This window comes from Pristiophorus japonicus, chromosome 16 (assembly GCF_044704955.1).
Source record: "Pristiophorus japonicus isolate sPriJap1 chromosome 16, sPriJap1.hap1, whole genome shotgun sequence".
NCBI classification, from domain to species: Eukaryota; Metazoa; Chordata; class Chondrichthyes; family Pristiophoridae; genus Pristiophorus; species Pristiophorus japonicus.
The window spans coordinates 3,742,822-3,882,979 of NC_091992.1; the positions used below are offsets into that span (position 1 = coordinate 3,742,822).

Here is a 140,158-nt window from a genome sequence, read left to right on the forward strand (position 1 = left end):
CAGGTTTAGATACAGAGTAAAGCTCCCTCTACACTGTCCCATCAAACACCCCCAGGGCAGGTACAGCACGGGGTTAGATACAGAGTAAAGCTCCCTCTACACTGTCCCATCACACACTCCCAGGGCAGGTACAGCACGGGTTAGATACAGAGTAAAGCTCCCTCTACACTGTCCCATCAAACACTCCCAGGGCAGGTACAGAGGGTTAGATACAGAGTAAAGGTCCCTCTACACTGTCCCATCAAACACTCCCAGGGCAGGTACAGGGGGTTAGATACAGAGTAAAGCTCTCTCTCCACTGTCCCATCAAACACGCCCAGGACAGGTACAGCACGGATTAGATACAGATTAAAGCTCCTTCTACACTGTCCCATCAAACACTCCCAGGGCACGTACAGCACGCGTTAGATACAGAGTAAAGCTCCCTCTACACTGTCCCATCAAACACTCGCAGGACAAGTACAGCACGGGTTAGATACAGAGTAAAGCTCCCTCTGCACTGTCCCATCAAACACTCCCAGGGCAGGTACAGCACGGGGTTAAATACAGAGTAAAGCTCCCTCTACACTGTCCCATCAAACACTCCCAGGGCAGGTACAGAGGGTTAGATACAGAGTAAAGCTCACTCTACACTGTCCCATCATACACTCCCAGGGCAGGTACAGCACGGGGTTAGATACGGAGTAAAGCTCTCTCTACACTGTCCCATCAAACACTCCCAGGGCAGGTACAGAGGGTCAGTTACAGAGTAAAGCTCCCTCTCCACTGTCCCATCAAACACTCCCAGAGCAGGTACAGCACGGGGTTAGATACAGAGTAAAGCTCCCTCTACACTGTCCCATCAAACACTCCCAGGGCAGGTACAGCACAGGGTTAGATACGGAGTAAAGCTCCGTCTACACTGTCCCATCAAACACTCCCAGGGCAGGTACAGCACGGGGTTAGATACGGAGTAAAGCTCCCTCTACACTGTCCCATCAAACAATCCCAGGGCCTAGATATGGCACGTGTCAGATATAGAGTAAAGCTCCCTCTACACGAACCCCATCAAAGACTCCCAGGGCAGGTACAGAGGGTTAGATACAGAGTAAAGGTCCCTCTACACTGTCCCATCAAACACTCCCAGGGCAGGTACAGCAGGAGTTAGAGATAGAGTTAATCTCCCTTTACATGGTCACATCAAACACTCCCAGGGCAGGTTCAGCATGGGTTAGATACAGAGTAAAGCTCCCTCTACACGAACCCTATCAAAGACTCCCAGGGCAGGTACAGAGGGTTAGATACAGAGTAAAGGTCCCTCTACACTGTCCCATCAAACACTCCCAGGGCAGGTACAGCAGGAGTTAGAGATAGAGTTAAGCTCCCTTTACATGGTCCCATCAAACACTCCCAGGGCAGGTACAGCACGGGTTAGATACAGAGTAAAGCTCCCTCTACACTGTCCCATCAAACACTCCCAGGGCAGGTACAGGGGATTAGATACAGAGTAAAGCTCCCTCTGCACTGTGCCATCAAACACTCCCAGGGCAGGTACAGAGGGTTAGATACAGAGTAAAGCTCCCTCTACACTGTCCCATCAAACACTCCCAGGGCAGGTACAGCAAGGGTTAGATACAGAGTAAAGCTCTCTCTACACTGTCCCATCAAACACTCCCAGGGCAGGTACAGAGGGTTAGATACAGAGTAAAGGTCCCTCTACACTGCCCCATCAAACACTCCCAGGGCAGGTACAGCACGGGGTTAGATACAGAGTAAAGCTCCGTCTACACTGTCCCATCAAACACTCCCAGGGCAGGTACAGCACGGGTTAGATACAGATTAAAGCTCCCTCTGCACTGTGCCATCAAACACTCCCAGGGCAGGTACAGCATGGGTTGGATACAGAGTAAAGTTCCCTCTACACTGTCCCATCAAACACTCCCAGGACAGGTACACCCGGGTTAGATACAGAATAAAGCTCCCTCTACAGGTTCCCAAAAAGCACTCCCAGGGTAGGTACAGCATGGGTGAAATACAGACTAAGGCTCGCTCTACACTGCCCCATTAAATACTCCCATGACAAGTACAGCACAGGACAGATATAGAGTAAAGCTCCCTCTACTGGTTCCCATCAAACACTCGCAGGGCAGGTACAGCACAGGTTAGATACAGAGGAAAACTCCCTATGCATGGTCCCATCAAACACTCGCTGGGGAGCTCCAGCACGGGGTTAGATACAGAGTAATGCTCCGTCTACACAGTCCCCATCAAACACTCCCAGGGCAGGTACAGGGGGTTAGATACAGAGTAAAGCTCCCTCTGCACTGTCCCATCAAACACTCCCAGGGCAGGTACAGCACGGGTTAGATACAGAGTAAAGCTCCCTCTGCACTGTCCCATCAAACACTCCCAGGGCAGGTACAGCACGGGTTAGATACAGAGTAAAGCTCCCTCGACACTGTCCCATCAAACACTCCCAGGGCAGGTACAGCACAGGGTTAGATACAGAGTAAAGCTCCCTCTACACGAACCCCATCTCCCAGAGCAGGTACAGCAGGAGTTAGAGATTGAGTTAAACTCCTTTACACTGTCCAAGCAAACACCTGCAGGGCAGGTACTGCACTAATCAAATATAGAGTAAGGCTCCCTCTACACTGTCTCATCAAACACTCCCAGGGCAGGTACAGCACGGGTCAGATATAGAGTAAAGCTCCCTCTACTGGTTCCCATCAAACACTTGCAGAGCAGGTACAGCATGCATTAGATACAGAGTAAAGCTCCCTCGATATCCACTTTGGTGGCAAAAACAGGAAGGCAGATTATGATGTGAATGGTGACAGATTAGTAAAACGGGAGGTGCAATGAGACCTGGGTGCCATGGTACTTCAGTCACTGAAGGTAGGTATGCAGGTACAGCATGCAGTCAAGAAAGCAAATGGCATGCAGGTCTTCATAGCGAGGGGATTTGAATAGAGGAGCAGGGAGGTCTTACTGCAGTTGTACAGGGCCTTGGTGAGGCCTCACCTTGAGTATTGTGTGCAGTTTTGGTCTCCTAATCTGAGGAAGGACATTCTTGCTATTGGGAGAGTGCAGCGAAGGTTCACCAGACTGATTCCCGGGATAGCAGGACTGACATATGAAGAAAGACTGGATCGACTAGGCTTATATTCACTGATAGAGTAAAGTTCCCGCTACACTGTCCGATCAAACACTCCCAGGGCAGGTTCAACATGGGTTAGATACAGATTAAAGCTCCTTCTACACTGTCCCATCAAACACTCCCAGGGCACGTCCAGCACGCGTTAGATACAGAGTAAAGCTCCCTCTACACTGTCCCATCAAACACTCGCAGGACAAGTACAGCCTGGGTTAGATACAGAGTAAAGCTCCCTCTGCACTGTCCCATCAAACACTCCCAGGGCAGGTACAGCACGGGGTTAAATACAGAGTAAAGCTCCCTCTACACTGTCCCATCAAACACTCCCAGGGCAGGTACAGGGGGTTAGATACAGAGTAAAGCTCCCTCTGCACTGTCCCATCAAACACTCCCTGGGCAGGTACAGGGGGTTAGATACAGAGTAAAGCTCCCTCTACACTGTCCCATCAAACACTCTCAGGGCAGGTACAGCACGGATTAGGTATATCATCATCATCATCGTAGGCAGCCCCTCGGAATTGAGGAAGACTTGCTTCCACTCATGAAATGAGTTCTTTGGTGGCTGAACAGTTCAATACAAAAGCCACAGACCCTGTCACACGTGGGACAGATAGGCATCGAGGGTGAGGCTGGTTTGCCGCACGCTCTTTCCGCTGCCTGCGCTTGGTTTCTGCACGCTCTCGGTGACAAGACTCGAGGTGCTCAGCGCCCTCCCGGATGCACTTCCTCTACTTAGGGCGATCTTTGGCCAGGGACTCCCAGGTGTCGGTGGGGATGTTGCACTTTATCAGGGAGGCTTTGAGGGTGTCCTTGTAACGTTTTCTCTGCCCAACTTCGGCTCGTTTGCCGTGAAGGAGTTCCGAGTAGAGCACTTGCTTTGGGAATCTCATGTCGGGCATGCGGAGAATGTGGCCTGCCCAGCGGAGCTGATCAAGTGTGGTCAGTGCTTCAATGCTGGGGATGTTGGCCTGGTCGAGGACACTGAGGTTTGTGCGTCTGTCCTCCCAGGGGATTTGTAGGATCTTGCGGAGACATCGTTGGTGATATTTCTCCAGCAACTTGAGGTGTCAACTGTACATGGTCCACGTCTCTGAGCCATACAGGAGGGCGGGTATCACTACAGCCCTGTAGACCATGAGCTTGGTGACAGTTTTGAGGGCCTGGTCTTCAAACACTCTTTTCCTCAGGCGGCCGAAGGCTGCACTGGCGCACTGGAGGCGGTGTTGGATTTTGTCGTCGATGCCTGCTCTTGTTGATAGGAGGCTCCCGAGGTACGGGAAGTGGTCCACGTTGTCCAGGGCCACGCCGTGGATCTGGATGGACTGGGGGGCAGTGCTGTGTGGCGAGGACAGGCTGGTGGAGGGCTTTTGTATTACGGATGTTTAACGTAAGGCCCATGCTTTCGTACGCCTTGGTAAATACGTCGACTATATCCTGGAGTTCAGCCTCTGTATGTGCGCAGACGCAGGCATCGTCCGTGTACTGTAGCTCAGCGACAGAGGTTGGGGTGATCTTGGACCTGGACTGGAAACGGCGAAGGTTGAACAGCTTCCCACTGGTTCTATAGTTTAGTTCCACTCCAGCGGGGAGCTTGTTGAGCAGCGAGAAAGATTGAGAAGAGGGTTGGGGCGATGACGCAGCCCTGCTTGACCCTGGTCTGGACGTGGATCGGGTCTGTGATGTTTCCATTGGTAAGGATCACGGCCTGCATGTCGCTGTGGAGCAGGCGGAGGATGGTGACGGACTTTTGGGGACATCCGAAATGGAGGAGGATGCTCCATAGACCCTCGCGGTTGACAGTGTCAAAGGCCTCTGTAAGGTCGAAGAAGACCATGTATAAGGGCTGGCGCTGCTCCCTGTATTTTTCCTGCAGCTGTCACGCTGCAAAGATCATGTCCGTTGTGCCCCGTAGGGGACGAAATCCGCACTGCGACTCCGGGAGGAGCTCCTCGGCCACAGGGAGAAGACGATTGAGGAGAACTCGAGCGACGAATTTCCCAGTGGCTGATAGCAGGGAGATTCCCCTGTAGTTGCCGCAGTCGGACTTGTCGCCTTTTTTAAAGATGGTCACGATTACTGCGTCTCTGAGAACTCCCGGCATGCTCTCCCCCGTCCAGATGAGAGAGATAAGGTCATGTATTCGCGCCAACAGTCCCTCTCCACCATACTTCAATGCCTCAGCAGGGATTCCGTCCGCACATGTAGCCTTGTTGTTTTTAAGCTGTCTTTTGGCTTTTTCTACCTTGTGCAGTGTTGGGGTCTCACTGAGGTGGTGGCAGGTAGCATAAGAACATAAGAATTAGGAACAGGAGTAGGCCATCTAGCCCCTCGAGCCTGCTCCGTCACTCAACAAGATCATGGCTGATCTGGCCGTGGACTCAGCTCCACTTACCCGCCCGCTCCCCGTAACCCTTAATTCCCTTATTGGTTAAAAATCTATCTATCTGTGATTTGAATACATTCACTGAGCTAGCCTCAACTGCTTCCTTGGGCAGAGAATTCCACAGATTCACAACCCTCTGGGAGAAGAAATTCCTTCTCAACTCGGTTTTAAATTGGCTCCCCCGTATTTTGAGGCTGTGCCCCCTAGTTCTAGTCTCCCCGACCAGTGGAAACAACCTCTCTGCCTCAATCTTGTCTATCCCTTTCATGATTTTAAACGTTTCTATAAGATCACCCCTCATCCTTCTGAACTCCAAGGAGTAAAGACCCAGTCTACTCAATCTATCATCATAAGGTAACCCCCTCATTTCTCGAATCAGCCTCGTGAATCGTCTCTGTACCCCCTCCAAAGCTAGTATATCCTTCCTTAAGTAAGGTGACCAAAACTGCACGCAGTACTCCAGGTGCGGCCTCACCAATACCCTATACAGTTGCAGCAGGACCTCCCTGCTTTTGTACTCCATCCCTCTCGCAATGAAGGCCAACATTCCATTCGCCTTCCTGATTACCTGCTGCACCTGCAAACTAACTTTTTGGGATTCATGCACAAGGACCCCCAGGTCCCTCTGCACCGCAGCATGTTGTAATTTCTCCCCATTCAAATAATATTCCCTTTTATTGTTTTTTTTCCCCAAGGTGGATGACCTCACACTTTCCGACATTGTATTCCATCTGCCAAACCTTAGCCCATTCACTTAACCTATCCAAACCTCCTTGCAGCCTCTCTTAGTCCTCTGCACAACCCGCTTTCCCACTAATCTTAGTGTCATCTGCAAATTTTGTTGCACTACTCTCTGTCCCCTCTTCTAGGTCATCTATGTATATTGTAAACAGTTGTGGTCCCAGCACCGATCCCTGTGGCACACCACTAATCACTGATTTCCAACCGGAAAAGGACCCAGTTATTCCTACTCTCTGCTTTCTGTTCGCCAGTCAATTCTCTATCCATGCTAATACATTTCCTCTGACTCCGCGTACCTTTATCTTCTGCAGTAACCTTTTGTGTGGCACCTTATCGAATGCCTTTTGGAAATCTAAATACACCCACATCCATTGGTACACCTCTATCCACCATGCTCGTTATATCCTCAAAGAATTCCAGTAAATTAGTTAAATATGATTTCCCTTTCATGAATCCTTGTTGCATCTGCTTGATTGCACTGTTCCTATCTAGATGTCCCGCTATTTCTTCCTTAATGATAGTTTCAAGCATTTTCCCCACTACAGATGTTAAACTAACCGGCCTATAGTTACCTGCCTTTTGCCTGTCCTCTTTTTTTAAACAGAGACGTTACATTAGCTGCTTTCCAATCCGCTCGTACCTCCCCAGAGTCCAGAGAATTTTGGTAGATTATAGCAAATGCATCTGCTATAACTTCCGCCATCTCTTTTAATACCCTGGGATGCATTTCATCAGGACCAGGGGACTTGTCTACCTTCAGTCCCATTAGTCTGTCCAGCACTACCTCCCTAGTGATAGTGATTGTCTCAAGGTCCTCCCTTCCCACATTCCCGTGACCAGCAATTTTTGGCATGGTTTTTGTGTCTTCCACTGTGAAGACCGAAGCAAAATAATTGTTTAAGGTCTCAGCCATTTCCACATTTCCCATTATTAAATCCCCCTTCTCATCTTCGAAGGGACCAACATTTACTTTAGTCACTCTCTTCTGTTTTATATATCGGTAAAAGCTTTTACTATCTGTTTTTATGTTTTGTGCAAGTTTAATTTCGTAATCTATCTTTCCTTTCTTTATTGCTTTCTTTGTCATTCTTTGCTGTCGTTTAAAATTTTCCCAATCTTCTAGTTTCCCACTAACCTTGGCCACCTTATACACATTGGTTTTTAATTTGATATTCTCCTTTATTTCCTTGGTTATCCACGGCTGGTTATCCTTTCTCTTACCGCCCTTTTTCACTGGAATATATTTTTGTTGAGCACTATGAAAGAGCTCCTTAAAAGTCCTCCACTGTTCCTTAATTGTGCCACCGTTTAGTCTGTGTTTCCAGTCTACTTTAGCCAACTCTGCCCTCATCCCACTGTAGTCCCCTTTGTTTAAGCATAGTACGCTCGTTTGAGACACTACTTCCTCACCCTCAATCTGTATTACAAATTTAACCATACTGTGATCACTCATTCCAAGAGGATCTTTTGCTAGGAGATCGTTTATTATTCCTGTCTCATTACACAGGACCAGATCTAAGATAGCTTGCTCCCTTGTAGGTTCTGTAACATACTGGTCTAAGAAACAATCCCATATGCATTCTATGAATTCCTCCTCAAGGCTACCCCGTGCGATTTGATTTGACCAATCGATATGTAGGTTAAAATCCCCCATGATTACTGCCGTTCCTTTTTCACATGCCTCTATTATTCACTTGATTATTGTCCGCCCCACCGTGAAATTATTATTTGGGGGCATATAAACTACACCCACCAGTGACTTTTTCCCCTTACTATCTCTAATCCCCACCCACAATGATTCAACATTTTGTTCATTAGAGCCAATATCGTCTCTCACAACTGCCCTGATATCATCTTTTATTAACAGAGCTACCCCACCTCCTTTCCCTTCTTGTCTATCCTTCCGAATTGTCAGATACCCCTGTATGTTTAATTCCCAGTCTTGGCCACCCTGCAACCACGTTTCTGTAATGGCCACCAAATCATATCCATTTGTAATGATTTGTGCCGTCAACTCATTTACTTTATTTCGAATGCTGCGTGCGTTTAGGTAAAGTGTTTTAATACTAGTTTTTAAACCATGATTTTTAGTTTTGACCCCTCCTGCAGCCCCTTTATATTCATACATATTGTCCCTTCCTATCACCTTGTGGTTTACACTTATCCCAGTGCTACTCTGCTCTGTTGCCTCCTGCATTTTGCATTCTTTCTTGGGGTCCTGTTCATCTGAGCTCTCACCCACTCTAACTAGCTCAGAGCCCTCTCCTGGGTTCCGAATACATTGGCCCTTTTTGTTTTTTGCCAGGGTTTCTCTGCCCTCCACTTTTCCTCATTTCCTTTCTGTCTTTTGCTTCTGTCTCCATTTTGTTTCCCTTTGTCTCCCTGCATTGGTTCCCATCCCCCTGCCATATTAGTTTAACTCCTCCCCAACAGCACTAGCAAACATTCCCCCTCGGACATTGGTTCTGGTCCTGCCCAGGTGAAGCCACGTATTCATCTGGACTATCCTGCAATTCCTACTCTGACTAGCACGTGGCACTGGTAGCAATCCCGAGATTACTACTTTTGAGGTCCTAATTTTTAATTTAGCTCCTAGCTCCTTAAATTCGTCTCGTAGGACCTCATCCCTTTTTTTAACCTATGTCGTTGGTACCAATGTGCACCACGACAACTGGCTGTTCTCCCTCCCTTTTAAGAATGTCCTGCACCCGCTCCGAGACATCCGTGACCCTTGCACCAGGGAGGCAACATACCACCCTGGAGACTCGGTTGCGGCCGCAGAAACGCCTATCTATTCCCCTTACAATCGAATCCCCTATCACTATCGCTCTCCCACTCTTTTTCCTGCCCTCCTGTGCAACAGAGCCAGCCACGGTGCCATGAACTTGGCTGCTGCTGCCCTCCCCTGATGAGTCATCCCCCTCAACAGTACTCAAAGCAGTACTGCGGGATGGAGTCGAGGACACTCGAGTCAAAGGCAGAGTCTCGATTGAGGAGATCTTCGAAGTGCTCCTTCCAGTGGGCTCTGACTGCCTCGGTGTCCTTGATGAGTGTTTCCCCGTTGTTGGCCAGTAGTGGGGTGGGGCCTTGGTTGTTTGGCCTGTAGGTGGCCTTGATGAAGAAGCCTCGCACATCATGGTTGTTGGCCAGCTGCTGTATCTCCTGTGCTTTCTTCATCCACCACCTGTTCTTTAGGTCCCGGGTTTTTTTGTTGGACCTGAGCCTTGTGCCATTTGTAATGCTGCTTTGCTGCTCCTGCATTGGGTTGTTGTTTAAGGCTCAGAAATGCGCTGCATTTGCGATCTATTAGCTCTTGGATCTCCTGATCATTCTCATCAGACCAGTCCTGGTGTTTCCTGGTTGAGGAACCGAGTATCTCTTTGCAGGCCCTGGTTATAGAGGCCTGGAGGGCAGACCAAGCACTGTGGGCATTCTGCGTCTCGGGGTTATCAAGGCACGCCAGGTTAGCTGTGAGGCGCTGGCTGTTTCGGACTCTCTTAGCTGGGTCTCTCAGTGCCCCAGCATTGAATTTTTTGTGGCACTGCTTCTGCTGCTCCCTCTGCTTTGGGGCAATGTTAATGTCGATGACACTTCGGATTAGGCGGTGGTCCGTCCAGCAGTCATCGGCTCCTGTCAGGACGCAGCTGATGTGCACATCCTTGCGATCCCTGGCTCAGACAATGACATAGTCAAGCAGGTGTCAGTGCTTGGAGTGAGGGTGTTGCCACAATGCCTTGTATTTGTCCCTCAGGCGGAACAATGATGACAGAGTAAAGCTCCCTGTACACGGTCCCATCATACATTCCCAGAACAGGTACAGCACGGGTTAGATACAGAGTAAAGCTCCCTCTACATTGTCCCATCAAACACTCCCATGGCAGTACAGGGGGTTAGATACAGAGTAAAGCTCCCACTCCACTGTCCCATCAAACACTCCCAGGGCAGGTACAGGGGGTTAGATACAGAGTAAAGCTCCCTCTACACTGTCCCATCAAACACTCCCAGGGCAGGTACAGGGGGTTAGATACAGAGTAAAGCTCCCTCTACACTGTCCCATCAAAACACTCCCAGGGCAGGTACAGGGGGTTAGATACAGAGTAAAGCTCCCTCTACTGGTTCCCATCAAACACTTGCAGAGCAGGTACAGCATGAGTTAGATACACAGTAAAGCTCCCTCGATATCCACTTTGGTGGCAAAAACAGAAAGGCAGATTATGATGTGAATGGTGACAGATTAGTAAAACGGGAGGTGCAATGAGACCTGGGTGCCATGGTACATCAGTCACTGAAGGTAGGTGTGCAGGTACAGCATGCAGTCAAGAAAGCAAATGGCATGCAGGTCTTCATAGCGAGGGGATTTGAATAGAGGAGCAGGGAGGTCTTATTGCAGTTGTACAGGGCCTTGGTGAGGCCTCACCTTGAGTATTGTGTGCAGTTTTGGTCTCCTAATCTGAGGAAGGACATTCTTGCTATTGGGAGAGTGCAGCGAAGGTTCACCAGACTGATTCCCGGGATAGCAGGACTGACATATGAAGAAAGACTGGATCGACTCGGCTTTTATTCACTAATACAGATTAAAGCTCCCTCTACACTGTCCCATCAAACATTCCCAGGACAGGTACAGGGGGTTAGATACAGAGTAAAGCTCCCTCTACACTGTCCCATCAAACACTCGCAGGAGAAGTACAGCCTGGGTTAGATACAGAGTAAAGCTCCCTCTACAGGTTCCCATCAAACACTCCCAGAGCAGGTACAGCACGGGTTAGATACAGAGTAAAGCTCCCTCTACACTGTCCCATCAAACACTCCCAGGACAGGTAAAGCACGGGGTTAGATACAGAGTAAAGCTCCCTCTACACTGTCCCATCAAACACTCCCAGGGCAGGTACAGCACGGGTTAGATACAGAGTAAAGCTCCCTCTGCACTGTCCCATCAAACACTCCCAGGGCAGGTACAGGGGGTTAGATACAGAGTAAAGCTTCCTCTACACTGTCCCTCACCCAACATTCGCAGGTCTGCGCTGCCCAACCAGGCCCTGGGCCGTGATTGGATGTGGGGAAGCAGGCTGATGCTCCACTCGCTGACCATCGCCCAGGGAGAGGTCAGCACCCTCAGCGATGGGAAGTGGGTTCGACCTGCTCCCACTGGCTCCGTACCACCCCCCTGTGGCATGTACCCTCCCCCCACCCCAGGGTATGTACCCCTCCCCCCCGGGGCATGTACCCCCCGAGCGATGGGGGATCAGACCTGGAAGGGGTGGTTCTGATTGTTTGGGAATACGATTGCCACCTTGCTGTGTGGATTGGGGGCAGGAAGGGAATGGGGTACGAGGCCATTACACGGGACCCTTCCCCTGGATCTGCCCCCTGGGAGCCGTCACTCCCTGCGACAGCAGCAGCCTGTACATTCTGGCGTACCCTGGGGTCTCAGTCACAGGACACCCCCCCCCCCCCCAACCATGGTCGGCAGTGTGTGTCCGAGGGTTTCTGCTCTGCACACACCTTAATCTGGCTTGACAACCCCGCGTACTCAGAGGCCTCGTAAATGGCCATCTCCGCGGTGTCGCTGTTTATCCCACTGTCCTCTGGTGCTGGCGGGGGTCGCGACGGCAACTCCTACAGCACAGCCTTGGAACAGGAACAAGCCAGAGAGTCGAGTGGGCCTCTCTCCTCAACTATTCAGCAGCATCGAACCGTGGGACATCCTCCCACCCAACACCCTCCTCCTCCGCCCCTCCCCTCCACTCCCTTCCCCTCCACTCCCTTCCCCTCCACTCCCTTCCCCTCCACTCCCTTCCCCTCCACTCCCTTCCCCTCCACTCCACTCCCTTCCCCTCCACTCCACTCCCTTCCCCTCCACTCCCTTCCCCTCCACTCCACTCCACTCCCCGCTCCTCCCCCCCCTCCTCCTCCTCCTTCCCCTCCCTCCTCCTCCTCTTCTCTCCCCCCCTCCACTCCCCCCTCCTCCTCCCTCCCCCCCTCCACCCTCCCCCCTCATCCTCCTCCTCCCTCCCCCCCTCCTCCTTCCCCCTCATCCTCCTCCTCCCTCCCCCCTCCTCCTTCCCCCTCATCCTCCTCTTTCCCTCCCTCCTCCTCCTCTTTCCCCTCCCTCCTCCTCCTCTTTCCCCTCCCTCCTCCTCCTCTTTCCCCTCCCTCCTCCTCCTCTTTCCCCTCCCTCCTCCATTCCCCTCTCCCCCTCCCTCCCCCCCTCCTCCTCCTCCTCCCTCCCCCCTCCTCCCCCCACCCCTTCCTCTCCTCCCCTCCTCCCCTCCTCCCCTCCTCCCCTACCCCCCCCCTTCCCCCCCCACACAGGCCATATCAGAGAGTGACCGACACCCATGGAGATCGTACCCCAGCGTGGAGTCAACATCCGCGGGACGGGAGGGGAGAATAGGATGACACGGGATATACGGCCTCCAGCCAGGCCATGCTCGACATGAGCCTCCTCCCGTCTTTCCTCACCTAACTATCGGCATATCCTTCTATTCCTTTCTCCCCCATGTGTTTATCCAGCCTCCCCTTAAATATATCGATACTATTCACCTCAACCCCTCCCTGTGGCAGCGAGTTCCACATTCTCAGCCCGCTCTGGGTAAAGAAGTTTCTCCTGAATTCCCCATTGGATTTCTTGAAGGATAACTTATATTGACAATATCGACAAAAAACAAAAAGGGCCCAAAGCGGACTGAAGATTGAGCATGCAGACCATCACCTCCCCGAGACCCACAGCCTTACCCGCGGGCAGTGCAGGAGCGAGCTGGCACTGGGCACCCCGCACACTCAGCTTTCCTCATCATCTCCCTTTCACCATGCCTCGATTTCTTGCTGACTGTCGCCTGGCTTTGTGGGAACACAAGGTTTCATGAAATCGTTCACTTGCAGAAGTGCCCTGCCCTCCTTTCACCGGACAGTCGGTGTCAGTGTGTGGGGGTGGGTGTACAGTCGGTGCGAGAGCGAGCAGGACTGGGGCCTGCTGTATCCCAGCTATCCACACCTAGCCCAATGTGTAAAAACATTCCATCGTACAGGAAATAAAGATACATTTATAGGATAAACCTGACTAATTCCTCCATCCCAGCCTATCCCTCACTGTTAGTGCATCTGTGTGTGAGTGTGTGTGTATATCTGTGTGTGTGAGTGTGTGTATATCTGTGTGTGTGAGTGTGTGTGTATATCTGTGTGTGTGAGTGTGTGTGTATATCTGTGTGTGTGAGTGTGTGTGTATATCTGTGTGTGTGTGTGTATATCTGTGTGTGTATATCTGTGTGTGTATATCTGTGTGTGTGTATATCTGTGTGTGTGAGTGTGTGTGTATATCTGTGTGTGTGAGTATCTGTGTGTGTGAGTGTGTGTGTATATCTGTGTGTGTGAGTGTGTGTGTGTGAGTGTGTGTGTATATCTGTGTGTGTGAGTGTGTGTGTATATGTGTGTGTGTGAGTGTGTGTATATTGTCGTGTCACCACCCTGGCCTCAGCTCATCTGCTGCTGAAACCCTCATCTGTGCCTTTATCACCTCCAGACTCGACGATTCCAACGCTCTCCTGGCCGGCCTCCCACCTTCCACACTCATCCAAAACTCTGCTGCCGTATCCTAACATAAGAACATAAGAATTAGGAACAGGAGTAGGCCATCGAGCCCCTCGAGCCTGCTCCGCCATTCAACAAGATCATGGCTGATCTGGCCGTGGACTCAGCTCCACTTACCCGCCCGCTCCCCATAACCCTTAATTCCCTTATTGGTTAAAAATCTATCTATCTGTGACTTGAATACATTCAATGAGCTAGCCTCAACTGCTTCCTTGGGCAGAGAATTCCACAGATTCACAACCCGCTGGGAGAAGAAATTCCTTCTCAACTCGGTTTTAAATTGGCTCCCCCGTATTTTGAGGCTGTGTCCCCTAGTTCTAGTCTCCCCGACCAGTGGAAACAACCTCTCTGCCTCTATCTTGTCTATCCCTTTCATGATTTTAAATGTTTCTATAAGATCACCCCTCATCCTTCTGAACTCCAACGAGTAAAGACCCAGTCTACTCAATCTATCATCATAAGGTAACCCCCTCATCTCCGGAATCAGCCTAGTGAATCGTCTCTGTACCCCTTCCAAAGCTAGTATATCCTTCCTTAAGTAAGGTGACCAAAACTGCACGCAGTACTCCAGGTGCGGCCTCACCAATACCCTATACAGTTGCAGCAGGACCTCCCTGCTTTTGTACTCCATCCCTCTCGCAATGAAGGCCAACATTTCATTCGTCTTCCTGATTACCTGCTGCACCTGCAAACTAACTTTTTGGGATTCATGCACAAGGACCCCCAGGTCCCTCTGCACCGCAGCATGTTGTAATTTCTCCCCATTCAAATAATATTCCCTTTTACTGTTTTTCCCCCCCCCCCCCAAGGTGGATGACCTCACACTTTCCGACATTGTATTCCATCTGCCAAACCTTAGCCCATTCGCTTAACCTATCTAAATCTCTTCGCAGCCTCTGTGTCCTCTACACAACTCGCTTTCCCACTACCTCACACCAAGTTACACTCATCCGTTCGTTAGCGCGTTCCCGTGTGTCAGTGTGTTCCCATGTTTACACAGTTTGCCGTGTGATCTCCATCCAGCTGTCCTGCGGAGAATCAATTAGAGATTGTTTCTTTGCTAAACTTGTCACATCTTATCTCTTACCTCCCGATTGGGCCGTCCATTTACGAACCATGGTAGTTGCTCTGCAAGATGGAACTCTCTTTACTGGGTCCGTCACCCTCTCTCTCTCTCTCTGCCTGTCCCTCCCGGTGTGTCTCTGACTTGTCCTCTGTGTTCCTGTCTCTCTCTCTCTGTCTCCGGTCTTTTGCTCGAACAACCCCGTTATCGAAATGACAGATCGAGATCTTTAAATCTTCCTTGATTATTGACCTCAGAGCTGCCACCTTAGTGCCCCTGGCAGGTGGGAGTCTGTGTGTGGGGGCAGTGCAGGGCGGGGGCACTGACCTCCAGTACTGTAGGGGGTGGTGCAGGGGGAGCTCTGACCTCCAGTACTGCAGGGGGCGGTGCAGGGGGAGCTCCGACCTCCAGTACTGTAGGGGGCGGTGCAGGGGGAGCTCCGACCTCCAGTACTGTAGGGGACGGTGCAGGGGGAGCTCCGACCTCCAGTACTGTAGGGGGCGGTGCAGGGGGAGTTCTGACCTCCAGTACTGTAGGGGGTGGTGCAGGGGGAGCTCTGACCTCCGGTACTGTAGGGGGCGGTGCAGGGGGAGCTCTGACCTCCAGTACTGTAGGGGGCGGTGCAGGGGGAGCTCTGACCTCCAGTACTGTAGGGAGCGGTGCAGGGGGAGCTCTGACCTCCTGTACTGTAGGGGGCGGTGCAGGGCTCCATGGTCTCAGGACCACACTGCACCATATGGCCCATTTAAGGATCTGCACTCAGACACACTCAGTTCCCAACCTTTGCTGACTTGTCGGGTTGGGATGTGGTTTTGCAAGAAATTGGCCATTCGGCTTGGGCCCACTTGCATTTTGCCCTGGGTGGATTAGGAACAGGAGACCCATTCAGCCCCTCGAACCTGTTACACAGGAACAGGAGGAGGCCATTCAGCCCCTCGAGCCTGTTACACAGGAACAGGAGGCCCATTCAGCCCCTCGAGCCTGTTACATAGGAACAGGAGGAGGCCATTCAGCCCCTCGAGCCTGTTACACAGGAACAGGAGGCCCATTCAGCCCCTCGAGCCTGTTACACAGGAACAGGAGGAGGCCATTCAGCCCCTCGAGCCTGTTACACAGGAACAGGAGGAGGCCATTCAGCCCCTCGAGCCTGTTACACAGGAACAGGAGGAGGCCATTCAGCCCCTCGAGCCTGTTACACAGGAACAGGAGACCATTCAGCCCCTCGAGCCTGTTACACAGGAACAGGAGGCCCATTCGGCCCCTCGAACCTGTTACATAGGAACAGGAGGAGGCCATTCAGCCCCTCGAGCCTGTTACACAGGAACAGGAGGAGGCCCATTCAGCCCCTCGAGCCTGTTACACAGGAACAGGAGGAGGCCCATTCAGCCCCTCGTGCCTGTTAGACAGGAACAGGAGGCCATTCAGTTCCTCGAGCCTGTTACACAGGAACAGGAGCCCATTCACCCCCTCGAGCCTGTTACATAGGAACAGGAGCCCATTCAGCCCCTCGAGCCTGTTACACAGGAACAGGAGGAGGCCATTCAGCCCCTCGAGCCTGTTACACAGGAACAGGAGGAGGCCATTCAGCCCCTCGAGCCTGTTACACAGGAACAGGAGGAGGCCCATTCAGCCCCTCGAGCCTGTTACACAGGAACAGGAGGAGGCCCATTCAGCCCTTCGAGCCTGTTACACAGGAACAAGAGGAGACCCATTCAGCCCCTTGAGCCTGTTACACAGGAACAGGAGGAGGCCATTCAGCCCCTGGAGCCTGTTACACAGGAACAGGAGGAGGCCATTCAGCCCCTCGAGCCTGTTACACAGGAACAGGAGGAGGCCCATTCAGCCCCTCAAGCCTGTTACACAGGAACAGGAGGAGGCCATTCAGCCCCTCGAGCCTGTTACACAGCAACAGGAGGAGGCCATTCAGCCCCTCGAGCCTGTTACACAGGAACAGGAGGAGGCCATTCAGCCCCTCGAGCCTGTTACACAGGAACAGGAGGAGGCCATTCAGCTCCTCGAGCCTGTTACACAGGAACAGGAGGAGGCCCATTCTGCCCCTCGAGCCTGTTACACAGGAACAGGAGGAGCCCATTCAGCCTGTTACACAGGAACAGGAGGAGGCCATTCAGCCCCTCGAGCCTCTTACACAGGGACAGGAGGAGGCCATTCAGCCCCTCGAGCCTGTTACACAGGAACAGGAGGAGGCCCATTCAGCCCCTCGAGCCTGTTCCACAAGAACAGGACGAGGTCCATTCAGCCTCTCGAGCCTGTTACACAGGAACAGGAGGAGGCCATTCAGCCCCTCGAGCCTGTTACACAGGAACAGGAGGAGGCCATTCAGCCCCTCGAGCCTGTTACACAGGAACAGGAGGAGGCCATTCAGCTCCTCGAGCCTGTTACACAGGGACAGGAGGTGGCTATTCAGCCCCTCGAGCCTGTTACACAGGAACAGAAGGAGGCCATTCAGCCCCTCGAGCCTGTTACACAGGAACAGGAGGAGGCCATTCAGCCCCTCGAGCCTGTTACACAGGAACAGGAGGAGGCCATTCAGCCCCTCGAGCCTGTTACACAGGAACAGGATGAGGCCATTCAGCCCCTCGAGCCTGTTACACAGGAACAGGAGGAGGCCATTCAGCCCCTCGAGCCTGTTACATAGGAACAGGAGGAGGCCATTCAGCTCCTCGAGCCTGTTACACAGGGACAGGAGGAGGCTATTCAGCCCCTCAAGCCTGTTACACAGGAACAGGAGCCCATTCAGCCTGTTGCATAGGAACAGGAGGAGGCCATTCAGCCCCTCGAGCCTGTTACACAGGAACAGGAGGAGGCCCATTCTGCCCCTCGAGCCTGTTACATAGGAACAGGAGGAGGCTATTCCGCCCCTCGAGCCTGTTACACAGGAACAGGAGGAGGCCATTCAGCCCCTCGTGCCTGTTATACAGGACAGGAGGAGGCCATTCAGCCCCTCGAGCCTGTTACACAGGAACAGGAGGAGGCCCATTCAGCCCCTCGAGCCTGTTACACAGGAACAGGAGGAGGCTATTCAGCCCCTCGAGTCTGTTACACAGGAACAGGAGGAGGCCATTCAGCCCCTCGAGCCCGTTACACAGGAACAGGAGGAGGCCATTCAGCCCCTCGAACCTGTTACATAGGAACAGGAGGAGGCCATTCAGCCCCTCGAGCCTGTTACACAGGAACAGGAGGAGGCCATTCAGCCCCTCGAGCCTGTTACACAGGAACAGGAGACCATTCAGCCCCTCGAGCCTGTTACACAGGAACAGGAGGCCCATTCGGCCCCTCGAACCTGTTACATAGGAACAGGAGGAGGCCATTCAGCCCCTCGAGCCTGTTACACAGGAACAGGAGGAGGCCCATTCAGCCCCTCGAGCCTGTTACACAGGAACAGGAGGAGGCCATTCAGCCCCTCGAGCCTGTTACACAGGAACAGGAGGAGGCCCATTCAGCCCCTCGAGCCTGTTACACAGGAACAGGAGGAGGCCCATTCAGCCCCTCGAGCCTGTTACACAGGAACAGGAGGAGGCCATTCAGCCCCTCGAGCCTGTTACACAGGAACAGGAGGAGGCCCATTCAGCCCCTCGAGCCTGTTACACAGGAACAGGAGGAGGCCCATTCAGCCCCTCGAGCCTGTTACACAGGAACAGGAGGAGGCTATTCAGCCCCTCGAGCCTGTTACACAGGAACAGGAGGAGGCCATTCAGCCCCTCGAGCCTGTTATACAGGACAGGAGGAGGCCATTCAGCCCCTTGAGCCTGTTCCACAAGAACAGGACGAGGCCCATTCAGCCCCTCGAGCCTGTTACACAGGAACAGGAGGAGGCCATTCAGCCCCTCGAGCCTGTTACACAGGAATAGGAGGAGGCCATTCAGCCCCTCGAGCCTGTTACACAGGGACAGGAGGAGGCCATTCAGCCCCTCGAGCCTGTTACACAGGAACAGGAGGAGGCCCATTCAGCCCCTCGAGCCTGTTACACAGGAACAGGAGGAGGCTATTCAGCCCCTCGAGCCTGTTACACAGGAACAGGAGGAGGCCATTCAGCCCCTCGAGCCTGTTATACAGGACAGGAGGAGGCCATTCAGCCCCTTGAGCCTGTTCCACAAGAACAGGACGAGGCCCATTCAGCCCCTCGAGCCTGTTACACAGGAACAGGAGGAGGCCATTCAGCCCCTCGAGCCTGTTACACAGGAACAGGAGGAGGCCATTCAGCCCCTCGAGCCTGTTACACAGGAACAGGAGGAGGCCATTCAGCTCCTCGAGCCTGTTACACAGGAACAGGAGGAGGCCATTCAGCTCCTCGAGCCTGTTACACAGGAACAGGAGGAGGCCATTCAGCCCCTCGAGCCTGTTACACAGGAACAGGAGGAGGCCATTCAGCCCCTCGAGCCTGTTACACAGGAACAGGAGGAGGCCATTCAGCCCCTCGAGCCTGTTACACAGGAACAGGATGAGGCCATTCAGCCCCTCGAGCCTGTTACACAGGAACAGGAGGAGGCCATTCAGCCCCTCGAGCCTGTTACATAGGAACAGGAGGAGGCCATTCAGCTCCTCGAGCTTGTTACACAGGGACAGGAGGAGGCTATTCAGCCCCTCAAGCCTGTTACACAGGAACAGGAGCCCATTCAGCCTGTTGCATAGGAACAGGAGGAGGCCATTCAGCCCCTCGAGCCTGTTACACAGGGACAGGAGGAGGCCATTCAGCCCCTCGAGCCTGTTACACAGGAACAGGAGGAGGCCCATTCTGCCCCTCGAGCCTGTTACACAGGAACAGGAGGAGGCTATTCAGCCCCTCGAGCCTGTTACACAGGAACAGGAGGAGGCCATTCAGCCCCTCGAGCCTGTTATACAGGACAGGAGGAGGCCATTCAGCCCCTTGAGCCTGTTCCACAGGAACAGGAGGAGGCCCATTCAGCCCCTCGAGCCAGTTATAGAGGAACAGGAGGAGGCCATTCAGCCCCTCAAGCCTGTTACACAGGAACAGGAGGAAGCCATTCAGCCCCTCGAGCCTGTTACACTGGAACAGGAGGAGGCCATTCAGCCCCTCGAGCCTGTTACACAGGAACAGGAGGAGGCCATTCAGCCCCTCGAGCCTGTTACACAGGAACAGGAGGAGGCCATTCAGCCCCTCGAGCCTGTTACACAGGAACCGGAGGGAGGAGGAGGCCATTCAGCCCCTCGAGCCTGTTACACAGGAACAGGAGGAGGCCATTCAGCCCCTCGAGCCTGTTACACAGGAACAGGAGGAGGCCATTCAGCTCCTCGAGCCTGTTACACAGTGACAGGAGGAGGCCATTCAGCCCCTCGAGCCTGTTACACAGGAACAGGAGGAGGCCATTCAGCCCCTCGAGCCTGTTACACAGGGACAGGAGGAGGCCATTCAGCCCCTCGAGCCTGTTACACAGGAACAGGAGGAGGCCATTCAGCCCCTCGAGCCTGTTACACAGGAACAGGAGGAGGCCATTCAGCCCATCGAGCCTGTTACACAGGAACAGGAGGAGGCCATTCAGCCCCTCGAGCCTGTTACACAGGAACAGGATGAGGCCATTCAGCCCCTCGAGCCTGTTACACAGGAACAGGAGGAGGCCATTCAGCCCCTCGAGCCTGTTACATAGGAACAGGAGGAGGCCATTCAGCTCCTCGAGCCTGTTACATAGGGACAGGAGGAGGCTATTCAGCCCCTCAAGCCTGTTACACAGGAACAGGAGCCCATTCAGCCTGTTGCATAGGAACAGGAGGAGGCCCATTCTGCCCCTCGAGCCTGTTACACAGGAACAGGAGGAGGCTATTCAGCCCCTCGAGCCTGTTACACAGGAACAGGAGGAGGCCCATTCTGCCCCTCGAGCCTGTTACACAGGAACAGGAGGAGGCTATTCAGCCCCTCGAGCCTGTTACACAGGAACAGGAGGAGGCCATTCAGCCCCTCGAGCCTGTTATACAGGACAGGAGGAGGCCATTCAGCCCCTTGAGCCTGTTCCACAGGAACAGGAGGAGGCCCATTCAGCCCCTCGAGCCAGTTATAGAGGAACAGGAGGAGGCCATTCAGCCCCTCGAGCCTGTTACACAGGAACAGGAGGAGGCCATTCAGCCCCTCGAGCCTGTTACACTGGAACAGGAGGAGGCCATTCAGCCCCTCGAGCCTGTTACACAGGAACAGGAGGAGGCCATTCAGCCCCTCGAGCCTGTTACACAGGAACAGGAGGAGGCCATTCAGCCCCTCGAGCCTGTTACACAGGAACAGGAGGAGGCCATTCAGCCCCTCGAGCCTGTTACACAGGAACAGGAGGAGGCCATTCAGCCCCTCGAGCCTGTTACACAGGAACCGGAGGAGGAGGAGGCCATTCAGCCCCTCGAGCCTGTTACACAGGAACAGGAGGAGGCCATTCAGCCCCTCGAGCCTGTTACACAGGAACAGGAGGAGGCCATTCAGCTCCTCGAGCCTGTTACACAGTGACAGGAGGAGGCCATTCAGCCCCTCGAGCCTGTTACACAGTGACAGGAGGAGGCCATTCAGCCCCTCGAGCCTGTTACACAGGAACAGGAGGAGGCCATTCAGCTCCTCGAGCCTGTTACACAGGAACAGGAGGAGGCCCATTCAGCCCCTCGAGCCTGTTACACAGGAACAGGAGGAGGCTATTCAATGAGATTGTGGCTGATCTGTGACCTAACTCCATATACCCGCCATTAGCCCATTCCCTTCATACCTGCGGTTAAATAAAAAGCTATCAATCTCCTGTTTAAAATTAACAATTGACTTCACATCAATTGCTGTTTGTTGAAGAGTGTCCCAGGCTTCTACCGCCCTTTGTGTGTAGAAGTGTTTCCTAATTTCACCCCTGAAAGGCCTGGCTCTAATCTTTAGACTCTGCCCCTAGTCCTAGACTCCCCAGCCAGCAGGAATAGTGACTCTCTATTCACCCTATCAGCTCCCCATAATATCCTGAAAACTTCGATCAAAGCACCCCTTAACCGTATAAATTCCTGGGGATACAACTCGGATTTGTGTAATGTCTCCTCGCACTTTAACCCCTGGAGTCTGGGTATCGCTCTGGTAAACCCACGCTGCCCTCCCTCCTGTTGGGGGCACAAGTGGTGCCAACCAGGAGGCTCGTTAAACCCCAGCCAGGACCGCAGGGCATTTCCTCAATTGCTCCTTGCTCTCTCACCCAAACACAATCTTCAGAGGCTCCTTCATTGGCTCAGGGGGTGACACACAGACCAGGACACTCCCAGGGTCCATCCAGTCACAGAATCAGAGACATTTACAGGACAGAAGGAGGCCATTCGGCCCATCGTGTCTGCACCGGCCGACCAAGAGCTGCCCAGCCTAATCCCACTTTCCAGCTCTCGGTCTGTAGCCCTGTAGGTTACGGCACTTCAGGTGCATATTAAGTACTTTTTAAATGTGGTGAGGGTTTCTGCCTCTACCACCCTTTCAGGTAGTGAGTTCCAGACCCCCACCACCCTCTGGGTGAAAACATTTCCCCTCAAATCCCCTCTAAACCTTCTACCAATTACTTTAAATCTATGCCCCCTGGTTGTTGACCCCTCTGCTAAGGGAAACAGGTCCTTCCTATCCACTCTATCCAGGCCTCTCATAATTTTATACACCACAATAAGGTCTCCCCTCAGTTCCAAAGAAAACAACCCCGTCCTATCCAATCTTTCCTCATCGCTAAAATTCTCCAGTCCAGGCAACATCCTGGTAAATCTCCTCTGTACCCTCTTCAGTGCAGTCACATCTTTCCTGTAATGTGGTGACCAGAACTGCACGCAGTACTCCAGCTGTGGCCTAACCAATGTTTTATACAGTTCAAACATAACCTCCCTGCTCTTGTATTCTATGCCTCGACTAATAAAGGCAAGTATTCCGTATGACTTCTTCACCACCTTATCTACCAGGCCTGCTACCTTCAGGGATCTGTGGACCTGCACTCCAAGGTCCCTTTGTTCCTCTATCTCCAGCCCGTGTAGCGATGGCCAGTTTCAATCAGTACAGCAGTGGGGGGGTGCCTCGTGCTGTAAACCTGTACCTACCCTAGTCGCTCTGAGGGCTTGGAGCACTCCAGGACAGCTCAAGCAAGGCCCCCCGAAAGCTCCGCCTCACGCAGGTCCCCCATCCACATTTATACACAGGGCGGCCATAAACTCTCATACTCACACCCTCGGCAATGCCAAGCCGAAACCTTCCTTCCTTTTAGAGGCTCCGTCAATCCGACCTTTTTGCCCAAGCTTTTGGTCACCTGCCCCAACATCTCTTTATGTGGCTCGGTGAAGCACCTCGAGATGTTTTACTGCGTTAAAGGTGCTATATAAACGGGAGCATTAGTCTGTCGCAGGAGACTGAGAGTCTCAGCCGCTGAAACCTTGCCCTGTGGTTCCTGGTGATTCAGCCCGTGCCTTTCCCCTCCCAACCTGCACTCACCAACACCCACCTTCAGTAACTCGCACCAGTTTCCCACCGCCCAGTACATCGATTTCAAACACCCGTCACAATCAACCCGTCACTCTCAAGATTCAATCCTCCCCCCAGCCCCACTCAAATAACAACAGAAAATGCTGGAAATCTCAGCGGGTCGGGCAGCATCTGTGGAGAGAAACAGAGTTAACGTTTCGGATCAACGACCCTTCGTCAGAACTGGAAAAAGTTTGAAACGTTTAAGGAAGTGCTGGGGCCCTGAATGGGGGGAGGGGAGGAAAGAACATCAGAAATAGGAGCAGGAGTCGGCCATTCGGCCCCTCGAGCCTGCTCCGCCATTTAAATAGATCATGGCTGATCTGATCATGGACTCAGCTCCACTTCCCTGCCCGCCCCCTTATTCCCTTATCGTTTACGAAATCGTCTGTCTTAAATTTATTCAATGTCGCGGTTTCCACAGTTCTCTGAGGCAGAGAATGCCAGCGATTTACAACCCTCAGAAGAAATTTCTCAACTGTTTTAAATGGGCGGCCCCTTATTCTAAGATCATGTCCTCTAGTTCTAGTCTCCCCCATCAGTGGAAACATTCTCTCTGCATCCACCTTGTCAAGCCCCCTCATAATCTTATACGTTTCGATAAGATCACCTCTCATTCTTCTGAATTCAAATGTGTATAGGCTCAATCTCCTCAACCTTTCCTCATAAGTCAACCCCTTCATCTCCGGAATCGACCGAGTGAACCTTCTCTGAACTGCCTCCAATGCAAGTATATCCCTCCTTAAATACAGAGACCAAAACTGCATGCAGTATTCCAGGTGTGGCCTCACCAATACCCTGTATAACTGTAGCAAGACTTCCCTGCTTTTATACTCCATCCCCCTTTGCAATAAAGGCCAAGATACCATTGGCCTTCCTGATCACTTGCTGTACCTGCACACTAACCTTTTGTGTTTCATGCCCAAGTACCCCAGATCCCGCTGTATGCACTTTGAAATCTTTCTCCATTTAAATAATAACTTGCTCTTTGATTTTTTTTCTGCCAAAGTGCATGACCTCACACTTTCCAAAAGGGAAGGTCTGTGATAGGGTGGAAGGCAGGAGAGATTTGAGAGACAAAGGGGATGATGGGCCGAATTGAGATGATAATGGCAGGAGTTAGGAAACAAAAGATGAGCCCCATTGCTTCCCTACCCCTCCCCCATGACGTGCTGTGGAGATAACCGTGTCATTTGAACCGAGCAATTAGTTTAGAAAGAACTTGCATTTGTCTAGCACCTTTCTCAACCTCAAGCCACCCAAAGCTCTTTACAACCAAAATACTTTAGAAGTGTAGTTACTGTTGTAATGTAGGAAACGGAGCGAGTGCTGCACTGTCTTTTGGATAAGACATTAATCTGCTCTCTCGGGTGAATGCAAAAGATCCCATTCAAAGAAGAGCGGGGAGAGGGGAGTTCTCCCCGGTGTCCTGGGGCCAATATTTATCCCTCAACCAACATCACTAAAACAATTTATCAGGTCATTATCTCATTGCTGTTTGTGGGAGCTTGCTGTGCGTAAATTGCCTGCCGTGTTTCCTACATTACAACAGTGACTATACTTGGGAAAAATACTACATTGGCTGTAAAGTGTTTGGGAAGTCCCGAACTATGGAAATGCAAGTCTTTCTCGACAAAGTGTCAGAGCCTAAAATTACTGGGAACCAGAAACACGAGAGGAGGTGGGAAATTCAGCCGGGGTGGCCACACGATAATTGTCGGCCAGCAACGCTTGGTACGCAGGTGATCAGTGAGAGAAGGGCAGGCTTGGCTGTGATTCCCTCCGCAGCTGAACAGCCTGCTAATCACTCACTATAGCGTCACAACAACTTGTATTTATATAGCACCTTTAATGTAGTGAAACATCCCAATGCACTTCACGGGAAATAAGCGCAGGTGACGGGAGGTTTTAAAGAGCGTCTTGAAGGAGGAAAGAGAGGCAGAGAGGTTTAGGGAGGGAGTTCCAGAGCTTCAGAGATTACAGAGATAGGGAGGGGCGAGGCCATGGAGGCATTTGAAAATAAGGAAGAGAATTTTGAAATTGAGGCGTTGCTTAACGGCATGGATGAGGGCTTCAGCAGCGGATGAGCTGAGGCAAGGGCAGAAACGGTGGAAATAGGCAGTTTTAATTATGCTGCAGACATGTGGTCGAAAGCTAATTTCAGGGTCAAATATGATACCAGGGTTGCGAACAGTCTGGTTCAGTCTCAGACAGGAGTTGGGGAGAGGGATGGAGTCAGTGGCCAGGGAACGGAGTTTGTGGCGGAGACTGAAAACAATGGCTTCGGTCTTCCCAATATTCAATTGGAGAAAATTTCTGCTCATCCAGAACTGGATGTGGGACAAGCAGTCTGACAATTTAGAACCGAGGAGGGGTTGAGAGAAGTGGTGGTGAGGTAGAGCTGAAATCAGGCGAGGTAAGGTTCCCAGCACAGGAGGGGACTAAATTAGGAGGAATAAAAGATTGCAATTTCTAATCTCAACTGATACCAGATGTCAGTAAAACTCAGCTCGGCTGCACCTCATTGCAGAGCCAATTCGGGGCAACAGTGACCCCCCAATACGACCGCAGTGTGTGTGTATGGGGGGCGGGGGAGGGGGAACAAGGCACCGGTCCATCCCAATGGGTGTTTATTCCTGAGCACTGTGAACACGGACATCCTGTCCCAGGACACCGGTGGTCTTGATGGTCTACTTGACCCTCAGGTGTTGATACCGCGTTTGCTGCACTGTGCAAAGCTCGACTGGAGAGCGGAGCCCATCCCACACACAAAGCAAATATCTAAATACTGACCCTGGGAGAGACCTTTACTGTAGTGAAACAGCCTGAGGTGCTTCACAGGAGCTTCATAGATACAAAAATTGACTCCGAGCTGCACAAGTAGAAATTAGCGCAGGTGATCAAAAGCTTGGTCAAAGAGGTGGGTTTTAAGGAGCGTCTTGAAGGAGGAAAGAGAGGCTGAGAGGTTTAGGGAGGGAGTTCCAGAGCTTGGGGCCCAGGCAGCTGAAGGCACGGCCACCAATGGTGGAGTGATTATAATCAGGGATGCTCAAGAGGGCAGAATTAGAGGAGCGCAGATATCTCAGGGGGGTTATGGGGCTGGAGGAGTTTACAGAGATAGGGAGGGCGGGGCCATGGAGAGATTTGAAAATAAGGATGAGAATTTTGAAATTGATGCATTGTTGAGCCAAATTGAGCCAATGTAGGTCAGTGAGCACAGGGGGTGATGGGTGAGCAGGACTCTGTGCGAGTTAGGACACGGGGCAGTGAGCACAGGGGGTGATGGGTGAGCAGGACTCTGTGCGAGTTAGGACACGGGGCAGTGAGCACAGGGGGTGATGGGTGAGCGGGACTCGGTGTGAGTTAGGACACGGGGCAGTGAGCACAGGGGGTGATGGGTGAGCAGGACTCTGTGCGAGTTAGGACACGGGTCAGTGAGCACAGGGGGTGATGGGTGAGCAGGACTCTGTGCGAGTTAGGACACGGGACAGTGAGCACAGGGGGTGATGGGTGAGCAGGACTCTGTGCGAGTTAGGACACGGGGCAGTGAGCACAGGGGGTGATGGGTGAGCGGGACTCGGTGTGAGTTAGGACACGGGGCAGTGAGCACAGGGGGTGATGGGTGAGCAGGACTCTGTGCGAGTTAGGACACGGGGCAGTGAGCACAGGGGGTGATGGGTGAGTGGGACTCGGTGCGAGTTAGGACACGGGGCAGTGAGCACAGGGGGTGATGGGTGAGCGGGACACGGTGCGAGTTAGGACACGGGGCAGTGAGCACAGGGGGCGATGGGTGAGCAGGACTCTGTGCGAGTTAGGACACAGGGCAGTGAGCACAGGGGGTGATGGGTGAGCAGGACTCTGTGCGAGTTAGGACACGGGGCAGTGAGCACAGGGGGTGATGGGTGAGCGGGACTTGGTGTGAGTTAGGACACGGGGCAGTGAGCACAGGGGGTGATGGGTGAGTGGGACTTGGTGCGAGTTAGGACACGGGGCAGTGAGCACAGGGGGTGATGGGTGAGCGGGACTTGGTGTGAGTTAGGACACGGGGCAGTGAGCACAGGGGGTGATGGGTGAGTGGGACTTGGTGCGAGTTAGGACACGGGGCAGTGAGCACAGGGGGTGATGGGTGAGTGGGACTCGGTGCGAGTTAGGACACGGGTCAGTGAGCACAGGGGGTGATGGGTGAGCAGGACTCTGTGCGAGTTAGGACACGGGACAGTGAGCACAGGGGGTGATGGGTGAGCAGGACTCTGTGCGAGTTAGGACACGGGGCAGTGAGCACAGGGGGTGATGGGTGAGCGGGACTCGGTGTGAGTTAGGACACGGGGCAGTGAGCACAGGGGGTGATGGGTGAGCAGGACTCTGTGCGAGTTAGGACACGGGGCAGTGAGCACAGGGGGTGATGGGTGAGTGGGACTCGGTGCGAGTTAGGACACGGGGCAGTGAGCACAGGGGGTGATGGGTGAGCGGGACACGGTGCGAGTTAGGACACGGGGCAGTGAGCACAGGGGGCGATGGGTGAGCAGGACTCTGTGCGAGTTAGGACACAGGGCAGTGAGCACAGGGGGTGATGGGTGAGCAGGACTCTGTGCGAGTTAGGACACGGGGCAGTGAGCACAGGGGGTGATGGGTGAGCGGGACTTGGTGTGAGTTAGGACACGGGGCAGTGAGCACAGGGGGTGATGGGTGAGTGGGACTTGGTGCGAGTTAGGACACGGGGCAGTGAGCACAGGGGGTGATGGGTGAGTGGGACTCGGTGCGAGTTAGGACACGGGGCAGTGAGCACAGGGGGTGATGGGTGTGCGGGACTTGGTGCGAGTTAGGACATGGGGCAGCGAGCACAAGGGGTGATGGGTGAGTGGGACTTGGTGCGAGTTAGGATACGGGTAGCCGAGTTTTGGAACACCTCTAGTTTATGTCGAGTAGAATGTGGGAGGCCAGCCAAGAGTGCACTGGAATAGTCAAGTCTAGAGGTAACTAGGGGATGGAGTATAAAAGTAGGGAAGTCCTGCTACAACTGCATGGCATTGGTGAGACCACACCTGGAGTACTGCGTGCAGTATTGATTTCCTTATTTACTTGCATTGGAGGCAGTTCAGAGAAGGTTCACGAGGTTGATTCCTGTGATGGAAGGGGTTGTCATATGAGCAGGTTGGGCCTATACTCATTGGAGTTTAGAAGACTTAGAGGTGATCTTATTGAAACCTATAAGATTCTGAAGGGGCTTGACAGGGCAGATGCAGAGAGGATGTTTCCCCTCGTGTGGGGAATATAGAACTAGGGGGCATAGTCTCAGAATAAGGGACCGTCCATTTAAAACAGAAATGAGAAGGAATTTCTTCTCTGAGGGTGGTGAATCTGTTGAATTCCCTGCCCCAGAGAGCTGTGGAGGCTGGGTCATTGAATATATTTAAGGTGAAGTTAGATGGATTTTGAGAGATAAGGGTTATGGGGAGCGGGCGGGTAAGTGGAGCTGAGTCAATGATCAGATCAGCCATGATCTTATTGAATGGTGGAGCAGGCTCGAGGGGCTAGATGGTCTGCTTCTATTTCTTATGTAACAAAGGCATGGACGAGGGCTTCAGCAGCGGATGAGCTGAGGCAGGGGCGGAGACGGGCGATGTTACGGAGGGGGAAATAGGTGGTCTTAGTTATGCTGTGGATATGTGGTCGAAAGTTCATTTCAGGGTCAAATATGACACCTGGGTTGGGAACAGTCTGGTTCAGCCTCAGACAGGAGTTGGGGAGAGGGACGGAGTCAGTGGCCAGGGAACGGAGTTTGTGATGGGGACCGAAAACAATGGCTTCGGTCTTCCCAATATTCAATTGGATAACATTTCTGCTCATCCGGAACTGAATGTTGGACAAGCAGTCTGACAATTTAGAGACCGTGGAGGGGGTCGAGAGAAGTGGGGGTGAGGTAGAGCTGGGTGTCGTCAGCGTACATGTGGAAACTGATGCCGTGTTTTCGGATGATGTCACCAAGAGGCAACATGTAGATGAGAAATAGGAGGGGCCAAGGATAGATCCTTGGGGGACACCAGAGGTAACGATGCGGGGGTGGGAAGAGAAGCCGATGCAGGTGATTTTCTGGCTACGATTAGATAGATAAGAATGGAACCAGGCGAGTGCAGTCCCACCCAGCTGGCCGATGGTGGAGAGGTGTTGGAGGAGGATGGAATGGTCAACTGTGTCAAAGGCTGCAGACAGGTCGAGAAGGACGAGGAGGGATTTGTGACTTTGATGAGAGCCGTTTCGGTCCTATGGCAGGTACGGAAACCGGATTGGAGGGATTCAAAAATGGAATTGTGGGAAAGATGGGCACGGATTTGGGAGGCAACATGTTCAAGGACTTGAGAGGAAAGGGAGGTGGGAGATGGGGCGGTAATTTGCAAGGACCGAGGGGTCAAGGGTTGTTTTTTTGAGAGGGGTGGTGACGGCAGATTTGAGGGAGGGGGGGACAGTACCTGAGGAGAGAGAACCGTTAACAATGTCGGCTAACATGGGAGCCAGAAAAGGAAGTTGGGTGGTCATCAGTTTGGTGGGAATAGGGTCAAGGGAGCAGGAAGTGGGTCTCATGGACAGGATGAGCTCAGAGAGGGCATGAGGGGAGATCAAAGAGAAACTGGAGAAAGATGAGGTCAGGGTTGGGGCAGGGGGGAACCTTGGAGGAAGTTTGGTCCGGTGGGCTAGGGGAAGGAAGGGAAGAGGCAGAGGCAGCCGAACGGGTGGTCTCCATCTTAGAGACAAAGTCGTCCATGAGCTCCTCATACTAATTGTCGGACATGAGGGTGGAGACTGGGGAGAGGGGTTTAAAAATATAGTTAGCAGTGCAGAATAGAAGCCGGGATTTATCTTTACATTCCAGAATGATTCCGGAATAGTGAGCGATTTTGTCAGCGAGAGCAGGACCCGATAGTGCTTAATGTGGTCCAGCCAGATCTGTCCACCATATCCCTTCAAGTCTGCGACCCTTGGACTTAAGGGAGCAAAAGATCAGGGCTGTACCAGGGGGAACGGTCAGGGAGAGAGAGACCAAGCTCAGGCACAGTACACGGAGTACTCGAGCAGGGCACTGAGGCACAGTACGCGAGTACTCGAGCAGGGCACTGAGGCACAGTACGCGAGTACTCGAGCAGGGCACTGAGGCACAGTACGCGAGTACTCGAGCAGGGCACTGAGGCACAGTACACAGAGTACTCGAGCAGGGCACTGAGGCACAATGTGCGAGTACTCGAGCGGGGCACTGAGGCACAGTACGCGAGTACTCGAGCGGGGCACAGTACGCGAGTACTCGAGCGGGGCACTGAGGCACAACTGGTGGAGTACTAGAGCGGGGCACTGAGGCACAACGGGTGGAGTACTAGAGCGGGGCACTGAGGCACAACGGGTGGAGTACTAGAGCGGGGCAATATTCCCTTTAAGCCGCGCAGTGCTCGGAGAGCCCCGCTGCTGTCTCACCGGTTTATAAATGCAGGAACCACGCACGTGCGAGTATTTGAATGGGCTGTGCGGCTCCAGTACAGATTGGAGGGGCGGGCACTGGAGCAGAGGGCTCAAGAACAGGAACACTAAAACATCACACAGACTGTTAAAGCACAGCACATATTCCAGCAGAGTTCTAAAGCCTGTTGCGTCGAGTACGAGAGCACTTGCCCTTACTGCAGCACATCCCAGTGCTGGGGCCGGTCGCACAGTGAACATTGTGCAGAGTGTGACGGCAGAGAATTCAAGATCATGCTGAGTACTGAAGCGTATTCCACACCGGAGTCTCCTGCTAAAAATCCATATATTTTTTTAATATAGACAAATACAAACCACGACGGAATGATGCAACATCAGGTTATATCTCCCGCCCCGTCCCTCTAACCCATTGCTTCCAAGCTCCTGCTACCTTTCTGACAGAGAGAGGGGGGCGGCCAGGATTTCCTTGCAGGCAAACAATTACTTGGAAATAAATTCAGCCCACAATTTGGCTTCAAGGTTAAATTTAATTCAGTCACAAGGTGAAGTGTAACATTGGGAAGGAGGGGGGTGTTGTTCCGAACACGCGCCCGTTTCTCAGCTCGGGGCTGGCAACTGTCCGCACGTGCCCCACTGAGCTGCCACCTTGCTCCCTGGTGGGTCAGAGTTCGTGGCCAGGGGGTCAAGAGGTCACGACTCGCTGTCAGAGGTGGAGCTCTCACGGCTGATTTCAATCTGTAGCGATGGGAGGTTGTCCAATCGGCTCTTCTTGTGCGAGCGCTCCTTCTCCCTGATCAGGGCTCCCCAGGCTCGCTGGAGCTCTGTGTCGTCATCCTCGTCTTTCCCCTCCGCCTCGCCCTCGCCCTCGCCCACCACCCCCTCGCCCCCCTCCACCACCACCACCTCCTCCTCCTTCTCCGCAGCACCTTTCTCCTCCACCTCTTTCTCCGGCGTCTTCTCACGTTTCCCCGGGGCTTTGCCGAGACGACTCCACAAACTTCCTGCTGGGAACAACAGAGCGGAATAAAAACCAGCCCCCGAGATACTGAGCCACAGACCGGGCTCCCGTGGGCACTGAGCCACAGGCCGGGCCCCCGAGGGCACTGAGCCACAGGCCGGGCCCCCGTGGGCACTGAGCCACAGACCGGGCCCCCGTGGGCACTGAGCCACAGACCGGGCCCCCGTGGGCACTGAGCCACAGACCGGGCCCCCGTGGGCACTGAGCCACAGACCGGGCCCCCGTGGGCACTGAGCCACAGACCGGGCCCCCGTGGGCACTGAGCCACAGACCGGGCCCCCGTGGGCACTGAGCCACAGACCGGGCCCCCGTGGGCACTGAGCCACAGACCGGGCCCCCGTGGGCACTGAGCCACAGACCGGGCCCCCGTGGGCACTGAGCCACAGACCGGGCCCCCGTGGGCACTGAGCCACAGACCGGGCCCCCGTGGGCACAGCCACAGACCGGGCCCCCGTGGGCACTGAGCCACAGACCGGGCCCCCGTGGGCACTGAGCCACAGACCGGGCCCCCGAGATACTGAGCCACAGACCGGGCCCCCGTGGGCACTGAGCCACAGACCGGGCCCCCGTGGGCACTGAGCCACAGACCGGGCCCCCGTGGGCACTGAGCCACAGACCGGGCCCCCGTGGGCACTGAGCCACAGACCGGGCCCCCGTGGGTACTGAGCCACAGATCGGGCCCCCGTGATACTGAGCCACAGACCGGGCCCCTGAGATACTGAGCCACAGACCGGGCCCCTGAGGGCACTGAGCCACAGACCAGAAAGATCGCGGTCTCGACGCCCTGCGAGCACCATTCACAACCTCAGGACGTCCCAAAGCGAATGAAGTAGTTTTGAAAAGTAGCCACTGTTGTAACGTAGGAAAATCACAGCCAACTTGCACACAGCAAGATGCAAATACTGAAATGTGACGATGACCAGATAATCTGTTTTTAGTGACATTGGCGATAAATATTGACCAAGACACCAGGGAGAACTCCGATGCTCTTCAAAATAGTGGCATGAGATTTTTTACATCCACCTTGGGAAAGATGGGGCCTTAGCTGACCGTCTCATCCAAATGATGGTCCCCTGACAGTGCGGCACTCCCTCAGTACTGCCCCTCCGACAGTGCAGCACTCCCTCAGTACTGCCCCTCCGACAGTGCAGCACTCCCTCAGTACTGGCCCTCCAACAGTACGGCGCTCCCTCAGTACTGCCCCTCCGACAGTGCGGCGCTCCCTCAGTACTGCCCCTCCGACAGTGCAGCACTCCCTCAGTACTGCCCCTCCGACAGTGCGGCGCTCCCTCAGTACTGCCCCTCCGACAGTGCGGCGCTCCCTCAGTACTGCCCCTCCGACAGTGCGGCGCTCCCTCAGTACTGCACTGGGGTGTCTGGCAACAGGGGGCAGTAAGATCAGCCCAACTTCCCCCTGCCGGAAGGTGTGGGGTGTGGGCACAGGACGGGGCCCAGTTGTGATGCACCTTACGGTCAAAGAGTCGCTGGACATTGCTCTCCAGGTCTCTCATGATGCAAGGCCCCTAACGGTGACATCCAAGGAGGCGGTGTGGAACTGAGCCCCTGAGCAATGTGCAGCGGGGTACCTGTGCTCGATGCTCTGGAGTGGGGCTCGAACCCATAACCTGCTGACTGAGGCACAGCTGCCGATGGGAATAGGAGTTAGGGTATCACCAAGTTTCTTTCCGTCCAATGACTCCTGTTGGGAACAACATGCGTGACTGTGGTCTCACTCCTCAGTAAATGCCGTAACAGTCTCGAGGGGCTCAATGGTAGACTCTTGTTCCTCTATATCCCCCCACCGCACACGACCGGTCACTCGGCTGAGATGGGGAGGGGCAGCGGGCACCATCAGGGGGTGGGGGAAACACCCACCGCTTTTCTTGCCCTTGTCGGACGGGAAGCTCCGGCTCTCCTGTTTGGGAATCCCCAGCCTGCTGTGGACGTCTGTCTGTGGCTCTCGCCGGCTGACGGAGATGCTGGCGGCCTGTGGAGAATGTGGCCTCTTGCCCAACCGCTGCCGGACACCTGGAACCAACACAGGAGACGTACAGCGTCAGTCAAAGCTTCCCACCACGGGTCCCGCGTGTCAGCAAACCGCTGAACCTAGAGTCACACAGCACAGGCCATTCGGCCCATCGAGCCTGTGCCGGCTCTGTGACAGAGCGACTCAATCAGTCCCACTCCCCCCGCTCTTTCCCCACAGTCCCGCACATTTCTCCCTTTCAAGTATTGATCCAATCCCCGTTTGAAGGTTACTACTGAATCTGCTCCCACCGCCCTTTCAGGCAGCGCATTCCTGATCACAACAACTCGCTGCGTAAAAATAATTCTCCATCACCCCTCTGACTCTTTTGCCAATCACCTTAAATCTGTGATTACCGAACCTCCTGCCCCGGGGAACAGTCTCTCCTTATTTACTCTACCAAAACTCTTCATGATTTTGAACACCTCGATCAAATCTCCTCTTAACCTTCTCTGCACTAAGGAGAACAACCCCAACTTCTCCACTTAACGGAAGTTTCTGAAAATGGCTTTAAATCGAATTCTCCCCCAAAAGAGAGAGGTTTGTGGGACAGTTTGGGTTTTATAATAATGCAGATTAAAAACTGAAGCAGCAACGTGGGCAATCTGAACCACGGACAGGGCTCCCGGGGAGGGGGGTACCGGGGAGGGGGGTACCGGGGAGCAGGGGTACTGGGGAGGGCTACCGGGGGTGAGTACCGAGGAGGGCTACCGGGCATACTGGGGAGCGGGAGCTTACCAGGGGATAGGGGGGGTGTTGTGGGGGCGGGGGCGTTGTGGGGGCGGGGGCGTTGTGGGGGCGGGGGCGTTGTGGGGGCGGGGGCGTTGGGGGGGCGGGGGCGTTGGGGGGGCGCGGGCGTTGGGGGGGCGCGGGCGTTGGGGGGCGCGGGCGTTGGGGGGGCGTTGTGGGGGCGGGGGCGTTGTGGGGGCGGGGGCGTTGTGGGGGCGCGGGCGTTGTGGGGGCGCGGGCGTTGTGGGGGCGCGGGCGTTGTGGGGGCGCGGGCGTTGTGGGGGCGCGGGCGTTGTGGGGGCGCGGGCGTTGTGGGGGCGCGGGCGTTGTGGGGGCGCGGGCGTTGTGGGGGCGCGGGCGTTGTGGGGGCGCGGGCGTTGTGGGGGCGCGGGCGTTGTGGGGGCGCGGGCGTTGTGGGGGCGCGGGCGTTGTGGGGGCGCGGGCGTTGTGGGGGCGCGGGCGTTGTGGGGGCGCGGGCGTTGTGGGGGCGCGGGCGTTGTGGGGGCGCGGGCGTTGTGGGGGCGCGGGCGTTGTGGGGGCGCGGGCGTTGTGGGGGCGCGGGCGTTGTGGGGGCGCGGGCGTTGTGGGGGCGCGGGCGTTGTGGGGGCGCGGGCGTTGTGGGGGCGCGGGCGTTGTGGGGGCGCGGGCGTTGTGGGGGCGCGGGCGTTGTGGGGGCGCGGGCGTTGTGGGGGCGCGGGCGTTGTGGGGGCGCGGGCGTTGTGGGGGCGGGGGCGTTGTGGGGGCGGGGGCGTTGTGGGGGCGGGGGTGTTGTGGGGGCGGGGGTGTTGTGGGGGCGCGGGCGTTGTGGGGGCGGGGGTGTTGTGGGGGCGCGGGCGTTGTGGGGGCGCGGGCGTTGTGGGGGCGGGGGTGTTGTGGGGGCGCGGGTGTTGTGGGGGCGGGGGTGTTGTGGGGGTGTTGTGGGGGCGGGGGTGTTGTGGGGGCGGGGGTGTTGTGGGGGCGGGGGCGTTGTGGGGGCGGGGGTGTTGTGGGGGTGTTGTGGGGGCGGGGGTGTTGTGGGGGTGTTGTGGGGGCGCGGGTGTTGTGGGGGCGGGGGTGTTGTGGGGGTGTTGTGGGGGCGGGGGTGTTGTGGGGGCGGGGGTGTTGTGGGGGCGGGGGTGTTGTGGGGGTGTTGTGGGGGCGGGGGTGTTGTGGGGGCGGGGGCGTTGTGGGGGCGGGGGTGTTGTGGGGGCGGGGGCGTTGTGGGGGCGGGGGTGTTGTGTGGGCGGGGGTGTTGTGGGGGCGGGGTGTTGTGGGGGCGGGGGTGTTGTGGGGGCGGGGGCGTTGTGGGGGCGGGGGTGTTGTGGGGGCGGGGGCGTTGTGGGGGCGGGGGTGTTGTGTGGGCGGGGGTGTTGTGGGGGCGGGGTGTTGTGGGGGCGGGGGTGTTGTGGGGGCGGGGGTGTTGTGGGGGCGGGGTGTTGTGGGGGCGGGGGTGTTGTGGGGGCGCGGGTGTTGTGGGGGAGCCGTTACCAGTGCCGGGGGCGGAGCTGCTGCCCGCTCCAGTTCCCGTGGGTAACTGTCTCTCCGCCAGCTGCCGTTTCTCCTCCAGCAGTAGCCGCACGTCCGACACTTTCTCCGTCGGGAGCCGGGCTCCGATCCGGTTCCTCACGCTGCTCGACACAATCGACAAATTTGCTTCCGGCTTGATTGAGTTCCTGGAGAGAGAGAGAGCGAGCGATAACACACACAATCCAAGGAGTAGCTCGATACAGTGACACACATCCCCAATCCGACCCCATCCGGAGTCACAGCGCCCAGTCCTGGGCCCCGCCCCTCGGGGAGCATATATTGCCCTCTGAGGGGGGGCAGCGCAGGTTCACCAGACTGATACCGGGGCTGAAAGGGTTAAATCCCGAGGGCAGGTTGCACAGACTGAGCTTTGTGTCCCTCGAGTGTAGGAGATTAAGGGGGGATCTGATCGAGGGGTTTAAGATGATGAAAGGATTTGATGGGGTAGAGCGAGAGAAACTATTCCCTCTGGTGAGGGGAGTCCAGAACAAGGGGCAGGACCTTAAAATTAGAGCCCGGCCGTTCAGGGTGATGTCAGGAAGCACTTCTTCATACACAGGGCCGTGGGAATCGGGAACTCTCCCCCCCCAAAGGCTGTGGGTGCTGGGGGTCAGTTGCAGCTTTCAAGACTCAGATCGATCAATTTCTGTTGGGTCAGGGTATTAAGGGTTACAGAACCAAGGCGGGTAAATGGAGTTAAGATACAGATCATCCATGATCTCATTGAACGGCCTCCTCCTGCCCCTGTGTAACAGGCTCGAGGGGCTGAATGGCCTCCTCCTGTTCCTGTGTAACAGGCTCGAGGGGCTGAATGGGCCTCCTCCTGTTCCTGTGTAACAGGCTCGAGGGGCTGAATGGCCACCTCCTGTTCCTGTGTAACAGGCTCGAGGGGCTGAATGGCCTCCTCCTGTTCCTGTGTAACAGGCTCGAGGGGCTGAATGGGCCTCCTCCTGTTCCTAACAGGCTCGAGGGGCTGAATGGGCCTCCTCCTGTTCCTAACAGGCTCGAGGGGCTGAATGGCCTCCTCCTGTTCCTGTGTAACAGGCTCGAGGGCCTCCTGCTCCTACATTCCGAATGGAATTCAGTAGGCAACAGTGCTCTCCACTGTCGTGTTTGGTATCACTGCGGGTGACCAGGAGTGCCGGTGCATTAACCAAAGCTACAGGAGGTAGACGAACACAACTGATTCCAGATACTCCCTCGCGCCTGGCCTGTGGAGTTTGCAGGAAGTCCAAGATTGAAGCAATGCACTACTGGGACGTGGAATCATACAGCACAGGAGGCCATTCAGCCCATCGAGCCTGTGCCGGCTCTGTGACAGAGCGATCCAATCAGTCCCACTCCCCACTCTTTCCCCACAGCCCCGCACATTTCCCCTTCAAGTATTGATCCAATTTCCGGTTTGAAAGTTACTATTGAATCTGCTCCCACCGCCCTTTCAGGCAGCGCGTTCCCGATCACAACTCGCTGCGTAAACACATTCTCCTCCCCTCCCCTCTGGTTCTTTGGCCAATCACCTTAAATCTGTGTCCCTCTGGTTACCGACCCTCCTGCCCCTGGAAACTTTCCCCTTACTTACTCCATCAAAACCCTTCATAATTTTGAACACCTCCATTAAATCTCCCCTTAACCTTCTCTGCTCTGAGGAGAACAACCTCAGCTTCTCCAGTCTATCCACGTCACTGAAGTCCCTCATCCCTGGGACCGTTCTGGTCAATCTCTGCACCCTCTCCCAGGCCGTGACATCCCCCCTACAGTGCGGTGCCCAGAATTGGACACAATCCTCCAGCTGGGACCGAACCCGTGATTTATAAAGGTTTAGCACATCTTCCTTGCCTTTGTACTCTATGCCTCTATTAATAAAACCCAGGATACCGTGTGCTTTTTTAACAGCCTTCTCAAATTGTCCTGTCACCTTCAAAGATTTGTTTATGGAGACCCCCAGGTCTCTCTGTTCCTGCACCCCATTTAAAATTGTGCCTTTTAGTTTATGTTGCCTCTCTTTGTGCTTCCTCCCAAAATACTGATTGACACCCAGTGGGTGCTGCGGGACAGTGGGGGAGTGCGGGAGTTGCTGCAATGCCCTCGAGCCTGCCACACAGCCGGGCAAGTCTGCCCACAGAGAGGACACCGATAAAGTACTGGATGGCAGTCATCAACGCAGCAAGGAGTGGCTGCCTTCGGGAGGGGAAGGAGGAAGCTGGGAGAGTGTTTGGGGAATGCCCACCTAATAGTCTTTAGCCGGGCCTCCACCTCATCTGCATACATGGTCATCTTCAGACTCTTCTTGGGCGACGGCATCGAGATCATCTTCAGCTCCAGATCGTAGTCCATCTCGTCGGAGTCGGAGCCCCGGGGGCTGAAGTGGCCGGCCGTACGGCTCTCAGTGCGATATTCCACCACCACCCGGTCGTCCGCCTCCATATCCTGCTCTGCCTCGTCCTCCTCCTCCTCCTCCTCGATCGGCTCCTCGGGCACGTTGCCCAGACCTGCCGACAATCAGACACATCAGCCCAGCACCAAGTACAGCCCAGAGCCCCCGACGCTAAGTCAGCCACACCCTGGTCCCTGGTCTTCACTAGCCCCCAGCACTCGCTCCCCTCCCCACTTTCCCGTGCAAGTGCAGGAGATGCAACACCTGCCCTTTTACCCCCCCCCCCCCCTTCCCACTGTCCAGGGCCCCAAACGCTCCTTCCAGGTGAAACAGTGATTTACTTGTACTTCCTGCAATGTAGTATACTGTATTCGCTGCTCACGATGTGGTCTCCTCTACATTGGGGAGACCAAACACAGACTGGGTGATCGCTTTGCAGAACACCTCCGTTCAGTCCGTAAGCGTGACCCCGAGCTTCTGGTCACGTGTCACTTTAATTCTCCGTCTCACTCCCACTCTGTCCTCCGTCTCCTACACTGTTCTAAGGAAGCTCGGGGAAAGCAGATCATCTTTCGGTTCGGCACTTTACAGCCTCCTGGACTCAACATCAAGCTGAACAACTTTAGAGCTTAACCACCAGTCCCATTCTCTCACGGGCATTCTGTAACCACACACATCTCTGGAACCATCCACTCTGATTGCCTTGCACTATCATCCCTTTGACATTGAATCACTGCTGCCCTCCACACGTAATATTCCTGCCCCCTTCCCCCTGGCTCTGGACCTGCTTAAAAGTTGTTCATCGCTAACATATTCCAGGTCTGATGAAAGATCTTCGACCTGTAACGTTAATTCTGTTTCTCTCCCCAGATACACCAGCACCCCTCCCCACGTGATTGCCCCACGACCACCTCGCCCCCTCCGCCCCCGACGGTGCCCCCTCCCACCACCCCCCCCGCTCGAATGCCGACTGACCGGAGTGATGGTGCTTGTAGCGTGTCGCCAGCCCCACGTCATCGGGCAGGAATGGCTTTTTCTTCAGAACGTCCCTCTGGATCCGCCGCGCGTGATAGCGCCGCTTCCTGCGGAAAGGCAACGTCACCCAATCAGCAGCAAGCCAGGACTTTGCTCAACAATGCCCAGAATGGACCAGGCTGGTTCCCAGCCGAAGGGGGGAAGGATACAGAAGCTCGTCGTCTATAGCGACAGGAGGTCCTCGCGGCACTCGGGACCGGCCGGAGGGGCCGGAATCCGGACCGGGGCTCGGGACCGGACCGGCGGGACTTGCCTCTGCACCAGGAAGCTGCGAGTTCAGAGCCCCGCCCGGCACACACCCAATGCCAAGGGGGGGGGCTGCACTGCTGCCCCTCTTGAGATGTTAAACCGAGGCCTCAGCTACCTGCTCGGGTGGGTGCCAATGATCCAATGCATTAGTCGGGAGTTGAGCCAGTACCTTGGCCAACATTCCTCCCTCAAACACCACCACTAAAAACAGAACATTCATCACCAGTTCAGTTCCCACCGCAGCAGATCAACAATTAAGAATTCAGTTGGAAAAAATCTGGGATCAGTAAAAGTGATCATGAATCTGTTGGACTGTCGTAAAAACCCAACTGGTTCACCAACATCCCTTACCCAGCCTGGCCTATAGGTGACTCCAGTCCCATGTGTTTGACTCTTACGCAGCGTTCCCTCTGAGCGGTCCAGCTCTCTGTCCGTCCCTCGCAGCCTGGGATTGGCTGTTAGCACGTAACCGTGAGCGGGCCGTGTAGCCCTTAACAGGGGCCGTGCACCCAAAAAATAAATTAGGGGGAACATTGCTCTTAACTTTCCTGACATGTCCCAGCAACACACTCCATTGTATCAAAACAGCCACAAATAACCAGAGCACGCGGACAGCAGATTCAAGGTGGGAGGTCACCATCACCTCCTTAGGGAAAGGTGGGGGGGAATATTAATAAAGTCCAGATCAGGGACAGACAGGAGGCCATTCCCAGCCCCCCCACAGCAGTGCGTCACCAGACACCACTGTTACAGCCCGCGAACCATGCTGGGTATCACCCACCGGCCCGGCACGCGCCACTCACCAGGAATTCGACAGGATCCCTTTCATACCACCGTAATTCGGATTTCCGTATTTCATGTAATACTGACTGCGTCGTGCCGCTCCCAACTCCTTCCGATCGTCTGGAAGACAGCACAAGCCATCAGTAACCGCCTGGCAGCTCAGGACAAAGTTCCAGCATCAAGCCAATCCCCGGAACGGCACAGGAAGGCCCCGACCTGCCCCACCCCCCTAATCTGAGGGGCAAAATGCCCGTCACTGAACCACACTGACCAAGATGGTACCAGGTCCGACCCCTGCCCTGTGCTCCATTAGTGGGTTACTGGTAGGGACATTACCATCGACTTCAGTGCCCTGGGTTACACAGGAACAGGAGGAGGCCATTCAGCCCCTCGAGCCTGTTACACAGGAACAGGAGGAGGCCATTCAGCCCCTCGAGCCTGTTACACAGGAACAGGAGGAGGCCATTCAGCCCCTCGAGCCTGTTACACAGGAACAGGAGGAGGCCATTCAGCCCCTCGAGCCTGTTACACAGGAGGAGGCCATTCAGCCCCTCGAGCCTGTTACACAGGAACAGGAGGAGGCCATTCAGCCCCTCGAGTCTGTTACACAGGAACAGGAAGAGGCCATTCAGCCCCTCGAGCCTGTTACACAGGAACAGGAGGAGGCCCATTCAGCCCATCGAGCCTGTTACACAAGAACAGCAGGAGGCCATTCAGCCCCTCGAGCCTGTTACACAGGAACAGGAGGAGGCCATTCAGCCCCTCGAGCCTGTTACACAGGAACAGGAGGAGACCATTCAATCCCTCAAGCCTATTCCGCTGTGCGATTTGATCACGGCTGATCAAATCATACAGCGGAATTGGTGACTCAACCATGGCTAACAAGGGAAATTAAGGATAGTGTTAAAACCAAGGAAGGGACATATAAATTGGCTAGAAAAAGCAACAAACCCGAGGACTGGAGAAATTTAGAATTCAACAGGAGGACGACTAAGGGTTTAATTAAGAGGGGGAAAATAAAGTAAGAGAGGAATCTTGCAGGGAACATAAAAACTGACTGCAAAAGCTTCTATAAATATGTGAAGAGAAAGAGATTAGTAAAGACAAACGTAGGTCCCTTGCAGTCAGATTCAGGTGAATTTATAATGGGGAACAAAGAAATGGCAGACCAATTGAACAAATACTTCAGTTCTGTCTTCACAAAGGAAGATACAAATAACCTTCCGGATGTACTAGGGGACCGAGGGTCTAGTGAGAAGGAGGAACTGAAGGATATCCTTATTAGGCAGGAAATTGAGTTAGGGAAATTGATGGGATTAAAGGCCGATAAATCCCCGGGGCCTGATAGTCTGCATCCCAGAGTACTTAAGGAAGTGGCCCTAGAAATGGTGGATGCATTGGTGATCATTTTCCAACAGTCTATCGACTCTGGATCAGTTCCTATGGACTGGAGGGTAGCTAATGTAACACCACTTTTTAAAAAAGGAGGGAGAGAGAAAACGGGTAATTATAGACCGGTTAGCCTGACATCAGTAGTGGGGAAAATGTTGGAATCAATTATTAAAGATGAAGTAGCAGCGGATTTGGAAAGCAGTGACAGGATCAGTCCAAGTCAGCATGGATTTATGAAAGGGAAATCATGCTTGACAAATCTTCTGGAATTTTTTGAGGATGTAACTAGCAGAGTGGACAAGGGAGAACCAGTGGATGTGGTGTATTTGGACTTTCAAAAGGCTTTTGACAAGGTCCCACACACGAGATTGGTGTGCAAAATCAAAGCACATGGTATTGCGGGTAATGTACTGACGTGGATAGAGAACTGGTTGGCAGACAGGAAGCAGAGAGTCGGGATAAACGGGTCCTTTTCAGAATGGCAGGCAGTGATTAGTGGGGTGCCGCAGGGCTCAGTGCTGGGACCCCAGCTCTTTACAATATACATCAATGATTTAGATGAAGGAATTGAGTGTAATATCTCCAAGTTTGCAGACGACACTAAGCTGGGTGGCGGTGTGAGCTGTGAGGAGGACGCTAAGAGGCTGCAGGGTGACTTGGACAGGTTAGGTGAGTGGGCAAATGCATGGCAGATGCAGTATAATGTGGATATATGTAAGGTTATCCATTTTGGGGGCAAAAACACGAAGGCAGAATATTATCTGAATGGCGGCAGATTAGGAAAAGGGGAGGTGCAACGAGACCTGGGTGTCATGGGTCATCAGTCATTGAAAGTTGACATACAGGTACAGCAGGCAGTGAAGAAGGCAAATGGTATGTTGGCCTTCATAGCTAGGGGATTTGAGTATAGGAGCAGGGAGGTCTTAATGCAGTTGTACAGGCCTTAGTGAGGCCTCACCTGAAATATTGTATTCAGTTTTGGTCTCCTAATCTGAGGAAGGACGTTCTTGCTATTGAAGGAGTGCAGCGAAGGTTCACCAGAATGATTCCAGGGATGGCAGGACTGACATATGAGGAGATACTGGATCAACTGGGCCTTTATACACTGGCGTTTAGAAGGATGAGAGGGAATCTCATAGAAACATATACAATTCTGACGGGACTGGACAGGTTAGATGCGGGAAGAATGTTCCCGATGTTGGGGAAGCCCAGAACCAGGGGACATAGTCTTAGGATAAGGGGTTGGCCATTTAGGACTGAGATGAGGAGAAACTTCTTCACTCAGAGAGTTGTTAACCTGTGGAATTCCCTGCCGCAGAGAGTTGTTAATGCCAGTTCATTGGATATATTGAAGAGGGAGTTAGATATGGCCCTTACGGTTGGGGGGATTCAAGGAGTATGGAGATAAAGCGGGAGGGGGGTGTTGAGGGAATGATCACCCATGAACTCATTGAATGGTGGTGCAGGCTCGAAGGGCCTACTCCTGCACCTATTTTCTATGTTTCTATGATCTGTATCTCAACCATTTACCAGCCGTTGCTCCATTTCCCTTAATAACCTCGCCCAACAAAACTCGATCGATCTCAACCTTGAAAATATAAATTATCCACCCCCCAACCCCCCCCTCCACCGTCTTTCGGGGAGAGAGTTCCAGATTCCCATGGCCCTGTGTGCGAAGAAATGCTCCCTGACATCACCTCTGAACGGCCGGGCTCTAATTTTAAGGTTCTGCCCCTTGTTCTGGACTCCCCCCACCAGAGGGAATAGTTTCTCTGTATTGACCCCATCAAGTTCATTTCACATTTAAAACCTCGATCAGATCAGCCCTTAATCTTCTACACTCCGGGGAATCCAGGCCTGGTCTGTGCAACCTGTCCTCATAATTTAACCCTTTCAGCCCCGGTGAATTCTGGTGAATTTGCACTGCCCCCCTCCGAGGGCAATATATGTTCCCCGAGGGGCGGGGCCCAGGACTGGGTGCAGTGACTCCGGATAGGGTCTGACCGGGGCTCTGTCCAGCTGAAACATCACTTGCTGCACTGTGTGCTCCAGGCTCTCGAGATAAAGGTCAACATTCCATTAGTCTTTTATTGCAGAAGCAATATTTCAGTGAGTGAGTCAATCGATGGAATGGACTCTGATGTGAGACAGTGCAAGCCATTAGTATTGATTCATTCACAATACAAATTAGAGAGATTTCTTTGAGACTAACATTTTGAGAGCCAGTATATGAGTAACTTGATCAATATTAAGGGAATCCAGGGATATAGGGACTGTGTGGGACGGTGGAGTTGAGGTCGAAGACCAGCCGTGATCCTACTGAATGGCGGAGCAGGCTCGAAGGGCCGCATGGCCGACTCCTGCTCCTAATTCTTATGTTGAGACATACTGTGTGATGAATGTCGGGAGCTCGGGAGGAACAGGGGACTTTGGGTCTCTGGGTCCCAAAGCTCTCCCCCACAGGGGGTTTTCCTCCCATGTAGACGCATTGATCGAGATCGATCGCTGTGATTGGTCAACAACTCCATTATCGGTGGATCATGGGAGTCCCGGGATGGGAGAAGGTGGACGAGATGGACTTTGATCTTACTGTCTAGCATTTCTCGTGTTCGTGTCACTTGGAGTGATGTGTACACATAGACATCCTAATCCACAACTCCCAGTCTCTCACTGGGAAGAATCTAGGGAAAAGCAAGCCAGCGGGACCCCCTGCTCCCGACTGTCACACACGCTGAACGAGGAGAGGACTGGGGAGACTGTGATGGCCACCACACCCTGGTTCAGTGGCCCCTGTACCCAAGCCAGGGGAGACACACACTCACCTTTGGTGGCAAACCTTACTTGCAGCTTATTTCCCCGTGGCGCCCGGACTGCTGGCCGCAGATCGTTTCGAAGGATGGAGGCTTGCTCGGCCTGTGACAGCGTGTCCAACTAGCCAGAGAGAGAAACCAGTCAACGGTTAATTTATCTTTGCTCAGTTCTAGCAGAGGCTATAGCACGAGAGAGAGAGAGAGAGAGAGGGAGAGAGAGAGCCAGACAGAGAGAGAGAGAGCGAGAGAGAGAGAGCCAGACAGACAGAGAGAGAGAGCCAGACAGAGAGAGACACAGACAGACAGAGAGCGAGAGAGAGAGAGAGAGAGCGCCAGACAGAGAGAGAGAGAGAGAGAGAGCGCCAGACAGAGAGAGAGAGCGCCAGAGAGAGAGAGAGAGAGCCAGAGAGCGAGAGAGAGAGAGAGCCAGACAGAGAGAGAGAGAGAGAGCCAGACAGAGAGAGAGAGAGAGAGAGAGAGAGAGCCAGAGAGAGAGAGAGAGAGAGAGAGAGAGAGCCAGACAGAGAGAGAGAGAGAGAGAGAGAGAGCCAGACAGAGAGAGAGAGAGAGAGAGAGAGAGCCAGACAGAGAGAGAGAGAGCGAGAGAGCCAGAGAGCGCGAGAGCCAGAGAGAGAGAGCGAGAGAGCCAGACAGAGAGAGAGAGAGCGAGAGAGCGAGAGCCAGACAGAGAGAGAGCGAGAGAGCCAGAGAGAGCCAGAGAGAGAGAGCGAGAGCCAGAGAGAGAGAGCCAGAGAGCCAGAGAGAGAGAGCGAGAGAGCCAGACTGAGAGAGAAAGCGAGAGCCAGACTGAGAAAGCGAGAGAGCCAGACAGAGCGAGAGAGCCAGAGAGAGAGCGAGAGCGAGAGAGCCAGACAGAGAGAGAGAGCGAGAGAGCCAGACAGAGAGAGAGAGCGAGAGAGCCAGACAGAGAGAGAGAGCGAGAGAGCCAGACAGAGAGAGAGAGCGAGAGAGCCAGACAGAGAGAGAGAGCGAGAGAGCCAGACAGAGAGAGAGAGCGAGAGAGCCAGACAGAGAGAGACAGATGCAAAGAGAGACAGACAGACAGAGAGAGAGAGAGAGCGAGCGAGCGAGAGACACAGACAGACAACCTCACGTACGGTTGGAAGCATACAACAAAATCGCTCTCACAGGACGCTCGGTCGGTGCCGTAAACAATGGTCGGGGAGTTGGGCGATGGTGGTCAGGGAAACATCGGCTTCCCAAAGACCACTGCCGGGCCCGTACCGAACAGGAACTCAGTGGGATGATAAGAAATGACCATCGATGGTGAGCTGGTTTACACGTTCTAGATCTGAAGCGGGAATGTGAGAGACCAAGAGGCCCACTTGCTGTCTAGAAATATATGAGACAAACTCTGGAGACTACATTAGTGACAGGAGATATAGTACGTGACAGGGTGTGGGGAGGAGATTCTAAGAGGAATATAAGAAATAGGACTAGGAGTCGGCCATTCGGCCCCTCGAGCCTGCCCCGCCATTCAGTATCACGGCTGATCTTCGACCTCAACTCCACTTTCCCGCCCGATCTCCATATCCCTTGACTCCCCCAGAGTCCAAAAATCTAGCGATCTCAGCCTTGAATGGACTCAACAACTGAGCATCCACAGCCCTCTGGGACAGAGAATTCCAAAGATTCATAACCCTCTGAGTGAAGAAATTCCCCATCTCCGTCTTAAATGGCCAACCCCTTATCCCGAGACAATGGACCCTAATTCGGGACTCCCCAGCCAGGAGAAACAGCCTCTCAGCATCTATCCTGCGAAGCCCTCGAAGAATGTTATACATTTCAATGAGATTGCCTCTCATTCTTCTAAACTCCAGAGAGCAGAGTGGCAGCAATTCTGTACGGAGCTGGACCCGACATGGGTACAGTGGCTGAAGGCAGGAGCTTTGGGAATGCACTGTGAGGAGAGCATGGTGTGTGGGCGTGTCGAGTGACTTAACTCAACCATCAGAAACATTGAGACACGGACATTATGTTCTGGAAACTGAATACATATAGCATATGCTCCAACTGCACTTGTACACGATAGAGAAAATAACAGGAGATTGCAGTAACGTAACCACAACCATCTCAATATCTGACCACTTTATATCATCAGAATCCATGGGCAGGGCACAAGAAGAGCAGACTACATACTGCTCAGGATAAGAGGCAAGTATTTCATGCTCAGGATAAGAACAGCAGAGTATTTACTGTTCAGGATCAGATCAGAGAGAATGCGACTTGTAAACATTATAATTTTCCAGCACAATATGTTGGGGTGGTAGGAGAGCAGGATCACAGGCACCAAGCTGGCATCACCAAGGAGAGATTGTCCTGAGTGGGAGTCTGGAAGGTCCAGGGGACACACAGGCCCCAAGGCAGGTTGCACAAGGTTGCGATGTAGCAGTTCGGTTCTGTGCCTCGGTGTAACGTCTCATCCGAAAGACTGCCCCTCCGACAGTGCGGCACTCCCTCAGTACTGCCCCTCCGACAGTGCGGCACTCCCTCAGTACTGCCCCTCCGACAGTGCGGCTCTCCCTCAGTATTGCCCTTCCGACAGTGCGGCACTCCCTCAGTACTGCCCCTCCGACAGTGCGGCACTCCCTCAGTACTGCCCCTCCGACAGTGCGGCTCTCCTTCAGTACTGTCCCTCCGACAGTGCGGCACTCCCTCAGTACTGCCCCTCCGACAGTGCGGCGCTCCCTCAGTACTGCCCCTCCGACAGTGCGGCTCTCCTTCAGCACTGCACTGGAGTGTCAGCCTGGATTGTGCAGACTCCCACCCAGCCGAGAACAGGCTGAGCTCGAGTGTGTCTGAGACAGGCCATTTCACCGGCGACAGGAGGGGAAGAGAAACAGTCCATAGCATTAAACGACAGACCTGTCTCGTGCTATTACAGCATGTGGATGCTCCATTGGCTCAGCGGCCCAAGATGTACAGCACACACGGAGGGCCAGGGAGGGGTGAACCTGGGCGACTGCACAAAGCGGACGATAACAAATTAGACACCTGTTACCAGGTTAGACGTGTCATCTGCGGCTCAGTGGGTAACACTCACTCAAACCTCCCATTCCAGGGACTTGAGCACAAAAAAAAATCTCGGCCGACACTCCCAGTGCAGTACTGAGGGAGCAGCGCACTGTCGGAGGGGCAGTACTGAGGGAGTGCCGCACTGTCGGAGGGGCAGTACTGAGGGAGTGCCACACTGTCGGAGGGGCAGTACTGAGGGAGTGCCGCACTGTCGGAGGGGCGGTACTGAGGGAGCGCCGCACTGTCGGAGGGGCAGTACTGAGGGAGTGCCACACTGTCGGAGGGGCAGTACTGAGGGAGTGCCACACTGTCGGAGGGGCAGTACTGAGGGAGTGCCGCACTGTCGGAGGGGCAGTACTGAGGGAGTGCTGCACTGTCGGAGGGGCAGTACTGAGGGAGTGCCGCACTGTCGGAGGGGCAGTACTGAGGGAGCGGCGCACTGTCGGAGGGGCAGTACTGGGGGAGTACCGCATTGTCGGAGGGGCAGTACTGGGGGAGCGCCGCACTGCCGGAGGTGCTGTCTTTCGGATGTTACGTTAAACCGAGGCACTGTCTGCCCTCTCAGATGGACAGTAAAGATCCCACGGCACTATTTATTAGAAGAGCAGGGGAGTTATCCCCAGTGTCCTGGCCAATATTTATCCCTCAATCAACATAACAAAAAGACAGATTATCTGGGTCATTATTACATTGCTGTGTGTGGGAGCTTGCTGTGCGCAAATTTCCCACATTACAACAGTGACTACACTCCAAAAGTACTTCATTGTCTGTAAAGTGCTTTGAGACGTCCGGTGGTGGTGAACGGTGTTCTATAAATCCAAGTCTTTCTGTAATGCATCCTTGCTGCATTAAAGTTTCACTCTGGAGTTGATCGAGGTGTGTATGAGGGGGGTTGATTCTAGTGACTGTCCAGTGCAGGTGCATCAGGACTGAGCTGTGGTAAGAAACAGCGATAACCCCAAGTACAGACTCTGTGCTCCTCCCGTCCTTTTAAACACGTGGATAGACTCGGAGACTGTGACAAAGAGCAACAACACAGAGAATGTTTCCACTTGTGGGCAAGAGCAAAATTAGAGGCCATCAATATAAGATAGTCACCAAGAAATCCAAGAGTGAATTCAGGAGAAACTTCTTTACCCAGAGAGGGGTGAGAATGTGGAACTCGCTGCCACAGGGAGGGGTTGAGGCGAATAGTATCGATGCATTTAAGGGGAAGCTGGATAAACACATGGGGGAGAGGGGAATAGAGGGTTATGCTGATAGATTTAGATGAGGAAAGACGGGAGGAGGCTCGAGTGGAGCATAAACGCCGGCACGGACTGGTTGGGCCCAATGGCCTGTTTCTGGGCCGTATATTCTATCTGGTACTAGTCCACTTTACATTTAACTATTGGCACATTTATTCCACAGAAAGGATTTGAAAATAAGAGTTACATTTAACGTTTATTTTTCTTGCAGAGTGTATTCTTAACCAGGTTTAAAATGGCTCCTAGCTGGCAGGTAGTTAATATTCAAACTGGAAATGGTTTCCCCAGAGTCGAAACAAAAAGCAATTTATCTGGGTTATCCCAAAAACCAGTCCACATTCAAATGTGTTGGAATGCCCTTTGTCTTTGGCTGTGTAGAGAGAGGAGAGAGAGTGGGGAAAGCCTTAATGAGAGAGAGAAACCGCGGAGGCAGGCAGGCTCAATGAACTAGACGACCCACTGATGGGGAGGGAGGGGAGGGGGGGAAGCGTGTTCGTTATTTGATTTTATATATTGTGAAGGCCAGTTGTATTGATTGAAATAAATGAAACTGATGCTAATGGTTCTGTATGTTCACCTGAATCATAGAATCAAAGAAGTTTACAGCACGGGAGGAGGCCATTCGGGCCCATCGTGTCCCCGCCGGCCAACAAAAGGCTATCCAGCCTAATCCCACTTTCCAGATAGAAAAAATCAGCCACATTGCTGTGGGTCTGGAGTCACATATAGGCCAGACCGGGTAAGGACGGCAGATTTCCTTCCCTAAAGGGTATTAGTGAACCAGATGGGGTTTTGTAGTTTCATGGTCACCAATACTGACACTAGCTTTTTATTTATTTAATTGAATTTAAAATCCCCAGCTACTGTAGCAGGATTTGAACTCGCCTCTCTGGATTACTAGTCCTGTAACATCACCACTATGCTACCGTACCCAGCTACGTCTGACGTGTAATAAAGCAACAATTCCTATCAAGACTTGCTTCACCAAGTGTTCCCTCAGCCACCTCCAGAGGGATTGGGGTAAGGTACGGTTAAAAGTCACATCTATATCTGGTCCAGATCGCAAACAGCTGCTCCTGTCATATCGTGAGGTCCTGCTATCAGGCAGGGAGAGACCCTTTCCATAAAGTCGCTGAGATCACGAACAGGAGCAACTTACACCACGGGACCAGAGAAAGAGCAACTTCCAGGACAAGTAACATTCACGCCGAGAGTGAATATTTAACCCGTCTCACCAATTTTCTCTCATCTTCGACAGAAAGTGCCAAGTCCTCGATGGGCTAAGGCTCATGGACACAGGGACCTTCCTGGGGTAAGGCTCATGGACACTGGGACTTTCCTGGGGTAAGGCTCATGGACACAGGGACCTTCCTGGGGTAAGGCTCATGGACACAGGGACCTTCCTGGGGTACGGGGTTCCATGGGCCGAGAGAGCTGCTGGGGTAAGGTCCATGGGCACAGAGACCTGTTGGGGTAAGGGAATCAGCTGGTTCCTGGGTTACAAGTCTACAGGCACCCCACAGTCGTGCATGAACCTAGAGCGTGGGAACCAAGTATGCTATTCAACTGTGAAGGGCAACACAGCCAAAAGCTCAATCCTGTCCTCACTAGTTGTCCACACACGTGGTCTTCCCAGCAGAGGTCAACGGCTGGAGATCAGGGGGGAGAAGGACCCTCACCAAGTGAACCCCTGTAAACTGAGGCCAGTTGTGACACCCCCACCTGAATCCCCTCGACGGGGAGCACACCTCGGGGCCTGCCCGATCTCCGTGGATCGGCGATTAGAGGATAAACCAGTTGAGCCACTGGGGAAAGTGCGCCTCTCTGCAATTTTCTGATGCCAGTTGTTAAAAGCCAGAACAGGAGAAACATACAAGATAGGATCTGAAAACAAGTGATACTTTGAGTGCCACCGTAACCCGATCTCAAACACTCGGACGCACCTCGCCGTCTGCTGCGGCTGGCTTGCATCCCACTTCTTCAGAGTCTCTGGGCTCCTTCTCCCCTAATTTCTCCTCCAACTCCCCCTCCTCCTCCCCCTCTTCTGCTTCCTCCTCCTCCTCCTCCTGCTGCTGCTGCTGCTGCTCCTGCTCCTCCTCCTCATCCTCATCTTCATCTTCATCTTCATCATCGTCGTCATCGTCATCATCATCATCATCATCATCGGTCCTTTCAGCCGAGTCATGCTCACTGGAGCCGTCTGCAATGAAACATTGCAAATCATTAGCGGAGATGCATTAAAAGCGTACGGGATTCATCCAGGGCAATCTGCAACCTTGCCAAATATAACTAAGTGGAGCGCACCGATCGGAGTTACGTCAAACAGGCACAGGTCACCTGGCAGTCCAGCCTGGCAAACTAGGCCTAGCGCTCTTCAGTGTTTGGCTCCAACCCAAGTGGATTAAAACAAAGCAAATCAAATTTATGAGTGAATTTCGAGCTGCGGTAACACTTGGGCGAAGGACTGTCACTGAGGGGAGCAAGTTCAGACCATGAATTAGGAGGGCTGCATGAGAATCGTATCGCATTATCAAAGCGATTGGCTTACAAGTGGCGCCAGTACATTAACCATACCCCGGGGACAAGCGAAGGGACAGTCACGGCAGGAATGTATCGAAGAACTCTCTCCGAGGGGAAATGCAATGCCTTTGGTGCAGCTGTAAGTCACAAGAGTCAGGAGGCCCAGGGTTCCACCTCCTGGCCAGTGCTGCTCTCCTCGATTACAGCGTTTCAGCTCCCACACCTGACCTCAACGCCCCTGGGGTGGGGGGGGGTCAGCTGAGGACAGGGCTGGTTGCGATGCCTTTCGCAGTCAAATATCCTGCTGAAATTCACTTTCTAGGCTCACATGAGAAGATTGGCCACTTGGAGCAAAGTAGTGGATGCTCACCTCGCCCTGTTGTGTGAAGCAGGAGCCTGCCTTTCTGTGGAGGGAAGGGGAATCAGAGAATGATACAGCACAGAACGAAGCCATTCGGCCCATTGTGCCTGTGCTGTTTCTTTGACAGAGCAATCCCATGATTCGCGTTCTTTCCCTAGAGCCCAACAAATGTTTCCGTTCATGTATTTGGATGGAAAACATTAAGTAAAAGCAAAAGCTAATTATGAGGAACGAGTGAATGGGCTGGACTTTACTCCAGAACGGAGAGGTGACCTGTCAGGAGGTCTTTAAAATTAGGAAGGGGTTCGATAGGGGAGAGGAGGTGTAGGCTCGCAGCGGTTGGGCTGAATGGCCTGTTTGTGTGCTGTAAATGCTGTGGGTTCTACACACAGGAGGGCATGGTGTTATCCGCAGGATATCGGCCAAGAAACAATAGGATCTTTACAGCAAAGGATCCCAGAGCCAGGAACAGCGGGGGGGCAAAATAATCCTGCAATGGAGAGAGCGATCTGCACAGTAGCAGAAAGCCACCGCTGCCCTGCAGCTCCACCAGCATGTTTCCCCGGGACTGTTGCTCAGCAACTGCTTAAATCGGCAGCATTCAGGGGGTTACCTTGCTTTATGGAGTTGAGTTCGCCCTCGGCCGCAGCCTGTGTGCGCACGCTGGCACTCGGGTCCGCTCCCACACTGAGGTTTATCATGGCGCGAGCGGCTGTGACGTCATCCAGCCACACCACGTTACCTAGGAAACAGGCCATTCAGAAATAAACCAAGAGATCTTTGTGACAGCAGCACCCGCGGCCTCCCAACACACGGCTTTAATCAGCACATACTCGCTCACATTGGGCATCGGGAGGGAAAAAGACTTGCATTTCTATAACGCCTTTCACGACCACCGGACGTCCCAAAGCGCTTTACAGCCAATGAAGGACTTACATAAGAACATTAGAACACAAATAGGAGCAGGAGTTGGCCATTCGGCCCCTCGAGCCTGCTCCGCCATTCAGTAAGATCACAGCTGATCTGATCTTGGCCTCAACTCCACTTCCCCGCCCACTCCCTATAACCCCCGACTCCCCGATCGTTCAAAAATCTGTCTATCTCCCCCTTAAATATATTCAATGTCCCGGCCTCCACAGCTCTCTGGGGCAGAGAATGCCACAGATTTACGACCCTCTGAGAGAAGAAATTCCTCCTCATCTCAGTCTTAAATGGGCGGTCCTTTGTTCTGAAACTATGCCCCCTAGTTTGAGATTCCCCCACGAAGGGAACCATTCTCTCCGCATCTACCCTGTCAAGCCCCCTCAGAATCTTATATGTTTCAACCTTGTGAAGTGTAGTCACTGTTGTAATGTAGGAAACGCGGCAGCCAATTTGTGCACAGCAAGCTCCCATACAGCAATGAAATAATGACCAGATAATCTGTTCCAGTGATGTTGGTTGAGAGAAAAATATTGGCCCAGGACACCTTCGATTAGTGGCCTCGGTTTAACATCTCATCGAAAGACTGCCCCTCCGACAGTACAGCACTCCCTCAGTACTGCCCCTTCCGACAGTGCAGCACTCCCTCAGTACTGCCCCTCCGACAGTGCAGCACTCCCTCAGTACTGCCCCTCCGACAGTGCAAGACTCCCTCAGTACTGCCCCTGCTCCCCCAATAGTGCGGTGCGCCCTCAGTACTGCCGTTCCGACAGTGCAGCGCTCCCTCAGTATTGTCCCTCCGACAGTGCGGCGCTCCCTCAGTACTGCCCCTCCTGACAGTGCAGCACTCCCTCGGTACTGCCCTTCTGACAGTGCGGCTCTCCCTCAGAACTGTGCTCCCTCAGTACTGCCCCTCCGACCGTGCGGCACCCCCTCAGAACTGCCCCTCCGACAGTGTGGCACTCCCTCACTACTGCCCCTCCGATAGTGTGGCACTCCCTCTGTACTGCCCCTCCGATAGTGTGGCACTCCCTCTGTACTGCACTGCAGTGGGAGTGTCAGCCTGGATTTTCAGAAGCCAGAATAGATTGTAAAAATCTGTTAAAAGTTTCAGAAGAACAGTGGAGCCGGGCGAGAGGTGCCATGAGTGAATCAGTTGTTTAGTGACAACCATTTTGTTGAGCAATGTGCTGAAGCTTAAGGTGCTTTGACAGTGCAGCCCCATCGTGGAGGAAGTGGGGTGAGTAACTCTCCGAGCTCAGGGTTTGAGAGTAACAAGTGGCAGGGGCTGAATCCTCGGGAGTGATGAGAGAGCGGTGAAAAACCAAAAGCAACATGAGACCAAGGGGAGAATTTTTGCACTAAGCTTGTGCCTCACACCTCGGTCTCCCCAGCGGAGTAATGAAGAGCTCACTCACAGGAGGAATCATCGATCCACTCGATGCTGGACGGCGGGTACTCCTTAAAATAGGCAAAGATCTCTTCGGTGCTCATCTCATCGACCCCGATCACGTGAAGGGCCTCCAGGCGAATCCTGGGGATCGCTGCAAAACATACAGCAGCAACAGGTAACCACGGGCCACTGCCAGAGCAACATTCCACAACCTGCAATTATATAGCGCGTTTAACGTAGCAAAACGCCCCAAGGTGCTTCCCAGGAGCATTTATCGGTGGGGGGGGGGGGGGGGGGCGGACTGTGAGCAGGGGCTATGGGAACCTCTAACCTCCCCTCCCAACACCAGGGTCACCGAGATTGGCCGACAGACCCGGGACGGAAGCTGTGGCATCTAAAAGGTACCTTCTAGGAAATCCACACGTACATGAGGTTTTTATATTGCTTGCTGATTTCTGTGTACAATTGTATGAAACCGTTATTTTATATATATCTTTTACTTATGTATCTAATTCTTATTCCATCTGATTTTCAAAGCTGAGGATACACTGTTAGAGGTGCCAGTTAGAGGTAGGTACCTGGGAAACTGCTTGCTTTGATAAAGTGCCGATAGCTGCAAGGGGTGTGGTCCTCGACTGTGTTGGCATGGGGGGGGGCAATTTGGCACAACCAGGGCGAGGGTGATGGAGTTTGGCAAAGTGGAGGCATGTTTGGCACTACTGTGGCCGGGGGTATGGCAGAACTGGGATGGGGAATATGGGCTGTGGTTCACTGATGGAATCCTGGGGTCTCTCCGCTATGAGGGGGACAATGAACATTTTGGGGGCGCCTGTGACTGGACTGGCAAGTTTCTAAGAGATCTGTGTTTTCTGACCGATTCCTGGACGCGTGACTCTCGCTGTCCATCTCTCCCTCAGTCTTTGTTTCACTGCTGTCATTAATTAGAATATTTATATTTTCTAACTCCCAAAACATAGGATATGGGAATCAGAGCTTTCAAAATGCAATTAAATGTGTTTTTAATTTTGGGAAAAGAAAAAAAAATTCAAACTAGGTGGAAGAAAGACACTGTTCTCTTTCTGTCTCTCTTTCTTTCTCTGAATATGCCTTCTAATCAGCGATCCCTTTAAGCTGCACAGCCACGCAACACTGCAGCACCCGTGCAGTTGGTTCACCGGTTTTTAGAATAGGCCACGCAGCCTCCTCCACAACCCCTCACCCAAAAATTAATGGGAACATTGTTTGATGTTAAAAAATTTAATAGCTTCTACTTAAAAGTTTACTTGAAAATCTCACAAATGCTCCATCCAGTTAATATCCAAATCATTTTCAAAAATATGCAAACTGAAATTGTTAGACACAACTTGACTTTAGCAGAGAAAAATAAATAAGGTTGTTTATAATTGGAACATAAAAAGCTACAAGTGAGTAACAAGTACTGTGTCACATTTGAAGTGGATCACTCCCTCACATACAGGCAGTGTCTCATATATATATAAAAAATATCTCAATGTAAACTTAAGTCAAAATGCTTCCAAAATGTGTCCCACAGCTTTTCTTCAAACAATTTGGAAAAATAACCCAAGCCGATATTGCCGGATGCTAAGGAGAGACATTGCAGCAGTTGGGTGACCACGTACTACTGGTTCATCCTGGGAAAGCGAGGACATTGCACGAGTCCTGCCCGAGTGTCACAGTCCTGGGCAAAGCTGTTGAAGAACCCGGGGCTTGTACTTTAAGAAAAAATGTTAATAATGATTGAGGGGATAAACTTAACCAGGTTATAGTGAAATATATAATTTAGGCTTTTTTTTGTTGATTAAAACCTTATTTTAAGACATTGGAAATTTCAGTTACTGAGAAAGAAAATGGTGTCCAAATTATTTTTTCTCAAAAAGTGTTTTATAACTCAATTGTTTCACCTCGTCTTTTTTTTTTAAACTGGCAAGCTCTGCTTCCGTGTCAATTCAGAATTGGTGTATCCATGAGTCATTATTAGTTTCTCATTGGTAGTTTTCTTGGTATCGCCCTCGCACCTCCGTTCTAATTTGCTGCAGTTTTACTTCGCCCCAATTAGCAAAGCACGACAGCAAAAGGGGACAGTAAAAATTCCACAAAAAAACAAAGTGCTGCCCAAAGGGATGTGCACTCAGATGCAAGATTTTTTAATAAATAACAAGTAAGCTAGGTGATGTTATATCGGTGCACTGTTGAGACTGCAGATTCTGGGTTAACTCTTACTAGTTAGATTAAGTGTGGCTCTCTGCACTGTGCCCAAGGCTCCAACAAAAGACGGGGGCGAAAACTATTTTGTAAAACCTCCAACACAACCGTTAGTTTTTCCAGAACAAAACAAAAGCAAATGGTCACCTTCCTTCAGGATCTCCTTGTCCAGCACCACCTTTCGCTGGGTGACGTTCACCTCTGCCCGGAAGTGAAATCTCCTCGCTCGAAGTTCCTTCCGCTCCACCGCTTCCTGTGCAATCAAATAAACTAATAAACGCTGGGGTGGGGGAAGAGAGCAGCTCGCAACTATGATGTCTGTCCTCTGATTTCAGAGAATCAGAACCAAACGTGATCAGAACCAGAGTGGCCTTAAACTGAGTGTTTTATTTGGGAATTTGGAAAGAGTGGGAATTGGGGGAAGGATCTAATTGGAGGAGGTATCAGCTGCGGCGGAACCGCCTTCGATTTCCAAAAAAACAAGGACAGCAGGTAGGTGATTGATTGGTGAGTATTCAGGTATTTTTTCTCTCTTTTCTCACTAACTTAGGACTGTGGTTTAAACTAGGTGCGGGAAATGATAAAGTACTGTATTAAACTTACAGCTTAACTAGTTAAACTAAACCATAAATAATCATTGAATAAAGACTTTAACTAATTAAATAAATAAAAGGCTAGACTGAGATATGGCAAGGCAGGTTGTGTGTCTGGACTGCAGTATGTGGGAGTTTGTGGACAGCGAGATTGTCCCGAGCAAACACGTCTGCAGGGGATGTCTCCATCTCGAGTCTCTCCGGCTCAGAGTCGTTGAGCTGGCGAGCGAGTTGGAGACCCTCCGACAGAGAAGGGAGGGGGAGGAATTTCTGGACAATTTTATCTAGAATACAGTCACACCCCAGAGGAATGCACAGGTTCAGGAAAGGGAGGGTGTGACTGTTAGGGAGCCGGGTAGCGAGGATTTAGGAGACACTGGCCCTGTCCAACACATATGGTGTACTCGCTACCTGTGAGGACAAGGAGACAGACTGTGGGAAGGACCGTCACAATGCAGACCAAGGCACCGTGGCTCAGGCTGTCCGGGTGGGGGGGGGGGAAAAAAGAGAGCAGAATAGGAATGTGGTAGTGATAGGGGACTCTATAATTAGGGGATAGATAGCATCCTCTGCAGCCAAGAACGAGAATCCCGAAGGGTGTGTTGCCTCCCCGGTGCCAGTGTAAGGGATATCTCACGGCAGCTGGAGAGAAACTTGGAAAGGGAGGAGGTAAATCCAGTTGTCGTGGTCCATGTGGGAACAAACGACATAGGTAGGAACAGGGAGGAGTTCCTGCTGAAAAAGTATCAGGAGTTAGGCTCTAAATTAAAAAGCAGGACCTCGAGGGCAATAATCTCCGGATTTTTGCCTGAGCCTCGTGCAAATTGGCACAGAAACAGACCGATCAGGAGAATTAACACGTGGCTAAAGGGCTGGTGTGGGAAAGGAGGATTCCTTTTCATGGGACAGTACTGGGACAGGAAGGAGCTGTACCGATGGGACGGGCTCCACCTGAACCGGGATGGGACCAGTGTCCTAGCGGAATGGGTAAATAGGGAGGTGGCAAAGGCTTTAAACTAGTTAGATGGGGGGAGGGATCTACAAGAAATGTAACCAGCCTAAACATAAACAAAACAGGAAGAGAGCATAGCAACAAATAAAGTAAGGGAGGACATTGATGGCAAGAGAAAAAATAGTGTTATAGAACAGGAGTCTAAAAAGATGGTTAAACATAAAGCGAGAGGAATTCCTATTAAAAATACGTTAAACTGTCTGTACAGCAATGCACACAGTGTCCGTAATAAAACAGAGGAGCTGGAGGCAATCATACGCTGCAAGGAACCAGACATAATCGGGATTACTGAGACATGGCTACAGAAAAATCAGGACTGGGAATTAAACATTGCAGGGTATAACATTTAGAAAAGATTGAGGGGGAAAAGGGGGAGGTGGAGTAGCTGTAATTAGGGATAACATAATGGCAGTAGAAAAAAGTGACACAGCTATCAGCAAGACAAAAATAGAATCCATATGGATAGAGATAAAAGATAATAAAGGATCAATCACACCAATAGTTGAGTCTACAGACTACCTATAGTGGAGGGAGGTGGAAGAAATATGCAGACAGATTAGGGAAATTAGTAAGAAAACATAGAACAACAATCATGGGGGATTTCAACTACCCTGATGTTAATTGGATAGAAGAGGTAGGTAAAGGGGATAAGGGAATAGAGTTCCTGCAATATGTACAAGACTCCTTTCTAACCCAATATGTAAAAAGCCCAAGGGAGGATTCGCTACTGGATCTAGTAATGGGGAATGAACCAGAGCAGATAAGAGAAGTAAAAGTAGGGGAACATCTAGGCAATAGTGATCATAATACGTTTTAAGATAATTGAGAAGGACACAAGTATGACGAAAACCAGGGCAATAGATTGGAGAACAGCTGATTTTGAGGGGCTGAGAATAGAACTTCAGAAAATAAAATGGGTAACAATATTGGCAAACAACAATGGGGAACATTTAAAATGGTGTTCAACAGAGTCCAGGGACAATATATTCCACTAAAAGGAAAGAACAAACTAAACACTAATGAGACTCCACGGATGAATAAAGCCATAAGGGAACAGTTGAGGGTAAGGAAAGAGGCATACATTAAGTACATAGACAGCAGGGGAGTGCATGATAAGGGAGAATACGAAAAGATTAGGAGAAAAGTAAAAAAAAAACAATTAGGAAAGCAAATTGGAACTATGAAATTAAATCAAGGAACATAAAGAAATGTTTCTTGTAGATCCCTCCCCCCATCTAACTAGTTTAAAGCCTTTGCCACTTCCCTATTTACCCTTTCCGCTAGGACACGGGTCCCGTCCCGGTTCAGGCGGAGCCCGCCCCATTGGTACAGCTCCTTCCTGTCAATAAAAAAGGGAAGGTTGGGATGGGAATAGGGTCATGGAGGGATAGACAGGATAATACCACAGGTAACGATAGAGAGACGGCAGAAATATTAAATCACTGCTTTGCTTCAGTATTTACCAGCGAGAGAGAACAGGTGAACATGACATTGGACAATGAGATTAGTAATGAGATACGTACATTTAAAATAAGAGGGGATATATTAAATAAACTAATCAAACTCAAAGAGGATAAAACCCTTGGTCCAGATGGATTGCATCCACGCATTTTAAAATAATCCAGGGAAGAGATAACAGAGGCATTACTGCACATATTTAATAATTCGTTAGAAAAAGGTGTAGTGCCAGAGGACTGGCGGATTGCTAACGTAATACCTATATTTAAGAAGGGAATAGAACATGTACAGGAAATTATAGACCAGTCAGCTTAACATCGGTGGTAGGAAAAATAATGCAATCCCTACTGAAGGAGAAAATAGAACATCTAGAAACTAAAAATATAATAAAGTCAGCATGGATTTCAAAAGGGAAAGTCTTACTTGACCAACCTCATTGAATATTTTGAAGAGGTAACAGAGAGAGTAGACAAGGGTAATGCAGATGTAATTTATCTAGATTTTCAAAAGGCCTTCGATAAGGTTCCCCATAATAGACTGATGAACAAGGTCAGAGAATGCGGAGTCAGGGGACAAGTAGCAGAATGGATCGCTGGCTGGCTTGTAAGGACTGGAAGCATCGAACCCCCAAGGATTTATTGGACAGTGTCTGGACATTGCGTTTAATATTATTCTCACCACAGAAATGAAGCTGGAAGCCGTTTGTGGGAGGGGCCCAAGAACGGCTCCATGTTGGACTTAGAATGATGGGCAGGGAGTCTGGAATGACAATGGCCAACATAAGACAGGATGTGGGTTAATGGAGTCCATTGTTAGGCAAGGTGACCTCGTCAATCAGTGATTACCTGGATCAGTTACCAGACTGCCTGGAAGCGAAAACCCATCACTGGACTCAAACACAGGAAGCCTCGAAAACAAGGAACTCTATTGGGTAAAAGCAAAAGACACACCCACAGGAAGCCTCGAAACAAACTTTATTCAGCTTGAAAAGGCAAACGAACTTGGGATATAAAAGCATGCCATGTGGACACAGCTCTCTCTCGTGCCTCACTGCTTCGCCCCGACAAGAATCCAACCCTCCGTATTGAGACAGAGAGAAGAAACCAGAAAAGATACCTTTTCATCGGAAGCAGCGAGTAAGCCAGTGAAATCGGCGATCATTTTCTGCACGCACATCTTTTAAGATCACAGCCACAGTGCGAGGGGGCATCATGCATTCTCCCAACCAAATTTTTAGGGTTTACAGGGGAGGTGTTTTAGACGTGTGTACTTCGCGTTTAGGGGCCTGTTAGACAGGCCACACTGTGTATTGTACTGCATTTGTTTGTTTTACACACCAGGGTGCGTGTGGTTTTACTGCGTGCAGGTGTGTGTTTAGCTTTAATAAAGCATAGCCGGTTAAGACCGAGGTATTTGTCTGTGACTCATTCATCTGTTCAGTACAGTAATCACTCCCAGGTCTAGAACTAGTGTAACGTGGGGTCTGCGTCGAAAACACCCAAGGGTAACCACTTACAGGCTTCAAGACAGAAAGCAGAGAGTAGGGGTAAAGGGTAGCTATTCACAGGGGCAGCAGGTGGGTAGCGGTGTTCCACAAGGGTCAGTACTGGGACCACTGTTGTTCACAGTTTATGTTAATGATTTAGACTAAGGGGTTCACTTGTTACTTGGTGGGTGAGAGTCTGGGTGGAGCAGAGGAACAAAGGGATCTCAGAGTACAAATACACAAATCGCTAAAAGCTGCGACACAGGTTAGCAAGGCCATAAAAAAAGCAAACCAAGAACTCGGGTTTATTTCTAGAGGTATAGAATTGAAAAGTAGGGAAGTTATGCTAAACCTGTATCAAACCTACTGCGTACAGTCTGGTCGCCATATTATAAAAAGGATATAGAGGCACTGTAAAGGGTGCAGAGAAGATTTATAAGAAGAATAATACCAGAAATGCAAGGGTATACATGTCAGGAAAGGATGAACAGGCTGGGCCTCTTCACTTGGAAAAAAGAAGGCTGAGTGGTGACCTAATAGAGGTCTTTAAAAATTATGAAAGGTTTTGATAAGTGGAAACATTCTCTCTGTATCCACTCTGTGGGGAAGAGCATAACTAGAGGCCATCAATATAGGATAGTCACCGAGAAATCCAATGGGGAATTCATAAGAAACTTCTTTACCCAGAGAGGGGTGAGAATGTAGAACTCGCTGCCACAGGGAGGGGTTGAGGTGAATAGTATCGATGCATTTAAGGGGAGGCTGGAGAAACACATGGGGGAGAAAGGAATAGAGGGTTATGCTGATAGAGTTAGATGAGGAAAGACGGGAGGAGGCTCGAGTGGAGCATAAACCCCGGCACGGACTGGGTGGGCCAAATGGATTGTTTCTGTGCTGTATATCCGATGTAATCCTGTGTACTCGTTCCCCAGTGTTTAGTTAAAGTGCTTGGTTTGACATAGCACAGGAACAAGCCATTGGGCCCCCCCGCTCCATGCCGAGTGTCCGGCCCCCCCCGCTCCGTGCCGAGTGCCCGGTCCCACCGCTCCGTGCCGAGTGTCCGGCCCCCCCGCTCCGTGCCGAGTGTCCGGCCCCCCCGCTCCGTGCCGAGTGCCCGGCCCCACCGCTCCGTGCCGAGTGTCCGGCCCCCCCGCTCCGTGCCGAGTGTCCGGCCCCACCGCTCCATGCCGAGTGCCCGGCCCCACCGCTCCGTGCCGAGTGTCCGGCCCCCCCGCTCTGTGCCGGGGTTTATGCTCCATACCAGCCCCCTCCCACCCTCTCCATCTCCCCCCATCACCATATCCTTCTATTCCTTTCTCCCCCATGTGTTTATCCAGCCTCCCCTTAAATACATCGATACTATTCACCTCAACCCCACCCTGTGGCAGCGAGTTCCACATTCTCACCCCGCTCTCTGAATTCCCCATTGGATTTATTAGTGACTGTCTGATATTGATGGCCCCGAGTTCTGGTCTCCCCACAAGTGGGAACATCTTCTCTACGTTTACCCGATCCAACCCCTTCATAATCTTAAAGCCCTCGATCAGCTCAGCCCTCACTTTCCCAGAGAAAACAGCCCCCTGCCTGTTCAGTCTTACCCGATAGTTATAACCTCTAGTTCTGGTAAATATTCTCTGCACCCTCTCCTGTGCCTCGATATCCTTTTTATAATACGGAGACCGGAACAGTTCACAGTGCGCCGTGCGGTCTGACCGAGGGTCGATACAGGTTTAACATAACTTCTCTGCTTTCAAATTCAGTCCCTCTGGCAATGAACCCCAGTGCTGGGTTTGCTGTTTGTGGCCATTTTAGTGACTTGTGTATCTGTACCCCCAGATCCCTCGGCTCCTGAGACACTTATTTTCCAAGCTGTATGTGGCCTCCTTGTTCTTCTTACCAAAATGCGCCACCTCACGCTGATCTATATTGAGGTTCATTCACTAATTACACGGCCACTGCTCAGGTTTGTTGAAGAGTTTGTTGCAGGTCCACCCGTTTCCTGCGAGCAGAGCGACTCCACCTGTCGCTCAGGTGGCTGATCTCCGCCATCCCACCCCAGCGAGACACACAGCACCAACCTCTCCACAGGTGGCCTCTCGCCACCGCACCATCATTGGGAGTCCATGGGTAGCCCCTTACTCCAGCAGCAGCTCCTGAGAGAGGGATATACCCCACAGAGTGAACCAGTATCTCGAGGGGGCTTAACCACCAGCTCCCTGGGATTCACGGCTAGAACCCATTCCATCATTCTTCCCTGACAATACATATTCCCCGCCACATTGTTCAATCACATCCCTAATGCCGGCAGAGATAGAAGCGGTTTGTACCTTTGAGGTGACGTCAATGCCGGTGATGAAAGTCCCAGCCTTGTTCTCGTATCGCCGTCTTGTGTCCTGTGCAAAAGGAATTCAATGGGAAAAAAAGATTACACGATGTTCAACCCTTGAAATCCCATATTACCAAAAACAACTGGCAGAGACCCAACACAATGAGATTCACTGTTTAGACTTTAGCTCACAACCCATTTGTTCCTCCCCTGAAGGTGCTGACTCTCCCTGGGGTAGAGTCCCTGAAGGTGCTGACTCTCCCTGGGGTACAGTTCCTGAAGGTGCTAACTCTCCCTGGGTTACAGTTCCTGACTCTCCTTGGGGTAGTCCCTGAAGGTGTTGACTCTCCCTGGGGTACAGTTCCTGAAGATGCTGAGGGATTGGGGAATCGGTCGCGGAAGCTGAGGGATTGGGGAATCGGTCCCGGGAGCTGAGGGATTGGGGAATCGGTCGCGGAAGCTGAGGGATTGGGGAATCGGTCGCCGGAGCTGAGGGATTGGGTAATCGGTCGCGGGAGCTGAGGGATTGGGGAATCGGTCGCGGGAGCTGAGGGATTGGGGAATCGGTCGCCGGAGCTGAGGGATTGAGTAATCGTTCTTTGCTGGCTTTTAAAAGTTTCCCAATCCTCTGGCCTCCCACTAGTCTTGGCCACATTGTATGCCCTTGTTTTCAATTTGATACCATCCCTTATTTCCTTAGTTAGCCACAGATAGTTGTCCCTTCTCTTAGTCTTTCCTTCTCATTGGGATATATTTTTGTTGAGAGTTATGAAATATCTCCTTAAATGTCTGCCACTGCTCATCAACTATCCCATTATTTAATCTATTTTCCCAGTCCACTTTAACCAACTCTGCCCTCATACCTTTTGTAGTCTCCTTTATTTAAGCTTAGGGCACTGGTTTGGGATCCAACTTTCTCACCCTCCAACCGAATTTGAAATTGAACCATGTTATGGTAACTCATTCCTAGAGAATCCTTTACTAGGAGATTGTTTATTAATCCTGTTTCGTTACACAGTACCAGATCTAAGATAGCCTGCTCCCTGGTTGGTTCCGCAACGTACTGTTCAAGGAAACTATCACAGACACACTCTATGAACTCTTCCTCAAGGCTACTCTGGCCAATTTGCTTTGTCCAATCAATATGAAGGTTAGAATCGCCCATGATTATTGCCATTCCTTTTTTACAAGCCTCCATTATTTTTTGATTTATACTCCGTCCAACAGTGTAGCTACTGTTCGGGGACCTAAATATGCCCCGAGACAATGTTCCAGCAGACTATCCAACTGTGGGGCAATCATCACATGAGCCCTGTCCTCTCAACCAACACTCATGCATCACAGGAACAGGAGGAGGCCATTCAGTCCCTTAAGCCTGTTCCACCATTCAATCAGATCATGGCTGATCCATACCTCATCTCCATTTACCTGCCTTTGCTCCGTATCCCTCGATACCCTTACCCAATCTATCGATCAGTTTCGAAAGCTGCAATTGACCCCCAGTTCCACAGTCTTTAGGAGAGTTCCGGATTCCCACTGCCCTGTGTGTGAAGAAGTGCTTCCTGACATCACCCTGAACGGCCGGGCTCTAATTTTAAAGTTCTGCCCCTTGTTCTGGACTCCCCCCACCTGAGTGAATAGTTTCTCTCGCTTGACCTATCAAATCCCATTAACATTTTAAACCCCTCGATCAGATCATCCCTCGACCTTCTAAACTTGGGAATACAGATAAGTTCATGCAACCTGCCCTCATAGTATAACCCTTTCAGCCCATAACCTCCAGCAGAGTTTGTTGGGCCGTGATCATGAGCACAGACCCTGACTGATTGGCCTGGGCTGCCGAGATCCACCCCGATACCCCAACCTGGTACCCTGGCCGCGATGATCAGACCCGGGTGGAGTCCTGGCTCCCTGCAGGCTCAGCACTACACCGGGTGATGCAGTTCCACAGAACCACCAGCACTTCTACCAGGATGGTGCTCCCGGCATGGCGGGACAGCGCTCCCGGGACGGTCCCACCTGGGACAGACGACGCTCCTGGCACGGCTCCCCCTGGGACGGTGGGACCGCGCTCCCGGCACGACACTCCCTGGGACGGACGGTGCTCCCAGCGCAACATCCTACAAAAGAGCCTCGTGAAGAGGAACAGATTCAAATCCATTCTTGCCGCTGGCAAGGCCGGCATTCATTGCCCATCCCTCACGATCCTGACAAGGTAGTGGGCCTTCTGCAACCGCTCTTTGCTACACATTCTCTGCTGTGGTTTCGATACAACTGAGGGCCGTGATTGGCCAGAGGGCAGTTAATAGACAACCACATTGCTGTGGGTCTGGAGTCACCTATAGGCCAGACCGGGTAAGGGCGGCGGGTTTCCTTCCCTGAAGAACGTTAGTGACCCAGTTGGGTTTTTACCGCAATCCGTCAGCTTACTGCTCACTGATCTCAGGCCTTGAACTCCCGCTGCCTGGATTACTGGCCCAGTAATATAAACTCCCACTGTTCCCCACTCCATCAGCTCCCGATTCCCCAATCTCTCAGCTCCCGGGACCGATTCCCCAATCCCTCAGCTCCCGGGACCGATTACCCAATCCCTCAGCTCCCGGGACCGATTCCCCAATCCCTCAGCTCCCGGGACCGATTCCCCAATCCCTCAGCTCCCGGGACCGATTACCCAATCCCTCAGCTCCCGGGACCGATTCCCCAATCCCTCAGCTCCCGGGACCGATTCCCCAATCCCTCAGCTCCCGGGACCGATTCCCCAATCCCTCAGCTCCCGGGACCGATTCCCCAATCTCTCAGCTCCCGGGACCGATTCCCCAATCCCTCAGCTCCCGGGACCGATTCCCCAATCCCTCAGCTCCCGGGACCGATTCCCCAATCCCTCAGCTCCCGGGACCGATTCCCCAATCCCTCAGCTCCCGGGACCGATTCCCCAATCCCTCAGCTCCCGGGACCGATTACATAATCCCTCAGCTCCCGGGACCGATTCCCCAATCCCTGAGCTCCCGGGACCGATTCCCCAATCCCTCAGCTCCCAGGACCGATTCCCCAATCCCCGAGCTCCCAGGACCGATTACCCAATCCCTGAGCTCCCGGGACCGATTACCCAATCACCGAGCTCCCGGGACCAATTCCCCAATCCCTCAGCTCCCGGGACCGATTCCCCAATCCCTGAGCTCCCGGGACCGATTCCTCAATCCCTCAGCTCCCAGGACCGATTCCCCAATTACCTCAGCTCCCGGGACCGATTACCAAATCCCTCAGCTCCCGGGACCGATTCCCCAATCCCTCAGCTCCAGATTACCCAATCCCGAGCTCCCGGGACCGATTACCCAATCCCTCAGCTCCCGGGACCGATTACCCAATCCCTCAGCTCCCGGGACCGATTCCCCAATCCCTCAGCTCCCGCGACCGATTCCCCAATCCCTCAGCTCCCGGGACCGATTCCCCAATCCCTCAGCTCCCGGGACCGATTACCCAATCCCTCAGCTCCCGGGACCGATTACCCAAACCCTCAGCTCCCGGGACCGATTACCCAATCCCTGAGCTCCCGGGACCGATTACCCAATCCCTCAGCTCCCGGGACCGATTCCCCAATCCCTGAGCTCCCGGGACCGATTCCCCAATCCCTCAGCTCCCAGGACCGATTACCCAATCCCTGAGCTCCCGGGACCGATTCCCCAATCCCTCAGCTCCCAGGACCGATTACCCAATCCCTGAGCTCCCGGAACCGATTACCCAAACCCTCAGCTCCCAGGACCGATTACCCAATCCCGAGCTCCCGGGACCGATTACCCAATCCCTCAGCTCCCAGGACCGATTACCCAATCCCTCAGCTCCCAGGGCCGATTCCCCAATCCCTCAGCTCCCGGGACCGATTACCCAATCCCTCAGCTCCCAGGACCGATTACCCAATCCCTCAGCTCCCGGGACAGATTACCCAATCCCTCAGCTCCTGGGACCGATTACCAAATCCCTCAGCTCCCGAGACCGATTACAAAATCCCTCAGCTCCCGAGACCGATTACCAAATCCCTCAGCTCCCGGGACCGATTCCTCAATCCCTCAGCTCCCGATTCCCCAATCCCGAGACCGATTCCCCAATCCCTGAGCTCCCAGTCATGTGTGGCATTAAGTGCTTTGAGACAATTTGATAAGGTGCTATATTCCAACAGTCTGTCCACACTGCAACAGTGACTACAATTGAAAAGTACTTCACTGGCTGGAAAGCACTTTGGGACCTCTGGAGGTTGTGGAAGGCCCTGTTAAAACGCAACCTCTTTTTTCTCTTCTATATAAACACAAGCTGTTCTATTTTCAGGTTGTCGCCGGTTTGTCGTGCAGTGCCTCACAGGCTTGCTGTGAGTGGAGGCAGGGCGAGAGCCGAGCTGGGTCCTGCCGACCACAACCCACATGGTCAGCCTGACTGAACAACAGCTTGCATTTATATAGCGCCTTTAACCTAGTAAAACATCCCAAGGTGCTTCACAGGAACAAAGGTTTAAAACTGAGCCACATAAGGAGATATTAGGACAGCTTGGTCAAAGAGGGAGGCTTGAAGGAGCATCTTAAAGGAGGAAAGAGAGGAGGAAACATAGAAATATAGAAAATAGGTGCAGGAGCAGGCCATTCGGCTCTTCGAGCCTGCACCGCCATTCAATGAGTTCATGGCTGAACATGAAACTTCAGTACCCCCTTCTTGCTTTCTCGCCATACCCCTTGATCCCCCGAGTAGTAAGGACTTCATCTAACTCCCTTTTGAATATATTTAGTGAATTGGCCTCAACTACTTTCTGTGGTAGAGAATTCCACAGGTTCACCACTCTCTGGGTGAAGAAGTTTCTCCTCATCTCGGTCCTAAATGGCTTACCCCTTATCCTTAGACTGTGACCCCTGGTTCTGGACTTCCCCAACATCGGGAACATTCTTCCTGCATCTAACCTGTCTAAACCCGTCAGAATTTTAAACGTTTCTATGAGGTCCCCTCTCATTCTTCTGAACTCCAGTGAATACAAGCCCAGTTGATCCAGTCTTTCTTGATAGGTCAGTCCCGCCATCCCGGGAATCAGTCTGGTGAACCTTCGCTGCACTCCCTCAATAGCAAGAATGTCCTTCCTCAAGTTAGGAGACCAAAACTGTACACAATACTCCAGGTGTGGCCTCACCAAGGCCCTGTACAACTGTAGCAACACCTCCCTGCCCTTGTACTCAAATCCCCTCGCTATGAAGGCCAACATGTCATTTGCTTTCTTAACTGCCTGCTGTACCTGCATGCTAACCTTCAATGACTGATGTACCATGACACCCAGGTCTCGTTGCACTTCCCCTTTTCCTAATCTGTCACCATTCAGATAATAGTCTGTCTCTCTGTTTTTACCACCAAAGTGGATAACCTCACATTTATCCACATTATACTTCATCTGCTATGCATTTGCCCACTCACCTAACCTATCCAAGTCACTCTGCAGCCTCATAGCATCCTCCTCGCAGCTCACACTGCCACCCAACTTAGTGTCATCTGCAAATTTGGAGATACTACATTTAATCCCCTCGTCTAAATCATTAATGTACAATGTAAACAGCTGGGGCCCCAGCACAGAACCTTGCGGTACCCCACGAGTCACTGCCTGCCATTCTGAAAAGTACCCATTTACTCCTACTCTTTGCTTCCTGTCTGACAACCAGTTCTCAATCCACGTCAGCACACTGCCCCCAATCCCATGTGCTTTAACTTTGCACATTAATCTCTTGTGTGGGACCTTGTCGAAAGCCTTCTGAAAGTCCAAATATACCACATCAACTGGTTCTCCTTTGTCCACTTTACTGGAAACATCCTCAAAAAATTACAGAAGATTTGTCAAGCATGATTTCCCTTTCACAAATCCATACTGACTTGGACCTATCATGTCACCATTTTCCAAATGCGCTGCAATGACATCCTTAATAATTGATTCCATCATTTTACCCACTACCGATGTCAGGCTGACCGGTCTGTAATTCCCTGTTTTCTCTCTCCCTCCTTTTTTAAAAAGTGGGGTTACATTGGCTACCCTCCACTCGATAGGAACTGATCCAGAGTCAATGGAATGTTGGAAAATGACTGTCAATGCATCCGCTATTTCCAAGGCCACCTCCTTAAGTACTCTGGGATGCAGTCCATCAGGCCCTGGGGATTTATCGGCCTTCAATCCCATCAATTTCCCCAACACAATTTCCCGACTAATAAAGATTTCCCTCAGCTCCTCCTCCTTACTAGACCCTCTGACCCCTTTTATATCCGGAAGGTTGTTTGTGTCCTCCTTAGTGAATACCGAACCAAAGTACTTGTTCAATTGGTCTGCCATTTCTTTGTTCCCCGTTATGACTTCCCCTGATTCTGATTGCAGGGGACCTCTGTTTGTCTTTACTAACCTTTTTCTCTTTACATATCTATAGAAACTTTTGCAATCCGCCTTAATGTTCCCTGCAAGCTTCTTCTCGTATTCTATTTCCCCTGCCCTAATCAAAACCTTTGTCCTCCTCTGCTGAGTTCTAAATTTCTCCCAGTCCCCGGGTTCTCTGCTATTTCTGGCCAATTTGTATGCCACTTCCTTGGCTATAATACTATCCCTGATTTCCCTTGATAGCCACCTTCCCTTTTTTAGGGAGGGAGTTCCAGAGCTTGGGGCCCAGGCAGCTGAAGGCATGGCCACCGATGGCGGAGCGATTAAAATCAGGGATGGACAAGAGGCCAGAATTGGAGGAGCGCAGACATCTTGGAGGGTTGTAGGGCTGGAGGAGGTTACAGAGATAGGGAGGGGAGAGGGCCATGGTGCAATATCAACACAAGGATCTGAATTTTAAATTTGAGATGCTGCTGAACCAGCAGCCAATGTAGGGCAGTGAGCACAGGGGGTGATGGGTGATTGGGACTTGGTGCGAGTCAGGACATGGGACAGTGAGCACAGGGGGTGATGGGTGAGCGGGACTCGGTGCGAGTTAGGGCACGGGGCACAGGGGGTGATGGGTGAGTGGGACTCGGTGCGAGTTAGGACACGGGGCAGTGAGCACAGGGGGTGATGGGTGAGTGGGACTCGGTGCGAGTTAGGACACAGGACAGTGAGCACAGGGGGTGATGGGTAAGTGGGACTCGGTGCGAGTTAGGACACAGGGCAGTGAGCAGAGGGGGTGATGGGTGAGCGGGACTCGGTGCGATTTAGGACACGGGGCAGTGAGCACAGGGGGTGATGGGTGAGCAGGACTCGGTGCGAGTTAGGACAGGGGGCAGTGAGCACAGGGGGTGATGGGTGAGCGGGACTCGGTGCGAGTTAGGACACGGGGTAGTGAGCACAGGGGGGTGATGGGTGAATGGGACTCGGTGCGAGTTAGGACACAGGACAGTGAGCACAGGGGGTGATGGGTAAGTGGGACTCGGTGCGAGTTAGGACACAGGGCAGTGAGCATAGGGGGTGATGGGTGAGCGGGACTCGGTGCGAGTTAGGACACGGGGCAGTGAGCACAGGGGGTGATGGGAGAGCGGGACTCGGTGCGAGTTAGGACACGGGGCAGTGAGCACAGGGGGTGATGGGTGAGTGGGACTCGGTGCGAGTTAGGACACGGGTCAGTGAGCACAGGGGGTGATGGGTGAGTGGGACTTAGTGTGAGTTAGGACACAGGACAGTGAGCACAGGGGGTGATGGTTGAGTGGGACTCGGTGGGAGTTAGGACACAGGGCAGTGAGCATAGGGGGTGATGGGTGAGCGGGACTCGGTGCGATTTAGGACACGGGGCAGTGAGCACAGGGGGTGATGGGTGAGCAGGACTCGGTGCGAGTTAGGACACGGGGCAGTGAGCACAGGGGGTGATGGGTGAGTGGGACTCGGCGCGAGTTAGGACACAGGACAGTGAGCACAGGGGGTGATGGGTGAGCAGGACTCGGTGCAAGTTAGGACACGGGGCAGTGAGCACAGGGGGTGATGGGTGAGCAGGACTCGTTGCGAGTTAGGACACAGGGCAGTGAGCATAGGGGGTGATGGGTGAGCGGGACTCGGTGCGATTTAGGACACGGGGCAGTGAGCACAGGGGGTGATGGGTGAGTGGGACTCGGTGCGAGTTAGGACACGGGGCAGAGAGCACAGGGGGTGAGCGGGACCCGGTGCGAGTTAGGGCACAGGGCACAGGGGGTGATGGGTGAGCGGGACTTGGTGCGAGTTAGGACACGGGGCAGCGAGCACATGGGGTGATGGGTGAGCGGGACACGGGGCAGTGAGCACAAGGGGTGATGGGTGAGCGGGACTCGGTGCGAGTTAGGGCACGGGGCACAGGGGGTGATGGGTGAGCAGGACTTGGTGCGAGTTAGGACACGGGGCAGCGAGCACAAGGGGTGATGGGTGAGCGGGACTCGGTGCGAGTTAGTACACGGGTCAGCGAGCACAGGGGGTGATGGGTGAGCGGGACTCGGTGCGAGTTAGTACACGGGTCAGTGAGCACAGGGGGTGATGGGTGAGCGGGACTCGGTGCGAGTTAGTACACGGGTCAGCGAGCACAGGGGGTGATGGGTGAGCGGGACTCGGTGCGAGTTAGTACACGGGTCAGTGAGCACAGGGGGTGATGGGTGAGAGGGACTCGGTGCAAGTTGGGACACGGGGCAGCGAGCACAGGGGGTGATGGGTGAGCGGGACTCGGTGCGAGTTAGGACACGGGGCAGTGAGCACAGGGGGTGATGTGTGAGGGGGACTCGGTGTGAGTTAGGACTCGGGGCACAGGGGGTGATGGGTGAGTGGGACTCGGTGTGAGTTAGTACACGGGGTAGCGAGCACAGGAGGTGATGGGTGAGCGGGACTCGGTGCGAGTTAGGACACGGGGCAGTGAGCACAGGGGGTGATGGGTGAGCAGGACTCGGTGCGAGTTCGGACACGGGGCAGTGAGCACAGGGGGTGATGGGTAAGCGGGACTCAGTGCGAGTTAGGACACGGGGCAGTGAGCACAGGGGGTGACTGGTGAGCAGGACTCGGTGCGAGTTAGGACACGGGGCAGTGAGCACAGGGGGTGATGGGTGAGCTTAACTTGGTGCGAGTTAGGACACGGGGCAGTGAGCACAGGGGGTGATGTGTGAGGGGGACTCGGTGTGAGTTAGGACTCGGGTCAGCAAGCAGAGGGGGTGATGGGTGAGCGGGACTCGGTGCGAGTTAGTACACGGGTCAGTGAGCACAGGGGGTGATGGGTGAGCGGGACTCGGTGCGAGTCAGTACACGGATCAGCGAGCACAGGGGGTGATGTGTGAGGGGGACTCGGTGTGAGTTAGGACTCGGGGCACAGGGGGTGATGGGTGAGCGGGACTCGGTGCGAGTTAGGACACGGGTCAGCGAGCACAGGAGGTGATGGGTGAGGGGGACTCGGTGTGAGTTAGGACTCGGGGCACAGGGGGTGATGGGTGAGTGGGACTCGGCGCGAGTTAGGACACATGACAGTGAGCACAGGGGGTGATGGGTGAGCGGGACTCGGTGCGAGTTAGGACACGGGGCAGTGAGCACAGGAGGTGATGGGTGAGCGGGACTCGGTGCGAGTTAGGACACAGGTCAGCGAGCACAGGGGGTGATGGGTGAGCGGGACTCGGAGCGAGTTAGGACACGGGTCAGCGAGCACAGGGGGTGATGGGTGAGTGGGACTCGGTGCGAGTTAGGACACGGGGCAGAGAGCACAGGGGGTGAGCGGGACCCGGTGCGAGTTCGGACACGGGGCAGCGAGCACATGGGGTGATGGGTGAGCGGGACTCGGTGCGAGTTAGGACACGGGGCAGTGAGCACAAGGGGTGATGGGTGAGCGGGACTCGGTGCGAGTTAGGGCACGGGGCACAGGGGGTGATGGGTGAGCAGGACTTGGTGCGAGTTAGGACACGGGGCAGCGAGCACAGGGGGTGATGGGTGAGCGGGACTCGGTGCGAGTTAATACACGGGTCAGTGAGCACAGGGGGTGATGGGTGAGAGGGACTCGGTGCAAGTTGGGACACGGGGCAGCGAGCACAGGGGGTGATGGGTGAGCGGGACTCGGTGCGAGTTAGTACACGGGTCAGCGAGCACAGGGGGTGATGGGTGAGCGGGACTCGGATCGAGTTAGTACACGGGTCAGTGAGCACAGGGGGTGATGGGTGAGCGGGACTCGGATCGAGTTAGGACACGGGGCAGTGAGCACAGGGGGTGATGGGTGAGAGGGACTCGGTGCGAGTTAGGACACAGGGCAGCGAGCACAGGGGGTGATGGGTGAGCGGGACTCGGTGCGAGTTAGGACACGGGGCAGCGAGCACAGGGGGTGATGGGTGAGCGGGACTCGGTGCGAGTTAGGACACGGGGCAGTGAGCACAGGGGGCGATGGGTGAGCAGGACTCGGTGCGAGTTCGGACACGGGGCAGTGAGCACAGGGGGTGATGGGTAAGCGGGACTCGGTGCGAGTTAGGACACGGGGCAGTGAGCACAGGGGGTGACGGGTGAGCAGGACTCGGTGCGAGTTAGGACACGGGGCAGTGAGCACAGGGGGTGATGGGTGAGGGGGACTCGGTGTGAGTTAGGACTCGGGGCACAGGGGGTGATGGGTGAGCGGGACTTGGTGCGAGTTAGGACACGGGGCAGCGAGCACAGGGGGTGATGGGTGAGTGGGACTCGGTGCGAGTTCGGACACGGGTCAGCAAGCAGAGGGGGTGATGGGTGAGTGGGACTCGGTGCGAGTCAGTACACGGATCAGCGAGCACAGGGGGTGATGTGTGAGGGGGACTCGGTGTGAGTTAGGACTCGGGGCACAGGGGGTGATGGGTGAGCGGGACTCGGTGCGAGTTAGGACACGGGTCAGCGAGCACAGGAGGTGATGGGTGAGGGGGACTCGGTGTGAGTTAGGACTCGGGGCACAGGGGGTGATGGGTGAGTGGGACTCGGCGCGAGTTAGGACACAGGACAGTGAGCACAGGGGGTGATGGGTGAGCGGGACTCGGTGCGAGTTAGGACACGGGGCAGTGAGCACAGGAGGTGATGGGTGAGCGGGACTCGGTGCGAGTTAGGACACAGGGCAGCGAGCACAGGGGGTGATGGGTGAGCGGGACTCGGTGCGAGTTAGGACACGGGTCAGCGAGCACAGGGGGTGATGGGTGAGTGGGACTCGGTGCGAGTTAGGACACGGGGCAGAGAGCACAGGGGGTGAGCGGGACCCGGTGCGAGTTCGGACACGGGAAGCGAGACTCGGTGCGAGTTAGGACACGGGGCAGTGAGCACAAGGGGTGATGGGTGAGCGGGACTCGGTGCGAGTTAAGACACGGGACAGAGAGAACCGGGGGTGAGCGGGACTCGGTGCGAGTTAGGGCACGGGGCACAGGGGGTGATGGGTGAGCAGGACTTGGTGCGAGTTAGGACACGGGGCAGCGAGCACAGGGGGTGATGGGTGAGCGGGACTCGGTGCGCGTTAGTACACGGGTCAGTGAGCACAGGGGGTGATGGGTGAGCGGGACTCGGTGCGAGTTAGTACACGGGGCAGTGAGCACAGGGGGTGATGGGTGAGTGGGACTCGGTGCGTGTTAGGACACGGGGCAGTGAGCACAGGGGGTGATGGGTGAGTGGGACTCGGTGCGAGTTAGGACACGGGGCAGTGAGCACAGGGGGTGATGGGTGAGCGGGACTCGGTGCAAGTTGGGACACGGGGCAGCGAGCACAGGGGGTGATGGGTGAGTGGGACTCGGTGCGAGTTAGGACACGGGGCAGCGAGCACAGGGGGTGATGGGTGAGCGGGACTCGGTGCGAGTTAGTACACGGGTCAGTGAGCACAGTGGGTGATGGGTGAGAGGGACGCGGTGTGAGTTAGTACACGGGGCAGCGAGCAGAGGAGGAGATGGGTGAGCGGGACTCGGTGCGAGTTAGGACACGGGGCAGTGAGCACAGGGGGTGATGGGTGAGCGGGACTCAGTGCGAGTTATTACACGGGTCAGTGAGCACAGGGGGTGATGGGTGAGCGGGACTCGGTGCGAGTCAGTACACGGATCAGCGAGCACAGGGGGTGATGTGTGAGGCGGACTCGGTGTGAGTTAGGACTCGGGGCACAGGGGGTGATGGGTGAGCGGGACTCGGTGCGAGTTAGGACACGGGTCAGCGAACACGGGGGGTGATGGGTGAGGGGGACTCGGTGTGAGTTAGGACTCGGGGCACAGGGGGTGATGGGTGAGTGGGACTCGGTGCGAGTTAGGACACGGGGCAGCGAGCACAGGGGGTGATGGGTGAGCGGGACTCGGTGCGAGTTAGGACACGGGGCAGTGAGCACAGGGGGTGATGGGCGAGAGGGACACGGTGTGAGTTTGTACACGGGGCAGTGAGCACAGGGGGTGACGGGTGAGCAGGACTCGGTGCGAGTTAGGACACGGGGCAGTGAGCACAGGGGGTGATGGGTGAGCAGGACTCGGTGCGAGTTAGGACACGGGGCAGTGAGCACAGGGGGTGATGGGTGAGCTTTATTTGGTGCGAGTTAGGACACGGGGCAGTGAGCACAGGGGGTGATGTGTGAGGGGGACTCGGTGTGAGTTAGGACTCGGGGCACAGGGGGTGATGGGTGAGCGGGACTCGGTGCGAGTTAGGACATGGATCAGCGAGCACAGGGGGTGATGGGTGAGGGGGACTCGGTGTGAGTTAGGACTCGGGGCATAGGGGGTGATGGGTGAGCGGGACTTGGTGCGAGTTGGGACACGGGGCAGCGAGCACGGGAGGTGATGGGTGAGCGGGACTCGGTGCGAGTTAGGACACGGGTCAGCGAGCACAGGGGGTGATGGGTGAGCGGGACTCGGTGCGAGTTAGTACACGGGTCAGTGAGCACAGGGGGTGATGGGTGAGCGGGACTCGGTGCGAGTCAGTACACGGATCAGCGAGCACAGGGGGTGATGTGTGAGGGGGACTCGGTGTGAGTTAGGACTCGGGGCATAGGGGGTGATGGGTGAGCGGGACTTGGTGCGACTTAGGACACGTGGCAGCGAGCACAGGGGGTGATGGGTGAGTGGGACTCGGTGCGAGTTCGGACACGGGTCAGCAAGCAGAGGGGGTGATGGGTGAGTGGGACACGGTGCGAGTTAGTACACGGGTCAGTGAGCACAGGGGGTGATGGGTGAGCGGGACTCGGTGCAAGTTGGGACACGGGGCAGCGAGCACGGGAGGTGATGGGTGAGTGGGACTCGGTGCGAGTTAGTACACGGGTCAGTGAGCACAGGGGGTGATGGGTGAGCGGGACTCGGTGCGAGTCAGTACACGGATCAGCGAGCACAGGGGGTGATGTGTGAGGGGGACTCGGTGTGAGTTAGGACTCGGGGCACAGGGGGTGATGGGTGAGCGGGACTCGGTGCGAGTTAGGACATGGGTCAGCGAGCACAGGAGGTGATGGGTGAGGGGGACTCGGTGTGAGTTAGGACTCGGGGCACAGGGGGTGATGGGTGAGTGGGACTCGGTGCGAGTTCGGACACGGGGCAGTGAGCACAGGAGGTGATGGGTGAGCGGGACTCGGTGCGAGTTAGGACACGGGGCAGCGAGCACAGGGGGTGATGGGTGAGCGGGACTCGGTGCGAGTTAGGACACAGGGCAGCGAGCACAGGGGGTGATGGGTGAGCGGGACTCGGTGCGAGTTAGGACACGGGTCAGCGAGCACAGGGGGTGATGGGTGAGAGGGACTCGGTGCGAGTTGGGACACGGGTCAGCGAGCACAGGGGGTGATGGGTGAGCGGGACTCGGTGCGAGTTAGGACACGGGTCAGCGAGCACAGGAGGTGATGGGTGAGTGGGACTTGGTGTGAGTTAGGACACGGGACAGTGAGTGATGGGTGAGCGGGACACGGGTCAGCGAGCACAGGGGGTGATGGGTGAGAGGGACTCGGTGCGAGTTAGGACACAGGGCAGCGAGCACAGGGGGTGATGGGTGAGCGGGACTCGGTGCGAGTTAGGACACGGGTCAGCGAGCACAGGGGGTGATGGGTGAGTGGGACTCGGTGCGAGTTAGGACACGGGGCAGAGAGCACAGGGGGTGAGCGGGACCCGGTGCGAGTTCGGACACGGGAAGCGAGACTCGGTGCGAGTTAGGACACGGGGCAGTGAGCACAAGGGGTGATGGGTGAGCGGGACTCGGTGCGAGTTAAGACACGGGACAGAGAGAACCGGGGGTGAGCGGGACTCGGTGCGAGTTAGGGCACGGGGCACAGGGGGTGATGGGTGAGCAGGACTTGGTGCGAGTTAGGACACGGGGCAGCGAGCACAGGGGGTGATGGGTGAGCGGGACTCGGTGCGCGTTAGTACACGGGTCAGTGAGCACAGGGGGTGATGGGTGAGCGGGACTCGGTGCGAGTTAGTACACGGGTCAGTGAGCACAGGGGGTGATGGGTGAGTGGGACTCGGTGCGTGTTAGGACACGGGGCAGTGAGCACAGGGGGTGATGGGTGAGTGGGACTCGGTGCGAGTTAGGACACGGGGCAGTGAGCACAGGGGGTGATGGGTGAGCGGGACTCGGTGCAAGTTGGGACACGGGGCAGCGAGCACAGGGGGTGATGGGTGAGTGGGACTCGGTGCGAGTTAGGACACGGGGCAGCGAGCACAGGGGGTGATGGGTGAGCGGGACTCGGTGCGAGTTAGTACACGGGTCAGTGAGCACAGTGGGTGATGGGTGAGAGGGACGCGGTGTGAGTTAGTACACGGGGCAGCGAGCAGAGGAGGAGATGGGTGAGCGGGACTCGGTGCGAGTTAGGACACGGGGCAGTGAGCACAGGGGGTGATGGGTGAGCGGGACTCAGTGCGAGTTATTACACGGGTCAGTGAGCACAGGGGGTGATGGGTGAGCGGGACTCGGTGCGAGTCAGTACACGGATCAGCGAGCACAGGGGGTGATGTGTGAGGCGGACTCGGTGTGAGTTAGGACTCGGGGCACAGGAGGTGATGGGTGAGCGGGACTCGGTGCGAGTTAGGACACGGGTCAGCGAACACGGGGGGTGATGGGTGAGGGGGACTCGGTGTGAGTTAGGACTCGGGGCACAGGGGGTGATGGGTGAGTGGGACTCGGTGCGAGTTAGGACACGGGGCAGCGAGCACAGGGGGTGATGGGTGAGCGGGACTCGGTGCGAGTTAGGACACGGGGCAGTGAGCACAGGGGGTGATGGGCGAGAGGGACACGGTGTGAGTTTGTACACGGGGCAGTGAGCACAGGGGGTGACGGGTGAGCAGGACTCGGTGCGAGTTAGGACACGGGGCAGTGAGCACAGGGGGTGATGGGTGAGCAGGACTCGGTGCGAGTTAGGACACGGGGCAGTGAGCACAGGGGGTGATGGGTGAGCTTTATTTGGTGCGAGTTAGGACACGGGGCAGTGAGCACAGGGGGTGATGTGTGAGGGGGACTCGGTGTGAGTTAGGACTCGGGGCACAGGGGGTGATGGGTGAGCGGGACTCGGTGCGAGTTAGGACATGGATCAGCGAGCACAGGGGGTGATGGGTGAGGGGGACTCGGTGTGAGTTAGGACTCGGGGCATAGGGGGTGATGGGTGAGCGGGACTTGGTGCGAGTTGGGACACGGGGCAGCGAGCACGGGAGGTGATGGGTGAGCGGGACTCGGTGCGAGTTAGGACACGGGTCAGCGAGCACAGGGGGTGATGGGTGAGCGGGACTCGGTGCGAGTTAGTACACGGGTCAGTGAGCACAGGGGGTGATGGGTGAGCGGGACTCGGTGCGAGTCAGTACACGGATCAGCGAGCACAGGGGGTGATGTGTGAGGGGGACTCGGTGTGAGTTAGGACTCGGGGCATAGGGGGTGATGGGTGAGCGGGACTTGGTGCGACTTAGGACACGTGGCAGCGAGCACAGGGGGTGATGGGTGAGTGGGACTCGGTGCGAGTTCGGACACGGGTCAGCAAGCAGAGGGGGTGATGGGTGAGTGGGACACGGTGCGAGTTAGTACACGGGTCAGTGAGCACAGGGGGTGATGGGTGAGCGGGACTCGGTGCAAGTTGGGACACGGGGCAGCGAGCACGGGAGGTGATGGGTGAGTGGGACTCGGTGCGAGTTAGTACACGGGTCAGTGAGCACAGGGGGTGATGGGTGAGCGGGACTCGGTGCGAGTCAGTACACGGATCAGCGAGCACAGGGGGTGATGTGTGAGGGGGACTCGGTGTGAGTTAGGACTCGGGGCACAGGGGGTGATGGGTGAGCGGGACTCGGTGCGAGTTAGGACATGGGTCAGCGAGCACAGGAGGTGATGGGTGAGGGGGACTCGGTGTGAGTTAGGACTCGGGGCACAGGGGGTGATGGGTGAGTGGGACTCGGTGCGAGTTAGGACACGGGGCAGTGAGCACAGGAGGTGATGGGTGAGCGGGACTCGGTGCGAGTTAGGACACGGGGCAGCGAGCACAGGGGGTGATGGGTGAGCGGGACTCGGTGCGAGTTAGGACACAGGGCAGCGAGCACAGGGGGTGATGGGTGAGCGGGACTCGGTGCGAGTTAGGACACGGGTCAGCGAGCACAGGGGGTGATGGGTGAGAGGGACTCGGTGCGAGTTGGGACACGGGTCAGCGAGCACAGGGGGTGATGGGTGAGCGGGACTCGGTGCGAGTTAGGACACGGGTCAGCGAGCACAGGAGGTGATGGGTGAGTGGGACTTGGTGTGAGTTAGGACACGGGACAGTGAGTGATGGGTGAGCGGGACACGGGGCAGTGGGCACAGGGGGTGATGGGTGAGTGGGACTTGGTGCGAGTTAGGACACGGGACAGTGAGCACAGGGGGTGATGGGTGAGCTTGACTCGGTGCGAGTTAGGACACGGGGCAGTGAGCATAGGGGGTGATGGGTGAGCGGGACTCGGTGCGAGTTAGGACACGGGACAGTGAGAACAGGGAGTGAGCGGGACTCGGTGCGAGTTAGGGCACGGGGCACAGGGGGTGATGGGTGAGCGGGACTTGGTGCGAGTTAGGACATGGGGCAGCGAGCACATGGGGTGATGGGTGAGTGGGACTTGGTGTGAGTTAGGACACGGGACAGTGAGTGATGAGTGAGCGGGACACGGGGCAGTGGGCACAGGGGGTGATGGGTGAGTGGGACTTGGTGCGAGTTAGGACACGGGACAGTGAGCACAGGGGGTGATGGGTGAGCTTGACTCGGTGCGAGTTAGGACACGGGACAGTGAGCATAGGGGGTGATGGGTGAGCGGGACTCGGTGCGAGTTAGGACACGGGACAGTGAGAACAGGGGGTGAGCGGGACTCGGTGCGAGTTAGGGCACGGGGCACAGGGGGTGATGGGTGAGCGGGACTTGGTGCGAGTTAGGACATGGGGCAGCGAGCACATGGGGTGATGGGTGAGTGGGACTTGGTGTGAGTTAGAACACGGGACAGTGAGTGATGAGTGAGCGGGACACGGGGCAGTGGGCACAGGGGGTGATGGGTGAGTGGGACTTGGTGCGAGTTAGGACACGGGACAGTGAGCACAGGGGGTGATGGGTGAGCGGGACTCGGTGCGAGTTAGGACACGGGACAGTGAGAACAGGGGGTGAGCGGGACTCGGTGCGAGTTAGGGCACGGGGCACAGGGGGTGATGGGTGAGCGGGACTTGGTGCGAGTTAGGACACAGGGCAGCGAGCACAGGGGGTGATGGGTGAGCGGGACTCGGTGCGAGTTAGGACACGGGGCAGTGAGCACAAGGGGTGATGGGTGAGCGGGACTCGGTGCGAGTTAGGACACGGGACAGTGAGCACAGGGGGTGATGGGTGAGTGGGACTCGGTGCGAGTTAGGACACGGGTCAGCAAGCAGAGGGGGTGATGGGTGAGTGGGACGTGGTGCGTGTTAGTACACGGGTCAGTGAGCACAGGGGGTGATGGATGAACGGGACTCAGTGCAAGTTAGGACACGGGGCAGCGAGCACTGAGGTGATGGGTGAGAGGGACTCGGTGCGAGTTGGGACACGGGGCAGCGAGCACAGGGGGTGATGGGTGAGCGGGACTCAGTGCGAGTTAGTACACGGGTCAGTGAGCACAGGGGGTGATGGGTGAGCGGGACTCAGTGCAAGTTAGGACACGGGGCAGCGAGCACTGAGGTGATGGGTGAGAGGGACTCGGTGCGAGTTAGTACACGGGTCAGTGAGCACAGGGGGTGATGGGTGAGCGGGACTCGGTGCGAGTCAGTACACGGATCAGCGAGCACAGGGGGTGATGGGTGAGGGGGACTCGGTGTGAGTTAGTACACGGGTCAGTGAGCACAGGGGGTGATGGGTGAGTGGGACGCGGTGCAAGTTAGTACACGGGTCAGTGAGCACAGGGGATGATGGGTGAGTGGGACGCGGTGCGAGTTTGTACACGGGTCAGTGAGCACAGGGGGTGATGGGTGAGCAGGACTTGGTGCGAGTTAGGACACGGGGCAGTGAGCACAGGGGGTGATGGGTGAGCGGGACGCGGTGCGAGTTAGTACACGAGTCAGTGAGCACAGGGGGTGATGGGTGAGAGGGACGCGGTGCGAGTTAGTACACGGGGCAGCGAGCACAGGGGGTGATGGGTGAGCGGGACTCGGTGTGAGTTCGGACACGGGGCAGCGAGCACTGAGGTGATGGGTGAGCGGGACTCGGTGAGAGTTAGGACACGGGGCAGTGAGCACAGGGGGTGATGGGTGAGCGGGACTCGGTGTGAGTTAGGACACGGGGCAGCGAGCAGAGGAGGTGATAGATGAGCGGGACTGGGTGCGAGTTAGGACATGGGCAGCGAGCACTGAGGTGATGGGTGAGTGGGACTCGGTACGAGTTAAGACACGGGGCAGTGAGCACAGGGGGTGATGGGTGAGCGAGATACGGGGGCAGCGAGCACTGAGCTGATGGGTGAGTGGGACTCGGTGTGAGTTAGGACACAGGGGCAGCGAGCACTGAGGTGATGGGTGAGCGGGACTCGGTGTGAGTTAGGACACAGGGGCAGCGAGCACTGAGGTGATGGGTGAGCGGGACTCGGTACGAGTTAGGACATGGGCAGCATAGTTTTGGATGAGCTGAAGTTTATGGAGGGTGGACGACATTGTTCAAGGAATGTCCCCCAGCCTGAGCCAGGAGACCTGCAGTGTTAACTGCAAGCAGTGAGGGCACGTGGAGAGATAGCAAGTTCCCTGCACTTTGTACACAGCTGTTGTGCGAGCCGAGAGGTGGATTCTGATCTGCAACGTGTTACAAGTGTTCACATCACTCCCTGCTGCCTGTAACACACTGGGGGTTTACCACTCTTTGTTAGAGAGTTACACACAGGACACGGACAGTAGAGACGAGGCTCGCACAGATGGCCAATGCCTGGATCATCAATGCAAACGCTTAACAGACCTCATGCACAAGTTATATCGTGAGAAAAACAATTTCCTCTAGGAGAAGAGGTCACAATCTTAAAATTAGAGCCAGGCCATTTTGGAGTGACATCAGGAAGCACAAAGGATGGTTAAGATTCTGTGCAAGAGATACAGGGGGGACGTGAGGAAGAACTGTTTCACGCAGCGAGTGACGTGAGCTGGTGCAGGAGGGCACGGCAGCGAAGAGTGACATCACCAAGGTCCAGGTCGGTGATTGGAGCGTGGGCAGGTACAGCAGGAGCGGCGAGGTCAGGGCAAAGAAGCGGCGAGAGATTGTACATAAGAACATAAGAATTAGGAACAGGAGTAGGCCATCTAGCCCCTCGAGCCTGCTCCGCCATTCAACAAGATCATGGCTGATCTGGCCGTGGACTCAGCTCCACTTACCCGCCCGCTCCCCGTAACCCTTAATGGTTAAAAATCTATCTATCTGTGATTTGAATACATTCAATGAGCTAGCCTCAACTGCTTTCCTGGGCAGAGAATTCCACAGATTCACAACCCTCTGGGAGAAGAAATTCCTTCTCAATTCGGTTTGAAATTGGCTCCCCCGTATTTTGAGGCTGTCCCCCGAGTTCTAGTCTCCCCGACCAGTGGAAACAACCTCTCTGCCTCTATCTTATCTATCCCTTTCATGATTTTAAATGTTTCTATAAGATCACCCCTCATCCTTCTGAACTCCAGCGAGTAAAGACCCAGTCTACTCAATCTATCATCATAAGGTAACCCCCTCATCTCCGGAATCAGCCTAGTGAATCGTCTCTGTACCCCCTCCAAGGCTAGTATATCCTTCCTTAATTAAGGTGACCAAAACTGCACGCAGTACTCCAGGTGTGGCCTCACCAATACCCTGTACAGTTGCAGCAGGACCTCCCTGCTTTTGTACTCCATCCCTCTCGCAATGAAGGCCAACATTCCATTCGCCTTCCTGATTACCTGCTGCACCTGCAAACTAACTTTTTGGGATTCAAGTCTGAAAATGCCCGATCTCGTCTGATCTCGGAGGCCAAGCAGAGTCAGGTCTGGTTAGTACTTGGATGGGAGACTGCCTGGGAATACCAGATGCAGTAGGCTTCCAAAAAGAGTTTCATGCTTCCCTTCGATAGCTCAGTTGGTAGAGCGGAGGATTGTAGTGGAATACTCAGCAAAGTCATCCTTAGGTCGCTGGTTCATTTCTGGCTCGAAGGAGCTAGTGTACTTTTATCCTAAAAGAGTTTCATGCACAAGGACCCCCAGGTCCCTCTGCACCGCAGCATGTTGTAATTTCTGCCCATTCAAATAATATTCCCTTTTACTGTTTTTTTCCCCCCCCAAGGTGGATGAGCTCACACTTTCCGACATTGTATTCCATCTGTCAAACCTTAGCCCATTCGCTTAACCTATCTAAATCTCTTTGCAGCCTCTGTGTCCTCTACACAACTCGCTTTCCCACTAATCTTTGTGTCATCTGCAAATTTTGTTACACTACACTCTGTCCCCTCTTCCAGGTCATCTATGTATATTGTAAACAGTTGTGGTCCCAGCACCGATCCCTGTGGCACACCACTAACCACCGATTTCCAACCCGAAAAGGACCCATTTATCCCGACTCTCTGCTTTCTGTTAGCCAGCCAATTCTCTATCCATGCTAATACATTTCCTCTGACTCCGCGTACCTTTATCTTCTGCAGTAACCTTTTGTGTGGCACCTTATCGAATGCCTTTTGGAAATCTAAATACACCACATCCATCGGTACACCTCTATCCACCATGCTCGTTATATCCTCAAAGAATTCCAGTAAATTAGTTAAACATGATTTCCCCTTCATGAATCCATGTTGCGTCTGCTTGATTGCACTATTCCTATCTCGATGTCCCGCTATTTCTTCCTTAATGATAGTTTCAAGCATTTTCCCCACTACAGATGTTAAACTAACCGGCCTATAGTTACCTGCCTTTTGTCTGCCCCCTTTTTTAAACAGAGGCGTTACATTAGCTGCTTTCCAATCCGCTGGTACCTCCCCAGAGTCCAGAGAATTTTGGTAGATTATAACGAATGCATCTGCTATAACTTCCGCCATCTCTTTTAATACCCTGGGATGCATTTCATCAGGACCAGGGGACTTGTCTATCTTGAATCCCATTAACCTGTCCAGCACTACCCCCCTAGTGATAGTGATTGTCTCAAGGTCCTCCCTTCCCACATTACTGTGACCAGCAATTTCTGGCATGGTTTCGGTGTCTTCCACTGTGAAGACCGAAGCAAAATAATTGTTTAAGGTCTCAGCCATTTCCACATTTCCCATTATTAAATCCCCCTTCTCATCTTCTAAGGGACCAACATTTACTTTAGTCACTCTTTTCCGTTTTACATATCGGTAAAAGCTTTTACTATCTGTTTTTCTGTTCGGCGCAAGTTTACTTTCGTAATCTATCTTTCCTTTCTTTATTGCTTTCTTTGTCATTCTTTGATGTCGTTTAAAATTTTCCCAATCTTCTAGTTTCCCACTAACCTTGGCCACCTTATACACATTGGTTTTTAATTTGATACTCTCCTTTATTTCCTTGGTTATCCACGGCTGGTTATCCCTTCTCTTACCGCCCTTCTTTTTCACTGGAATATATTTTTGTTGCACACTATGAAAGAGCTCCTTAAAATTCCTCCACTGTTCCTTAATTGTGCCACCGTTTAGTCTGTGTTCCCAGTCTACTTTAGCCAACTCTGCCCTCATCCCACTGTAGTCCCCTTTGTTTAAGCATAGTACGCTCGTTTGAGAGACTACTTCCTCACCCTCAATCTGTATTACAAATTCAACCATACTGTGATCACTCATTCCGAGGATCTTTTACTAGGAGATCGTTTATTATTCCCGTCTCATTGCACAGGACCAGATCTAAGATAGCTTGCTCCCTTGTAGGTTCTGTCACATACTGTTCTAAGAAACAATCCCGTATGCATTCTATGAATTCCTCCTTAAGGCTATCCTGTGCGATTTGATTTGACCAATCGATATGTAGGTTAAAATCCCCCATGATTACTGCCGTTCCTTTTTCACATGCCTCCATTATTCCCTTGATTATTGCCCACCCCACCGTGAAGTTATTATTTGGGGGCCTATAAACTACGTCCACCAGTGACTTTTTCCCCTTACTATCTCTAATCTCCACCCACAATGATTCAACATTTTGTTCATTAGAGCCAATATCGTCTCTCACAACTGCCCTGATATCATCTTTTATTAACAGAGCTACCCCACCTCCTTTCCCTTCTTGTCTATCTTTCCGAATTGTCAGATACCCCTGTATGTTTAATTCCCAGTCTTGGCCACCCTGCAACCACGTTTCTGTAATGGCCACCAAATCATACCCATTTGTAATGATTTGTGCCGTCAACTCATTTACTTTGTTTCGAATGCTGCGTGCGTTTAGGTAGAGTGTTTTAATACTAGTTTTTAAACCATGATTTTTAGTTTGACCCCTCCTGCAGCCCCTTTATATACATACATATTGTCCCTTCCTATCACCTTGTGGTTTACACTTACCCCAGTGCTACTCTGCTCTGTTGCCTCCTGCCTTTTGCATTCTTTCTTGGGGTCCTGTTCATCTGAGCTCTCACCCACTCTAACTAGCTCAGAGCCCTCTCCTGGGTTCCCATCCTCCTGCCAAGCTAGTTTAAAGCCCTCCCAACCGTACTATCAAAACCACCCGCGAGAACATTGGTCCCGTCTCTGTTGAGGTGTAACCTGTCCGACTTGTACCGGTCCCACCTACCCCAGAAGCGGTCCCAATTGTTCAGGAAACTAAAGGCCTTCCTCCTACACCAATGCCCCAGCCACGTATTTATCTGACTAGCCTTCCTATTTCTATCCTCACTAGTACGTGGCACTGGCAGTAATCCCGAGATTACCAACTTTGAGGTCCTGGCTTTCAATCTTACTCCTAGCTCCCTAAACTCAGCTTTCAGGACCTCACCCCTCTTTCTACCGATGTCGTTGGTACCAATGTGGACCACAACCACTGGCTGTTCCCCTTCCCTCCCCAGACTGCCCTGCAGTCGCTCAGTGACATCATTGACCCTTGCACCAGGGCGGCAACACACCATCCTGATGTCACGTTTGCTGTCCCCGTGCAGCTGAGCCACCCACGGTGCTGTGGACTTGGCCCTGGCTGCAATCCCCAGAGGCATCACCGCCCTCGCCAGTAGTCAGAATAGAGAACCGGTTGGAGAGCGGGGTAGCCTCAGGGGACTCCTGCACTACCTGCCTCGCCATACTCTTGTGTGCGACGGTCACCCATTCCCTATCCTCCTGTACCCTTTTAATCTGTGGGGTGACCAACGCCTGAAACGAGCAGAGGGACGTGATCGGGGCCCAGGAGAGGCGAGGGCCCAGGGGCAGCACGGGGCCAGCCCACACTGCGATATGTGGGTGCACTAGGTCTGTGCAGCAGAGCAGGTCGCCAGTCGTCCTGGTTAATCCTTGTCACTGGACCAAGACCTCGCTCTGTCAAGCCCGTGCGGTGGCTGGTGTGCAACGGCCACCACACGTGAAAAATAATCCACGCACAGGCATCTTCCACCCTTCGGGATCTGGAATATTAGGTCCTTCATTGAAACACCCGTGAACTCATCACTTTTTTGGCGTGGAAGTAAGTCATCCTCGATTCGAGGGACCGCCCATGATGATGGTGGGTAATGACCTGGAACTCACTGCCGACGAGGGGGGTGGAAGCGGAGACAATCAATGATTTCAAAAGGACATTGGATAGGCACTTGAGGGAAATAACCATGCAGGGCTCTGGGGATAGAGCGGGGCAATGGGACTGACTGCATTGCTCGACAGAGGGCCGGCATGGACTCGATGGGCCGAATGGCCTCCTCGGTACCGTAATGACTCTATGGTGGAAATGTGGAACTCCCTCCCTCCACAGAAGGCTGTGATGTTGGGGGTCAATTGAAATTTAAGACCGAGATCGACAGATTTTTGTTGGGTAAACGTATCAAGGGATACGGAGCGAAGGCGGGTAAATGGAGTTAGGTCGCAGACCAGCCATGATCTGACTGAATGGTGAAACAGGCTCAAGGGCTGAATGGCCTCCTCATGTTTCTATATACAGGAGCCACTCTGAATTACCCTACAATGACAATGCTACGAGAGAATCTGTCTTGTGATTGCAAACACTTAACCCACTTACTGCCAGACTAGCTTTTTTTTTTAAATAATTTTTGTTTGCAATGGAGACCCCGGTGTGGTTTTCAGAACGACAGTGCAGCCCACCATGGCTGTGCCAGTACTTTTCGACTGCAGCTTCTAATCACACTCCCCTGTGGAAATATGCTCAAGATTCTCTGATTCGACCTAGTTAAACGGGGCTTGCGGCATGGTGTGTGCCAGTTTGTGTGGTTTAGGTCACACTCACCAAGCAGGAGGAAGCAGCACGCTGCTCGCACATAAATGCAAGAAAACCAAAAATAGGAACATGCTGTACGGGAAAACACCAAGATCCATCTGGCTTGTCTTTACCATCTTGGTTTCCCTTTCCTTATATTCTAAATGGGGAGAGATCAGGAGCTGTGGCGGAGCAAAGGGATTTGAGGGTAGGACAACATCACTAAAAGCGAGTACACAGGTACAGAAAGTATTAGAGCACAAGAATTAGGAGCAGGAGTGGGTCCTACAGCCCCTCGAGCCTGCGGATCATCAACCTCAACTCCACTTTCCTGTCCGATCTCTATATCCCTTGATTCCCCTAGAGTCCAAAGATCTATCGATCACAGCCTTGAAAATATTCGGAGACTCAACATCCACCAAAGATTCACCACCCTCTGAGTGAAGAAATTCCTCCTCGTCTCAGTCCTAAATGGCCGACCCCTTATCCTGAGACTGTGACCCCTGGTTCTAGACTCTCCAGCCCGGGGGAAACAACCTCTCAGCATCTACCCTGTCAATCCCCCTCAGAATCTGACATGTTTCAATGAGATCACCTCTCATTCTTTTAAACTCCAGAGAGTATCGACCCATTCTACTCAATCTCTCCTCATAAGACAGGCCTCTCATCCCAGGAATCAATCTAGTGAACCTCCGTTGTACGCCTCCAAGGCAAGTATATCCTTCCTTAGATACGGAGACCGAGACTGTGCACAGTACTCCAGGTGTGGTCTCACCAGAGCCCTGTGCAATTGTAGCCAGACTTCCTTACTCTTATACTCCAACCCCCTTGCAATAAAGGACAACATGCCATTTGCCTTCCTTATTGCTCGCTGTACCTGCATACTAGCTTTCTATTTCTTGCAGAAGGACATCTTTCTATCAAGAACATAGGAAATGCTAGACAAGGCCCACTGAGTTCACCCTCTACCATCATCCTGATAGTCCCATGATCCAACGATAATGGAGCTGTTGACCAATCACAGCGATCGATCTCGATCAATGCGTCTACAACGGACCTTGACATGAGGTGAGGAAAAGCCCCCGTGGGGAGAGCTTTGGGACCCAGAGGTCCACAGTCCCCACACGGCACGGCTCACAAAACTCCCGACACGGTGTTGTTGGAGCACAACATGCGAGCGGGGTAACAGTTGGTCCCAAACATTAACTCGTCTTTGCACTTTTTAGGTTTTCCAATTTTACCTCTGCTCGTTCCCACTCAGCTTCTCGCAGTTATCCCGGTCACTAAACCCTAAACCAGCTCTGCACACATTAACTGAGGCTGTAAATAAAAGGCCAGTGTGAAGCCAGGCGTTTCTATAGACAACCTCAGGATGTCCCAAAGCGCTTTACAGCCAATGAAGTACTTTTTGGAGTGTAGTCACTGATGTAACGTGGGAAACACTACCGACAATTTGTGCACAGCAAGCTCCCACAAACATAATGACCAGATCATGTTTTAGAGATGCTGACTGAGGAATGAATATCATCCCCGGGACACCGGGGATAACTCCCCTGCTCTTCTTCAAAATAGTGCCCTGGGATCTGTTACATCCACCCGCGAGAGGGGGACCTCGATTTAAAGTCTCATCCATAAGACGGCCCCTCCGACAGTGCGGCGCTCCCTCAGTACTGCCCCTCCGACAGCGCGGCGCTCCCTCAGTACTGCCCCTCCGACAGTGCGGCACTCCCTCAGTACTGCCCCTCCGACAGTGCGGCACTCCCTCAGTACTGCCCCTCCGACAGTGCGGCGCTCCCTCAGTACTGCCCCTCCGACTCCCTCAGTACTGCCCCTCCGACTCCCTCAGTACTGCCCCTCCGACAGTGCGGCGCTCCCTCAGTACTGCCCCTCCGACTCCCTCAGTACTGCCCCTCCGACTCCCTCAGTACCGCCCCTCCGACAGTGCGGCGCTCCCTCAGTACTGCCCCTCCAGACCGCGGGCTATTCGGCCATGGGGTGCGGCGCCGCCCGCTCTCCTTTCGCCGCCCGGAGCCCGGGGCTCGCGGATGCGCCGCTCCCGCTGGGCCTCAGGCCTCGGCCTGTCCCCCCCACCCACCCTCCCCCAGCCTAGGCCCCGCCGCCTCCTCACCGGGATCAGGCCCCGGAGCGAGCGCCGCACCAGCACGGGCGGCAGTTTCTCGGGCTCGATCTCCCCCTCCTCCACCTCCATCGGCTCCTCCTCCCGCTCCCGCTCCCGCTCGGGCTCGGGCTGGGGGTGTGAGCCGGGCCCCGCCGCTTCGGCCTCGGGCTCCGCGCTCAGCCGCAGGCCCTGCACCGCCGCCATCGCAACCAACGAGCGGCCTCACGGGCAAGAGCAGCCCCGCCGCGCCCGCCGGAGGACCATCCAAGGCCAACGAGCGCCACTCGCGGCCAAGAGCAGACACGCCAGCCGCAGAGCCTGCAACAGAAAGGGCACGGGCGCCACCTGGCGGCCCGAAGAGGAACTTCCTGCCACAAAATCTCTGAATGAATCCCTTGAATGAGTTGATGCTGACCCTGACCTGAGTCCCATATCCTCTTCCAAACTGCTTCCACCCTCCATTAACTTCAGCTCATCCCAAACCTCGGCAGCCCCGTGTCCTAACTCGCACCGAGTCCCACTCACCCATCACCCCCTGTGCCCCGTGTCCTAACTCGCACCGTCCCGCTCACCCATCACCCCCTGTGCTCACTGACCCGTGTCCTAACTCACACCAAGTCCCGCTCACCCATCACCCACTGTGATCACTGACCCCGTGTCCTAACTCGCACCGTCCCGCTCACCCATCACCCCCTGTGCTCACTGCCCCGTGTCCTAACTCGCACCAAGTCCCGCTCACCCATCACCCCCTGTGCTCACTGTCCCTTGTCCTAACTCGCACCGAGTCCCGCTCACCCATCACCCCCTGTGCTCACTGCCCCGTGTCCTAACTCGCACCAAGTCCCGCTCACCCATCACCCCCTGTGCTCACTGTCCCATGTCCTAACTCGCACTGAGTCCCGCTCACCCATCACCCCCTGTGCTCACTGACCCGTGTCCTAACTCACACCGAGTCCCATTCACCCATCACCCCCTGTGCTCGCTGACCTATATTGGCTCCCAGTCCAGCAATGCCTCGATTTCAAAATTCTCATCCTTGTTTTCAAATCCCTCCATGGCCCTCGCCCCTCCCTATCTCTGTTATCTCCTCCAGCCCCACAACCCACCGAGATCTCTGCACTCCTCTAATTCCAGCCTCTGGCACAACCCTGATTTTAATTCCCCCCCACCCCCCCCACCCCGCCACCCCACATTGCCATCCGTGCCTTCAGCTGCCTGGACCCCAAGCTCTGGAACTCCCTGCCTAAACCTCTCCGCCTCTCTCTCCTCCTTTAAAAGCCTCCTTAAAACCTCCCACTTTGCCCAAGCTGTTAGTCACCTGCCCTAATATCTCCTTGTGCAGCTCGGTGTCAAATGTTTGTTTGATGACGTTCGTGTGAAGCGCCTTGCAACGTTTTACTATGTTAAAAGTGCTATCGAATGTCAGCTGTGGCTCAGTGGATAGCCTCTGAGTCAGAAGGTTGTGGGTTCAAGTCCCACTCCAGGGACTTGAGCACAAAAATAAATCTAGGCTGACACTCCAGTGCAATGCTGAGGGAGCGCTGCACTGTCGGAGGGGCAGTACTGAGGGAGTGCCGCACTGTCGGAGGGGCAGTACTGAGGGAGTGTCGCACTGTCGGAGGGGCAGTACTGAGGGAGTGCCGCACTGTCGGAGGGGCAGTATTGAGGGAGTGCCGCACTGTCGGAGGGGCAGTATTGAGGGAGTGCCGCACTGTCGGAGATGCAGTATTGAGGGAATGCCGCACTGTCGGAGGGGCAGTATTGAGGGAGTGCCGCACTGTCGGAGGGGCAGTATTGAGGCAGTGCCGCACTGTCGGAGGGGCAGTATTGAGGGAGTGCCGCACTGTCGGAGGGGCAGTACTGAGGGAGTGCCGCACTGTCGGAGGTGCCGTCTTTCGGATGAGACATTAAACCGAGGCCCCGCCTGCTCTCTCAGGTGGACATAAAAGATCCCATGGCACTATTTTGAAGAAGAGCGGGGGAGTTCTCCTGGACCAGTATTTATCCCTCAATCAACATCACTAAAACATGATTGTGGAGTATGATGGATGTCATCATCATCAGAGGCAGTCCCTCGGAGTCGAGGAAGACTTGCTTCCACTCGAAAAGTGAGTTCTCAGGTGGCTGAACAGTCCAATACGAGAACCACAGTCCCTGTCACAGGTGGGACAGACAGTGGTTGAGGGAAGGGGAGGGTGGGACTGGTTTGCCGCACGCTCCTTCCGCTGCCTGCGCTTGGTTTCTGCATGCTCTCGGCGATGAGACTCGAGGTGCTCAGCGCCCTCCCGGATGCACTTCCTCCATTTTGGGCGGTCTTTGGCCAGGGACTCCCAGGTGTCGGTGGGGATGTTGCATTTTATCAGGGAGGCTTTGAGGGTGTCCTTGTAACGTTTCCTCTGCCCACCTGGGGCTCGCTTGCCGTGTAGGAGTTCAGAGTAGAGCACTTGCTTTGGGAGTCTCGTGTCAGGTATGCGGACGATGTGGCCCGCCCAACAGAGCTGGTCGAGTGTGGTCAGTGCTTCAATGCTGGTGATGTTGGCCTGAGTGAGAACACTGATGTTGGTGTGTCTGTCCTCCCAGGGGATTTGCAGAGACATCGTTGGTGGTATTTCTCCAGCGGTTTGAGGTGTCTACTGTACATGGTCCATGTCTCTGAGCCATACAGGAGGGCGGGTATCACTACAGCCCTGTAGACCATGAGCTTGGTGGCAGATTTGAGGGTCTGGTCTTCAAACACTCTCTTCCTCAGGCGGCCGAAGGCTGCACTGGTGCACTGGAGGCGGTGTTGGACCTCGTCGTTGATGCCTACCCTTGCTGATAATAGGCTCCCGAGTTATGGAAAGTGGTCCACGTTGTCCAGGGCCGCGCCGTGGATTTTGATGACCGGGGGGCAATGCTGTGCGGCGGGGTCAGGTTGGTGGAGGACCTTTGTCTTACAGATGTTTAGTGTAAGGCCCGTGCTTTCATACACCTCAGTGAAGATGTTGACTATGATTTGCATGATCTTTACGGCACGGCAACTGCAAGAGAAATGCAGGGAACAGCACCAACCCTTGTACATGGCCTTTGACCTCACAAAGGCCTTTGACCTCACAGTTACCCGCGAGGGACTTTGGAACGTCCTCCTCCATATCGGCTGCACCCAAAAGTTCGTCATCATCCTCCACCTGCTCCATGACGACATATAGGCCGTGATCCTGACCAACGGATCCATCACAGAGCCAACCCACGTCCAGACCAGGGTCAAGCAGGACTGCGTTATCGCCCCAACCCTCTTCTCGATCTTCCTCGCTGCAATGCTCCACCTCATGCTCAACAAGCTCCCCGCTGGAGTGGAACCAAACTACAGAACCAGTGGGAACCTGTTCAACCTACGCCACCTCCAGGCCAGGTCCAAGACCGTCCCAACCTCTGTCATCGAGCTAGAGTCAGCGGACAATGCTTGTGTCTGCGCACATTCAGAGGCCGAACTCCAAGCCATGATGGATATAATGCAGGACTGAGTGACCGATTACTGCGGCGCTCAGCCAGCACCAGGGGGCGCCCCCGAGCAGCGACTGACTCTCCCTGGGCCGGGCTCGGGGAGGGGGGTGGGGGCCAATGGGGGCCAACGTCAACCTGATTACCGCTGCTGCAGACAGCACTCGTCCCTCCCCAGCTCAACAACCAAGCTCCGAGTCCGTTCCCCCTACCCCACCCACCCACCACCCCGAGCTCCCTCCTCCACACCCACCCAAACCCAAGCACGGATCATCGGCTGTGGGAGGTGTCCCCAGTGAGAGTCAGTGCAGTGCCAACACAGGCACATCCACATCCTGATCCAGGCACATCCTGATCCACATCCTGATCCAGGCACATCCTGATCCACATCCTGATCCAGGCAGGGTTTTGATTCCACACAGAGCTGATTAAAGTTTGCAATTTGCTGGCAGACAATGTGTTTGGGCTGCTGCTGAAACTCTCTCACAGCTAGAAAGGTTAAATTAAGCTGAGGAACTGCTTCTCTAAACTTAGTCCCTGATGGAGACCTTTTATGACAACTCGGAATTCAGAACCTCATAAACTCATTCCATCCCAGGCCAGCACTGGCTCCGAGCCAGAGTCAAACAGCTCACAGCAGCCTGGCAACTGAGAGCCAATTACACCCGACATACATTCCAGCCCACCCTCCATGAGGGTGCTTACTCTCCCTGGGGTACAGTTCCTATTGGAGGGGCAGTACTGAGGGAGTGCCGCACTGTCGGAGGGGCAGTACTGAGGGAGCGCCGCACTGTCGGAGGGGCAGTGCTGAGGGAGCGCCGCACTGTCGGAGGGGCAGTACTGAGGGAGCGCCGCACTGTCGGAGGGGCAGTACTGAGGGAGCGCCGCACTGTCGGAGGGGCAGTACTGAGGGAGCGCCGCACTGTCGGAGGGGCAGTACCGAGGGAGCGCCGCACTGTCGGAGGGGCAGTACCGAGGGAGCGCCGCACTGTCGGAGGGGCAGTACTGAGGGAGCGCCGCACTGTCGGAGGGGCAGTACTGAGGGAGTGCCGCACTGTCGGAGGGGCAGTACTGAGGGAGTGCCGCACTGTCGGAGGGGCAGTACCGAGGGAGCGCCGCACTGTCGGAGGGGCAGTACTGAGGGAGCGCCGCACTGTCGGAGGGGCAGTACTGAGGGAGCGCCGCACTGTCGGAGGGGCACTACTGAGGGAGCGCCGCACTGTCGGAGGGGCAGTACTGAGGGAGTGCCGCACTGTCGGAGGGGCAGTACTGAGGGAGTGCCGCACTGTCGGAGGTGGTGTCTTTCAGATGAGACGTTAAACTGAGGCCCTGTCTGTTCTCTCGGGGGGATGTAAAATATCCCACAGGGGGCACGAAGACAAGCAGGGGAGTTCTCCCCGGTATCCTGGCCAATATTTATCCCTCAATAAACGTCACTAAAAACAGATTGCTCTTTATTAGGTTGCTGTGTGTGGGAGCTTGCTGTGCACAAATTGGCTGCTGCGTTTCCCACATTACAACAGCGACTACACTCCAAAAGTCCTTCATTGGCTGTAAAGCGCTTTGGGACGCCCTGAGGGGGTGAAAGTCGCTATAGAAATGTGAGTCTTTCTGCCTGCTGATTCCAGCCTTGGCTCCAGCTCCAATGACGCAGTTAACGGGATCATCTTGGTGCTATCTCAGGTCCAGGGGGTTTTATTTCTCCGCCGACATTGCCCGGAGATATAAGCCCGTCTCAGGCTCCGGTGATGTCATGTCGTTATCTTCGGGGACCAGAGACTGACCGAAACTCTCTCCCTTTCTCACAGCATGTCCAGATAACAGCCTGACACTCCCGGCCATTATGTTCATATCAGCTCCTTCCAGAATCCTGGGAAATGCAGACATGTCACAGCCTGCTAACGCACCGTTATCTTTGCTAGTTTTTCCATCAGCAGCCGAGACCCTGTCCCATTCCCACATCTCCTTAACCCTTCCAGTTCCTTCAGTGTCAGAATTAAATGAAATTATAATTTAAACAGAGAAAAATTGCAAAGTGCTGCAGTACAGTGTCTTAACCGATAAGGGAATTAAGGGGTTATGGAGAGTGGGCGGGGAAGTGGACCTGAGTCCATGATCAGGCGATGATCTTATTAAATGGCGGAGCAGGCTCGAGGGGCCGAATGGCCGACTCTTGCTTCTATTTCTTATGTAAATGAGATTATAAGTTTGGTACAACTTCCATTTATATTTATTTATTCACTCACAGATGTGGGCGTCGCTGGCAAGGCCGGCATTTAATGCCCGTCCCTAATTGCCCCGTGAGAAGGTGGTGGTGAGCCGCTGCCTTGAACCGCTGCAGTCCGTGTGGTGAAGGTGCTCCGACCTGTGAGCACACACCAGCCACAGGTCGGGGGTATAAGAGGAGCCATCATTTCAAGATACAGCGCGAGCCGTCCCAGGAGGGCGACTGGGTGACGTCACCAAAACCCAGGTCGCCGATTGGAGTGTGGGCAGGAACTTCGGTGGGGCCCAGGTACAGCAGAGGAGTGGCGAGAGAACGGGGCCCAGGAGAGGCGAGGGCCCCAGGGGCAGCACGGGCCCAGCCCACACTGCGATAGGTGTGCGCACTGGGTCCGTGCAGCAGAGCAGGTCTCCAGTCGTCCTGGTTAACCCTTGCCACTGGACCAAGACCTCGCTCTGTCAAGCCCGTGTGGTGGCTGGTGTGCAACGGTCACCCCACGTTAAAAAAATCCACCCACAGGCATCTTCCACCCTTCAGGATGTAGTTCGGGATCTGGAATATTAGGTCCTTCATTGAAACACCTGTGAACTTATCCGTTTTTTGTGTGGAAGCAAGTCATCCTCGATACGAGGGACTGCCTAAGAAGAGAAGGTGCTCCGACAGGGCTGTCCGGGAGGGAGTTCCAGGATTTTGACCCAGTGACAATGAACGAACAACGATATATTTCCAAGTCAGGATGGTGTGTGACACCAGCTGTAATGCCACCCAGGCGGGTGTCAACAGCGATCAAACAAATGCTGAAAGAGGAACTCAACCATTTGGAAAATCGACAAATCATCACAAAAGTTGTTGAACCGACGGATTGGGTATCCAGTCTAGTGACTGTACAAAAACCAAATGGATACGAGTATGTACCGACCCTCAACATCTGAACAATGTCCTGAAACACGGACACTATCCACTTCCTGTGATCGCTGACATCTTGCCACAGATATCAAATGTAAAGGTCTTCATTAAAGCAGACTGCAAGGAGGGTTTCTTGCAATGTGAACTAGGCACAGAGTCCTCCTACCTCACGACCTTCCAGACTCCATGGGGATGATATCGATATAATAGAATGCCATTTGGCATCAGTCCTGCCCCGGAAATCTTCCAGCAGAAGCTGGCCCAGAACCTCGAGGGTCGAGATGGAGTCTACAAGATTGCAGATAATATCTTGATCACTGGACGTGGGTGGGGGTGAGACACTTAAAGAGGCCAATCACGATCATGACACAAACTTACGCAAATTCATGCAGAGATGCAGACAGCGAAATATCAAACTTAACTTCAATAAGTTCAAATACAAGAGCTCCCAAGTGAAATACATGGGACACATACTGTCTCGTGATGGACTCAAAGCCGACCCAAGCAAAGTGGTCGCAATCAACGAAATGCAGAAACCGCAGGATGTCGCAGGTGTACAACTTGTCGGCATGACAAAATATCTCACAAAATTCTTGCCAGATCTTTCAGACCTCAGCGAGCCCCTGCGATGGCTTACTCATGAAGACACTGTCATGTATTCAACTGTCATTGTAACCCATGTATAATCTGACCTAAGTTGTACACCGTGAGAACATTGACCACTAGGTGGTGAACTTGTGGGAGACACTCCTAACCTGGACTTTCAGGTATAAAAGGGGAAGCTCCACCCACCTTCATCACTTCAGTGCTGGCTAATAAAGGTAACTGGTCACAGAGTGACCTTCTCTCAAGTATGGGCCTCATGTGCATTTATACTGTAGAGTAAGGACATATTATTGGCGACGAGAAACTGGGATTTAAACCACGTGAGCATGGCCACTAGCAGCACAGACGCGAGGTACTGTGTTGGTGATGATTGGGACAATTTTATTGAGAGACTACAGCAAAGTTTTGTCACTAAGGAATGGCTGGGACAGGATTCGGCCGACAAACGCAGGGCTCATCTCCTGACAGTTTGTGGATCCAGAACGTACTCCCTGATGAAGGACCTTCTAGCGCCAGAGAAGCCGGCGGACAAGACGTTCGAAGAGCTCAGTAAGTTGATCGAGGAAGACCTGAAACCGGCGAGCAGCATGCACATGGCGAGACACCGGTTTTTCATGCACCGGTGGCGAGAAGGGCAAAGCGTTCCTGACTTCGTGGCAGACCTCCGGCGACTGGTGAGCCTGTGTAAGTTCCCAGATGCATGCAGAGCGGAGATGCTGCGAGACTTTTTTATTGAGGGCATCGGGCACGCTGGGGTTTTCAGGAAACTGATTGAGACCAAAGACTTGACCCTGGAAACGGCGGTTTTGATGGCCCAGACTTTTATCTCAGGGGAGGAAGAGACCAGAATGATGTATGACTAAAATCTTGGTTTAAATGCAGCAAATGGACAGGGAGTCAACATTGTTAACGCGGCACACAGTTCTCCAGGCTGGCAGGGGCAATCGGACATGCCCGAGCATGTAGTTGAACCCAAAGGGGGATTTCAACAGAGACAATGGCAAGCTGAACGGTGATTCATGCCATTGCAAGGGACAATGCGGCCAGTAATGGGGCCATCAACACCTGTTAATGGTGCACTTAAGGACAGTCACAGAGACAGTCAGAGACGATCGACTGGTAATGGACCTTTTGTTTCCAACAACGGGGCCTCCAGCTCATGCTGGAGGTGTGGAGGCAAACACATAGCCAGAGCTTGCAGGTATCAGCAATATACCTGCAGAAACTGCAACGTCAGCAGTCACTTGGGCGTATGTGCAGGAAGCCTGCAGCCAGGTTGATGTACGAGGAGGACGGGCCCGATGTAAGCCCTACGAGGCCAAATGAATACTGGGGGAAATCGCTGGAAGCTGAAGTTCAGTGAGTTCATGTGGAGCACATATACAGTTCACACATCAGGACGCCACCGATAATGATGAAAGTGCTCCTCAATGGCATCCCAGTTTCAATGGAGCTAGACACGGGGGCCAGCCAGTCCCTGATGAGTATCAAACAGTTCGACAAGTTGTGGGCGTCCAAGGCCAGGAGGCCAAAATTATTGCCGATTGACGCACAGCTACGGACATATAAAAAGGAGATCATTCCGGTGCTAGGCAGTGCCACGATAGTCGTGACCCACAAAGATTCGGAGAACAGGTTGCCACTCTGGGTTGTCCCGGGGGACGGTCCCGCACTACTGGGGAGGAGTTGGCTTGCTGTCATGAACTGGAAATGGGGCGATGTCAATGCAATTTCCTCTGTGGAGCGAGTATCATGCTCACAGGTCCTGGACAAATTTGACTCATTATTTCAACCCGGCATCGGCACTTTCATGGGGGCCAAGGTAGTGATTCACATAAACCCGGACGCCAGGCCAGTACACCACAAGGCCAGAGCGGTGCTGTACGTGATGTGGGAAAAGATAGAAGGCGAATTGGACCGCCTGCTGAAGGAAGGCATCATCTCGCCAGTCGAATTCAGTGACTGGGCGAGCCCGATTGTGCCGGTGCTCAAGGCAGATGGGTCGGTCAGGATATGTGGTGATTACAAGGCCACCATCAATCGGGTGTCACTCCAAGACCAGTACCCGCTACCGAGAGCGGAGGACCTCTTTGCGACGCTATCCGGTGGCAAACTTTTTTCAAAATTGGACCTGACCTCAGCTTACACGACCCAGGAGCTGGCGAGTGAGTCGAAGAAGCTGACCACCATCACGACACACAAGGGGTTGTTTGAGTACAACAGATGTCCGTTCAGGATTCGCTCGGCCGCCGCGATCTTTCAACGAAATATGGAAAGCCTCCTCAAGTCGATTCCAAGGATGGTGGTTTTTCAAGACGACATTCCCATCACGGGTCGCGATACTGAAGAACACCTCCACAACCTGGAGGAGGTGCTACGCAGACTGGACCGGGTAGGTCTGCGACTGAAAAAGGCGAAGTGCGTCTTCCTAGCTCCAGAGGTAGAATTCCTGGGGATGAGGGTAGAAGCAGACGGGATCAGACCTACTGCGTCCAAAACGGAAGCGATCCAGAGAGCACCCAGACCCCGTAACACGACGGAGCTGCGTTCATTCCTGGGGCTCCTGAACTATTTTGGTAACTTTCTTCCCAAATTGAGCACGCTGCTAGAGCCGCTACACGTGCTCCTACGCAAAGGTCGCGATTGGGTCTGGGGGGACCGCCAGGAAAGGGCTTTTGATAGAGCATGCAATTTGTTATGTTCCAACAATCTGTTAACGTTATATGACCCGTGTAAGAAACTTGTGTTAACGTGCGATGCGTCGTCCTATGGTGTCGGGTGTGTGCTGCAGCATGTCAATGCCAAGGGTCAGTTACAGCCGGTAGCTTATGCCTCCAGAAGTCTGTCCCAGGTAGAAAGGGGCTACGGGATGGTAGAAAAGGAAGCGCTAGCATGTGTATATGCAGTAAAAAAAAATGCACCAGTACCTATTTGGCAGGAAATTTGAGCTGGAGACAGATCACAAACCCCTAACGTCCCTTTTGGCCGACAACAAGGCCATAAATGCAAATGCATCCGGCCCGCATACAGAGGTGGTCACTCACGTTAGCCGCCTATGACTATACAATTCCGCACAGACCGGGCACTGAAAACTGCGCCGATGCACTCAGCAGAATCCCACTAGCCACCACTGAGGGGGCTACCGAGCATGCTGCTGAGATGGTCATGGCTGTTGAAGCTTTCGGAAGCGAAGGTTCACCCGTGACAGCCCTTCAGGTCAAAGTCTGGACTAATAGAGACCCGCTACTGTCTTTAGTCAAGAAATGTGTCCTGAATGGGGACTGGGCAGCCACGTACAGGGCATGCCCTGAGGAATTTAAACCATTTCACAGGCGCAAGGATGAACTCTCGATTCAGGCCGATTGCCTACTGTGGGGAAACCGAGTAGTCATGCCCCAGATGGGCAGAGAGATGTTCATCAGAGAACTCCACAATGAGCACCCGGGCATTGTCATGATGAAGGCAATTGCCAGATCACACGTTTGGTGGCCAGGGATAGACGCAGATCTGGAACTTTGTGTTCGCAGGTGCAACACGTGTGCTCAGCTGGGCAATGCGCCCAGGGAAGCCCCCCTTAGCCCCTGGTCCTGGCCCGCCAAGCCATGGTCACGCATCCATGTGGACTACGCAGGTCCTTTCATGGGAAAAATGTTTTTGGTTTTGTAGACGCCTACTCCAAATGGATCGAGTGTGACATTCTTAATTCAAGCACATCCTCTGCCACGGTAGAAAGTCTACGGGCAATGTTCGCCGCCCATGGTCTACCGGACATCTTGGTCAGTGACAATGGCCCGTGCTTCACAAGCACTGAATTCCAGGACCTCATGGCAGGAAATGGTATCAACCATGTCAGAACGGCACCGTTCAAGCCGGCCTCAAACGGCCAGGCAGAACGAGCAGTGCAGATAATCAAACAGGGGATGCTCAGAATCCAAGGGGGTTCCCTACAAAGCCGCTTATCACGCCTCCTGTTGGCCAATAGATCCCAACCACACTCGCTCACAGGAGTTCCACCCGCAGAGCTGCTAATGAAAAGGACGCTCAAAACCAGGTTATCCCTTATACATCCCACCATGAAAAAAATTGTTGAGAGCAGGCGCCAGTCACAATGTGACTACCATGTCAGGAATGCGAGGGCGCGATGTATTGATGTCAATGGCCCTGTTTTTGTCCTTAATTATGCTGCAGGGCCCAAATGACTCGCAGGCACTGTGGTTGCCAAAGAGGGAAATAGGATTCAGGTAGTTAAACTTACCAATGGACAAATCTGCCGTAAACACATGGATCAAACAAAAAGGAGGTTCAGCAACCCCATAGAAGAAGCAGAGGAAGAACATGATGTAGAGTTCACTCCACCACAGGTGACCGAACACCGGAACCAAGTGGAGGAGAGCCCAGTCACTGTGGGCAGTCCGGACAGGCCTGAGGCACCACAAACAGCAGACACTCAGGTCAGCGCCCAACAACCGGAGTCCCAACTCAGGCGCTCTACAAGGGAGCGTAAACCACCAGAGAGACTCAACCTGTGATCCCAATAAGACTTTGGGGGGGGAGGTGATGTCATGTATTCAACTGTCATTGTAACCCATGTATAAGCTGACCAAAGTTGTACACCATGAGAACATTGACCACTAGGTGGTGAACTTGTGGGAGACACTCCTAACCTGGACTTTCAGGTATAAAAGGGGAAGCTCCACCCACCTTCATCACTTCAGTGCTGGCTAATAAAGGTAACTGGTCACAGAGTGACCTTCTCTCTAGTATGGGCCTTGTGTGCATCTATACTGTATAGTAAGGACATATTAGATACGGTCTGGAAATGGACTGAAGAACAAGACAAAGCGTTTGAAGCTATCAAACAGCGCGTGACAGATTCTCCAGTGCTCAGGTACTTTGACCACAAACTTGTAACCGAAGGTCAAGGAGATGCTTCGAGCAAGGGTCTTGGGTTCGTCCTTCTGCAACGGGGACAACCAATCGCATACGCGAGCCAAGCGCTCACTCCAGCAGAAACGCGATACTCTCAAATCGAAAAGGAGCTGCTTGCTCAAGTCTTCAGGATGGAACGAAACCATCAATATGTATACGGTCGCAAGATTGCGCTATGGACAGACCATAAGCCTTTGGTTGCTATACGATGCAAGCCGTTATCTACAGCACCCAAACGACTACAAAGTCTGCTCATTCGGCTCAACCAATATGATGTCAAAATAAAGTACCAACCAGGAAAAGAAATGTACCTAGCAGATACACTCTCGCGCGCATACCTCAAAAACGTGGAGAGATCACCGACAGAAATTGCAGTGGAATGCACCCACATGGTGGACTTTCTCCCACTCCCCAAACAAGGACTGACTACCATACAATGCGCAACTGCAAGCGACTCCACACTACAAGTGATCATACAATAAATCACAACGGGATGGCCAGGAACCACACATGAATGCCCGCCTGAAACGCTGCATACTTCAAAGTCCGCGACGAACTCACAACACAGGATGACATAGTCTTCAAAGGCTCTCGCTGTGTCATCCCAAAATCCCTGAGATCCGACATTCGGCAGTGACTTCATGCTGCTCACACTGGCGGCGAGAGCACTCTTCGACGTGACAGAGAATCTGTTTACTGGCCAGGACTGGACAGTGACATAAACGACTCTGGGCTAGAACTGCCACTTTTTTTGCCTGTTTAACGTCCACTTAACGCCCATTTTACCGCTGAAATGACGTATAACACCCATATATCGCCCATTTTGGCACAAAATGGAAACTGGCGGGCATTTTTTGGAAACCTATTGCCGAGCATCACTTTCCCCGTGTGCTTAACGCCGTGAAAAAATATTACTGCCGCCCACTTTTTTGGGGCAGAATCAGCAGAATGGGTGAATTCAAAGCCCATAATATCGTCCAGCGTTACTTTCTGCACGGAATTAACACCGAGATTCAATATTAACGCCCGCCCACTGTTTTTTGTCGTTAAGAGCATATTTACCCAAACTAGCGGCCATGGTGATCATCCATCGTCAATTTCACCAACTCGCTCACATATCGCCCACAACATCGCTCACCCAAAAAACCGCCCACAAAAAGTGGAACTAACCGGAACTAATCACAGCGTTATGGGCGCCATGTTGTCGATCACATGTCACGTCCTTTAAAAGGCTGCTGCGCTTCAACCTCGGCGGAGTTCGGATGTACTCTGCAGGTCGTTGGAGTTGATGTGAACATCTGTAAAAACATCTTGACCATACTGTGACCAATTGGAATTGAAGAGGTGTGCTCGTCGGGACATTTCTTGTTTGTGAGCAATCGGTGAAAAACAGAGAGCTACTGCAATGGGGCCTGTCCTTTCTCACCCTCTCTTGGTGACCAAATACATGCAGCAGACTCGACATCACTGAAGGAATGCTCCATTGCATTATGTGCCCAATGTAAGACATGACAGACTGATGAGGAGGACCAGACGTTACACCCCCCGCAAGTACAAGGAGAAGCATTCTTACCTCGACTTGTCCGACACCACCTGCCTTCGGAGACTGCGCTTCCACAAAGAGGTTATCACCGAGGTATGCCAGCTGATAAGGGCAGATCTGCAGCCTGCCAGCACCATCAGTACTGCACTGTCCGTCGAGGTCAAAGTCACCGCGGCACTATCGTTCTATGCCTCGGGTTCTTTTCAGGCCACAGCTGGCGATATTTGCGGACTTTCTCAGCATGCCACACATCGCTACATTAGACAGGTCACTGAAGCCCTGTACGCACGCAGGAGGGACTTGATCAGCTTCCCTGTGACCAGGGAGGCACAGAGTGAGAGGGCTGTAGGATTCTTCAGAATTGCAAACTTTCCCAAGTTGCAGGGTGCCCGCATCGCGATGTGCATACATTTTCAGGGTTTTCAAGAACCGCAAGGGATTCCACTCCCTGAATGTCCAGCTGGTTATCGACCACCAGCAAATTATACTGGCAGTGAATTCTCAATTTCCGGGCAGCATCCATGATGCTCACATCCTGCGTGAGAGCACAATCAGCCACAAGGTCAATGCTGGATACTTGGTGACAAAGAATATGGCCTCGCCACCTGGTTGATGACCCCCCCCTGCGTGACACCCACACCGAAGCCGAGAGGTGATACAACAAGAGCCACAGAGCAACTCGCAATATCGTGGAGAAAACCATTGGAGTGCTGAAGCAGCACTTTAGATGACTGGACTACTCAGGAGGCGAGCTCCAATACCACCCTGAGCAAGGAGCTCAATTCATGGTGGTGTGCACCATGCTGCACAACTTGGCTATCAGGAGGGGACAAGAATTGCCTGATGAGTCTGACAGTCCACCTCACCAGAGAGAGGAAGAGGAGGACGAGGAAGTGGACGCTGACATCGGCCCAGACAATCAGGCTGATGCTGAAGCCATGCCCCCGCCCCCCTGTAGACCACATGAAAGGGCCCATGGTGGCATGGTAGTTGCAAGAGCCTTACGTCAGGAGCTCATCAATGAGCGCTTTGTCTGAATTAACGTTGGTGGTATTTACAAGGCTGACACACTGCTGGGTGTGCAGGTGATACATCAATGGTGGGCATCACCTTGGTGACAGTTAAAGTTTAAGTTGATTGAAGTTAAGTGTCATTATACCCTTTGATAAGGAATCACCAGCGTGTGATGGTGCAGCTATCTGAGCAATGCGCTACAAGGTTTTGTTAAATAAAAAACATTTAAACTGAACATTAGTCTGAAGTCATCAGTATTTTTGTACAAACAAACCCTTCCCCCCCCCCACCCCAACCCCCGCTTCTCCTCCCCACCTTTACCCCTTCCCCTTCCCCTCCTGACTCCAAGCCGCCTGGCCGAGGAGTTCCTTCATTGGGGGGGGGCGAGGGGGTGGGGGGGGGGGGGGCCGAAACGCTGCTTGGACGGATACGGGAGAGGACGGTCCCGAGGTGGGAACGTGCTCCGAGCCAGAAGCAAAATGTTGCTGCTGGCTCTCATGTGTGGTTGGCAATGGGGGTGCAGCACCTTGGGGTGCAGTGCCATGCTCCGGGACCACTGGGAGCCCTCTGTCACCAGTGTTCCTGGCTACCAGCTCCAGGGCCTCCTCCACCCCTTCCATGTCATGTATTATTTGTTGGACTAAATCTCAGTGCCAACGATGTTCTTGGTGCTTAGTGGGCTTTTTGCTGCTGGTGAATCTCCCTCGTGCCTCCCACCACAGCCACACAAGCACACACCACAGCCACACACGCTTTCAGTGCCTCTGAGCTCCCCCTCTCTCTGTCTCCTCATCTGCGCACGTCATGATGACCCTTGACCTCCTGAATCGCGGGAATCGAGCGTTGCCATGCTGTTGCTAAGGACGGCCACACTTTACGGCAGAAGGTCAGAAAAATTTAACACTACCGCCCATTTCATATCGCTCGCGGTAACACCCATTTTCAAAAATGTAAACTAGGTCTTTTGAGAATGGGCAAGGAGTGGCAATCTGAAAACCCTTTTTTATCGCCCACGCTGGAAATAATGCCCATTTTTGGGTGATAACCTGAAAAGTGGAGGTTCTAGCCCTATGTGTTAAAGTGTGAAACATGCAACACTTGGAGAAAAAAATCAATAAAACAAAGTTTTGTTGTTGTTTGTTAAACTTGTAGTTGTTTAATGCATGTAATCATAAGAAGTTAATTCCCCGTTTATATTGAAGCTAACTTTAATTCATTTTTGTTTCTAATGAAAGGAAAGGTGTAACGCAATCATGTACAGCGCGCTCTAGCTCGGAGATACAGGGTGCTGTATCGAGAGAGAGGGTCTGTGAAGGAACACCAGCTTAAGCTCCACATGGCTGTCTCAGATCTCCCAAATAAATAGCGTTAACTTGAACTAAGAGTGTTCAAGAGACTATAAAATGCCGACGAGTTCCCCGGGCAGAGGATTGGCCGCTCAGGGGCGAGGGCGCGGAGACGGAATGTTTCTCTGGTGACGGAGATTTGCTATGGCCGCGCGGTCACCAAAGGCTCGGACGCCCAGCTCTGCCCTGCCATGCTCCGTCCAGCCCCAGTGTATTGACTCACCGGCGAATAACCTTCCCCGTTAACCAGAGCACGGCCCTTCACTGGGTCGTCTGCAAGGGGCCCTTGGTTCCTGAGGGGAAAGACTTGGCGGGCGGGCTGTCAGTGATGACCGAGTGCATCATTGGAGGTGGGGCTGAACCAGGGCCGACCTCCCCAGGCTCCCTCCTGCCTCCCCCGCTGGGCCGTGTTCAATTAGCTTGGGGTCGCGGGAGGTCGCGCCAACGATTGACCTCTGCCACGGGATAGGGAGGGGAAATCAGCCACTGACCCTTGTCTCGGTCTCTCTCTCTTTCCTTCACTAATTTCCCATTATTCCTTCTCTTATTCTCTTTTTTCCCCTCTCTCATTCCCTCACTTGCTCCCTCTCTCAATCCCTGAAAAGTCGTTTGAGTGAGGCACTGTGCCCCACACTGACCCTCGACCCCACACTGACCCCCATGCCGACCCCTGACCCCCACGCCATCAGTCGCTCAGCCCCTGACAGTGACCCCGGACGACCTCTGTCCTGTGATCCCATGTACACCAGTATTCTGTTGCTCAGGGAAAAGGATGACAGAATTGGGATGGAATGTGTTTTTTGTGGAGTGAAATGAAGCTGTTTGGAGATGATCTTTGATGCTATCACACTCCAGTGCCGTCAACCTCCTGGCATCTGCTCCAACGTTTAACTGTGTCTTAAACTGCTTTAAGCACCCCATCCATTACTGTCAGTGCGTGTGTTTCACTAAACATCACCTCCTTTCCACTTACAGTGTCAGCATTGGGCAGCTCTCTTGCCTCTGGGTCACAAGGTCATGGGTTCGAGGCCCACCCTCGAGAATTGATCACATAATCGAGGCTGACACTCCAGTGCAGTACTGAGGGAGCCCTGCACTGTCGGAGGGGAAGTACTGAGGGAACGCCGCACTGTCGGAGGGGCAGTACTGAGGGAGCCCTGCACTGTCGGAGGGGCAGTACTGAGGGAGCGCCGCACTGTCGGAGGGGCAGTACTGAGGGAGTGCTGCACTGTCGGAGGGGCAGTGCTGAGGGAGTGCTGCACTGTTGGAGGGGCAGTACTGAGGGAGCACCGCACTGTCGGAGGGGCAGTACTGAGGGAGCGCCGCACTGTCGGAGGGGCAGTGCTGTGGGAGCACTACACTGTCGGAGGGGCAGTACTGAGGGAGCGCTGCACTGTCGGAGGGGCAGTACTGAGGGAGCGCCACGCTGTCGGAGGGGCAGTACTGAGGGAGCACTACACTGTCGGAGGGGCAGTACTGAGGGAGCACTACACTGTCGGAGGGGCAGTACTGAGGGAGCGTCGCACTGTCGGAGGGGCAGTGCTGAGGGAGCGCCGCACTGTCGGAGGGCAACTCTGCTGCTCTTTTTCCAATCGCGGCCTTGGGATTCTTTACGTCCTCCTGAGAGAGTTGGACGGGGCCTGAACACGGCAGTGGGTGTGTCAGGCTGGGTTTTGTGCTCAGGGTTCTGGGGTGGGACCTGAACCCATGACCTTGGACCTTGTGACTCCGAGGTGAGAGAACTATTACCCGCCCTGTTTGCTTGGAGTGGCGAGGCGAGGCGGGTGGGCAGCTGCAGAGAAACCCGCCACTCACCAACCTCCCGTGCTGTTGCCCCAATCAGTCGCTGCTCGGGGGCAAAGGTCAGTGTCGGGCTGTGATGTGCTGCTCCCTCGGGCAATGCATGGGCTCGATAAACGGAGCGAGGCGTGTGGCCGGGCAAAGGATGTTCTGCAAATTGACTTGTGGATGTTTGCAGTTCTCAGCCTCTCCATCGCCTCACCCAATGTGCTCACAGTCATCTTGCTGTGGGAAGATTTGCTGAAAATTCAGTTAGAACAGATGACGCGCTTATCCAGTACCTCACTATCCTTTTCATAATATGATCAGGAGGTCGAAATTGTCCCCTTTTGCCGCACGTTAACTCCTCGGGGGTAGGGGGGGACACTCTATTGGCTCCCACAGAAGTGAGCGGGAGTTAGCGTAGCCGCTGCCATGGTAACACCCCGGGGCGCCAAGCAACCGGCAGTGACATCATCACAAGAAGTCCCGCCCCAAACGGGGAACTGGGGAATTTCTCTCCCAAAACTGGGCCGAGTGATCCTGTCGACAGAAACACTGCTCCACACCCACTCACACACATCATCATCACAGGCAGTCCCTCGGAGTCGAGGAAGACTTGCTTCCACTCTACGAGTGAGTTCTCAGGTGACTGAACAGTCCAATACGGGAATTACAGTCCCTGTCACAGGTGGGACAGACAGTGGTTGAGGGAAGGGGTGGGGAGTCTGGTTTGCCGCACGCTCCTTCCGCTGCCTGCGCTTGTTTTCTGCACGCTCTCGGCGACGAGACTCGAGGTGCTCAGCGCCCTCCCGGATGCACTTCCTCCACTTAGGGCGGTCTTTGGCCAGGGACTCCCAGGTGTCGGTGGGGATGTCGCACTTTATCAGGGAGGCTTTGAGGGTGTTCTTGAAACGTTTCCTCTGCCCACTTGGGCCTCGCTTGCCGCGTCAGAGTTCCGAGTAGAGCGCTTGCTTTGGGAGTCTCGTGTCAGACATGCGAAAAATGTGGCCTGCCCAGCGGAGCTGGTCGAGTGTGGTCAGTGCTTCGATGCTGGGGATGTTGGCCTGGTCGAGGACGCTGACGTTGGTGCGTCTGTCCTCCCAGGGGATTTGCAGGATCTTGCGGAGACACCGTTGGTGATATTTCTCCAGCAATTTGAGGTGTCTACTGTGTCATGTATTCAACTATCAGTGTAACCCATGTATAAACTGACCTCAGTTGTACACCTTGAGAACATTGACCACAAGGGGGTGAACTTGTGGGAGACACTCCTAACCTGGACTTTCAGGTATAAAAGGGGAAGCTCCACCCACCTTCATCACTTGAGGTCTTGGTAATAAAGGTAACTGGTCACAGAGTGACCTTCTCTCAAGTATGGGCCTCGTGTGCATTTATACTGTATAGTAAGGACATATCATTGGTGACGAGAAACTGGGATTTAAACCACGCGAGCATGGCCACTAGCAGCACAGAAGAGAGGTACTGTGTTGGTGATGATTGGGACGACTTTATTGAGAGACTACAGCAAAGTTTTGTCACTAAGGAATGGTTGGGACAGGATTCGGCCGACAAACGCAGGGCTCATCTCCTGACGGTTTGTGGATCCAGAACGTACTCCCTGATGAAGGACCTTCTAGCGCCAGAGAAGCCGGCAGACAAGGCGTTCGAAGAGCTCAGTAAGTTGATCGGGGAACACCTTAAACCGGTGAGCAGCATGCACATGGCGAGACACCGGTTTTACACGCACCGGCGGCGAGAAGGGCAAAGCGTTCCAGACTTCGTGGCAGACCTCCGGCGACTGGCGAGCCTATGTAAGTTCACAGGTGCATGCAGAGCGGAGATGCTGCGAGACTCTTTTATTGAGGGCATCGGGCACGCTGGGGTTTTCAGGAAACTGATTGAGACCAAAGACTTGATCTTGGAAGCGGCGGCTCTGATAGCCCAGACATTTATCTCAGGGGAGGAAGAGACCAGAATGATGTATGACTAAAATCTTGGCTCAAATGCGGCAAACGACCAGGGAGTCAACATTGTTAACGCGGCACACAGTTCTCTAGGCAGACAAGGGCAATCGGACATGCCCCAGCATGTAGTCGAACCCAAAGGGGGAACTCAACAGAGACAATGGCTAGCTGAACGGTGATTCATGCCATCGCAATGGACAATGCGGCCAGTAATGGGGCCATCAACACCTGTTAATGGTGCACTTAAGGACAGTTACAGAGCGAGTCAGAGACGATCGACTGGTAATGGACCTTTTGTTTCCAACAACGGGGCCTCCAGCTCATGCTGGAGGTGTGGAGGCAAACACTCAGCCAGAGCTTGCAGGTATCAGCAATATACCTGCAGAAACTGCAACGTCAGCGGTCACTTGGCGCGTATGTGCAGGAAGCCTGCAGCTAGGTTGATGTACGAGGAGGACGGGCCCGATGTAAGCCCTACGAGGCCAAATGAATACTGGGGGAAATCGCTGGAAGCTGAAGTTCAGCGAGTTCATGTGGAGCACATATACAGTTCATACACCAGGACGCCACCGATAATGATGAAAGTGCTCCTCAATGGCATCCCAGTATCAATGGAGCTAGACACGAGGGCCAGCCAGTCCCTGATGAGTATCAAACAGTTCGAAAGGTTGTGGGTGTCCAAGGCCAGGAGGCCAAAATTATCGCCGATTGATGCACAGCTACGGACATATACAAAGGAGATAATTCCGGTGCTAGGCAGCGCCACGGTAGTCGTGACCCACAAAGATTCGGAGAACAGGTTGCCACTCTGGGTTGTCCTGGGGGACGGTCCCGCACTGCTGGGGAGGAGTTGGCTTGCTGTCATGAACTGGAAATGGGGCGACGTCAATGCAATTTCCTCTGTGGAGCGAGTATCATGCTCACAGATCCTGGACAAATTTGACTCATTATTTCAACCCGGCATCGGCACTTTCATGGGGGCCAAGGTAGTGATTCACATAAACCCGGACGCCAGGCCAGTACACCACAAGGCCAGAGCGGTGCCGTACGTGATGCGGGAAAAGATAGAATGCGAATTGGACCGCCTGCTGATGGAAGGCATCATCTCGCCAGTCGAATTCAGTGACTGGGCGAGCCCGATCGTGCCGGTGCTCAAGGCGGATGGGTCAGTCAGGATATGTGGTGATTACAAGGCCACCATTAATCGGGTGTCACTCCAAGACCAGTACTCAATGATCGAAGGGCCGGAGGAGAGAGCTTCTCCCCCACCACACCGACACCCACACACCCCCATTCACACCCCCACACCCCCACTCACCCCCCCATACACAACCCCCCCCCCCACTCTCCCCCCCACATCCCCACCCACCCACACACACACCCACTCACCCCCCCACACCCCCACTCACCCCCCCATACACAACCCCCCCCCCACTCTCCCCCCCACATCCCCACCCACCCACACACACACCCACTCACCCCCCCACACCCCCCCCACACACAACCCTCCCACACACACCCCCTCCCACCCTCCCCACACACACATACCCCCTCCCACCCTTCCACACACACCCCTTCCACCACCCCCCCACACACAACCCTCCCATACACACCCCCTCCCACCCTCCCACACACACCCCTTCCACCACCCCCCCACACACAACCCTCCCATACACACCCCCTCCCACCCTCCCACACACACCCCTTCCACCACCCCCCCACACACAACCCTCCCACACACACCCCCTCCAACCCTCCCACACACCCCCCCTCCCACCCCCCCCCACACACACACACACACACACACACACACACACCCTCCCACCCCCCCCACACACACATACCCCCTCCCAGCCTCCCACCCTCCCACACACACCCCCTCCCACCCCCCCCCACACACACACACACCTCCTCCCACCCCCCCCACACACACACACACACACACACACACCCTCCCACCCCCCCACACACACATACCCCCTCCCACCCTCCCACCCTCCCACACACACCCCCTCCCACCCCCCCCCACACACACACACCCCCTCCCACCCCCCCCCACACACACACACACACACCCTCCCACCCCCCCACACACACATACCCCCTCCCACCCTCCCACCCTCCCACACACACCCCCTCCCACCCCCCCCCCACACACACACACACCCCCTCCCACCCCACCCCCCCCCCACACACACACCCACACACACACACACACTCCCACCCCCCACACACACATATCCCCTCCCACCCTCCCACACACACCCCCTCCAACCCTCCCCCACACACACACACACATACCCCCTCCCACCCTCCCACCCCCCCCCCCCCACACACACCCCCACTCCCACACATACACACACACAGACTTACACCACACACCACCCCCCCCCCCCTGCACCCCTCACTGTCAGATACAGAGAGAGAGAGACACTGACCGAGACACCTTCCCTTCACATAAAGGTAGGACTTCTATTTTTTATTGATTGATTACGTATTGCTTTGGTCTTGGTGCTTTAGGTGCAGGGTTCCTTCTATTTTTTATTAATTAATTGCTTATTACTTTTTGTGCTTTCTTTAGTGCTTAGTGCTTTAAATGTACTTTGCTTCTTTAATGTTGTTGTGAAGGTGTTTATGGAAAATCCTCTAACTTCCCTTACCCCCCCCCCCCCCCCCGGTGTGATGTTGATGTGTCCTTTGTGTTTAATGCTCCCCCCAGTCCCTGGCTGTGCCTGCACTAAACTTAACTCTAGGTAAGGTTTTTCAGAACTTACAAAAGTGGACACTTACTCCATCCTAAGTTAGTTTGGAGTAAGTTTTCACTGCCGAAACTTGCAAAACAGGCCTGAGTGTCTGGACACACCCCCTTTTGAAAAAAAAGTACCTTACCTAAAGCCAACCTCAACTAACTCACCAAAACTGGAGCAAACTAATATCCGAGAATTGCAATTTCTAACATACTCCAAACTAAACTAGTTGCTCCAAAAAACTAGGAGCAACTCCACCCGAAACTTGGGCCCATAGAAACATAGAAAATAGGTGCAGGAGTAGGCCATTCGGCCCTTCGAGCCTGCACCACCATTCAGTAAGATCATGGCTGATCACCCACCCCAGCACCTCCCCCCACGCCTCCCCCACGCCCCCCCGACCCCCCCCACCCAGCCGCAAGGACCACATCCAACTCCCTCCCGAACACACCCAATGAACTGGCATCAACAACTCTCCGCGGCAGGGAACCCCACAGGCCAACAAGTCCCCGAGTGAAGAAATCTCTCCCAAACCCAGCCCCAAACAGCCCACCCCCCCATCCCAAGAGCGTGCCCCCCCCACCCCCGGCTCCGGACCCACCCAAAACCGGGAACACTCCCCCCGCACCCAACCCGCCCCATCCCGTCAGAATCCTTCCCAAATGCCGAACACCCCCGGATGTCGAGCCCCCATATGCGAATGCATCGGCCCGCATACAGAGGTGGGCACTCACGTTAGCCGCCTATGACTACACAATTCGGCACAGACCGGGCACCGAAAACTGCGCCGATGCACTCAGCAGGCTCCCACTAACCACCACTGAGGGGGCTACCGAGCATGGTGCTGAGATGGTCATGGCTGTTGAAGCTTTTGAAAGTGAAGGCTCACCCGTGACAGCCCATCAGATTAAAGTCTGGACAAATAGAGACCCGCTATTGTCTCTAGTCAAGAAATGTGTCCTGAATGGGGACTGGGCAGCCACGTACAGGGCATGCCCTGAGGAATTTAAACCATTTCACAGGCGCAAGGATGAACTCTCGATTCAGGCCGATTGCCTACTGTGGGGAAACCGAGTAGTCATGCCCCAGATGGGCAGAGATGTGTTCATCAGAGAACTCCACAATGAGCACCCGGGCATTGTCATGATGAAGGCAATTGCCAGGTCACACGTTTTCTGGCCAGGGATAGACGCAGATCTGGAACTTTGTGTTCGCAGGTGCAACACGTGTGCCCAGCTGGACAATGCGCCCAGGGAAGCCCCCCTTAGCCCCTGGTCCTGGCCCGCCAAGCCTTGGTCACGCATCCATGTGGACTACGCGGGTCCTTTCATGGGAAAAATGTTTTTGGTTGTAGTAGACGCCTACTCCAAATGGATCGAGTGTGCCATTTTAAATTCAAGCACATCCTCTGCCACGGTAGAAAGTCTACGGGCAATGTTCGCCGCCCACGGTCTACCGGACGTCTTGGTCAGCGACAATGGCCCGTGCTTCACAAGCACTGAATTTTAGGACTTCATGGCAGGCAATAGAATTAACCATGTTAGAACGGCACCGTTCAAGCCGGCCTCAAACGGCCAGGCAGAACGAGCAGTGCAGATAATCAAACAGGGGATGCTCAGAATCCAAGGGGGTTCCCTACAAACCCGCTTATCACGCCTCCTGTTGGCCAATAGATCCCGACCACACTCGTTCACAGGGGTTCCACCCGCAGAGCTACTAATGAAAAGGACGCTCAAAACACCCCACCATGAAAGAAATTGTTGAGAGCAGGCGCCAGTCACAATATGATTACCATGACAGGAATGCGAGGGCGCGATGTATTGATGTCAATGATCCTGTTTTTGTCCTCAACTATGCTGCAGGGCCCATCTGGCTCGCAGGCACTGTGGTTGCCAAAGAGGGAAATAGGATTCTGGTAGTTAAACTTACCAATGGACAAATCTGCCGCAAACATGTGGATCAAACAAAAAGGAGGTTCAGCAACCCCATCGAAGAAGCAGAGGAAGAACACGATGCAGAATTCACTCCACCACAGGTGACCGAACACCGGAACCAAAGGGAGGAGAGCCCAGTCACTGTGGGCAGTCCGGACAGGCCTGAGGCACCGCAAACAGCAGACACTCAGGCCAGCGCCCAACAACCGGAGCCCCAACTCAGGCGCTCTACAAGGGAGCGTAAACCACCAGAGAGACTTAACCTGTGAATCCAATAAGACTTTGGGGGGGAGGTGATGTCATGTATTCAACTATCAGTGTAACCCATGTATAATCTGACCTGAGTTGTACACTGTGAGAACATTGACCACTAGGTGGTGAACTTGTGGGAGACACTCCTAACCTGGACTTTCAGGTATAAAAGGGGAAGCTCCACCCACCTTCATCACTTGAGGGCTTGGTAATAAAGGTAACTGGTCACAGAGTGACCTTCTCTCAAGTATGGGCCTCATGTGCATCTATACTGTATAGTAAGGACATATATACTGTCCATGGTCCATGTCTCTGAGCCATACAGGAGGGCAGGTATCACTACAGACCTGTAGACTATAAGCTTGGTGCCAGATTTGAGGTCCTGGTCTTCGAGCACTCTCTTCCTCAGGCGACCGAAGGCTGCGTTGGCACACTGAAGGCAGTGTTGGACCACACTCACACACTCACACACACACACACACAGACACTCACACACACTCACACACTCACACACTCACACACACACACACACACACAGACACTCACACACACTCACACACACACACACACACACACACACAGACACTCACACACACACACACAGACACTCACACACACACACACACACACTCACACACACAGACATTCACACACACACACACAGACACACACACACACTCACACACACAGACACTCACACACACACACACAGACACTCACACACACACACACACACACACACACAGACACTCACACACACACACACACACACACACACAGACACTCACACACACAGACACTCACACACACACACACACACATAGACACACACACACACACACACACATAGACACACACACACACACACACAGACACTCACACACATAGACACACACACACAGACACACAGACACACACACACAGACACTCACACACACACACACACACACACACATAGACACACACACACAGACACACACTCACACACACAGACACACACTCACACACTCTCCTCGCTGTCTGTCACTAGTGCGCTCTCCCGTTCCCATCCCCCGCCCAGTTGGCAGCGAGCAGGGCGATCGAGTTTCCTGCTCTGCGAACAGCTCAGTCTTTGATCTGGAAAGAATTGTAGCCGCTTGTGGAACGCTGACTAACCCCGGATAGAGTGACCACTCGCTGACGGTCCCAGTCTCAACATCGAACAACACAGGGGGCCCACGGGGGGAGGGAATCAGGGAACCAGAGGGGGAAAACCAGGGAGAGAAAAGAGGGGAGGGGAATGAAAGAGAGAAAACGAGCGAGGAAACGTGAGAGAGAACGAGGGAATGTGAGAGGGAACGAGGGAGAGAGAGAGGGAACGAGGGAGAGAGGGAACGAGAGAGGGAACGAGGGAGAGAGAGAGAGAACGAGGGAGAGGGAAAGAGGGAGAGAGAGAGGGAATGAGGGAGAGAGAGGGAACGAGGGAATGAGAGAGGGAACGAGGGAGAGAGAGAGAGAATGAGGGATCAAGGGAGAGAGAGAGGGAACGAGTGAGAGAGGGATCAAGGGAGAGGGAACGAGGGAGAGAGAGGAAATGAGGGAACGAGGGAGAGAGAGAGGGAACGAGTGAGAGAGAGAGAGAATGAGGGAACAAGGGAGAGAGAGGGGGAACGAGTGAGAGAGGGAACAAGGGAGAGAGAGGAAACGAGGGAATGAGAGAGAGAGAAGGAACGAGGGAAAGAGAGTGGGGGGTATCGGGAGAGGGTGTCGAGGGTAAGTGTGGGGTGGGAGGAGAACAGTGAGGGGAGGGGTCCGACTGCGGGGACTGTGGACCAGGGGAACTTCTGATCTCTTGGGATCTTCCTGGCCTGTTTTTTTGATCAATTGTTATGTGAAAGAACGAACCTTTAGCTGGAGTTTGCGAGAGACTCCTGGGCGGAGTGGCCGAGACTCCTCACACCCTACGTAAGGGCCTCACGCCTGTTGTGAGGGGGCCGCCAGGGGGGCCTGGAAAATGGGCCGACCCAATCTCGGGCCCCAGGAGCTTGGCCCCACACAATTGGCACCCGTAAAGCAGGTTCCCGCCCCGTACATGACAGGTTCAGTGGGATTGGATTGTATAAAAATAATGGGAAAATGGGGCGGAGCACGGAGGCCAGGCCTGTCCACTTCCCAACCATCAGCAAGACGACAAAAGATCCCAACAAAATCGACGGGGAAATTTGTCCCGTCACCAAAGGGATGAAAACTATTGAAACTTGACCCGTAAAACTTGGTTAGACCAGACTCGGAGTACTGCGACAGATCATTTTTTAAAAATTCATTCCTGGGATGTGGGCGTCGCTGGCAAGACCGGCATTTATTGCCCGTCCCTAATTGCCCTGTGAGAAGGTGGTGGTGAGCCGCCTTCTTGAACCGCTGCAGTCCGTGTGGTGAAGGTGCTCCCACAGTGCTGTTAGGGAGGGAGTTCCAGGATTGTGACCCAGTGACGATGAAGGAACGGCCGATATATTTCCAAGTCAGGATGGTGTGTGACTGGGAGGGGAACGTGGAGGTGGTGGTGTTCCCATGCGCCTGCTGCCCTTGTCCTTCTAGGTGGTAGAGGTCGCGGGTTTGGGAGGTGCTGCCGAAGAAGCCTTGGCGAGTTGCTGCAGTGCATCTTGTAGATGGTGCACACTGCAGCCAGGGGGCGCCGGTGGTGGAGGGAGTGAGTGTTGAAGGTGGTGGATGGGGGCCCAATCGAGTGGCTGCTTTGTCCTGGATGGTGTCGAGTTTCTCGAGTGTTGTTGGAGCTGCACCCATCTAGGCAAGTGCTCTGGTTAGATCACACTTGGAGCACCGTGAACAGTTCTGGTCTGAATATTATGAAAAGGATACAGAAATGGGGCAGGGTGGGGAATGGGTGATAGGTGGGGGTGACTGGGGGAATGGGGGCTGGGGGGGACTGGGGCAGGGGGACGGGGTGACAATGGGGGGGGGGGGGATGTGTGGGGGATGGGGTGGGGAGTCACGGGTCAGCAGTCAGGACTCGGAACTGCCGCCGCAGACACAGGGAAGAGTTACAGACAATCCTGCCACTATTCCATGGCCAGACGATGTGGGTTTTATTGCTCCCTGTATAATGGAACATGTTCTGTGTATGACTGGAGAGGCTTAACGTTATTAATGTGCTGCTATTTTTAGGCTATTTAATGAGTTGAAGTCTCAGAGTCTCAATGTTCCCCGTGGGAGCAGGTTGTGGGGCCGCGGAGACGACACCATTTCCTGTTCTGCTCTCTGTGACCCCTGACCCCTCCCCGAGGACTCACCCTTCTCCAGCAAATGGCCACAGATTGATTTTCTTCCCTGTTCCTCACAGGTCCCGGCTGGTTTCCAAGGAAGAGGCATATAAATTGGCCAGAAAAAGTAACAAACCTGAGGACTGGGAGAATTTTGTAATACAGCAGAGGAGGACAAAGGGTTTAATTAGGAGGGGGAAAATAGAGTATGAGAGGAAGCTTGCTGGGAACATAAAAATTGACTGCAAAAGCTTCTATAGATATGTGAAGAGAAAAAGATTAGTGAAGACAAACGTAGGTCCCTTGCAGTCAGATTCAGGTGAATTTATAATGGGGAACAAAGAAATGGCAGACCAGTTAAACAAATACTTTGGTTTTGTCTTCACGAAGGAAGACACAAATAACCTTCCGGAAATACAAGGGGACCGAGGATCTAGTCAAAGGAGGAACTGAAGGAAATCCTTATTAGGCGGGAAATTGTGTTAGGGAAATTGATGGGATTGAAGGCCGATAAATCCCTGGGGCCTGATAGTCTGCATCCCAGAGTACTTAAGGAAATGGCCCTAGAAATAGTGGATGCATTGGTGATCATTTTCCAACTATCTATCGACTCTGGATCGGTTCCTATGGACTGGAGGGCAGCTAATGTAACACCACTTTTTAAAAAAGGAGGGAGCGAGAAAGCGAGTAATTATAGACCGGTTAGCCTGACATCAGTAGTGGGCAAAATGTTGGAATCAATTATTAAAGATGAAATAGCAGTGCATTTGGAAAGCAGTGACAGGATCGGTCCAAGTCAGCATGGATTTATGAAAGGGAAATCCTGCTTGGTAGAGTGGACAAGGGAGAACCAGTGGATGTGGTGTATTTGGACGTTCAAAAGGCTTTTGGCAAGGTCCCACACAAGAGATTGGTGTGCAAAATTAAAGCACATGGTATTGGGGGTAATGTACTGACGTGGATAGAGAACTGGTTGGCAGACAGGAAGCAGAGAGTCGGGATAAACGGGTCCTTTTCAGAATGGCAGGCAGTGACTAGTGGGGTGCCGCAGGGCTCAGTGCTGGGACCCCAGTTATTTACAATATACATTAATGATTTAGATGAAGGAATTGAATGTAATATCTCCAAGTTTACAGATGACACTAAGCTGGATGGTGGTGTGTGCTGTGAGGAGGATGCTAAGAGGCTTCAGGGTGACTTGGACAGGTTAGGTGAGTGGGCAAATGCATGGCAGATGCAGTATAATGTGGATAAATGTGAGGTTATCCACTTTGGGGGCAAAAATACGAAGGCAGAATATTATCTGAATGGTGGAAAATTAGGAAAAGGGGAGGTGCAACGAGACCTGGGTGTCATGGTACATCAGTCATTGGAAGTTGGCATGCAGGTACAGCAGGCGGTGAAGAAGGCAAATGGTATGTTGGCCTTCATAGCTAGGGGATTTGAGTATAGGAGCAGGGAGGTCTTACTGCAGTTGTACAGGGCCTTAGTGAGGCCTCACCTGGAATATTGTGTTCAGTTTTGGTCTCCTAATCTGAGGAAGGACGTTCTTGCTATTGAGGGAGTGCAGCGAAGGTTCACCAGAATGATTCCCGGGATGGCAGGACTGACATATGAGGAGAGACTGGATCGACTGGGCCTTTATTCACTGGAGTTTAGAAAAGTGAGAGGGGATCTCATAGAAACATATAAAATTCTGACGCGACTGGACACATTAGATGCAGGAAGAATGTTTCCGATGTTGGGGAAGTCCAGAACCAGGGGACAGAGTCTAAGGATAAGGGATAAGCCATTTAGGACTGAGATGAGGAGAAACTTCTTCACTCAGAGAGTTGTTAACCTGTGGAATTCCCTGCCGCAGAGAGTTGTTGATGCCAGTTCATTGGATATATACAAGAGAGAGTTAGATGCGGCCCTTATGGATAAAGGGATCAAGGGGTATGGAGAGAAAGCAGGAAAGGGGTACTGAGGTGAATGATCAGCCATGATCTTACTGAATGGTGGTGCAGGTTCGAAGGGCCGAATGACCTACTCCGGCACGTATTTTCTATGTTTCTATGTTTCAGAGACAGTGTCCGGATCAGCCGTCCATTCCTGCTCCCAAATCCCGGACACACTCCCACTTCAGTCTCAGTGGGTCGCACTTTCTCTCTCTCACTCGCCTCAGAGTCAGAAGGTTGTGGCTTCAAATCCCACTCCAGAGACTTGAGCACAAAATCCAGGCTGACACTCCCAGTGCAGTATTGAGGGAGCGCCGCACTGTCGGAGGGGCAGTACTGAGGGAGCGCCGCACTGTCGGAGGGGCAGTACTGAGGGAGCGCCGCACTGTCGGAGGGGCAGTACTGAGGGAGCCCCGCACTGTCGGAGGGGCAGTACTGAGGGAGCGCCGCACTGTCGGAGGGGCAATACTGAGGGAGCCCCGCACTGTCGGAGGGGCAGTACTGAGGGAGCCCCGCACTGTCGGAGGGGCAGTACTGAGGGAGCCCCGCACTGTCAGAGGGGCAGTACTGAGGGAGTGCCGCACTGTCGGAGGGGCAGTACTGAGGGAGCCCCGCACTGTCGGAGGGGTAGTACTGAGGGTGTGCCGCACTGTCGGAGGGGCGGTACTGAGGGAGCCCCGCACTGTCGGAGGGGCAGTACTGTGGGAGCGCCGCACTGTCGGAGGGGCAGTACTGAGGGAGCGCCGCACTGTCGGAGGGGCAGTACTGAGGGAGCCCCGCACTGTCGGAGGTGCAGTACTGAGGGAGCGCCGCACTGTCGGAGGTGCAGTACTGAGGGAGTGCCGCACTGTCGGAGGTGCCATCTTTCAGATGAGATGTTAAACCATCTGCCCTGTCAGGTGGATGTAAAAGATCCCATGGCAGTATTGGAAGAACAGCAGGGGGGTTCTCCCCGGTGTTCTGGGCCAATATTTATCCCTCAGCCAACATCATTAAACACAGATTATCTGGTCATTTACCCCATTGCTGTTAGTGGGGTCTTGCTGTGTGTAAATTGTTTGCCGCGTTTCCCACATTACAACAGTGACTACACTAAAAAACAGTACTTCTTTGGCAGAACGCACTTTGGGATACCCTGAGCCCATGAGGCGTTGTGGAATTGCATTTTGCTTATCTTGCTGCAGGCTGGTTGGTCTCCCGTTGTTGAGTAAGCTTGTAGCTACGTTTCGCTGGTGGTATGTTAATGAGGCTCCGCCCTGCCGCCAGGACTGGCCCCTCCCCCAGCCAATCTCAAACCACAACAACAACTGGTATTTATATAGCGCCTTTAAAGTAACGCAACGCCCCAAGGTGTTTCACAGGAGTATTATGAGATAAAAATTTGACAGCGAGCTACATAAGGAGAAATTAGGGCAGGTCAAAGAGGTCGGTTTTAAGCAGCATCGTGAAAGAGGAGAGAGAGATAGAGAGGTTTAGGGAGGGAGTTCCAGAGCCTTGGGGCCCAGGGAACAGAAGGCACGGCCACTGATGGTTAAGCGATTATAATCAGGGATGCTCAAGTGGGCAGAATTAGAGGAGTACGGAGATCTCGGAGAGTTGTGGGGCTGGAGGAGATTACAGAGATAGGGAGGGGCGAGGGCCATGGAGGGATTTGTAAACAAGGAACTCGAGGCGTTGCTTAACCGGGAGCCAATCTAGGTCAGCGAGTGCGGGGGTGATGGGTGAGCAGGACTCGGTGCGAGTTAGGACACGGGGCTGCCGAGTTTTGGAACACCTCCAGTTTACGTAGGGTTAAACGTGGAAGGCCAACCAGGAGTGCGTTGGAATAGTCGAGTCTAGAGGTCACCAAGGCATGGATGAGGGCTTCAGCAGCGGACGAGCTGAGGCAGGGGCGGAGACGGGCGATGTTGCGGAGGGGGAAATAGGCGGGCTTGGTTATGCTGCGGATAGTTGGTCGGGAGCTCATGTCAGGGTCAGATATGACCCCGAGGTTGTGAGCCACATTCACAAAGCAGCCTGAAACAGGCGCTGGGCGACCGCTCAGATCACCGGTCTCGGGCACGATCCGGACAGCTGCAGGGGACCTGAGCCAACGTGTGACGCACCGAGCCCTCGGGTTTCTCCCCCCCACCCCCCCATCACCTCCGCACGCGTGGGCCGCCCTGGCTGGGAGGGTGGGGGGGGGAGGGGTTCGCTGGTCGGTGAGCAGGGGCTATGGGGACCCTCTAACCTCCCCTCCCAACACCAGGGTCACCGAGAGTAGGTGAGCAGATTGGCCAACAGACCCTGTGGGACGTTCCCGCTCTGTATAGCTCAGTACCTCCCCGCCCCCCCCTCGCGGGCAGTCCCCAAGGTACATCAACAACACCAACAATTTGCATTTATATAGCGCCTTTAACCTAGTAAAACATCCTAAGGCACTTCACAGGAGCGCTTTCAGACAGAATTCAACATCGAGCCACATGGAGATTATTGTGTCTGTACCCACTCTAGTAATGACTCCACGAGGTGAGGTATTGTACTTGAACTGTGGTGACCTTAATCCATTTATTACAGCTCGAGTGAGGGTACAGCGTGGTGAGCTCCCTTTTATACCTGGTTACCTGTCGTGTACAGGTGACCCCGAGGTCTCCACCAGTTGCACCCTCTGGTGGTACAGGCATAGTGTATACAGTGTGAAGATACATCCAGTAGTCTCATGTAACTGTACATTGAGTGTACAGGGAGTATACTTATGTTATACATACACAACATCACTCTCCCCTAAGTCTTGTGCCACTGGCCTTTGCATTGTGTGCTCTGGCCCTAGACTTGAGTGCCCAAAGCCCTTGCACCTTGTCTATGCTTTGGCTTGGCTCTCTCCCTGTTGACCCCCAAGTCCTTATTGCCAAAACATTGGGAAATGGTCAGCAGTGGACGGTTTGAGGTTGCAGTGGGGATTGAGTGGGTTCTGGGTGTGATCCATGTGTGTCCATGGCTACATACATCCATTTCCCCCTCCCTCCCCCATACATAGACCATGTGTGTGGCTCAACAACTACATGTGCACACATGTACAGAAGGAAAGAACAAAACCCATAGGATGAAAGACATCACTGTTTGGGTTCTGCAGCAGTGGAACAAGTACATATTACAGGTAGGGTACATACGTGGTATCACAGTCTTGCCCCTGGGTTGTGTGGGTGCAGGTGGGTGAGGACACTAATTCCAGACTGACCGGACTGTGTCCAGGTTGTCTGATGGTGGCACTGTGCCCCCTGCCAGCTGGGTGGGCTCAAATCGCTCACCTGGCTGAGTCTCGGGGCCTTTGTCGTTGCCTAGTGATGGGCAGAGCCTCAGGAGTGTGTGGCCTCCCTGTCTTCCTTTGAGGGCTGCAGTGTCTCTTTGCTGCCCTTCAGCGATGGTGGGAGCCTGGTCATCCCAGGTCCTGTTGGGAAAACTGGAGGGTGCTAGCCTCTTGCTCCCGGTATTGGCCCTGCTGGCCAGAGAGGTGGAGCCGATCAGGGGCAGGGTGCCAGTGGTGGTGCCTTTGCCGTCCGCTGATCGCTGGCCCTGCAGCTGGTATGCTCCCTCTGTGTGTGGCCATGCTCCCTGGGGCATCACATTGGTCCCGGAGGTGCAGGCTACATGATCGGGTAGCCCGCTGGACCTGGGTGCTTCTGACGGGAGGTTTTGTCCGCATGCATGTAGAACCCGGCATCATACATCATCACTTCATTTACAGTCACAATACATTGGTTCCGACCGCAATCACCCGACTTAACATGGTTAGTTACATTTACATACTTGCATTTGTCAATTACATCGTTTACATGTGTATCACCGGCATCGCTGTACAAAGAGTGGGACTGTCCCTTTAATTGTGATGGGTTGCCGGTCTCCTTTAAGAGGACCTTGCAATCTTTACCCCAATCCGGTTCGCTGCTTGGCATCACGTGTCGCTCCATCAACGCTGCCCCTCGTGGTCCAGCCGCCGCCATCTTTACTTCAGGCGCTGCCCCTCGTGGTTTGGGCGCCATCTTCTTTCTCTCCACGAGGTAGGCTGTGGTGATCCTTTTCTTCCCCAGGTTCTGCCACGGAAGCCGGGAAGTTGCCTTCTGTGCCGATTTTCTTCCTCCGGAGTCCTGCCACTGGAGCCTGGAGGGTGAGGTCGGGTCGTTTGGGCTGGATCATCTCGCCGTTGGGTTGAGCGCTCTGGCTCGTCTCCACGCAGTCGAGTCAAGTGGCTGGTTCCTCAGGTGCTGCGATGGATCCAGCTTCGGGGCCGTGGAGAACGTCAATCGCTGGAGGCTGGAGGTTTTCCCAGCTCCAACGGATCTTTTCATCCATCTTCCTCCCAACAGCGTTGGACCATCCCCAGCAACGATCCACAAAGGTGACTGGTGCATCGCGCCGCCCTGGGACACCTGGACATCCCCGCTGCCAACCACTGGGATGGTGTCGTTTGTGTAAGTGAGCAGCTTCACTTGGATCGGGATCATTTTAGGTCGTTCGATTGGATTGTCCCAGAGTTTCTCAAAGGCCGCCTGATTCATCGGTGACTGGCTCGCCCCTGTGTCCACCTCCATCGTGACTGGAACACCGTTGATTTCAACTTCCATTTTCAACGAGGAACTCACGGTGGTGCAGGTAAACACTCCGTACACCTCATCGTGAGGCTGAGCTGCCTCATGGACTCTCTCTTCATTGTCGCTGGAGTCTGGACAATCGGAAAACTCGTCATCGGCTCGGAACTCTTCATCGACTCGGTGAGTACGATTTCTCTTGTACATTCGCTGGAGGTGGCCCTTCGTGTTACAGCCATAGCATGTATAGTCTTTATAGCGGCACTGGTGGGCCCTGTGATTTCCTCCACAGCGCCAGCATGGGGTTAGCCGGTTGGCCCCATGTGGCGGACTCAGGGTTGCGGGACTCGGGGGTTCTGTTCTCTCTCCCCTGAGAGAGACTGCGTTCTACAGCCCTGCCTCTAAAAGGCGCCACTCGGTTCACAGTACTTACCGGGTTAGAGTCCTGGAGGTGAGTTATCCGCTTGGAATCGCAGGCCGAGACCATGAGCGCCTGGCTCACGTTACTTGCCTTCTGCAGGGTGACCGTGGTGTCCGCAGAGAGCAGCCTGTCGAGAAGGCCCTCGTGGCCGATTCCAATAACGGAAATGTCCCACAGCGCTTTGGTGAGGTGGTCGCCAAAATCACACGGTGCAGCCAATTGTCTCAGGTCTGCAGCATATTTTGCAATTTCTTGGCCTTCGGGCCGCCGGTGAGTGTAGAACCGGTGTCTGGCTGTGACAATGCACCCTTTAGGTTTGAGCTGTTCCTGTATCATCGTTACAAGCTCCGCATATGTTTTGGTCATTGTCTTCTCTGGGGCTAGCAAGTCCCTGACGAGGCCATGGACAGTGGGCCCACAACTGCTGAGCAGGATAGCTCTGTGCTTATCAGCCAGCGAGTCGGGTTGTCTCCCGCCAAGTCGTTTGCAATGAAAAAGTTTTTGAGCCTTTCCACAAAGACCTCCCAATCTTCCCCATCGACGAATTGTTGAAACGTACCAAAGTTAGCCATTTTAAGTGTGGAAATTCGTAATCTCGTCGCCAGTTGTTGTATCTGTAAGAACTCTTGTAATGACACCATGAGGTGAGGTATTGTACTTGAACTGTGGTGACCTTAGTCCATTTATTACAGCTCCTGAATTAGGGTATAGTATGGTGAGCTCCCGTTTATACCTGGTTACCTGTCGTGTACAGGTGACCTCTAGGTCTCCACCAGTTGCACCCCCTGGTGGTACAGGCATAGTGTATACAGTGTGAAGATACATCCAGTGGTCTTATGTAATTGTACATTGAGTGTAAAGGCAGAATACTTATATTATACATACACAACAGAGATATTGGGCCTGGTGACCAAAAGCTTGGTCAAAGAGGGAGGTTTGAAGGAGCGTTTGAAAGGCGGAGAGAGTTGACGATTAAATGGGACTGTGTTCGGGTTACAAACACTCCTTTGTTGCCTCCGATCGCACATTCAGATAAAACATTTACATCCACAGGAATTTTATCAAAGTACTGACACTACCCCGCGGGACCCAACCCAGGGCACTTTCTCACACTCGGGATCTTTGCACGTCCCCGAGCCAGATTCCTCGGCCTCGATTCCGATCCTGAGCCTGCTCCTCCCTCCCAACCTCATCGAACGTCCCGCTCTCCGCCCACCGGCGACACGACTCATTCCCAGAGTGGGCCCATCGCAATCCAGCCTCATCGCAGCGAATCCAGCCCCCTCATTGATGGCCCCACCTCGCCCAGTACCCCAGTGAGAGTCAGTGTGTGTGGGACCTGTACCCCAGTGAGAGTCAGTGTGTGTGGGACCTGTACCCCAGTGAGAGTCAGTGTGTGTGGGACATGTACCCCAGTGAGAGTCAGTGTGTGTGGGACCCGTACCCCAGTGAGAGTCAGTGTGTGTGGGACCTGTACCCCAGTGAGAGTCAGTGTGTGTGGGACCCGTACCCCAGTGAGAGTCTGTGTGTGTGGGACCCGTACCCCAGTGAGAGTCAGTGTGTGTGGGACTGTACCCCAGTGAGAGTCAGTGTGTGTGGGACCCGTACCCCAGTGAGAGTCAGTGTGTGTGGGACCCGTACCCCAGTGAGAGTCAGTGTGTGTGGGACCCGTACCCCAGTGAGAGTCAGTGTGTGTGGGACCCGTACCCCAGTGAGAGTCAGTGTGTGTGGGACCCGTACCCCAGTGAGAGTCAGTGTGTGTGGGACCCGTACCCCAGTGAGAGTCAGTGTGTGTGGGACCCGTACCCCAGTGAGAGTCAGTGTGTGTGGGACCCGTATCCCAGTGAGAGTCAGTGTGTGTGGGACCCGTACCCCAGTGAGAGTCAGTGTGTGTGGGACCCGTACCCCAGTGAGAGTCAGTGTGTGTGGGACCCGTAGCCCAGTGAGAGTCAGTGTGTGTGGGACTGTACCCCAGTGAGAGTCAGTGTGTGTGGGATCCGTACCCCAGTGAGAGTCGGTGTGTGTGGGACCCGTACCCCAGTGAGAGTCAGTGTGTGTGGGATCCGTACCCCAGTGAGAGTCAGTGTGTGTGGGATCCGTACCCCAGTGAGAGTCAGTGTGTGTGGGATCCGTACCCCAGTGAGAGTCAGTGTGTGTGGGACCCGTACCCCAGTGAGAGTCAGTGTGTGTGGGACCCGTACCCCAGTGAGAGTCTGTGTGTGTGGGACCCGTACCCCAGTGAGAGTCAGTGTGTGTGGGACTGTACCCCAGTGAGAGTCAGTGTGTGTGGGATCCGTACCCCAGTGAGAGTCAGTGTTTGTGGGACCCGTACCCCAGTGAGAGTCAGTGTGTGTGGGACTGTACCCCAGTGAGAGTCAGTGTGTGTGGGACCCGTACTCCAGTGAGAGTCAGTGTGTGTGGGACCCGTACCCCAGTGAGAGTCAGTGTGTGTGGGACCCGTACCCCAGTGAGAGTCAGTGTGTGTGGGACCCGTACCCCAGTGAGAGTCAGTGTGTGTTGGACCCGTACCCCAGTGAGAGTCAGTGTGTGTGGGACCCGTACCCCAGTGAGAGTAGGTGTGTGTGGGACCCGTACCCCAGTGAGAGTCAGTGTGTGGGACCCCTACCCCAGTGAGAGTCAGTGTGTGGGACCTGTACCCCAGTGAGAGTCAGTGTGTGGGACCTGTACCCCAGTGAGAGTCAGTGTGTGGGACCTGTACCCCAGTGAGAGTCAGTGTGTGGGACCTGTACCCCAGTGAGAGTCACAGGACAGAGAGTGGAGAGCACCAGTTCCAACTGTCGCAGGACAGAGTCCAACTGTCACAGGATAGATCATTCACCTCAGTACCCCTTTCCTGCTTTCTCTCCATACCCCTTGATCCGTTTAGCCGTAAGGGCCATATCTAACTCCCACTTGAATATATCCAATGAACTGGCATCAACAACTCTCTGCGGTAGGGAATTCCACAGGTTAACAATTCTCTGAGTGAAGATGTTTCTCCTCATCTCAGTCCTAAATGGCTTACCCCTAATCCTTAGACTATGTCCCCTGGTTCTGGACTTCCACAACATCGGGAACATTCTTCCTGCATCTAACCTGTCCAGTCCCGTCAGAATTTTAGATGTTTCTTTGAGATCCCCGCTCATCCTTCTAAACTCCAGTGAATACAGGCCCAGTTGATCCAGTCTCTCCTCATATGTCAGTCCTGCCATCCTGGGAATCAGTCTGGTGAACCTTCGCTGCACTCCCTCAATAGCAAGAACGTCCATCCTCAGATTAGGAGACCAAAACTGAACACAATATTCCAGGTGAGGCCTCACTAAGGCCCTGTAAAACTGTAGTAAGACCCCCCTGCTCCTATACTCAAATCCCCTAGCTATGAAGGCCAACATGCCATTTGCCGCCTTCACCGCCTGCTGTACCTGCATGCCAACTTTCAGTGACTGATGAACCATGACACCCAGGTCTCGTTGCACTTCCTCTTTTCCTAATCTGCCGCCATTCAGATAATATTCTGCCTTCGTGTTTTTGCCACCAAAATGGATAACCTCACATTTATCTACATTATACTGTATCTGCCATGCATTTGCCCACTCACCTAACCTGTCCAAGTCACCCTGCAGCCTCTTAGTATCCTCCTCACAGCTCACACCGCCACCCAGCTTAGTGTCATCTGCAAACTTGGAGATATTACACTTAATTCCTTCATCTAAATCATTAATGTATATTGTAAATAGCTGGGGTCCCAACACTGACCCCTGTGGCACCCCACTAGTCACTGCCTACCATTCTGAAAAGGACCCATTTATCCCGACTCTCTGCTTCCTGTCTGCCAACCAATTCTCTATCCACGTCCCCCAATACCATGTACTTTGATTTTGCACACCAATCTCTTGTGTGGGACCTTGTCAAAAGCCTTTTGAAAGTCCAATTACACCACATCCACTGGTTCTCCCTTGTCCAATCTATTAGTTACATGCTCAAAAAATTCTCGAAGATTTGTCAAGCATGATTTCCCTTTCATAAATCCATGCTGACTTGGGACCGATCCTGTTACTGCTTTCCAAATGCGCTGCTATTTCATCTTTAATAATTGATTCCAACATTTTCCTCACTACTGATGTCAGGCTAACCGGTCTATATTTATCCGTTTTCTCTCTCCTTCCTTTTTTAAAAAGTGGTGTTACATTAGCTACCCTCCAGTTCATAGGAACTGATCCAGAGTCAATAGATTGTTGGAAAATGATCACCAATGCATCCACTGTTTCTAGGGCCACTTCCTTAAGTATTCTGGGATGCAGCCTATCAGGCCCTGGGGATTTATCGGCCTTCAATCCCATCAATTTCCCTAACACAATTTCCCGCCTAATAAGGATTTCCTTTAGTTCCTCCTTTGACTAGACCCTCGGTCCCCTGGTATTTCCAGAAGGTTATTTGTGTCTTCTTTCGTGAAGACAGAACCAAAGTATTTGTTCAACTGGTCCGCCATTTCTTTGTTCCCCATTATAAATTCACCTGAATCTGACTGCAAGAGACCTATGTTTGTTTTCACCAATCTTTTTCTCTTCACATATCCATAGAAGCTTTTGCAGTCAGTTTTTATGTTCCCAGCAAGCTTCCTCTCATACTCTATTTTCCCCCTCCTAATTAAACCCTTTGTCCTCCTCTGCTGAATTATAAAATTCTCCCAGTCCTCAGGTTTGCTGCTTTTTCTGGCCGATTTATATGCCTCTTCCTTGGATTTAACACTATCCTTAATTTCCCTTGTTAGCCACGGTTGAGCCACCTTCCCCGTTTTATTTTTACTCCAGACAGGGATGTACAATTGCTGAAGTTCATCCATGTGATCTTTAAATGTTTGCCATTGCTTATCCACTGTCAACCCTTTAAGTATCATTTGCCAGTCTATTCTAGCCAATTCACGTCTCATACCATCGAAGTTACCTTTCCTTAAGTTCAGGACCCTAGTCTCTGAATTAACTGTGTCACTCTCCATCTTAATAAAGAATTCTACCATATTATGGTCACTCTTCCCCAAGGGGCCTCGCACAACAAGATTGCTAATTAGTCCTTTCTCATTACACATCACCCAGCTTAGGATGGCCAGCCCTCTAGTTGGTTCCTTGACATATTGGTCGAGAAAACCATTCCTGATACACTCCAGGAAATCATCCTCCACCGCTTTGCTACCAGTTTGGTTAGCCCAATCAGTATGTAGATTAAAGTCGCCCATGATAACTGCTGTACCTTTATTGCACGCATCCCTAATTTCTTGTTTGATGCTGTCCCCAACCTCACTACTACTGTTTGGTGGTCTGTACAGAACTCTCACTAGCGTTTTCTGCCCTTTGATATTCCGTAGCTCCACCCATACTGATTCCACATCATCCAAGCACTGGGGACCTGTACCCCAGTGAGAGTCAGTATGTGTGGGACCCGTACCCCAGTGAGTCAGTGTGTGTGGGACCCGTACCCCAGTGAGTCAGTGTGTGTGGGACCCATACCCTAGTGAGAGTCAGTATGTGTGGGACCCGTACCCCAGTGAGAGTCAGTATGTGTGGGACCCGTACCCCGGTGAGTCAGTGTGTGTGGGACCCGTACCCCAGTGAGAGTCAGTGTGTTGGGACCCGTACCCCAGTGAGAGTCGGTGTGTGTGGGACCCGTACCCCAGTGAGAGTCAGTGTGTTGGGACCCGTACCCCAGTGAGAGTCAGTGTGTGTGGGACCCGTACCCCAGTGAGAGTCAGTGTGTGTGGGACCCGTACCCCAGTGAGAGTCAGTGTGTGTGGGACCCGTACCCCAGTGAGAGTCAGTGTGTGTGGGACCCGTACCCCAGTGAGAGTCAGTGTGTGTGGGGCCCGTACCCCAGTGAGAGTCAGTGTGTGTGGGACCCGTACCCTAGTGAGAGTCGGTGTGTGTGGGACCCGTACCCCGGTGAGTCAGTGTGTGTGGGACTGTACCCCAGTGAGAGTCAGTGTGTGTGGGACTGTACCCCAGTGAGAGTCAGTGTGTGTGGGACCCGTACCCCAGTGAGAGTCAGTGTGTGTGGGACTGTACCCCGGTGAGAGTCGGTATGTGTGGGACCCGTACCCCAGTGAGAGTCAGTGTGTGTGGGACCCGTACCCCAGTGAGAGTCAGTGTGTGTGGGACTGTACCCCAGTGAGAGTCAGTGTGTGTGGGACCCGTACCCCAGTGAGAGTCAGTGTGTGTGGGACTGTACCCCAGTGAGAGTCAGTGTGTGTGGGACCCGTACCCCAGTGAGAGTCAGTGTGTGGGACCCGTACCCCAGTGAGAGTCAGTGTGTGTGGGACCCGTACCCCAGTGAGAGTCAGTGTGTGTGGGACTGTACCCCAGTGAGAGTCAGTGTGTGTGGGACCCGTACCCCAGTGAGAGTCAGTGTGTGTGGGACTGTACCCCGGTGAGAGTCAGTGTGTGTGGGACCTGTACCCCAGTGAGAGTCAGTGTGTATGGGACCTGTACCCCAGTGAGAGTCAGTGTGTGTGGGACCCGTACCCCAGTGAGAGTCAGTGTGTGTGGGACTGTACCCCGGTGAGAGTCAGTGTGTGTGGTACCCGTACCCCAGTGAGAGTCAGTGTGTGTGGGACCCGTACCCCAGTGAGAGTCAGTGTGTGTGGGACTGTACCCCGGTGAGAGTCAGTGTGTGTGGTACCCGTACCCCAGTGAGAGTCAGTGTGTGTGGGACTGTACCCCGGTGAGAGTCAGTGTGTGTGGTACCCGTACCCCAGTGAGAGTCAGTGTGTGTGGGACTGTACCCCAGTGAGAGTCAGTGTGTGTGGGACCCGTACCCCAGTGAGAGTCAGTGTGTGTGGGACCCGTACCCCAGTGAGAGTCAGTGTGTGTGGGACTGTACCCCGGTGAGAGTCGGTGTGTGTGTAACCCGTACCCCAGTGAGAGTCAGTGTGTGTGGGACCCGTACCCCAGTGAGAGTCAGTGTGTGTGGGACTGTACCCCAGTGAGAGTCAGTGTGTGTGGGACCCGTACCCCAGTGAGAGTCAGTGTGTGTGGGACTGTACCCCAGTGAGAGTCAGTGTGTGTGGGACCCATACCCCAGTGAGAGTCAGTGTGTGTGGGACTGTACCCCAGTGAGAGTCAGTGTGTGTGGGACCCGTACCCCAGTGAGTCAGTGTGTGTGGGACCCATACCCTAGTGAGAGTCAGTATGTGTGGGACCCGTACCCCAGTGAGAGTCAGTATGTGTGGGACCCGTACCCCGGTGAGTCAGTGTGTGTGGGACCCGTACCCCAGTGAGAGTCAGTGTGTTGGGACCCGTACCCCAGTGAGAGTCGGTGTGTGTGGGACCCGTACCCCAGTGAGAGTCAGTGTGTTGGGACCCGTACCCCAGTGAGAGTCAGTGTGTGTGGGACCCGTACCCCAGTGAGAGTCAGTGTGTGTGGGACCCGTACCCCAGTGAGAGTCAGTGTGTGTGGGACCCGTACCCCAGTGAGAGTCAGTGTGTGTGGGACCCGTACCCCAGTGAGAGTCAGTGTGTGTGGGGCCCGTACCCCAGTGAGAGTCAGTGTGTGTGGGACCCGTACCCTAGTGAGAGTCGGTGTGTGTGGGACCCGTACCCCGGTGAGTCAGTGTGTGTGGGACTGTACCCCAGTGAGAGTCAGTGTGTGTGGGACTGTACCCCAGTGAGAGTCAGTGTGTGTGGGACCCGTACCCCAGTGAGAGTCAGTGTGTGTGGGACTGTACCCCGGTGAGAGTCGGTATGTGTGGGACCCGTACCCCAGTGAGAGTCAGTGTGTGTGGGACCCGTACCCCAGTGAGAGTCAGTGTGTGTGGGACTGTACCCCAGTGAGAGTCAGTGTGTGTGGGACCCGTACCCCAGTGAGAGTCAGTGTGTGTGGGACTGTACCCCAGTGAGAGTCAGTGTGTGTGGGACCCGTACCCCAGTGAGAGTCAGTGTGTGGGACCCGTACCCCAGTGAGAGTCAGTGTGTGTGGGACCCGTACCCCAGTGAGAGTCAGTGTGTGTGGGACTGTACCCCAGTGAGAGTCAGTGTGTGTGGGACCCGTACCCCAGTGAGAGTCAGTGTGTGTGGGACTGTACCCCGGTGAGAGTCAGTGTGTGTGGGACCTGTACCCCAGTGAGAGTCAGTGTGTATGGGACCTGTACCCCAGTGAGAGTCAGTGTGTGTGGGACCCGTACCCCAGTGAGAGTCAGTGTGTGTGGGACTGTACCCCGGTGAGAGTCAGTGTGTGTGGTACCCGTACCCCAGTGAGAGTCAGTGTGTGTGGGACCCGTACCCCAGTGAGAGTCAGTGTGTGTGGGACTGTACCCCGGTGAGAGTCAGTGTGTGTGGTACCCGTACCCCAGTGAGAGTCAGTGTGTGTGGGACTGTACCCCGGTGAGAGTCAGTGTGTGTGGTACCCGTACCCCAGTGAGAGTCAGTGTGTGTGGGACTGTACCCCAGTGAGAGTCAGTGTGTGTGGGACCCGTACCCCAGTGAGAGTCAGTGTGTGTGGGACCCGTACCCCAGTGAGAGTCAGTGTGTGTGGGACTGTACCCCGGTGAGAGTCGGTGTGTGTGTAACCCGTACCCCAGTGAGAGTCAGTGTGTGTGGGACCCGTACCCCAGTGAGAGTCAGTGTGTGTGGGACTGTACCCCAGTGAGAGTCAGTGTGTGTGGGACCCGTACCCCAGTGAGAGTCAGTGTGTGTGGGACTGTACCCCAGTGAGAGTCAGTGTGTGTGGGACCCATACCCCAGTGAGAGTCAGTGTGTGTGGGACTGTACCCCAGTGAGAGTCAGTGTGTGTGGGACCCGTACCCCAGTGAGAGTCAGTGTGTGTGGGACCCGTACCCCAGTGAGAGTCAGTGTGTGTGGGACCCGTACCCCAGTGAGAGTCAGTGTGTGTGGGACCCGTACCCCAGTGAGAGTCAGTGTGTGTGGGATCTGTACCCCAGTGAGAGTCGGTGTGTGTGGGACCCGTACCCCAGTGAGAGTCAGTGTGTGTGGGACTGTACCCCAGTGAGAGTCAGTGTGTGTGGGACTGTACCCCAGTGAGAGTCAGTGTGTGTGGGACCCGTACCCCAGTGAGAGTCAGTGTGTGTGGGACCCGTACCCCAGTGAGAGTCGGTGTGTGTGGGACCCGTACCCCAGTGAGAGTCAGTGTGAGTAGGACTGTACCCCAGTGAGAGTCAGTGTGTGTGGGACCTGTACCCCAGTGAGAGTCAGTGTGTTGGGGAGGGAAGCGGGAGGGTAAGACGTGTCTGACAGTACGGGCTGGTTTTTGGATCGGAGTATTAACCGTACCTGGCAGTGTGACAGGAGTACACGATGCACCACTGTGTTCATCAGCGTATTGAACGTGTTTGCAATTGGACAGCTGTGGAACAGGTTGGTACAGGAGTCGGGCTGTGAGGTCAATCCGCCCCACCTCCCCACGCTGGTACAACAGCCCCAAGCGTCTGATCTTGTCAAACAGATAAAGATTTATACTCAGCGGTTGTGTGCTCCATGAGATACCAGCACAGTGAGTCATACATGTTCCCATTAACTCCTTCACTCCCACTGACAATCTCACCACTGGCTCAGTGGCGAAACGCACCACCCAGGGAGGAACTGAACCAGACCTGGTTCAGGCCCAGGTTCCATCCGTCTTTCTACAGCCCCTTTTCACCACCTCCGGATGTTCCAAAGCGCTCTACAGCCAATGAAGTGCTGTTGAAGTGTCGTCACTGTTGTAATGTAGGAAATTGTGCACAGCAAGATCCCACACACAGCAATGTGATAATGACCAGATAATCTGTTTTAGTGATGCTCGTTGAGGGATAAACATTGGCCGCAGGACACCGGGGATAACTCCCCTGCTCTTCTTCAAATAGTGGCCGTGGGATCTTTTACATCTACCTGAGAGCAGACGGGGCCTTGGTTTAATGTCTCATCTGAAAGACGGCCCCTCCGACAGTGCGGCGCTCCCTCAGTACTGCCCCTCCGACAGTGCGGCGCTCCCTCAGTACTGCCCCTCCGACAGTGCGGCGCTCCCTCAGTACTGTCCCTGCGACAGTGTGGCGCTCCCTCAGAACTGCCCCTCCGACAGTGCGGCGCTCCCTCAGTACTGCCCCTCCGACAGTGCGGCACTCCCTCAGTACCGCCCCTCCGACAGTGCGGCACTCCATCAGTACTGCCCCTCCGACAGTGCGGCGCTCCCTCAGTACTGCCCCTCCGACAGTGCGGCACTCCATCAGTACCGCCCCTCCGACAGTGCGGCGCTCCCTCAGCACTGCCCCTCCGACAGTGCGGCGCTCCCTCAGTATTGCCCCTCCGACAGTGCGGCACTCCTTCAGTACTGCCCCTTCGACAGTGCAGCACTCCCTCAGTACTGCCCCTCCGACAGTGCGGCACTCCCTCAGTACTGCCCCTCCGACAGTGCGGCACTCCCTCAGTACTGCCCCTCCGACAGTGCGGCGCTCCCTCAGTACTGCCCCTCCGACAGTGCAGCGCTCCCTCAGTACTACCCCTCCGACAGTGCGGCTCTCCATCAGTACTGCCCCTCCGACAGTGCAGCGCTCCCTCAGTACTACCCCTCCGACAGTGCGGCTCTCCATCAGTACTGCCCCTCCGACAGTACGGCGCTCCATCGGTCCCGCCCCTCCGACAGTGCGGCGCTCCCTCCGTACTGCCCTGGAGTGTCAGGAATGTTTTGCAATGGACGGGTAAATGGTTGGGTGACAGACGATGAATTGATGGCTATGGAGCTGGGCTCCTCCTGTCCTTGGCCGAGGAACCACCAGTGGGGGAGGGGAGGTTAAGGAAGGATCTTTATCCATTGGGATTTGTGAGACATTTCTAAGGAGACAATGCCCCTGTGACCCCTTTAGCTTTGATTCTCTCAACTTTTTAGCCCTTCACTCCCGAGCTCAGATTCCAGGGAGAGAAGTATTGGCTCAGCCAATAGGAAGCCCGGCTCCTGCCTTCTCCTCACACAATCCGGGCAGCGATCGGTAACTCCCCGCCCCGCAGAGTGACGGGCACAGAGTCAGCGGGCAAGTGTATCGCACTCTGAGTGTGACGGGTCACTCCCTCCGTGGCCTCACCCCTCCCTATCTCTGTAACCCCCTCCAACCCCGTCAACCCTCCCTATCTCTGTAAACCCCACCTGCCTTTCACCCTTCCCTATCTCTGTAACCCCCTCTAACCCCTGCACCCCTCCCTATCTCTGTAACCTCCCCCAGCCCCTACACCCCTCTCTATCTTTGTAACCTCCTACAGCCCTACACCCCTCCCTATCTCTGTAACCTCCTCCGGCCGCTACACCCCTCGCCATCTCTGTAACCCCCTCCAGCCCTCCCTAGCTCTGTAACCCCCTCCAGCCCCTACACCCCCTCCCTATCTCTGTAACCTCCTCCAGACCTGCACCCCTCCCTATCTCTGTAACCTCCTCCAGCCCCACAACCCCCTCAGAGATCTCTGCGCTCCTCCAATTCTGACCTCTTGCCCATCCCTGATTATAATCTCTCGACCATCGGTGGTCGTGCCTTCAGCTGCCTGGGCCCCAAGCTCTGGAATTCCCTCTCTAAACCTCTCCACCTCTCTCTCCTCCTTTAAGATGCTCCTTAAAATCTCCCATTGACCCACCTTTTGGTCACCTGTCCCAATATCTCTCAATGTGGCTCAGTGTCAGATTTTGTCTGACATCACTCCTGTGAAGCACCTTGGGACATTTCACTACATTAAAGGTGCTATATAAATGCAAGCTGTTGTTGTTCCGAACCTGTTGAATTTAATATTCACCATTTGCCATTGCTGACAATTTCTTCCATTTGCAGATTTGGACACAATTCCTGATACGTCCTTACTATACAGTATAAATGCACACGAGGCCCATGCTTGAGAGAAGGTCAGTCTGTGACCTGTCCTTTATTCCTTAGCACTCAAGTGATGAAGGTGGGTGGAGCTTCCCCTTTTATACCTGAAGGTCCAGGTTAGGAGTGTCTCCCACCTAGTGGTCATTGTTCTCATGGTGTACAACTTAGGTCAGTTTATACATGGGTTACAATGCTGGTTGAATACATGACATCACCTCCCCCCCCAAAGTCTTATTGGGATCACAGGTTGAGTCTCTCTGGTGGTTTACGCTCCCTTGTAGAGCGCCTGAGTTGGGGCTCCGGTTGTTGGGCGCTGGCCTGAGTGTCTGCTGTTTGCGGTGCCTCAGGCCTGTCCAGACTGCCCACAGTGACTGGGCTCTCCTCCCTTTGGTTCCGGTGTTCGGTCACCTGTGGTGGAGTGAACTCTACATCGTGTTCTTCCTCTGCTTCTTCTATGGGGTTGCTGAACCTCCTTTTTGTTTGATCCACATGTTTGCGGCAGATTTGTCCATTGGTAAGTTTAACTACCAGAATCCTATTTCCCTCTTTGGCAACCACAGTGCCTGCGAGCCATTTGGGCCCTGCAGCGTAGTTGAGGACAAAAACAGGGTCATTTACATCAATACATCGTGCCCTCGCATTCCTGACATGGTAGTGATATTGTGACTGGCGCCTGCTCTCGACAATTTCTTTCATGGTGGGGTGTATAAGGGATAATCGGGTTTTGAGCGTCCTTTTCATTAGCAGCTCTGTGGGTGGAACCCCTGTGATCGAGTGCGGTCGGGTTCTATAGGCCAACAGGAGGCGTGATAAGCGGCTTTGTAGGGAACCCCCTTGGATTCTGAGCATCCCCTGTTTGATTATTTGCACTGCTCGTTCTGCCTGGCCGTTTGAGGCCGGCTTGAACGGTGCCGTTCTGACATGGTTAATTCCATTGCCTGCCATGAAGTCCTGGAATTCAGTGCTTGTGAAGCACGGGCCATTGTCGCTGACCAAGATGTCCGGTAGACCGTGGGCGGCGAACATTGCCCGTAGACTTTCTACCATGGCAGAGGATGTGCTTGAATTTAAAATGTCACACTCGATCCATTTGGAGTAGGAGTCTACTACAACCAAAAACATTTTCCCAATGAAAGGACCTGCGTAGTCCACATGGATGCGTGACCAAGGCTTGGCGGGCCATGGCCAGGGGCTAAGGGGAGCTTCCCTGGGCGCACGTGTTGCACCTGCAAACTCAAAGTTCCAGATCTGCGTCTATCCCTGGCCACCAAACGTGTGACCTGGCAATTGCCTTCATCGTGACAATGCCCGGGTGCCCATTGTGGAATTCTCTGATGAACACCTCTCTGCCCATCTGGGGCATGACTACGCGGTTTCCCCACAGTAGGCAATCGGCCTGAATCGAGAGTTCATCCCTGCGCCTGTGAAATGGTTTAAATTCCTCAGGGCATGCCCTGTATGTGGCTGCCCAGTCCCCATTCAGGACACATTTCTTGGCTAGAGACAATAGCGGGTCTCTATTTGTCCAGACTTTAATCTGATGGGCTGTCACAGGTGAGCCTTCGCTTCCGAAAACTTCAACAGCTATGACCATCTCAGCACCATGCTCGGTAGCCCCCTCAGTGGTGGCTAGTGGGGGCCTGCTGAGTGCATCGGCGCAGTTTTCAGTGATCGGTTTGTGCCGAATTGTATAGTCATAGGCAGCTAACGTGAGTGCTCACCTCTGTATGCGGGCCGATGCGTTTGCATTTATGGCCTTGTTGTTGGCCAAAAGGGACGTTAGGGGTTTGTGATCTGTCTCCAGCTCAAATTTCCTGCCAAACAGGTACTGGTGCATTTTCTTTACCACATATACACATGCGAGCGCCTCCTTTTCTACCATCCCGTAGCCCCTTTCTACCTGGGACAGACTTCTGGAGGCATAAGCTACCGGCTGTAACTGACCCTTGGCATTGACATGCTGCAACACACACCCGACCCCATAGGACGACGCATCGCACGTTAACACAAGTTTCTTACATGGGTCATATAGCGTTAACAGATTGTTGGAACATAACAAATTGCGTGCTCTATTAAAAGCCCTTTCCTGGCTGTCCCCCCAGACCCATTTGCGACCTTTGCGTAGGAGCACGTGTAGCGGCTCTAGCAGTGTGCTCAATTTGGGAAGAAAGTTACCAAAATAGTTCAGGAGCCCCAGGAACGAACGCAGCTCCGTCGTGTTACGGGGTCTGGGTGCTCTCTGGATCGCTTCCGTCTTGGATGCAGTAGGGCTGATCCTGTCTGCTGCTACCCTCATCCCCAGGAATTCTACCTCTGGAGCTAGGAAGACGCACTTCGCCTTTTTCAGTCGCAGACCTACCCGATCCAGTCTGCGTAGCACTTCCTCCAGGTTCTGGAGGTGTTCTTCAGTATCGTAACCCGTGATGAGGATGTCATCCTGAAAAACCACCGTCCCTGGAATTGACTTGAGGAGGCTTTCCATATTTCGTTGGAAGATCGCGGCGGCCGAGTGAATCCCTAATGGACATCTGTTGTACTCAAACAACCCCTTGTGTGTCGTGATGGTGGTCAGCTTCTTCGACTCACTCGCCAGCTCCTGGGTCATGTAAGCTGAGGTCAGGTCCAATTTTGAAAAAAGTTTGCCACCGGATAGCGTCGCAAAGAGGTCCTCCGCTCTCGGTAGCGGGTACTGGTCTTGGAGTGACACCCGATTGATGGTGGCCTTGTAATCACCACATATCCTGACCGACCCATCCGCCTTGAGCACCGGCACAATCGGGCTCGCCCAGTCACTGAATTCGACTGGCGAGATGATGCCTTCCCTCAGCAGGCGGTCCAATTCACCTTCTATCTTTTCCCACATCACGTACAGCACCTCTCTGGCCTTGTGGTGTACTGGTCTGGCGTCCGGGTTTATGTGAATCACTACCTTGGCCCCCATGAAAATGCCAATGCCGGGTTGAAATAATGAGTCAAATTTGTCCAGGACCTGTGAGCATGATACTCGCTCCACAGAGGAAATTGCATTGACATCGCCCCATTTCCAGATCATGACAGCAAGCCAACTCCTCCCCAGTAGTGCGGGACCATCCCCTGGGACAATCCAGAGTGGCAACCTGTTCTCCGAATCTTTGTGGATCACGACTACCGTGGCGCTGCCTAGCACCGGAATGATCTGCTTTGTGTAAGTCCGTAGCTGTGCGTCAATCGGCGATAATTTTGGCCTCCTGGCCTTGGATGCTCACAACTTTTCGAACTGTTTGATACCC

The 140,158-nt window shown here is 53.8% G+C and overlaps 1 protein-coding gene, 1 long non-coding RNA gene, 1 other non-coding gene and 1 pseudogene across 5 annotated transcripts; 3 read left to right on the top strand and 1 right to left on the bottom strand.

Annotated features, from left to right (window-relative positions):
• Positions 1-31,351: 31,351 nt before the first annotated feature.
• On the bottom strand, positions 31,352-90,382 carry ncbp3 (nuclear cap binding subunit 3). 3 transcript variants are annotated; one of them, XM_070856898.1, is made up of 13 exons: positions 90,159-90,382; positions 63,338-63,403; positions 56,609-56,714; positions 54,264-54,389; positions 52,538-52,666; positions 50,987-51,243; positions 44,773-44,881; positions 40,579-40,678; positions 39,467-39,573; positions 38,345-38,606; positions 36,079-36,263; positions 33,732-33,884; positions 31,352-31,839 (listed from the first exon to the last, which is right to left on the bottom strand). In XM_070856898.1, the coding sequence occupies exons 1-13, from the start codon at positions 90,351-90,353 to the stop codon at positions 31,529-31,531; spliced, it is 2,106 nt and encodes a 701-aa protein (XP_070712999.1). In that variant the 5' UTR covers positions 90,354-90,382; the 3' UTR covers positions 31,352-31,528. The 3 variants fall into 3 exon arrangements, with proteins under 3 accessions (XP_070712999.1, XP_070712998.1, XP_070713000.1); XM_070856897.1 differs by having other exon boundaries at positions 31,352-31,842; XM_070856899.1 differs by lacking the exon at positions 52,538-52,666 and having other exon boundaries at positions 31,352-31,842.
• LOC139226266 (uncharacterized) lies at positions 49,637-55,860 on the top strand. Its single transcript, XR_011587229.1, has 3 exons — positions 49,637-49,782; positions 54,776-54,808; positions 55,791-55,860. It is a non-coding gene; the product is annotated as an uncharacterized lncRNA (long non-coding RNA).
• Positions 83,619-83,737, top strand: LOC139227339 (5S ribosomal RNA; annotated as a pseudogene).
• trnay-gua (transfer RNA tyrosine (anticodon GUA)) lies at positions 83,760-83,851 on the top strand. The gene is given in 2 exon segments: positions 83,760-83,796; positions 83,816-83,851. It is a non-coding gene; the product is annotated as a tRNA-Tyr (tRNA).
• Positions 90,383-140,158: the final 49,776 nt, after the last annotated feature.

Bases quoted from the DNA above. Each gene is read 5' to 3' on its own strand.
- ncbp3 (XM_070856897.1), bottom strand. From the start codon at position 90,353: ATGGCGGCGGTGCAGGGCCTGCGGCTGAGCGCGGAGCCCGAGGCCGAA. The intron at 51,244-52,537 runs GTAACCCCCTGA...GTTTCATTGCAG, and splicing joins ACTCAACTCCATAAAGCAAG to ACGGCTCCAGTGAGCATGAC. The intron at 33,885-36,078 runs GTAACGGCTCCC...TGTTGGTTCCAG, and splicing joins CAGCTCCGCCCCCGGCACTG to GTGTCCGGCAGCGGTTGGGC.